Source organism: Abrus precatorius, unplaced genomic scaffold (assembly GCF_003935025.1).
Source record: "Abrus precatorius isolate BTA unplaced genomic scaffold, Abrus_2018 Scaffold6, whole genome shotgun sequence".
Lineage (NCBI taxonomy): Eukaryota > Viridiplantae > Streptophyta > Magnoliopsida > Fabales > Fabaceae > Abrus > Abrus precatorius.
In genome coordinates, this window is record NW_020874406.1 from 10427315 (window position 1) to 10571493 (window position 144179).

Below are 144179 nucleotides of genomic sequence, written 5' to 3' on the forward strand. Positions count from 1 at the left end.
ACTTTAACAAACCTCATTTTATTTAAATCAAAGTACAGGATGTTACATCAGGCTTCACGATAAGGGTTGCAATGCACATCCTGTACCTTCGCATTTGTAGCACTAATATTATGCATTAAGATCAATGTCATGCTCCACACCCACTTAGACTGATGATGTTTCCTAACCCTGCCCACTTTGATGACCTCTTATAGCCAGTGCATCAGGTTTGAAGAATGGTGGCTCATATAGAGCAGGTGTCATGTAAAGGCTACCCTCGCGCACATAATATTCACCACCGCTAAATGGAGATGCAAGAGGCTGTGAAGTAAATTGTGATGAGTGAAAATAAGAAGTCTTAGTGCCTTCAAAAAGGTGAAAGGGGAACTGTGATGGAACATAATAGATGTCGTCTTTGCATTATGACAAAGGGGGAAGTGACCAATCTGTTGCTATAGTATGTCCAGTTAACAACATGTTCTAATGAAAGTGGAGAATGTAAATATGGCAAAAAGAAACTCAAAATATATATTACCTTAAGTTGTGTTCACTGACGTTACAAAACTTTTCCTTTCGTACGTTTCGCATGTTGACCAATGTCAATCTCCAGATCAGCTGTATTTTCACTTTGAATATGAGGGTCAAACGAAGAAGAAGGCTCTAAGATACATTCTTACTTATTCTGTAGTGATAGCATGCTCTCACACAACTCATTCATCTCCTCAAATGAAAATGAGTCCTTACCATCACTACACAAGTAATATGCCCTTTCATGAGCATCTCCTTGCAATGACACCAATAAATTCATATTACAAATAAGAAATAAAAAAATAATCAAAACGTGTATAAGTTTAAATATTACTTACAAGCAATGCAAAGATAGTTGCATCCCTGCTCATCTATTGTCTGGTGTGAGTAATATATGACTGCATGTATACTGAGTTAGAACTCAACAAACCAATTTGTGGATCATTACTCATAACCCAGGCCAGTCTCATGTCCTATAGCTTCACTATGCCTCTAAACTTGGTCGACCAATTCTCACTTGCCTTCCCTCTTAGAGTAATGTTATGTAGCTGGTCAGGCTGGTATGAAGCACGAGGAATATGGTCAACCATCCCAAATTACCGCATCACATGATTAGGCTGGTGCCACTCACAAATTTGAAAACATAGTGGTATAACTAACCTCTAAATATTCATACCTTTAGTGCATATGACAAGCAACGAATTCATCAACTCCATACTATACGGTTGCCATACAATCTGCATTTTCAAATTCATTCGAATTAGTAAGGTTGTTGTGAATATTAATTTAGTAACTGTGGAAATCATCAATGTATATTAAAAAAATACCTCATTACATTTCAAATGGTCAAACTTATATCTGTAGCAAGCAAGATCCTTTTTCCCCCTCCTATAACTATAACTCACTAACCACCTATAAGACATACATATAAATCAAAATTAGGGTGACACAAGTTATAAATGTTATTCATAAATTACAAATACAATCATTTAACACATATCGTGCACCATAAGGAAGATCTTGTCATGTGTGAACAAGATTATTAGCTCATAAAAATGGAAACTTATCTCATGCCCACATCATAAGTAGTAGAGTTAATCCTTCAATACTAGCACTCTCAATATTTGTGGAGATACACAACTCTAAGTATAGGAGGTACCTTGTAACATCCTCTCTTTTCTTTGATGGCATTTTGGATGATATTAATTGGTGGAAAAGTTTTGGGTGCAGAGGATCTCGCCAAAGCGAGCTGAGCTCGCTCAGGCGAGCACTCACAGGGTGAAATGCATGCTCTCGGGTCCTCATCTCGCTCAAGCGAGATGGAGCTCGATCAAGCGAGCAAATCAGAAAAGAAAGTTCTAGACCTTTTTCTGCATATCTCGCTCAAGAGAGATGATAACGCTTAAGCGAGATAATGTCATTTAAACGAGATTCCCGTCGCTCAAGCAAGACGCGCAGGGCTGAGGGGTATTTAAGACATTTCTAACGTGAAACCTTATTCCATTTCCAAAAAATCTCGTCTTTTCCACTTTTCTCTCAAGTCTCTCTCCTCTAATCTCATATTTAAGCCGTAGAAACTTTGATCTGAGTTCATAATCAAGTTCAGACTTCGATTCCAGCTGATCGTACGTAAGTTTCTTCAGGTAAAACTCTGATTTTCCTGATCGTTTTCTTATCTTTAGCTCTAATGGATATCCTTTGATATTCAAGAGAACTTCTACCTGTGAACCAAGATCCTTTACAAAATACCTTCGTAAGCTCATAGTCAAGGTAAGGAGAGCTCTATTTCATTACTAGGAACTATTGCATGTATGGGTGAAACTACTTGAAATGAGTATGTATTGATTGATAATATGCGATTGATGTGTTTAGAACATGCTTCGTGATGTTTGAAAATATGCTTGAAAACATGTTTGAAATGATAGGTGATAAGTATGCTATATTTGAATCTGAGCATGTGTATGATGTGCTGAGTCTGAGAGGAATAACCCTCGGCAATGAGAAAGTAATAGATAGTGAAATAATGAAATAGAAAGAGACATAGAAAGATGAGATGTAAAAGAGAAAGAGAAAGGAAATCAGAATGAATACCATAAAGACAGGTATAGATAGTTAAGAGGTACACTGGGAGTGTAAAAGATGAAGAAGACTGAAAAGTCTTGGGGAAATGAAGGTGGTGGATGCTCCTCTTGATTTGTGCACTATAAATGAGAGTAGGTGTACTACAGGTCCACACTCATTTCCTGACCTATACTCCTGATCGCATTTTTGCTAAAAGGGGCTAGGTCGGCACACGTTGTATCCGTGTAGCTGCGGCTATCCAGCAACTATCTATGCTAAGGAAGACCTCAAGGGATCCCAAGGGCAATGGAAATGAGAATGGTACTGAGTTTGGAAATGAGTAATGTGAATGCATAACTGAATTGGATGTATGATACATGTTGAATGTTTCATTTGTATTATTGAATTCTTTGTGTATGAATGCCTGGAATGAATGTAGAGACTCATCCTTACGTAACCATTTCAGGAAACCCAGATCACAGCACCTAGGGAGGAGATTAGGATTAGTAGATAATTCAAAAGTAAATATTGTAAATGATGTTTTTGGCGAGTATCAGAGACTTAGTTCCTTTAGAATCCTTGTACATGATAGTGAGATGCCTAGTGAGGTAGTGATGATGAAGTTGGAGTTAGCCTTTAGTATTCCTTTTGACTTGTCTATACATAAAATCCATTACACCATCTATATTTATATATTTTCTGGTACTGAGAGAACCACTGCAGTAGTGACGTATCTTGTCACGTACCATGACCACGATCAGTCTAGACTACCATCGCGATAGACGATCGAGCATTTTACCGGTGTTCAGGTCACCGTAGACCTGGGCGATCAATATCTTAGCTCGGATGACGAGTTGACTTCTGAAGACCTAGCGATGATAGAAGATTGGCATGGGAATGACTAGTGCCACTTAGTCAGAGGATGGACATACTGCTCATTAGGACCTATGTTATTTTCAATATTTATAAATGTAAATGAATGGTTCTAATGTATTTTGATCACTTTTATGGATTTGGAATACAAGTATATATATTATACATTATGGAACACATTATACCTACGATGTTGGATGTTTTATGAAACAGTTTTAAAGGTTAATGTTTTATTATTCAAGTTTTTCGTTTTAAATTCCTATTATTCAAAATTTCTTCAATTTTATACTATTATTATGTTAATTAAAAATAAGGATGTTACATACCTAACTGAGACCTACTTGAAGAAAGATCAACCAACATAAACCCACCTATCAACCTCAGAATATAAGCTCTAAAGTTAGATAAGGAATTATCTCCACTAGAATCTCCTCTGTGTCAACAGGTATGAAGTGACTCCTCCTCACCTTCAAAATTGAGTGGTCACGTCCATCCTGAATATGTTTTGATAGGTGTATAGACTGATATTGCAATAATAAACCATTCTCTAGGCCCAGATTTAAGACCCTACTACAGGATGAAGATGATGTCATTTGAAATAAAATTTGTCAAGTTAAACTTAATTTATATGCTTTGTAATTAATAGATTAAAAATTGTATTGAATATTATCATTTTATTATTCATTATTATCTAATTTTTGTTACAATTATTTAACTTTAACAATTTCAATTATTTAAATTCACCTAAAAATTTAATTAATTTAATACAAAAAGTAACATAATTCAATAATATGATATAAAACAATTTATCGTAACCTAAAAAAATAAATATTACAGTTTATTTTCCATGATCAAATTTTAATCAAGTCAACGTTAACTTTTCAATTCGTCCTAATTATTTTTTTATGAAACATAAACATTCACACTATACTATATATATTAACATTAATCAAATATTGATTTATTGTCAATATAATAATTCTTTATAGTATATTTAATAATTTGACTAAACTCTCACTTTAGTTACAAGAGAGTTTAAGTCCAGCATTTTAGTCCTTAAGATATTTAAAATGTCATGTTTGTCGTCAACTTTCTTCTTCGTCATTCATTTTAGTCCCTGAGTTCAGACTCCGTTAAAAAACCATGATTGAAGATTGAGTTGTCACGTTAAGTGCCACATCAGAAGCCTATTTGATAGAACGACGTTGTTTTGGGAAGCTAACGTGCCACCTTTAATTGTCAAACGCGTTTTGATTGAAGCTCTCGTTCACCATCAATAGTAATCAAAGTTCCTATTTTGTTCTCTTGTTATTATTGTCTCTGATTTTCGTTACCCTTCTAGTTTTGCCCCTTATGTTCACCACCCTTTACGTCACTATCACAATAGCTTGTTGATTCTAAGAATTCTTCATCTTCCGCTCTTTTCCTCAAACACGACCACCTCATAAACCTTCTCGACTCTAAGGTTGACGATGAATTATCACTCCTTGCTATGGCTGCTTTGTGCTTTATTTCACTCTCAACGTCCTTCTTTCTCTTCAACCGCTACATACAAGAAGATCATCCTTAAGATTCCAATGACAAAAATATCTCCCACCACAACAAAAAGACCACTTTGTTTTTGCTTCGAAGACCCACTTGGTGTCATTGGAGAATCAAACGCCTTTGGTATCGCAGCAATTGAAGGAGGAGAAGACACTTTGGGTTCAAACGACGGCAAAGAAGGAAAAGGACACAGATTCTTTGTTGCTTCTCCACACATTTCAGCGTTCCCACTGAAGGACTTGAGATTTTGGTTCAACAACATAGTGGAATCGGGAACTTGGTCGGTGAGGTTGTTGAAGGAGAGGTCAATGGTGGCGTTGCCTAGAATTTTCTCTGCGGATTTCGGTGGAATTTTCTTAAAAATCTATTGTAAGAGATGTTCAAGTCACGCATGATGTCACCACCGAAATCCAAAGGCAGAGTCCCGTTCAACAAGTTTGAAGACAAATCCAAAACTTGAAACTTTTTGCAACCCGAAACAAACCAGACATATAAAGTGTTAGAAACCAAGATCGTGCAAGGAAGGAAGGAACATAACAATAGAAGCAAGATACCCCAATAATAGAAGAAAGGAAGAAACCTAAGAGCTTTAATCAGAACGACACTATTTGACAATTAAAGGTGTCACATTAGCTTCTGAAAACGACGTTTCTGCCAACTGGGCTTCTAACGTGGCATTTATCATGATAACTCAATATTCTGTCACGATTTTTTAACGCTGTATAAGCTTTAGGATTAAAATAAACGATGAAAAAGGAAATTGTAGACTAACGTGACATTTTAAATATCCTAGGGACTAAAATACTACACTCAAACTCTCAGAGGGATTAAAGTAAGGGTTTAGTCTTAATAATTTTATTCTACAAATATACATTAATACTTTACACAATTTATTTTATTTTCTAAATCTATTAACAATTAACTAAATATTCCAAATCCTAATTTGGCATATATTAATTTTTTATTTATTAAGAATTTAACAACTTTTAAAAAAAAATTTAAAATTATAAACATCGCAATAAATTTAATTACTCTAAATTTAAAACAAACCAAACTTTCATCCATTAAATTAACTATTATATATCATATTATAATTGTTTTAATAAATATTTCTATTAACTAACAAAGACCATTTTATCTAGTTTTTTTTTCAATTTTTACAATTACAATAAATAAACATGTATTTTAAACAAATACAAAATCTTATCACACTTAATTTATTTTTATAATTCTTTATTTTAAACAATAAATTCATTATTTATTTAATATCATTATTCTTATTCAATAAAAATTTTGTTTCTTAAATCATAAATTTTATGACAAAATTGGTATATTCTATAATTATTATTTTTTATGAATCTAATATTTTTAACCATTTATAATTTTTTTTTCATATTTTACCTTTTTTATTATATAACTATAAATGTATTTTTTAATCAATAATTTTTATAAAAATATCCTATTTACTCTTTTTCAATAACTAAAAGTTATTTTTACTACATCTAATATTATTTATTTCACAAATATTTTTTAATTTCTTAATCTACCATCAAAATATAAAATTTATGATTTCTCCTACATCAAATATTTATTATTTCTACTGCATTGCATATATATTTTTTCATTAACATGTTTTTTGTTTTTTAGTTCTAAACCATAATTTTATATATAGTTTTTTTTTCTCTTAATTAATTTATTTATTACAATAACAATTTATCTTATTATTTAATGTTTATAATTATTAAATATAATTCAATTACTATAATTTTAATTTAATATGTCCTTGAAACAAACAAATTATAAACAATAAAAATTATATTATACAATTTCTAAAAAATATTCATCTAACATTTTAATTTTTATAAACACTAAATCTATATAATAAATATTTAACAAAAAATAATAATAAATATGCACATTTGTCACCCTAGTCTGGAAATTTCTTCTCCTCTTTTATCTTTCTCTTATAAAGGTCACGAACACTCCCTGGTCTTCAGTCACAAAAGCTTCACCTAGATCACCGTTGCAAAGTTAGATACATGTAGTCCAAACAATTATCACATTTAAAAATAAAATGTATTTACATTTTTATTTGTTTTACCTTTTATAATGTCACAAAAATGATTTTTCCACAAAAATTGAATACCTAGATACCAACAAAAGCTTCCGTGATATGCTGTGTTTTTTTTTTTTTTCGTCAAACAACAAAAGCATAAATGCCAGAGAAGACGAACGGAGAAGAAGGAGAAAGGGAAGGTCGCGTTGCGTAACCGTTCAATGTCATTGCCATATGGACCAATAAAAAAACTATTGTCCCTGACTAAGCCGACACCTAAGTTGGCCTTGCTCTAGCCGACTCTTTACTATTTGGCCACGTGTCCTCTATCTTCCTCAGCTGTTGATGAGTTTTGAATCTTTTTTTTTTCTGTTTTTATGAAAGACACATGTCACAAATATAAAAGTGTCCTCTTTATTTTAGATGATTCTTCATTTTGGTGTCGACATCTATCCAGACAATACTTTTGCCACCTGTCATTCCCCACCCCAGACATACAAATTATTTTTCTAAAACCTTATTTTAGTAATTTTTTCCAAATTAATCCTAATTAAGCAAAAAACCCACTTCTACTTCTTTCACTTTCAATAGTTGAAATTATCAACAAGTAACTGTGGTTTAGCAATTTCATGCTCATAATACATATGCATCTCCTCTCTTTTTCTCTTAACAACAACTGTATTATCTAACACATCAGCAACATATCTCAATGGTTTTAAACCTTCCATAAACTCTTTAGTAGAATGTAACAAGAAAATATTTTATAACCTCTTAAACCTCATTTTCTTACTTAAGTTTACAACATTAAAAATGTATATCATGTCTTCGTACAATCAGGCCAAACTTCAACTTTATCCCACTTTTACTTTTTTTTGTTCTCATTTTCTTCTACAAAATAGCCTCCATAGTGAATATAAAATAATGTTGTCTATATTTACAAAGACAAAATGGTCAAATAAGTCAACAATATATAAATATTGTTAAAATACACATTACACAAACGAATAAATAATTGAAAGCAATGCAAGACATGTAACATCCTCTTCTCAATTTTTTGTAACTTATGTGTATTGTGATGTTATTGAGTGTTGGAAAATGATTAGAAGTAAATTGAAAGGAGATTAGACGAGTTTAGAGTGTTTCTGGTGCGGAGGATCTTGCTCTAGCGAGGTGGCTCACAGGGTAAGAAATCATCTCTCGGGTCATCATCTCGCTTAAGCGAGCGTATCAGAAAAGAAAGTTCTAGATCACTTTTTGCATATCTCGCTCAGGCGAGCTTACGGTCGCTCAAGCGAGATTGTCGCTCAAATGAGAGCCCGCTCGCTTAAGCAAGATTGCGTAGGTCTGAATGGTATTTAAGGACTTCTACACTGAGATATTTCATTTCTCACCAAAATCACTTCTCTTCTTCTAATATCTCTCGGTTCTCTCCCTCCCCTATTCTAGATAAAGCCTCAATACCTCTGAATCTTTGTGGATCTGAGCTCTATTGTTCGTTCCACTTAGATTTGGGTAAGTTTCCAGAGCCTAATCTTTAGATCCAGTTTCTATTGTTCAGTTTTTCTCCTAATGGTGATCTGTACGGTGATACTAGAGAGAGATCTAGTTTTTGGGAAGTCCTACCGTTTAAAATGTGGAGTTTCTTCCTAGGACTTCAGAAGAGCTTATTGTTTAGACTTATTTCTAGGTAAGGGGAGTATTTCTAATTTGTAAAGTTTTAAATAGATCTATATATATCTAACGATACTAGGAGTATCTGAATAACCTATTTTGCATTAGATTATGATTTATGAAATTATATGATGAAAGGGTATTTTTGGGAAAAAGGAATATTTTGAGCTATTTAGAAAGTGATGAAATCAGACTATTAGAGAAAGATATGAGCTAAAAAAAGTTTGAGAGATTTCAAAACTAAGTGTCTGAGAAGGATATATGAATTAAGTAATAAAAGATGTATAAGGAGGAAATTTAAGTTAGGAGACTATATAGATTGATGTTGTGTGAGTTAGGCTGAGTCCGAAGGTGTCCGACCTTTGGCAGATTGTGCTAATTGGATGGTATGATATTGTGTGGTAGTCTCTATGATGAGATTGATGATTGTATTGGTTGCTTGATGCGAATTTATATGACAATTTTATATGTGAAACTGGTATGATGCAATAAGAGTAACTATGAAGTGATGATTGAAATGTATGCAAAATGAGTACAATTATATGAACGAATGAAAGTAAAAGCATGAGATGTATGAATGAGAAATGAGAATATGATGCGTGGTGGTAATACATGAGTCTACGTAACTTGAAATGGGGTGATTATGATATAAATTATAGCACATTGAAGAGTGTGTTATCATATATTGTAATTCATGGATTTGTATAAATTGGGACTCATGAATTATAACATGCTAATTGACAGAAAGAATGTGAAATAAGAAATATTGAGAAAGAAAATAAGTATAGAAAGTACAACGATACACTGGGGGTATAGAGTTAAGGAGAAGATTTTGGAAAATCTTGGAGAAATGAGGATGGTGAATGTTAATATTAAAATGGTGCACAACAATTTATTGACAATAAACATTTACAGGCCACGCTCTCATCTCCCGACGAAGCTCCTGACTATACCTTTGCTAAAAGGGGCCGGAGCAACACACGTGTATCCGTGATGTTGCGGCTAATCAGCAGCTATCTATGTTAGAAAGTCCTCAAGGGATTTCAGGGGCAGTTATGATGAAAAGTGTTAGAAATGGAATACGAAGTAGAGTATGTATGATTATGATATATGTATCGTAGCAAATCGATTTGTGTTGTTGTGATACGTGTGTTGTAGTACATCTACGGGTGTTACTAGGACAGACGTGTTGGGACACATTTATTGAAATGATATGATACGTGTATAATAACATACATATCAATATAGAAATGTATGTGTAATGAATAAAACGTTGTATGTACTCTGATGGATTATATGTATTTGAATGCAATGAGTGTCAATATGAGTCGTACTCTATTGAGAATGAACTAGAATAAAATGTTATATTATAGCTCTAATTATTGTTAAGCAAGATATAATGAAAGAGACTTAGTGGGCGGGAAAATACTCACCCTTATTGAAATGTTTCAGGTAATGAAGGAAAAAGAATGGAGATAGATGATCCATTCTAGGGTCATACTCGTCACAGAGTTGTGGGAAAGGAATTGCTCGGATATAATAAAATTTTATGAAATAAATGTATAAATCTTTTAATGTGTTTTTATTTATTATTACATTGAAATTTGTTTATGGAAAAGTTTTGTATATCGGTGAAGGAATATATGTTACTTCTATTTCATTGTATTTTCTCAAAATGTACAACTTGTATCTAAAATTTTTTAAGCATTTTCTGTTAATATAAGTGTTAAATGCAAATTATTTATAATACGAGGAAGGATGTTACCAGACACATGGGGGAGGGGATAAAATCATGCAAAAGGGGGTCATTTCCATTCACACCATCTTTTTCTTCTTACAAAGCAAAAAAAAATTATAACTGACATAGGAGGGACCACATCTATTGACACCACCACTTTCTTTGCGTAAATTATTTTCTGAAAATTATATTAACACCGACAAAGGGGAAGGAAACAATATTAACCTAATAAAACAAGACAAACCTAACACCAATAACATGCCTTGATCCCCAATGGCTCACCAAAAAACTAGAGTTCTTTACTCAAGTTTCTAATATTAGGGAAAAGAATGATATTAAATCCTCCATGTGATTCCCCTATCTGGGAGAAAACAAACTATTTGGATATTTTAGTGCTAACAATTACAATTTGTGAATGGGTCTTACAATTTGAGAGAAAAATTAGGGTTTTTTAGTGAGAGAAAAGGGAAAAGTTTCAATAACTATTGTTTAATCATGTTTACTTATTAAACATGTGAAACAATGTTGTATTTGCCATGTCACCTTTCACACATGTCGCTTAACAAGACATGTCATTATCTTATTACTATATATTAACGGTGTTTAGGTCTAGGACTAAAATGCCCAACAAATATGAAAGTCAGGAACTGTAGTGACATTATTAATTTTTCAAAGACTAAAATGTTCGACCCTTGCTATTATTTCAAGGACTAAAATAAGGCTTTAGTCGTACATTATAAATGTACATATAACATTCTTCTTTTGTAATAATCAAATCATAAAACTCTATTATATTCACATATGAGAAAAGTTCATATTGACAAGTACCACTTGAATGATTGGGTTAAACTAAAAATCTCATTCAAACATGCAAGTGGACCTTTTCAATTTCATGAGTTCATAATTCGATTCTAACATGAAATGATTTGAAACTTATCTCATTCATTTAACTCCACTTAAGGGGTCAAATACACTTAATGTATGATCACCAATTCAATGAGATTAAATGCACTTACCTGTATGCACTAAAGAAAATCAATTTTTCATGCATGTCCAACTCCATTCATAATAAAATAAAGTAAAGTAAATCATGACTTTTATGAAGGGTCTTCCTCTGTATCCTTAGTATTCATGGGATCCTTATCACTAATTCATCCTCCCTAGTGAGAGGGGCTAGGAAGTTCCTTAACCACCTTATATCATTGTGGGATAGGAATTGATTTCTTAGCTATGGTCCTAAATCTAGGCCTATAGGGACACTAGATGACAATGTCTTCACACAGATTCCCTAGGTAGGCTCAAAGGTGTAGGAAGAAGTGTCATCTAAGTAGTCAAGTTCTACTATAAGGGATTGTCTTCAAAAAATATCAAAAGGTAAGATGGTGATGACAAAAGATATACAAAGAGTAACACTGTTTAAGAAAGGGGCAAAAGTGATCTAAAAAATGTGGACAACTACTACGCTAGTAAAAAGTGCTCCTAAAAGGTGGGTGAAGTGTCCATTCTTCGTGAGCTTCATCAAACTCTAGCTTAATTTGTTAAAAGGGATCATGAAACTGTCATTTTTCAAGTTTGTAACAACTTAAAAGCAAAACATAACATATAGTATAGTCCAATAAAGAAAAGAAATGAGTGAGATATGTATTTAAGTAAAATAAATTTAGAAAGGAAATAGAATAAAGTATCACAAGCATATATCACATTAAAACAAATAAAGCTTTTGCAAAAACAATTAATGTATATTTAGTTATATGATGCATAATCAATGCATATGTTGACTCTTGATTTGGCAAAAATAAGTTTTTATGCACACAAGACTCTAGATCCATAACAATATTATTTTTTAGAAATTGTTGGAAGTTTTACTAGTCATTCAATTTATATTTATATAAATGGTGGGAATTTAAACCTCTAATGACTAATACATCTTCACCAACACAACAAATCTTAGAAGAAAGCCAAGATAAAAGAAGCATTATGTGAAAACTCACAACCAAAGGTTCAAATTTAGGAAAACTCATAGGGCTATTGTAAGTCACCTAACTCCATTTAATATCCTAGACGTCGAAGTCCTTCTTATTTTTTACCAATTGCTATGAATAATGTGACTTTCTTCACTAGGAAGTGAAGTTTTACACACATTTGCTTTCTAAATAGTCATGTTCACTTTGAATTTTACACTATATATTTACACACACAAGCACCAACCAATAATTAGGATCTTATATCCCATATCAACGATTTAGTAACTATTATAAAAATTAGCAAATACCTATATTAGTGCTTCTTCGCACATCCTCTAAGGGGTTGTTCAAGAAGGGAGTTTTTGATATGGGAAGAAATGGGTGAAACTGTCACCTTTTCGCTGTGGCGAGAAAGCAACAGAGGGGACTGCATTTCTGGGTGCACACTCATTGTAGTGAGAGGACTTCGCTGTAGCAAGATTCTATAGAAACTATAATACAATTTCGTTTGAGATTTTCGTTGTGGCAACAGAGGGCGTCGCTGCAGTGAGGCATCAGGAAGATTCTGCAGAAATCAGAATGCAGTTTCGTTTAAGATTTTCACTATGGCGACAGAGGGCGTCGCTGCAACGAGAGGTTGTCATTGTAGCAAAAGTGTCGCGATCTGAGGGGTTTTAAAAGGGGGTTCAAGGATTTGAGAATCATTTCTCGATTTCCCTCTTAGATCTCTTTGTTCTCTCGACCCTAAACCCCTTTCTCACAGATTAATTGCCTCCAAGGCCGTCCGTGAGCAAGATTGGAGCTCGGATTCGTGTGGGGAATGCTTAGAGGTGAGTTTTAAACGGTTAGAGTTTTCGTTTTCCTTCCCTTTCTCTGTTTTTGGGGATTTTTGGGATTCTCATGGAGTTTTTCCATGTGTTTAGGCCGAAAGCTGTGTGGGGAGCACTCTCGTAGTTGAAACCGAGCGTGGGTCTTCAATTTGAGGTTAGGAGAGACTCTACCCTACTCTTTTATGTGTAATTGGCTGTGTAATTGATTGGAAATGTGGTTAAGTTGGAGGGTAAAAAATGTGTGGGGGAATGGAAATGTTTGTAGAATGAGATGTGGGCTATGTGCCAGGACTTGTGAATAATATGTGTGTGGATGAGAATATGAGTAATTAATGAAATGTGTTGTGCATGATAATGTGTGAACAAGTGTAGGCCCAAGTGCCGTATAATAGAATCGAATGTATGTGCTGTAAATTGTGATTGAACATAGGCTAGGTGCCTTACAATATGACTCGACCGCGGGTAAATTGTTGTGTCATGGATGTGGGCACTTGTGCCGAATATATATATATATATATATATATATATATATATATATATATATATATTAAATCAATGTTATGAAAATGCAGGCCTGAGGGTCGTGTAATGTCAATGAATGTAGATTTGTGCTGTGTGGTATAAATGAACGTGAGCCTAAAGCCGTGTATTTTGAATAATAATATGAATGGGGCGAGTAATCACCGGTGTGCACAATAGTGCGAATGGGCGGGTAGCCGCCGGTGTGCTTAATAGTGTGAATGGGGCGAGTAAATTGCTAGTATGAAATACTGAGATGGGGCGTGTTAACGCCGGAATAATGTGTTGTGATGCTGTAAATGGGGCATATAAGTGCTGGTATAATATGCTGTTAATTATGGAATTGAAATGCTGGCTATAATTATATCTATTTTTAATACTTTAAAAATGGTTTAAAGGTAAGACTCTATGTTTGTTGTATTCTGGTAGTATAGAGTACTCACCTTTACATTCATTTTTCAGGTAATCAAGACGATCAACACTGGACTCAGTAAAGGGTGGATGGAACCGCTATAGGGCTTAGAAAAGTGTTTTGAAATTTTTGTAATTCAAATAAGTCCTGTAGTAGTTATTTGATAATGAATTTGTAACCCTTCGCTTATTTCAAAGTATTTTATGAAAAAATTGTTATTTGAATTTTGAAATTATCATTTATTTGATATTAAAGTTAAGATGTTACACAAACAAAATCAGATTAACACTCAAGATGCTGTGTTTGAAAGGTCATTTTGTAAGGAAGAGGTCCATACCCTTGCATGTTATATTTTTTAGAACAAAGCAAAATAAATAAAAACAACAACCCACTATTCACTATAATGTAGAAAACATGAGTTCTTGAGGGTCATCACCATTTTTACAATATCTAAGCAATTTGAAGTTTGTCTAATGTGTCACGACGTGTGTTGGAAAAATGTTTCACTGTACAAAACAAAAATGCAATTGCATGATGCAGAAAATCTCATTTAAAAGGTTAAAAATTGCAAACACAATGGTAGTTTGCAAATTCCTTTAAGGTAAAGAACCAAAAAATGGTTATCCTAAAATTACACTAGCTAGGGATGAACTTGAAACCTCCAACTCAAGCCTAAGGGGACTAGCACTCTAATCAATAAGCCACGTCTACTCGTGTGTACCAAGTTTGCATTTTGAATCTTAGTTTGTGGTTCAACTTTCTGTTTATGTCCAAGGATAATAACTCTTAACACATTATATTATAGGTTATTAGAAAATTATCTAAATACTTAAAAAAATTATTTTTCCTCTTCTTTCTCTATCTTTTTAAAATTCTTCGACTTAAGAAATAGTGATCACGCTTGACTTCATTGAAGTACCGATCGAAATAATTAATAAATAAAAAATAATATTTTTCTTTTGAAAATAAATATTTACATTTCTAAATCTTCTAAATAAAATTGCAAAAATTTACAAAATAACAAAGAGTTATATTTTTTACTTAAAAAAAAAAATACATGAAAGTACTTTGACTAACTTAAATTATGAACTTGAATGTTATCCTCTTAACCTTAGTTATTTAAAAGTACCAAGGTGTTTGGCTAAAATAAGACTATTAGATTTCAAGAGAAGAAATATAGGTCCTAAAACGATAGATGTTGTTGCTATGCTCAAAATAATATTGCATATAGATGTTAAGACTACTTTCTAAATAGAATTTAAAAGAAAAAATATACATAAAACAACTAAAGGGATTCATTATGTTAGGACAAGAATATGAGGTATGGAAGCTTACAAAATCTCTATATGGCTTAAAACAAATATTGGAACAATAGTTTGAAAATTTTAACATATTGGTAAACCATGATTTAAAATAATTGTGCTATTATATGCTTACATGTGGATGACATGTTGGTATTTAGAACATGTTTAAAAGTGTTAATTGAGATTAAAAAATTTTAAATTCAAAATTTGAAAATAAAAGACATAGGAGAAGTTGTTATAATTTTGGATATTAAAATACAAAAAGAAACTAAAAATAAGTTTTCTCAAGTGAAGTTTAATATATAGAAAAATCACTAAAAAAATGTAACAATTTTGATGTGTTACCTACTAGAACACCTTATGATGTGCAAATGCTTGATATAAGGATGAGTAACATGCTCTTAATAGATATATAGCACATTTTACTCGGGGGTGCTATTAAGATGCACTTGATGTATTTATCTATGTGAGTGTGAAGGTATATTTCACCTTTTATTAAAGACTTAAGCAATCTTTCTAGAGTACTCATGAGCAACTCAAGGTGTACATAAAGACCTTAATACATTTGTGTAAATATAATATCACGTAGTTGGTAAATTCAGATTTTGATGAGTTTTTAGTTAGTTTTCTAGGAGCTTTTTAATAGAAAATTGTAGTTAGGAAGGTTAAAACCTCATAAAAATGATAATTATTTAAATAGTTCAATTTTGTTTGAATTAACTCAATTTGTTTGGATTTAATAGTGTTCTTATGCAATTTTTGTTTTTGAATGAGTTTTGCAAGAGATTTCTAGGGAAGCACATGAGTTAAAGGCATTAAGAGGTCAATATGTCTGAGTGTTGTCACTTTGGACACAAAAAGTTAACATGTTAGAGGTTTGGAGGACAAATAAAGTGGAGCTAAGCACTTTTCCCACCAAAAGTAACAACTACAGAGCTTATTTGAAGAATATAATGTGCGTAACCACTTTTAAAGTCAAGAGTTGATGCTACAGAGAGGCTGGATCAAGAATAAACTGTGTGTGACCACTTTTCATTGTGAAAGTATCTACTTTGAAGGTTTCTAGACATAAAGGTTATGCATGTAAATACTTTTAGGAGCAAAAGTGATTGTTCTAGAGGTCTATTAGAAGAAATGTCATACGCGTAGACACTTTTAGGAGAAGTGGCTACTCGCAAGCTTATTTGTGGAATTGAAGATGCACGTAATTACTTTCAGGGCCAAAAGTGGCTGTTCCAAAGGCTATTTTTTGCAGGAAGTTGCACGTAATCACTCTGGGCACCAAAAGTGATTACACCAGAAGCGAGGACAATCTATAAATAGCTTTAAACTCATATATTTTTAGTAGCTTTTTTTTTCTTTTTCACACTCTTAGAGAGTTAAAGAGAGAAGATTATGGACGAATTTCAAGGCTCAAATCTAGAGGAATCGGGCTTGGGACTTAGATTCATGAAGATTTTTTGCACCTCTTCTTCTACTCTTTCGTTCTTTCTTTCTTTCTTTTATAATCATGTTCTAATTTGCTTTGGTTAGGAATTGATAGATTCGATTTGGACGTTGTAAATTTATTGTGAATCTGAATTTTAAGATATTGATTGTGTTGAACATTTAATTCTTGTTTTAATGCAATTCTTGGATTAATCATTCAATTAAATTAAACTTAGAGAGTTTCCATCAATAGAAGTTGAGTTAATTTCTCAAAAGTGTCAAGATTATCGATATGTTAGGAATAAGCATTCATGATCTTGTGATTTCTTAATTTCTAATACCTAATGTAATGTTTGATTGATTTACACCTAAGAAATTAAGTTAGTTAATTGAATATTAGGATCATTAAGTTAAGGAATTGAACTTAAATTGATAAGCAAACAATTAAGGAACATAGAGTTCATATCACATTCAGTTTTGCAATTGACAAATTGGTGAAATCAACCCTAACTTCATTTAATTACTCATCTCATCTCTAATTCTTCACTTTGTATTGTTGTTATCTTTTGAATTTTTTTACACTTTATTGCTTAATTCTTTAAATATTCAAAACACGTCAAGTTTCGATAAAATGGTAATTGAATGAACTAATCCCTGAGAATGATACTCGAAACTTAATATTCTGAATTTATTACTTGCTATCACTACCTAATACACTTGTTAGTGAGGACTTTAAGAGTGTGATAGTAGTCATCACATTTCAATGGTAAAGTATGTTGTGAAAGTCTTATCTTAAGCCCATTAAATTTTAGAGTAATTCCTTTCTTAGATGAAAAGTGTTTTGCTTTTTTTTTTTGGTACCAACAATTAAGAATTGTTTTCCTTTACTTGCTGTGTTAAAAACTAAATCACAAGCTTCTGATAAAAATCGAGCAGTTCTAGTAAAATTTTTAATATAAATACCCTTATATATGCTTTGTAGATATATAAAGTTCCATTTTAGGATTCCATTTTCTAGTACCGTGGCCAAAATAAACTCTTGCTTCCATCATCTCTCCAAAATTATGTTCCAATATCTTTTTGTCATTCAATCTTAAAGACATTAATACCTAAGCACAAACTTCATTCAATCTTAAAGACATTAATACCTAAGCACAAGTGTAATATTTTTTCTTTTTATTTTTTATTATAGTTAATATTTTTCTTAATAGTCATTAAATTATGTTATATTGACTATTATTTTATTTGAATATTGGTAACAATATAAAAAGATTTATTTTATTCTTTTAATTATAACTAATGACAATTATAATCATATCACTCTTAGCTTTAAATGCAAGTTGTATTCTCTCAATCAAAAAGAGTATGAAGATATTGCTTGTAAGACCCTACTGCGTTATAACTGTACACAAATTCAAACACTTGTTACGTTAATCTTGGAGAGCAAAATAGAATATAGGGTTGCACGAGAGGTTTGCTACAATTTTGTTTTTAGAACAATGGATATTACCACAGGACAATATTGTCTCTCCATCTAACTTTCTAACAACATATAATGGATAACACTGTAGTGTTAAAAACTTGTTTATAAAATCAATTTCGTCGAATATTGTGTGTTTTTCTCTAACCCTTTTTAGAAGTATCATTTGACCAAGGTTATGATAGTTTTGTTCAGCATTCAGCAAAAAGCGTCACGAAAACTTGAAAAAACTGAACAAAGAAAAGCAAAAGTTGGATTAATCTAGAGGGAAAAAAAAAGAGAAAGAAAGGATGGGAGAGACCACAAAGAGCAATAACTTGCTATGTAAGTGTCTTGTGTTTTGGCCTCCTTAAACAAAACATGAGTAATATTCGTTTCTTGATGAATGCAAGGGGTTGATATGTTTCTCATATTGCTGACGGTAGGAGTTGAAGCGTGTCCTAACTCGCAAGAGACAAATCAATGAAGCAAAGCACACCAACACAGAGGGAGAGAGAAAGGGTAGGTGCTAAATTCAAGATAGGGGTGTGGTCCACGAAAGAAATAAATTATGGGTTGTGGAGCAATGAATAGTAAAACCATCCATGACCATGAGTTGTGAAACTTTGGCCGAGTTCATTCATTCATTCACTCAAATAATATAATAATAGCAGAGTCCCTACAGCTAGAGGTACATGGTACATAGGCAGTGATATTGATACAGGACCCCAAAACTAGAATCTGGCGCATTTACATTGCATTGATGTGGACCACATTTGGGTCATTTCCATTTCTTTGTGACTTGGCTTTTGCCAAGTGCCAAGAGAGTAAGGGCCCACATCGAATGTTACCCGCATTCCAGCAACCAAAGGATGGTTTCCTCCAGCGGTGGCCATTCCAAATTTCACTTTCACTTGGTGCTTTGGGCCGCTGGGCCCGGCCCTCTTCCGCCCCATCACGTGTGGTTGCTGTCAGCTAAAGTGGTGGCAGTAGGAGGTGGGTGTGGGGGTGACATACATGTGATGATAAATTCAAACATACTATACACATAGATAAATAGATACCCTTTTGCTTTTTGGACATTTTTTCTCTTTCCTTAACGCCTGTAGCATAATTTGAGGCCAAAAATAATACCCTACTAACTCATCAATACAACATGTGGACTCAACTCTTGGAAGGAACGAATGAAAGGTAAGAAAAATATATTCAAGGATGCAATGCAAGACTATTTGTTAGATTATATAGGCATTTTGAAAATAATTTGGTGTCACAGAATATATGCACCAGGTACCACCTCAGCCAACTTTCTTTGTTCACCAAAATTGTGTTTTCTTCCTATTATCACCATGGTATCTCTCCTTTCTCAAAGTGATGTTTTTCACTTTTCACTGTGAATACTACTGTTACACATGTTGTAATGTTTTATATCCTTTATGCCCATCAATTTTTAAAAAAAAAATGGAAAGTATACTGACCTCATGTTTAATTTATTTTTTAAATGCTTTTTTAATTTCTGATAGATTAAGATATTGGAGATAGATAGGTTCGGTTAGATGAATGATGAAAATCATCTACGTCATCATGACAGTTAGATCCTTAACACTTTGACCAATGTCAATTAAGTTACGAGGTGGTTGATATTTTAATTAATTGAATCATAACAGGGTTTAAACTATTTTTAAAAATAGAAATGTAACCTAACACAAATTTTTCTTGTGCAATTCTCTTGTACAAAATTATTGATTGGGTTACACATTATAAACATGTTTAAAATCCGGGGTACAGAAAGTAGGGGGGAAAAAAAGAAAAGGGAAAAAAAATGAAAGAAGTAATTAGGTGAAGAGTAATGATAATAATTACAGAAAGGAGTAGATGCGTGGATGAGGGTTGCAATAAAGGGAGAAGAAACCACACCTACTCTACTCACTCACTCACACTCACACCTAAACAAAGAAGAAGAAAAAAAGAGGATTTTGAATTGATCCCAAATGTGTTGAGAAGAAGAGAATGAATAGGAATGTGAGTAACAGTGGTGGAGGGATGAGTAAGTGGCCATTTACAGTGTCTCAATGGCAGGAACTGGAACACCAAGCTTTGATTTTCAAATACATGGTGGCGGGTCTTCCTGTGCCTCCTGATCTTGTCATTCCCATTCAGAACAGCTTTCACTCCATTCCTCAAACATTCTTGCACCATCCCTCTACCACCAGTGTGTTTCTCTATTATTGCTTTTCTTATAACTTTGAACATTCATTTCTTAGTTCTATTTTTAATTTTTTATTCCTTTTTTTGCCTTTGTTGTTGATGTAGAGATACTTAGACTGAACATGTCATGCTATTTTATCATTTATGTTACTTCATTTGCATATTGCATTTTGCCCCCCTTTGTACCTGAAACACCTGCACTGAATTTGAAGTAGGGTAGGGGTACCTCAACTCTGTTTGATGGGTAGGGCTAGGACAACAACTCACCATACCATATTTGGTAATGTGTTTGCAATTAAACATAGCTTTGCACTTTGCAATTATGTTCTCCATCTTTCCTGTGGATATTATTTCTCTTTCTGAATGAAATTGTTGAGAGGAACAAAGATTTGTTATTGATGATTGGTTATTTTGTTTCCCTTTTCTTCAGCTTTCTTTACTTGTTACAAAATATTACAGTGCAATGATCAATTAACTATGCAGTTCTGTTGTTTCCTTTTCTTTTTCTCACATATAGATGTGTACTTGTATTTTGTTAATATGTTGTTTGTGACCTAGGGATTGTCTAGATATTGGTGATAAAGTAGAGGCGCGTAACTAACTGAGCATGTAAATTTGCAGTGAGTTATTGTTCCTTCTATGGGAAGAAGGTGGACCCAGAGCCAGGACGGTGCAGGAGGACTGATGGGAAAAAGTGGAGGTGTTCCAAGGAAGCCTACCCAGACTCCAAGTACTGCGAACGACACATGCACCGTGGCCGCAACCGTTCAAGAAAGCCTGTGGAATCACAAACTATGACGCCGTCATCATCCTCTGTGACATCATTGACTGTAACTACTGGAAGCAGCAGCAGTCCAACTGGAAATTTCCAGAACCTTACCACCCCAAATGCCTATGGTAATCCCCAATGTAGTGCTGGTTCTGGAACAGATCAAACCCACTATCATTTGGATTCCATTCCCTATGGAATCCCAAGTAAAGAATATAGGTATGGACATCTTTATTATATTTCACACTATTTGCATGTTTGAAGAAAGGAAGATTACTTCAATGGAAAACTTATCATTAGGCTCATTTTGCTTGGCATATTTTATGAAACTGCCTAGGCTTGTGCATGTTATTGATTTTCAATATTGTTATCTGAAGTTGATGCAGTTCTTTGATTTGTATTTCCATGTGAATGAATGTCTGCTGTGTAGATCATGATATGCATAGGTTTTTTTAAATAGGGCCCATATAATTGTCAATTTGTTGCCAGTAAGAAATATGTTTACCTGCCATACTTGATAATTCCAGCTAAGCATTGGATGTCAGAATGGCAGCTTTTTCCTGGCTATTTTATTCTAGTCACTGTTCTGGGCCATGATGTCTTAGTGCAGCTTTCAAATTCTTTAGCGAGTTATGAAAATTGTGGGGTTGTGTTTGTCTTCTGTTATCTTTTTTCTCTGCTAAATTTGTTGCAGAGATCTGACCTCATGAATTTGTTGCTATAATAATATTACTGCAAAAGTATCTCTTACATTTTTTTTTTACATTTTGTCAAAGGAGAGACAAAGCTGTTAACTACCTGAATTTGTTTGATCATCTGTCAAAAATTGTTTTGTCATGTTGAAGACAGGAGTTATAGTTCTGTCTCTAAATCCTAAACTCTTTTCGTTTTTTGGTCCAATTTATATTCTGTTCTATTTTCTTGTCTTGGTCATGCTCTAACAACATATGGACTAGGCACAATATGGAAATTCTCATGAATTAAAATTGCCAACAAACTACTTCTTTTTGGGTTTCTTGACTAAATTTTGAGAGAGAAAGATGGTTGTTTAATTGCCTTATTTTTTTTTTCCTTGCATTATTTATTCCTGAGTTATGAATTGCACTGTGAAACATCCTAGGATGCTAACAGCCTAATATGTTGTCTTTCGGCAATATCTGTCATGTGGGGATAATGGAAAAGGTAGGTGCAGTGATTTAATGTCCTACAATTTGCTTTTTGGTAGAAAGGAAGTGTTACGTTTCCCTTTATTCATTTGCTATCACTTTTGTTTGTGCTTCATGTGATTGCTTGCTGTCTATATAATCTCAAATTCAAATAATGGTGCATTTATAAATGTATTTTTTACAAAAGATTAAAGATGAGGGACATGGCTTCTCTAAAGTGTTGGGGGCACTGCACGGCCTTTAATAAGAAAATCTAGTATATGATTTTTCCAAATTCATACTTTGTCCTCAAATTGCTTATCTTTTATAAATAGTCCAAATAGTTTATTTGTTGATTAATATAATTCAGTCTTCACTTCAGGAGTTCCTAATCTTAATATAACAGACAATTGTATAAAGCCCCAAAGCAAATCACATGACAAAACGCACTTCTAGTCCCTTGAACTTTAATGGAAATGACATTATAGAAGTTTGACGTCCCAACAAATTCCAAGTTGGTGATGCATATGCACAGCATTGTCATGGTGAAAAAAGAAAAGTTGGAATTTATGTTTAACTATAGTGGAGTTGGTTATGGAGAGACTTTTAGGAATCCTTTGGTTTCAAGAAATATTTTCTGCTTTTCATTTTTGTTTTCATTTTTAATTGTAAAAAATATATTTTATTTTTGTATTAAAAATTTGTATAGAAAATAGTGAAAATAAAAAATACTGTTGATTTCAGCACCACTTTTCTCACCGTGTATATTAGAAATTTGAATGTATGCCTATTTCTTTAAAAAGATTTTTCTTCGTCACTACATATTTGAGGGATACAAATATGTTCAAAATAATGAGGTCTAAAATGCTTCAATTTCATTGAATAACTACCTTGGTAGGTGGCTCTGCGTTGGTGACCTTGTCTAGTCTATTGTTCTTTTCTTTCTTTCAATTTGTTATTATTGTTGTCGTGTCAGCCATCGATATCATCAACATGATTATTTGCTTCCACCATTTAATTTGGTCAACAAGGCACCTTATTCCACTGAGTTGTTTTGATTTTTAAATAAATATTATTGCAGAATATTTGAGCAAGATCATTCTTTTTCTCCCATTGAATTGTGGGCAATTTATTTGAAAACAAGCAGGTATTTTCAAGGACCTAAATCTGAGGATGGTGATCATAGCTTCTTGTCCAAAACTTTAGGAAGCAACAAGGTTCTCCAGATGCAGTCACAGCTGGACAACACTTCGATGCCAACAGGAGTTGCCTCATTCTCTGCATTGAGATCAAACAGTAATTCCATGTTGCAGGGTGATTATCTCCAGCCATCTTTTTTATCTAGTGATTATGCCTCTGGAGAAACTGTGAAGCATGAGGGTCAGGCCCTTAGACCCTTCTTTGATGAATGGCCTAAAAGCAGGGAATCATGGTCTGGTCTGGAAGATGAAAGATCCAACCAAATAGCTTTCTCCACAACTCAACTCTCAATATCCATTCCCATGTCATCATCAAACTTCACTACAACCAGTTCTCAATCCCCTCATGGCGAGATTTAAATTGGGTCAAGTTGAAGCAAGCATGTACCCACCAACCACCTCAATCCTGTAATTATATTGTTGCAGATAACTAAAAACTTTCATTAGGATTTTTCAGCGCAATGCTCTGAAAAGGACCAAAGAAACCCCACTTTCTTGTATTTTCATTAGTCTCTATAGCTCCTGAATTTTGTGCACTTTCTGCTGAGCTAAGTTGTCATCTAATGAGTGGATTTTAATAGAATCCATCAACATTCTTGTTTTTGCATCTAATGAACAAACAGCAGTATTTCATACTGATTTAAAGGGTGTTGAATGAAGTTGCTGGTTTTGTTCATAAATTAACGCACCCCTCGAAGTTCTGAGCCATTGCAAGTGCTCCCTTTTGAGATGGAGAAAAAACCTTGAAACTCAGTATTAGGCAATTAGTTTGGACCAAAAGTAGGGAAATTTTGAGGTTTTTTATAACAAAGTTAAATATGTGCCCCGAAATAAATTTTATATAATATATTATATGCCATCTAACATTAGATTTCTCAAAAGAATGAAAACGCCCATTCCCAGTGTTACCAACAGCCACTGTCAAAGTCACTTCAATGGTCCGTGGGCATAGCCCAACTAGCATTTTAAAGATAAACTGTAGGTTGACCCAGAAAAGGGATGAACTTTTAAGACCTCATTGGTTTCAGAATTTTTACAATTTTATCTTTAATTATAAAATTATTATTTTGTCTTCTGTGCTGAAGGATTTGTCAAAAAAGAAAAAAAAAACAATAAAAATAGAAAATATTATTTTTATTGTCTTCTGTACAAATCTTTGAAAATAAAAATAAAGTGATAAATTTATAATTAAAAAATCATTAATTATTTCAACTCGAGGGATTGGTTTAGTTTGACAAATAATTAACTTTTGCCATCCTTTTAGAAAATTAAACCTTGACCAAATTTGCAGCCAAATCTTTGATGAGTAAACGCTTTTTGCCCTCCAAGAATAAGAATTTTTCTTTCAATATTATGCATCTTACGCCATGTACATAACGCATTTTTGTTGTTTATACAGTTGTTCACAAAAGTGCAGTGCCAAAAAAAATCTCTAGAAAACAACACAAGCAACAAGAGAGGACACTTCGTGGGCACAACATTAGCACAGGTAAAGAAGTTTGCAATTCATGAAGAGCAAGAAAATTGGTTAGGACTATTATTTATCAACCAATCATCCCTCTTGTTTCTTTCTCTCTCTCTCTCTCTCTGTGGCTGAAACATATTCTCCAATCTTTTTCCAAAGTCCAAACCAAACCAAGATGCCATTGAATTGTTCTGCACAATAGAGATTTGGTGTCATTATCTATTTTAATTCTTCTGAATTAAGCTCTGCAAGCAATTTGGAGCATAGGCACAGTAGTCCATAGTTAGTCTTAAAAAACTATGTCTTATACTATAAGTATACTCCAAAATATGATCTTTTATATCACAACATTAGCATGGGGCCCTATGTTTCTTAATCAATTAATTAAGTTGCCCTAAGGCTAATATATTTAAGCACAATATATACCTAGTTATATGTGTTAATTGTAGTAGTTATGAAAATCAAGCATAAGAATACACGTCCGTCTTGCTTGCTTTTAGCCTACCCAACACCTTCCTGTCCCATTCCAATCTCGTTTTGAATTTTCAAGGCCAAAAATGTGTAAAGCATTTTTGCTTCGTAGCATGCTTTTCTAATTTTCTATGACCACTTTATTTACTTTTTTATGTAAGTGGAACACATGTATATTTTGTTAAGTATTATTGAACATAGAGTCTTTATTTACATAACTTTAATTAACGCAACATACCTTCCTTGATTCCATTGATATATTGGCTATCATTAGCTTCCAGAATTTTCGTATTAAAATTGTTTGGGTTTATTGCTAGGACGAGGATGATAAGTGTTTATCCTGAATTTTTATTTTAGTAAGCATTAATATTTCATTAAAAATAAAATATTAATACAAGAGATACTGTAACCCATTACATCTTTAAAAAAAATTAATAATATGAATTATTAATTTAATTCATATATATAATTAAAATTTTTAAAAATTTTATTGCAAGTGACTTACGATACTTAATAAAATAAAATATTTTACTAACATTTAAAACATAGTTATTAAAAATAATATTATTCTTTTGAAACTAAATTATCTATAATATTATAAATCATGTTTACGAAAAATTTTGTATTACAAAATCTAGATATTAGCTAGAGAAATTGATAATATTCACTGTTCACTCATTTATTTGTACTTGGTGTTAATATACCCTGAAAAACTACGATTATGGATGCATTTAAAATGAACATGCATGATTTGATATAATGGTTAGTCACTGTTTCAATATTCCAATGCTTAATATTCTATATTAAGCATCCGATGCTAAAAGTGTTCAATGGGAGAGGGTTGATATCGTCTTAGTAAATGGATATGCTGCCAAGTCAAAATACCTAAATCTTCTTTCAAAAGACAAAACTTTTATGTTTTCATTCTCATAGAAATAGAGTGAAAAACATAGAGAAAAAATAATTAAAAAATTTAATCTTTAAGACAAAACATATATTAAGACAATGTGACAAATAAAAGGAGAGAATAATTTTTTTATTTAATTAATAACTCACGTATATGTTTTGTTGCACTAGTTAATTAATCAGACATGAAATACTTTTCCAAAAACAATAAAAAAAAAACTTTATGGTGTTTTTATTATTGATAATTTTGTTAAAATTATAAATTTCTTGTGAATTTATATCTCATGACTATAAATTTTTATATCCTTTTTTTTTTAAATAAAGTTTAGTGGGAGAGAGAAAGAAATTATTTTTCAATTAATATCCTTATATTCAAATTCTGAAACATAAATCAAGTTTTATTTATCTATCACAGTTTATTTATTTATTTTTATCTTACCAAATATTGATCTAAGTTCTATTGGACCCATACTTGACTAAAGGACTTAAACCCACTAATGTTGTCACGCTGTCTTTATCAAGGATAGAACCCTAATTACCAAAACCAACTAGTTGCTAACTGTGCAATTAATAGATCTTTACCTAACCCCAATTGTAATACACCTTGCCATAAAAAGCTTCTTATATAGGATTGCTCACACTTAACGTGTACGTAATAAAATAAAATTGTATGTATAAATCAAATAAAAATGGTCATAATTAGAGAAATTTTATTATTGTTCTTATCTGCTTATTATCATCTTTATTTTTTTAAAACATATTTTTGGTTATTTATGGATCAGATTAATAGTAAAATTATTTTAAAAACACTTATCTAAAAGTGATAATAAACTTATACGACTGATAATAATAATTTTTTATAATTAGATAATTAAAATATATAGAATTAATTAATATATCTTCTAAGGGAAGTTGACATTAAAATATTACACACTTAATTTTAAAAAAAATAGATGAAACTTTGTGTATGTAAAAGAATTTTTTGAAATAATTAATTTGATCATGATATACATGTTTCTAATTTAAATAGGATTGTTTATATATATATATATATATATATATATATATATATAATGTATGTAATATAGAGAAAAAAAAATCTCATTAAATGAGCCCTTAATGTCACTTGGTTCCGTTTCTTATTAACCGCTGATTTATTGTTTGACTGGACTCAACATTTATTCCTTATTCATAATTAATTTTTTTATTAATATAACGTTATATTAATAATTAGTGGTTAATTGATAGGTATGTTTTATTTTTAATATTTATTGATCTAATAACATGATGTGCTTCCGGTAGTGTGTACTTTTCAGCATGCAAGAAAAACGAGATCAAAATAAGCGACAGTCACATGATGTTATAAAGGTTTGGAATTATTTTAATTTATTATAAATATTTTTTTATATGTATTTAAAGGTATAAGTTAAGAAATATTAAATATATTTTATTAATATGTATTTTTATTTTCTATATCTATAATTTTGTTAACATAAACCGTGACCAAAGTAATTGTTTCATCTGTGCTATCTTAAATTTTGTTGATTTATTTTATGTTGAAAAATAATTATATTTTATAAAGCTGTGAAAGATTATAAAGAATAAATATTTTTAAAAATTTAAACTGATTGACAATTATCACGTGTTTTATTTTTTAACACAATTTTATTATGGAATATAAAATTAAATGAATATAAATGTGTTAATTTTTTTATTTATCGTGTAAGATGCATATAGTTTTTAAAAAATTAACCTTGTTTTACAGTGCAAAAAAATAATTTTAATATATACTAAATTTTTAAATTATCAATTGTTGAAAATATAAAAATTTAAATATAATTTTTATTTGTATAATTCTATGTTTTAAAAGAACAGTGATCTGCTTAAAAAATATTAAATTATTATTTTAATATTTAAATTAATATCAATTTAAATATTACAAAATTGTGATATTATTTTATTAAATTATGAATAAAAATAAAAATCTGATATATCTTGCAATATATAATGGCCTTAATAATATTACAAATATTTTTAAAAAACTAAATTAATGTATTGTAAAATTATTTGAGGGACTAATAAATATTAAATTTTAATTTAGAACTTACCTATGCATTTTTTTTTCTTTTACACGGTAACCATTCATTACTCAAATAAATTAAATATATATACCTACTCTCATAAAATATTCAGTTCACAGTGTGAACTGTAAGTTCATATTAACGTTCATTTAAAAAATATATAAAATTTAATAATTATTTTACAAATTCTCCTTATATACAAAATATTTTACCTTAAAACATTAGGATACATGATATATGTAACTTTAAAATTAATTATTATAAAAAGAATGATTCTTATTTGAGATAGAATAATAATATAAATATTGTCGGTTCCAATTAAGTTTATATTAAAAAAATTCTATTAACTCAACGATATAATTTTATGATTCAGAAAACTATTTTATCAAAGAATGAAATATACAAAGTTAAATCAAATAAATTTTATTTTAATATTATTTTATTAGGACTTATAAGGATACATTTATATTTAGTAAAAAATATTAAATAGGCATTATATTAATGTATATATTTTATTTATATATAATAAAATAGTATTAAAACTATTGTATGTCTCGTAGTGTGTATATATGTGAGTTTAAAATATTAAAATATAAGAAATCGAGAAAAATATAAATTAGTTTCTTAAAATATAATGATAAAATTTAAAATTGTCATAAATATTCTATCATCATGTTCAGACTAATTCGAGCATATGCTGTGTAAGGCTGTCGAAAGTATTTAAAAAGAAAAGCTGTTTAAGGAATAAATCTGACGATGTCTAATATTAAAAAGCTTGCAATATACTCATTCTGATTCAATTAATAAAAAATTATTATTATTATTTTACTTAATTTGTAAAAATAAATATATATTTTATGTATATTATTTTATACTTTTATTTATTGTAAAATGTATATTAATAATACATACACTTATTATTCAAATAAGTGAATATATTTATTGATCAAGAGATTGTTAGGAAGAATTTTTTTCAAAAGAAAAGGACATATTTTTTAATTTTGAATTGAGATAATTATATCTTATTTGTTATGATAAATGCACAATTAGAATATTAAATTATATATATATATATATAATTTTTGAAAAAATAAATTTAAATAAATTTATTTAAAATAAAAATTATTTTTCTCTTATTTTTCTTTTAAAACTCTCGTGGTTATTAATTTAATTATTTAATACTAGAAATATTTTAGAATATATTATAATTTTAATGATATATGGTTATTTTAATTTTAATGATATATGGTTATTTTTTTTATTAATTTTAACAAATTAATTATTAAAAAGTAAATATATAAATAACACATTAAAGGAATGATATCATAATTTGAGACAAAATAAAATAAAATTTCTTACTACCTTTACATTTTGAGCTAATTTTCTTATGTCTGTTTTAAATGTTTGAAAACTACAACGTCTTCCGAATAAATTCTTAAAAAGTTTAAACTTTATCTTATAATATTTTTACCAACTATTTTTGTGTTGCATGTTTATACAATTCACATTATTTAATAAATATTATATAACTTAAACAATTTAAGTAATTCAGCTAATCGAGTTGATTATAAAATTTTAAGCCTTAATTTTATATTTATTTATAATTATAAAAGGTCAATTTGATAAAATTGAACTCAATTACATCTTTAACTTATTTATTATAATGAGAAACAATGATAAAATTTGGACCAAATCCATTTTCTTTCTCATCATCAGCTATTTAATCAAACACTGTGATGATAAAAATAATAATAATTTATTCTGAAAAAAATAATAAAATACATTTTAATTTTATATCTTAAAGGTTTCATTATTATTTTTTATATAATTTTGACTATAAATTTTGAATTAAAAATTACAGTCAAAGATATTTGCTAAATAATAATGTTTTATAATGATTTTATTTTTCTACTTATATCCGATAAAACGTAAAAGATATTAGCAAAATGTGAGGCACATACGCTCCATGCCTTTGCCTTGATTGAACTAACAAGTCTCACTACAACTCATACGTGCAGGATACTCCCTTCTTCCCTTGTTTATTTTTCTGCCTCTTAATTTGATTAGAAAAATAAAATAAATAATTATAATAAATGACCATAAATAATAAATAAATATTGGATGAAAAAAAAAGAAACTAAATTGATACATAATATTAATAAACAAAAAAAATGAATAAAAAAAAAATCTAAAATGGAAGCGACCCAGAATTCTGTTTTAAGGGTTTTGGGCTTCATCAATCAATTTCATGTAGAAAATCTAGAGAGTGATGAGAAAATTTATGAGGAACACAGAGACATTTTAGAGAGAAGATGAGAGAGAGAAAAGAGGGCAGCTTAAGCCAGCTGGGTTAGATGGATTTAGATTCTCATGGAAAAAGTAAAAAAGCCCCATTTGTGAGATTTTAATCTTTTTTTTTGTTCAGATCACAGACAGAGAAAGTGAAGAGAGAAAAAAAGTATACAATTAATGTTGTAATTTATTTTATTCTGTATAAATAAATGCAGGGAGATTGATGAATGAGATCGTGTGTGTGTAATTTGGATGCTCAATCATCTCATCTCATCTCATCTCTTCTAATCAGGCCTCTTCTCTCAACCCTTCATTCTGAATCCCCATTTGCTGGGTCGTCACAGATACTCTCAACTCTCACAAATTCAAACGCACAGATTTCTCCCTCTCCAAACGACATCGTATCACTCATCGGAATTTGCCTCGCGCAAGGTAAGCCCCACCAATGCCACCGTCGTCGTTTCCATGTTTATTTTTCCTCACCTAGGTTTTTCCTTATTTGATTTTTCTATTTTTTCTTTTTTTCTTTAATCGATTTTCGTCTCTCCTTTTTATAACTGTTTTCGTTGTGTTCAGATGAATTTCATTGGAAGAGTTTGGTAAATTGTTCGTTCTGATAGTGAGAGCCATAATTCACTGTGTGGTTGGGTTAGGGTTCGATTTTCCCAGTGGAAGGGTTTTGGGATTTTAGAGAAAGGGGTGGTGGTGGTGTGTAGAACCAATTATCGCACTTCAATTAGCATTTGCGAAAATGCAATTGCTGCTACCTTCTGGGTTGAGAAAAGTATTTCATGGAGTATTACTAGCTTAGTGTTTTTTTTATTTTTTATTTTTATTTTTTAAATTGGGCAATATTTGTTAATGTGGTTTGTGGATGTATTATCTGCATGACATCAGTATCGAGGAGTTTTAAGATTCTAGGACCTCAGGTATGAATCATCATAATATTCACGATAACATACTGAGAAAACAGGGTAATTCAGAGCCTGTTCCTTTTCTTCTTTTATTGCTATTCATATACTATTTAAGATTATTGTCTAATAAACAGGATGGGTGGGAAGATAAAAATGCGATCAACATTGTCCCTGTTACGTTGCATATGATAATTGTTTCAACATTTATAGTGTAAAGATCATAGGTTTAGAAGATTGGAGGCACTGTCATCTTTGAACAGAATTGTAGGCATTTATGAATGTGAATGTATCATGTACGCATTGGTTTTAGTATATATTTTTGGTTCATTTGTTTTGTTATTTCATATTTTCCTAAAGGAGAAATGGCTGATTGATACAAAATTTTGTAGTGGCAAAACTATTTTTCTGGATTTAGTTATAGGTTTCATCTTTCTTTCTGTTTTTAGAAGAATTGTAGGCAAACAGTATAGTTTTTGAGAATCAGGATTCTTCCTTAAGGAGACATTCGAGGAAAAAAAATGAAAGTCATTGGCTCAAGTGAGTGCTCCATTCTCTGCTTGTATGGCGATGAAGTCTCCTAAATAATTTATCAATCCACTGGCCTGTACAATAATAACTTTTTATAAAAGCAGTGTGGGTAAAAGACTGGCTATAAGTTATATGGCGTATACTCAAATACACTCCTTTTATGGACCCAAAATTTTGAACATGCTCCGTAGAGAAAATGTTACAGCCTAACACATATCCAAGTAAATCCCTGGCATGCCTACACGTTATAGAAAAAGATGACCAGTAGCCACTGAACTTCAAAAATTTCACAAATAGGATAAGATAAATCATTAATTCCTGATGCAGCTTTTGTCCTTGTGAATTGTTGTAAATCATTCATGCTAGTCCTAAAAAATTTCATCTTTATTTTAACTTATGTTTTGTTTTAATTAGGTACTACCTGAATCTAAAAATAGTTGGTCAAGCATTCTACGGTTCAGACGGAATACTGATATGAGACTTGAATCGGGGACTTGTAATGTGTGCTCAGCTCCTTGTTCATCTTGCATGCATCTTAACCATGGTCTCATGGGCTCAAAGGATGAAGAGTTTTCTGATGAAAACTGTCGCTTAGGAGAAGCTAATAATCAGTATTCTATGGATGAGGGTAATGTCTATTCTCTTAGGAGCAGAGTTTGTGAAAGCTCACAGCATGCTGTCAGTGAAGCTAGTAATATGCAGGGTGTTAATTCAAGTCATGATTCTCTATGTGAAAATGCTGAGAGTAGACAGATCCTGTCGAATAAGTATCAGGATTCCAAGTATTTAGAAGGTCATGATGACAACACTTCTTGTATTAGTAGAGCCAGTGATGCTAATTTAGTGAATGATAGCCATGAAAGGAATGCGGAGAGAATAAATATATCTTTCAGTTCAGCTTCATTTAGTCAGATAGGAGCAGAAGGATCTGGAAGTGCTCCCTCTGTAGACACTGGCCATAGCTCACCTGAGGTACAAAGGTTATGTGAGCAATCTCGAAGGGGTAAATCTCTCTCTGGTAATCCAAACTTAATGCATGTGGAAAGGGATTTGTGTCCTCATATCCCAGAAAAATTGTCGGAATGCTCTATTGAGAATTCTAGTTCATCATTGACCAAAGAGAGGGAGCCTATTGTTGTGTCTGATGAGAAAATTATTGCCAATAAGGATGGCCTTAATGAGAGTACTTCTGAGATTTCACTAAAAGTATGTCCAAAGTCAGAGGCAGATACTGATGCCTGTGACGCTAACAATGAAGTCCATGATGAACAGTACAAGAAACATGAAGAACTGGTTAAATCACATCGTGAGCCGGAACCTCAGTCTGAAGATGAGAGTGATGAATCAGATGTTGTGGAACATGATGTGAGAATCTTTCCTTTTCTCTCTGTTAAAAGTGTTTTTTCATCCTAAAGTTGATTGAGATGAAAGGGGAGGAGTGGAATGTAATTGAATTTGTAGAGATGCTTAACCTCACTCAACTTCCATTTCTGATTTCCTTGACTGGAAAATAGGTAAAGGTGTGTGACATCTGTGGAGATGCTGGTCGTGAGGATCTACTTGCCATATGTAGTAGGTGCAGTGATGGCGCAGAGCACACGTATGCACAATTAACTTTCATCTTTCTTAGTTTCTATTATATAGTTTATATTGCTACAAATTCCTTTCTCTGAATTGAATCTTACCATTATTATTTATTTGAATCAGCTACTGCATGCGAGAAATGCTTCAGAAAGTCCCTGAAGGGGATTGGTTGTGTGAAGAATGCAAAGATGCAGACGAGAATGAAACTAAAAAGCTGGGTAAGAGTGAAATTGTAACATGAAAAGTCATTCTGGGTCAGAAGTTTCACACCCTTTGTGCTTTCTGCACACCAAATTTGCATGTTCTGATGTTGGGGGTAGCATAAACATTCAAGTACCCATATCTATATCTATGGCTGTATGCTGACATTTGTGAAATTGAATTTGTGATTCAGATGTTGAAGAAAAGAAAATTGTAGAAGTTAGTTTGACCTCACAAATTTCTGGCAAGAGAGTTTCTGATAACATTGAAGTAGCTCCAACAGCTAAAAGGCAAGCTCTTGAATCCAGCACAGGATCACCAAAGATGTCAAGCCCCAAGATATTGATTCCACCATCACGAGAATCATCGTTTAAGAGCTTAGATAAATTAAAAGTGAAGCCTGGTCTTCAGATGCCCATTCATAACCACGCTGGTGGTAATGATACAGAGACTGCTCGTTCTCCTTCCATTGGTCCCCGCAGTCAAATTTCAAAGAGTATTGATTTATCTTTCATCTGTTGTGCTTCACTACATATTTCTATGTTTGCTTTCCTTGGGTTTTAATTATCTTTTAAGCAACTGGTTTTCATAATGATTATGTATCATGTCTCTGGGGTTTCATTTATTTCAACACAATTTTGTTCTTATGAGCAGGTATGTTACTGAAGTCTAATTCTTTCAACAACGTAAATTCCAAGCCAAGAGTCAAACTTGTTGACGAAGTTGTTCCCCAAAAATCAAAAGGGGGAAATGAACATAATTCAAAGAATGTGGAGACACCTGCTCGGATGACTAGCAAATCAACATTATTCAAATCGTCAAGTTTGGGCCGATCAAATGCAACCGAGTCAAAAGTTAAAATGCTTTCGCCCAAGTCTCTCCCTACACATGAGTTGAAAGTATCTAGGCATTTAAAAGAATCAGGTGCATTTGAGAGGAAACATCTGTCGAGGATTGATCGGCCTGTGGCTAGTTCTGTTGTTTCCACTTCCAAGAGTGATCAAAAGCTTACACCCCGTGGTGAAACAACCTCTAAACCTTTGGCTGTTAACAACAATCGAGAGTTGAAGGTTAACCAGGATGGAAAATTCAGTGCGTTATCAAAGTCAATAAGTAATGTAAGCCGTAAAAGTTCAGGACCTCAAGTTAGTTCAGGTATCGTTTCAATCAGAAGCATATTGATCCTGCTAAAGTATTTTTCTTTTTTTACCTTCTTTTTTAGGGGTTGATTTGTTTCTCTCAATATTTTAGTTTAGGTTTCACAGAGCCATCATCTACGTTATTTTCCCTTTTTAAGTTTCAGTTTGGACATCTTTCAGTTGAAGATTTTGTATTCCAAACTATGTTTTCTGCAAATATTATCTCTTATTTCTTTGAATTTTTCAGAGAGAACATCAACCCGAAGTGATGAAGCTCAACAGGATGTGCTGCCTCGATCACGAGAGACAACAAATCAGGTTGAGAAAACCAGAGATAGTTCCAGTGATCGTGTAAGGCCAGTTGTTTCTGCTTCTTCAAAAAATCTATTCTGTCAAAAATGTAAAGAATTTGGCCATCCTTTGGAATGTTGCACACCTGGTACTACCCAGGAATCTGGTGCCGAAATATCTGTCAATACCTCAAGTAGTTCCAAAGAGGAGATGCATAAAGGCAATAAGTTGAAAGCTGCAATCCATGCTGCTTTACTTAGAAGGCCTGAAATTTACAAGAAGAAAGAAGAAGTATCTAATCAAACTGATGAAGTTTCTACATTGGGCACGGAGTTGAATTGTGAAGTGACTTCAAAAGACCAAGTGTTGGTTTCCAGCACACTGAAGAGTGGTATATCCTCTGATGAAACCCAGGAACAACAGGAAATCCTAGAGAACTCTTCATTGGATTCTTCCAAATGTTCATTTCCCAATGATTTGAAGCAACTTAACTCTTGTCCGACTGACTTTCGTTCCCATCCAGGAAAGTCAGATGCTATTAGTCTTAATGCTGGAAAGCCTGCAGTGAGAGACTTGTCTAATAAGGCTGTGTTGATCTCAAATTTTCCTTTGAAGATGTTGGCCTTTCCTGAATATGAATACATCTGGCAGTATGAAACATCTTTTAATGAACTAATTTGTCTTTAATTCTGGATTTTTCTTGCTGTATAAATTGTCATGTTTTGCAATCAAGTTTGTTCTACATACATAAGTTTTGTTGTTTGTGTGCAGGGGTATCTTTGAAGTTCATAGAAATGGAAAGCCTCCTGACTTATGTACCGGAGTTCAGGCACATTTATCCTCTTGCGCTTCTCGTAAGGTTCTTGAGGTAGTGACCAAGTTTCTACCGAAAGTTGCCCTCAATGAAGTTTCTCGCATAAGCACATGGCCTTTGCAATTTCATCATGGCGGTGCTAGAGAAGATAATATTGCTCTTTACTTCTTTGCCAGGGATATTGAAAGGCAAGTGCATGGATGTTATTCTTATATTGACAGTAGACCATGAAATGCTAATATTTTTTCATTATTTGGCTCCACTGTCATCACAATTGATCTTTTTTGGTAATTTTCTGACAGTTATGAGAGACACTACAAGGGTCTATTGGATCACATGATTAGAAATGATTTAGCGCTTAAAGGAATGTTTGATGGTGTTGAACTTCTCATATTCCCATCCAATCTGCTTCCTGAAAACTCACAGCGTAAGGAATTCTTCCATATTTTTGCCAAACAATCCAACATTGTAACCAACTTGTAAATAAATGCTTATGGATTTGGGGCTTGTTTCGAAGTTCATGCCTTGATTAGTGTTAATGGACTGCTGAAATTCAGTTCATATGCAATTTTAAAATGTCATAGGGAAAGATGATTTCATAATTCTATATTACAAAGAGGAGCATTCTTTTATTCCGGAGTGCACATTTTTTTTTTAATTTAAATGGTTACTTGGGCATACACCTGAGTGGTGAGCCTCATTTATTTTGATTCAGGATTTTAATTCTATCTATTACTTTATATGATGTTAGAATTCTGAGTAAGATTGGCATGGATGACATGAAATACATTAAGGTTGCAAAAAATGAGAAATTTTCTATATTGAATTTAGATGAAGTCAAATGCAATAATTTGATCATGCAGTTAGTAGGCATTATTGTGTCAGTAGTGCTATGTTTCCGGTCAATCTTTGGTTCCTCGTTTGATTATGAGTGGGTGCTAAGCTATAAAATATTCTTTAGCCTTTACATAATAACTTAAATTTTTGGGAGACTTGGTCCTCAATTGCTGTAAACTTCTTCCACCATCTCTCTTAGTTGCAAATGTAAAGCAGAGTGGTGACAACACAATGACTAGCTTTTGTGGTGTGGTTCTCCCAATGCATGTAACAGTTGGTGAATCAAAGCATTCATAATCAAGGGGTCATGAATTTGATTTTGTCATTCTTCTAATAAAAAATTGAATTTTAGCAAAAGATAGGTGTGCCTATGCTGCTGTGCATTGTCCTTGCTTTAGGCTCAAAGGATTCATATGTATGGGGCCATGTTAGATTTAAAACCATTCACGAGCCTTCACCAATTGCTTAAGCTCATGGGGCAGGGTTGGTCCTTGACAGTTGGGTATGTCAAGCTTGAAGTTTATGTTATCTGAAATTTTAAATGCATATATATGTAACCACAATTTTTAAGGTTGTTTAAATTTGCTTATTGATACATATGTTTAGACTGCTAACAAAACTCTTTTTTGGCAGGATGGAATATGTTGTTTTTCTTATGGGGCGTATTTAAGGGGAAGAGGATCATTCATTCAGATACTGCAGAAAAGATTTGTATTCCCAGTTTGAATGCTGTGCCAGTTGAGATGAATTCTTCTACTGTTGTGACTTTGCCTGAAACACATTGTTCGCCAAAGTGCATGCATGAAGAATCAAGTGATAGTGATAAAGCATGCACTGCAGTTCTCCCATCCACATCCATAGACCAGCATCAGATTACTTTAACTGGGAATATTGATGTGAATCACCAGACACATCCGGGTTCACAAGTAAACTTAGATAGGCTAGATAGTAAGATTGACTGGAAATCTACATCAAGGGTTCCGACAAACAGTACTCTATTATGTCAAGAAATGAAATCCACTGGTTCATCCCTGGTAACGTTTTTATCCTTAAATTCATAAAATTTGACAGACTAAAATGTTTGTTTTTGACTTGACAAATTTATTTGTATGTACTTGTGTTGTCAACATTGTGATATCACTGATATGTCGTGGAATCTCATACTATTAAGTTTGAAATGCTATTTTGATTCCCAAGATAGATTATGGAGATAGCTTTTTACAAATTTTGCTCGACATTGATAAAAATTTAGTTTTGAGGTCTGCAAATCACTATTTAGGAACCCATTTTATGAATATGTGTTATCTTTTATGCTAATTATCTCAGTTTGTTGATAGATGTTCTTCCTTTATGCAGAAAGCTAGTGAAGATGAAGATGGACAGTGCAGAGAGTCTAAACCTCCTGATGCAATGGGAACAAATGTAAGCAATAGGATTGTTGAAGCAAAAACTGATTCTGATATTTCTGTCAAGCAAGAGAATGGTTTGTCTCCGCTGATTCCTTTTGAAAGAGTTGCTGTTTGCAATATTAGTAAAGATAAAATTTTCAATAGAATGAACAGTGAAGATGAACAAAGGCCTAAGAGGAAACAGAAAGAGCATTGTCGCTATATTGATTTGGAGGCGAATATTGATAATAATGAAGGAACAGGTGCTGCAAGCAATTTTAGTAAGGATAGAAGTTCAGAAACAATGATTAGTGATGTTGAAAATCAACAAAGGCCTAAGAGGAAACAGAAAGATGAACCTTATATAGACTTGGAGGCAACTATTGAAACTGAAGAAACATGTGTTGTAAGCAATATCAGTATTGATAAAATTTCAGAAAAAATTGTCAGTGATGAAGATCAGGGATGGCTTAAGAGGAAACAGAAAGACAATGATCACTGCATTGACTTGGAGGAAACTTTTCAGGACGAGCTTAGTGTAAAAGGGATCGACTGTCAGGTACCTAATGATAAAGTTCAGAATTTAGATCTTTCTGACACAGTTATGGGGGCTTCTGTAGTCAGTTGTCAGAAAATGCCTTGGAATGAGGGAAATGAAAAGTTATTTGGTGGAGAAAGTTCTAGCAAGAAACTAAAGACAGGTTTCAGTGGGATTTATGGATCTTCCAGTTCTAGAGGCGGAAACTCTTTTAATAACAATTTTACATCTCTTAGAAATGACCTTGGTTCTTCTTCCTCTTCAGTCAAGGACAAAGGATGTGAAGAAGCTTGTGATGAGAAAATCATTCATGAGGATTTGGGAACAATGGAAAGAACCTTTTTTCCTATTGATACCCAGCATATTAGTGACTCCCAATCGGTGCTGAATAGCATGTCAATGAAAGGGCTTCATGAGTCTGAGGAACAATTTCAAGATGTCATTCCCAATCTAGAGCTTGCTTTAGGGGGTAAAACAAAACCACTGCCGCCACCCCCACCCCCACCTCCACCTGTGCCTAAGGGTATGTTGCCTTTCTTAGTTGGGGCAGTAGACAGAAAAAATAACCAACCAGATGGCTTAGGAGATGGGCAGGAGGATGATGGTGTTGCTGCCTCTCTTTCCCTTTCTCTATCCTTTCCATCTTCAAACAAGGAACACACAAAAGCTGCTTCAAAACCAGAGCTTTTGCCTGATGGGCACCGTGTGAACACCTCGTTGCTCCTTTTTGGGAGATTCACAGACAAATAAATTTGCTGGCTGCTTTATGTTTCCAATCATGTAAATTATGTTGTTCTGGATTGTCCATCCTGTATGATAGATAAGCTTCCAGTCCCTATACAAAGCAGCCATTGTCCTCAACAAGAATCAACAAGTTTTTTTTTTTTTTCCTGTAGTTTTTTAGACCTTAGTTATATACATGTTTTTATGCTAGTTTTTTGGTTTTCAGAATGCACAGTTATGGCTGTTTGTATATATAGAGAGAATTTAAGCCGGCATAATTTCAATAATCTTACTAGGAACTTGCGGATGACTATTTTTTTTGGCAGGCTTTCCTCTATTCCTTGCTTCATTTTCCCCTCTTTGCACTCGGTATTCGTTAAGCACTTAATTATATAATTAAATCAATAAGGTGAATATTATTTTTATATGCAATTTAAAATATTTTTTAAATAAAAAATTATTTTAAATTGAACCGCAATAATTTCATGTACAAATAAGACAATACTGCTTACTCATGCGATCTGACGTCACGCGCATCTCTATCATGCGTTTGCTGTGATTGAACTAATAAGTCTCTCACAGCGTCTCACACGTGTGGAATACTTCATTCACATGCTCTCCAATAGAATACTGCTTTATTCCTCTTATTATAGAACAAATAGTGTTGAGTAAGTATTAGATTCCAAGTATTTCAACTTCGGTGTCTCGAAGTGCTCCCTCCCTCAGTATAGTGGCCATAAGGTACAAAAGCTGTATGAGCAATCTCGAAATGGTAAATCTCTCTCTGGTAATCCAAACTAATACCCAATCACATCCTATAGCAAATTGTTCCCTCACCAAATTTCATGCTCCATAATTCAAATGAATGTCACTTGTTAATTTGTTAGGAAGAAATTAAATCAGAAACTAAGCGGTAGTAATCGGTATCATAGTCATTAGTTTACTTTCTTTTTGTCATCTCTGGTATGGTACAAAATAAAAAAAGGCCCAAAAGCATCAATTGTGTGGGTAACTCCCAAACACGTCCCAACCATTCCAGTTGATCAGTTTTTCTATTTTTGGTTTCTTTTGTTCATGGGTTGCTGCATGGCATGCTTTGATAATCACATTTATGGCTTTGGTACTGCACTTTACTCTCATTCTGACATTATTGAAACGCTCCTTTTATCCTTTTCAAATAGTAATACATAGGAGAAATGTTGCACACTATATGTTTGATAATTTGTCTGATATGGATTATGAAATCCATTGATTGTTTTCTGCTAGGGTTTCGTGGTGTCTATGATATAATTTGAAACTTGTTTGAAACTGTCAATGCTATTTGATTGTTCATTGTTGTGAATATGATAATCAAGCGTGTTGGGTTAGAAACGAAGTGAAGTTAAAGTATAAACTAAATTAAAAGGAGAGATATTAATAAACTTATTTAATGAAGCGATTGGAACTTCTGGCTTTACTGATACTGTTTGCTTTATCTAAGCCTGCAAGACTTCTTTCTTAGGCTGTTATCTAAGTTGTGATTCTCTATCTCTCTTTTTTTCATATCAGATAAGGGCGTTGGGCTTTATAACAGAGGAATCAGATTGAATATTCAGATTGCTCGTATATAATTGTTTATGAGGTTGTATGAGATTTGGCTTGGATGTAATCCTTATCATTGACTGGTTTTCTCTTATTCGGTTCTCTTGTTGGGTCTGCCCAAAGTTGTGCGGTGATACTTTCTTTGAATCTCAAACAAACTAAATGTCTCCAATAAAGTGTCAGTGCTCTTGGCTGCTTTCCAATTCTTCACCAGTAATGGCAGCTAATGACAAGATCAATGATGCGAGACATACTAATTTTGCTCAAATACCTTCATGGATCTCTTTGAAACACAGTCATTATTCGTTGAGGACCCATCAAAATAAACAAGGCCATGTTGAAAACTTGCATTTGATTTCTTTAGCTAAACAAGGGAAGCTTAGAGAAGTGCATGACTTCATCAAAAGCATGGACGAAGCAGGTATTTCCATTAATCCCCGATCATACGAATACCTCTTCAAAATGTGTGGAATGTTAGGGGTGCTGTCTGATGGAAAATTATTTCATAATAGACTGCAGAGAAGGGCTGACGGCAATAAATTCATTGACAATTGTATTCTTCAAATGTATTGTGACTGTAAAAGTTTCTCAACTGCAGAGAAATTCTTTGATGAAATAGTTAACCGGGATTTGTTCTCTTGGGCCACCATTATATCTGCTTACACTGAGGAATGACGTATAGATGAAGCTGTTAGATTGTTCGTACGTATGCTGGATTTGGGTATCTCACCAAACACCTCTATCTTCAGTACTCTTATGGCGTCTTTTGCAGATCCTTCAGTGTTAGATTTCGGCAAACAGATACATTCTCAGTTGATAAGGATTGGGTTTACTGCCAATGTTTCTACTCAGACATTAATCTCCAACATGTATGTCAAGTGCGGGTGGTTGGATGGTGCTGAAGTTGCCACCAATAAGATGACTAGGAAAAATGTTGTGGCTTGCACTGGGTTGATGGTGGGCTATAATCAAGCTGCAAGGCATAGGGATGCTCTGTTATTATTTGCCAAGATGTTAATTGAAGGTGTAGAGTTGGATGAATTTGTCTTCTCAGTTGTGCTCAAGGCATGTGCCGCATTAGGAGACTTGTACACTGGAAGGCAAATTCATAGTTACTGTCTAAAACTTGGCATGGAATCTAAGGTCTCAGTTGGTACTCCACTAGTGGACTTCTATGTTAAGTGTGCAATGTTTGAAGCTTCACGTCAAGCTTTTGAGAGTATACGTGAACCAAATTATTTTTTGTGGAGTTCTTTAATTGTCGGATATTGCCAAAGTGGTCGATTTGATAAGGCTCTTGAGGTTTTTAAGACAATAAGAAGTAAAGGAGTGTTATTGAATTCATTCATCTACACCAACATTTTTCAAGCATGCTCTGCTGTCTCATATTTAAATTACGGTGCTCAAATTCATGCAGATGCAATAAAAAAGGGGCTAGTTGCATACCTCTCTAGGGAGAGTGCTATGATCACTATGTACTCAAAATGCGGCAAAATGGACTATGCACATCAAGCATTTTTTATTATAGAGAAACTTGATACTGTTGCATGGACTGCAATAATATGTGCCATGCTTACCATGGCAAAGCTTATGAAGCTTTGAGGCTTTTTAAAGAGATGCAGGCGTCTGGTGTAAGGCCAAATGCTGTCACATTCATAGGTTTGTTAACTGCTTGTAGTCACTCAGGTTTAGTTAAAGAGGGAAAGCAGTGTTTGGATTCAATGAATGACAAATATGGTGTGAACCCATCAATTGATCATTACAATTGCATGATTGATATATACTCTCTCGTGCTGGATTATTACAGGAGGCTCTTGAGGTGATAAGGAGTTTGCCATTTGAACCTGATGTAATAATGAGTTGGAAAAGTTTACTTGGAGGATGTTGGAGCCATCGGAATCTTGAGGTTAGGATGATTGTAGCTGATAAGGTCTTTCATCTGGATCCACTAGACTCTGCTACTTATGTAATCATGTTCAACCTATATGCTTGGGCTGGGAAGTGGGATGAAGCAGGAAAATTTAGAAAGATGATGGCTGAAAGGAACTTGAGGAAAGAAGTCAGTTACAGTTGGATTATTGTGAAAGGTAAAGTTCACTATTTTGTGGTAGGTGACAAACACCACCCTCAAACAGAACAGATATACTCAAAATTAAAAGAACTTGATTTTGCTTTCAAAAAGGGTGAGGAAAACCTTCTCAATGTAAAGGATGCGCTATGTGACTTTACCGAACAGAAAGAGCAGCTTCTTGATCATAATGAGAGACTAGCTATAACTTATGGTCTCATATGTACCACAACTGTGACCCCCATTATGGTATTCAAAAATACTCGATCATGCAAAGACTGTCATGATTTTGCAAAAAGAGTCTCGACAGTAACTGGTCGTGAATTAATTGTGAGAGATGCCAACAGGTTCCATCATATTAATTCAGGGCAATGTTCTTGCCGTGATTACTGGTGATTTTTGCTAAGTTCTTCTTAAGGTCTAAGCTGCTTGGTTTTTCTTAATGCTGCATCAGTTACAGAGTTGAATCATCATACAATTGGATATGCAAAGCTCTTGCTGGATTACTATAGATGAGTATCATAAGCCAACTTCTGGTGCAGCTATCCTTGTCATTGTTATAAATCCACCGTATTCTTTCTTACATCTAAGACAAAGTGATACTCAGAATTTAAGTCTCCATAGTTTTTTATGCATAATTGTTAAGTAATGGGCACTCCTCCATGGAGGTTCCATATTCAAATCCTGTGGTAGTCAGGTGGTTCGGACCTCAGCTGATTGTACTGTTAGGATCAAGCAACTTCCATTGCACCAAATGCTACAGGGACTTTACCATGGTAGTTGCCGTCCCTAGGGATGTTAAGGCCTCACCTTCCACTGCACCAAGAGGTATATGTTAGTCTGGCTATGCTTTATTTTCTTATAGCCTTTTGGAAGTGCATCAAACATTGATGGCTAGATCTATCCAAAGGACTAGGAGAGGAATGTTAAGCCCAATAATTCTAGAAGGGAGAGGTATTAAAGCCCAGAGTACCTACCATATTAGGAATAAGAAAGAAATGAAAAGGGGAAAAAAAGACATAATTACCATCACCTTCATGTACAATTGATTAGGCATTATTTTTCATAAATAGTTAAGATGTTTACCACTTTCTTGCTCTTGTGTCCTTGCTGACTATCAGACTTGTTACAATTGTCATTTTTTTTGTTCAGTTAATTAAAAATTGGGAGTGATACAAAGGATACCACCGGATCAACCTTCCACATGCGATTCTTATCTTACATTCGACAATTTGAGAATGTTTTGTAGTTAAAAGAAGTTATCTATGATTATTTTTGCACAAACATATAAAGACAACTTATATAATAATTTTTGATACTAAAAGCTTGCAAAAATATTGTATGATTAAATTGGTATATATATATATATATATATATATATATATATTTACTAGAAGGATATTCGGAGGTTTATAGGTTTGGGGCTTGCTTTGAAGTATTTGCTTTGATTAGTTTTAATGAACTGCTAAAATTCAGTTCATATGCAATTTTAAAATGTCTTGGTGAAAGATGATTTCGGAAATCTCTATTACAAAGAGGAGCATTCTTTTATTCTAGAGTGCGCAATTTTTTTGCTCTAATTTAAATAGCTACTTGGGCATACACGTGAATGGTGATCCCCGTTTATTTTTATTCAGGTTTTTAATTTTATTTATTGACTTAAATGATATTAGAATTTTGAGTAAGTTTTGTATCGATGAAATGCATTAAGGTTGCAAAAAGTGAGTGTGTTTTATATTGAATTTGGACCAAGTCAAAAGCAGTAATTTAACCATGCATTTAGTAGAGGTGGTGTTTGGATGTAAAATCATTTTTTTAGCCTTCACTTAATAAATTTAAATTTTAGGAGAGTTGGCCCTCAAATGGTATAAGATCCTTCCATTGTGTCTCTTTGTTGCAAAGCAGAGGTGGTGGTGATACTGGCATTGTTTTTTCTCGCACTTTGACTTGTCAATGAACTAGTGCATGTGCACAGTCAGCCAAGTTGTCACACCACAATGGCTAGCTTTTGTAGTGCTGTTATCCCAATGTATTGATCAAATCTTCTGATAAAAATTGAATTTTAGCAGAAGATAGATGTGCTTGTGCATTGTCCTCGCTTTAAGCTCAAAGGACTCTTTTGTAAGGGGTCATATTGGTTTTAAAACCATTTAGTTTTAAAAAATGTTTGTTTTTTTACTTAAAATCTTCCTTTTATGAACTTGTGTTGTCAACATGGTGATCTGATAATGGATTCTCATACTATTTAAGTTTGAAATGCTATTTTGATTCCCGAGACAGATCATGGAGACTACTTTTTACAATTTTTGCTCAACATTTATGGTCTTACAATGAGATTTCTTTACTGCTTAGTTTGAAGGTCTGCAACGATGCAATTTTTGAGGCTTTTGTATCACAATATTACCATGTTAGCAATCTTGATATATTTATTTAAGGGAAGGCAAACAGGTTGTTTAATAATTAAATATAGTAATGTAATGCTAATATTAGACTCCGTTTTGTGAAGGAGAAACCTATTAATTGAAAGCCTGTATGTGTGAAGGATGAAATCCCTTGTATGTGTAACTTCTAGTTGCTTTTTCGTTATGGTGTGAACCCCAGAAATCCTCACTATTTAGGAGCCCATTTTATGAAGAGTATGCATTATCTTTGATGACGATTATCTCAGTTTTTTGATAGATAATCTTCTTTTATACAGAAAGCTGGTGAATTTGAATAGGGACTATTTAGAGTATCTAAACCTTCTGATGCAATGGGAATAAGTGGAAGCAGAAGGATTGTGGAAGCAAAAATTGATTCTGATATTTCTGTCAAGCAAGAGTGATATGACAAAGCTAGGAATTTTAGAGAATCCGAAGGATTTGCATACAACAGGGAATCCAATAGAAAATAATGGAATCTGAGTAAATCTTTATTGATGAAGAACAGAAAGAATTTTTTTACAATAGAAGAGTGTCAAATCTTAAACTAATGATTCTCAACAACAATTTCCTATTTATAGCTGCACTTCATAACAACTTGTAACAACTTTTCTAATTTTTGGAATAACTGCCAAACAACTTCTAAACTAATCCTTCAATCTATTACCACGTGTCTTTATTACAATAAGACCCGTATCAATCAATCTATTACCATGTGTCTTTATTACAATAAGACCCGTATCAATTCCCCACCTTTAAAGGAATCCTTGTCCTCAAGGATTGAAGTTAAGGAACCGCTTCTTCAAATCAAAGAAAAATTCCCAAGTAGCATATTCAATCAATTGATGCCTCCACTTTACCAAAACCTTGGTAACAACTTTGTTGTCCCCTTTTAACAGTCATTCTATCTAAGATTGCTTCAGGCTCCTTTCCTCCAACAGCAGTATCCAAGGTAGCAGGTAATTCAGCAGCAGGACCAACATGCTTCTTAAGCTGAGAAACATGAAAAACATCATCGACTTGAGAATGAGTAGGAAGCTGTAGTTGGTATGCCACCTCGCCAACACGATCTAGCACAACAAAGAGACCATAATACTTAGGACTAAGCTTGACATTGCTCTTGAAGGCAACAGACACTTACCTATAAGGATAGAGCTTCACATAGACAAGATCACCAATCTCAAATTTCCTGTCAGTTCTGTGCGTATCAGCAAGCTGTTTCATCTTGTGTTGAGCTCTTTCCATATGGAACTTGACTAACTTCAAAACTTCTTCTCGCTTTTGCAAACTCCTATCAACAAGCTCAATTTTATACTCTCCAGGAAGGTATGGTAAGTAGACAGGAGGGACTTGACCATAAACTACTTCATAAGGAGTTGCATTGATTGAGCTGTGATGTGTGGTGTTATACCACCATGCAGCAAGTGGTAACCATTGAGACCAAGCATTAGGAATATCATAACACATACATCTCAAGAAGGTCTCAAGACACCTATTGATAACTTCCGTCTGTCCATCGGTTTGAGAGTAATAGGCAGTAGAAAATTGTACCTGGACTCCTTGCAAAGACATCAAATCTTTCCAGAAGTGGCTAGTGAATGTAGGGTCTCTATCACTGGTGATTGAATCTGGAAATCCATGAAGCTTAAACACATTGTCAAGAAAACATTGAGCCACATTAGTTGTAGTGTAAGGAGGACTCAAAGCCATAAAGTGGGCATCCTTACTCAATCTATCAACGACCACATATATGACTTGTTTCCCATTGAAATTAGGGAGACCTTCAATAAAGTCCATTGTGATATGATGCCACACTCTTTCAGGTATAGGCAGAGGCTGTAACAACCCTGGAGAAGCTGAAGTGTCATATTTACAAGTTTGACACACAGAACACTGTAAAATCCATGTTTTGACATCTTTAGTTAATCCCTTCCAATAGAGGAATACCTGCATTCTTTTCAACGTTGCTGTTTTGCCGGAATGTCCACTAGTAGCCAAAGAATGTAGCTAAGTGAAAAGTTCTTTCCTCAAAATTCCATCTTGACCAACCACCAATCTCCCTTTTCTTCTTAACTCAGAATTCTGCCAAACACAATCCTTATGAGAGAGAGGATCAGCTTGCAACTCAGAAATTAACTTTTGCAAATACTGATCAGCTTGCCAAGAAAGCCTAACTCTATTTAATAGTTCAGATTCAACTGAGAATGTAGAGATGGCTTGGCATGTGATAGGTTCCTGTCTAGATAGTGCATCAGCTGCAACATTTTCATGACTTTGCTTGAAATCAATGGAGAAGTCAAACTTCATCAACTTGACTAACCACTTCTGTTGGAAGGCAGTAGTCAATCTTTGCTTAAGGATGTACTGCAAGCTCCTATGATCAATTCTAATGATGAAATGATTACCAAGGAGGTAATGTCGCCATTTTTGTACTGCAAAAACTACAGCCAAAAGCTCCTTCTCATAAGTTGATAAAGATTGCTGCTGCGAATTAAGAACTCTGCGTATAAAAGTAATAGGGTGGTGATCCTGCATTAACACAGCCCCAATTCCTTGACCTGAAGCATCAACCTCCAAAACAAAAACCTTCAAAAAGTCAGGTAAGGCAAGGACATGTGCTTGAATCAATGTAGTTTTCAACTTCTGAAAAGTTGTCTTGGCTTCAACAAACCAAGTAAAGCTATCCTTTTTAAGCATGTTAATCAAAGATCTAGTAATAGGATTGTAATTCCTTACAAATCTTCTATAATAACCAGTTAAGCCCAAGAATCTCTGCAACTGCTTTAAAGACTGAGGTAAGGGCCAATGCTGTACTACAGCAACCTTAGTAGGGCCAGTGGCAACACCTTCCTTTGAAATAAAATGTCCAAAATACTCAACTTTATCCACAATAAAGTAACACTTAGATTTTTTTACATAGAGAGAATTGCACCTCATAGTTGACAAAACCTACCTTAAATGATTTAAATGCTCTTCTAAACTGCTGCTATAGATGAGGATATCATAAAAAAGGACAAGGAGAAATTTTCTTAGGAACTCCTTAAAGACAATGTTCATTAATTCTTAGAAGGTTGCAGGAGCATTGGTTAAGCCAAAAGGCATGACCAAGTACTCAAAATGACCTCCATGTGTCTTGGAGGCAGTTTTTTGGATATCTTCATCAGCCATACAAACTTGATTATAGCCAAACCTTAAGTTTATCTTAGAAAACACCATAAAACCATGAAATTCATCTAAAAGATCATCCACCAATGGTATAGGAAACCTGTTTTTTACTGTATGTTTGTTTAACTCCCTGTAATCAACACATAATCTCCATAAACCATTCTTTTTTCCTACTGAAACTATAGGCTAGCATAGGGACTGCTACTTTTCTGTATAATACTAGACTTGAGATATTCCTTCACCAAACCATCTATAACATCTTTCTGTTGCTTAGAGTACCTGTAAGGCCTTTTATTCATAGGGTTAGTTCCTTGAATAAGAGGTATATGATGATCATGACCTTTTCTCTGTGGTGGAAGTGTGGTAGGTTCCTAAAAAATGTCATCAAATTCTAACAAAAGGGCATCAACAATAGTGGGCAAAGAATTAACAAGAGCATGAGTGGTAAGTGAATGAAGCAGTAGTTCATCCTCTTGATAACACATCTATAACATTGACAAGTGGACACCCGAAGCAAGTGTCTTGCTTAACTGTTGTCTTCTCACAGTTTTTAACCCCAAGGAAGATGCTCCTCTCAAAACCAACTTCCTTCCCTTCATATAAAATTGCATGGACAATTTATCAACATTTCATGTAATATCTCCAAGCTTCACAAGCCATTCAATACCTAATACCAAGTCACAACATCCTAGGGGAATGAGAAACATATCAGAAGTGAATGTATGTTGTTGCAAGGTCCATTGAAACTATTTTGCCATAGAAGTTATAGAAACCTTAACTCCGTCGGCCACTGCTACACTAATGGGATCAATAGCTTCCATCTTACAACCAATCTTCTTAGCTATGTTAACATTCAAGAAATTGTGGGTACTACCACTGTCTGTGAGGATGTGCAAGATAGTGTTCTTGTAGTAAGCAGTGACCCTCATTGTTTTGAAACTTGCAACTTCAGTGAGAGCATTTACTGAACCACAATTTACAATAGAAGAGTGTCAAATCTAAAACTCATGATTCTGAACCACAATTTTCTATTTATAGCTGCACTTCCTAACAACTTATAACAGCTTTTCTAATTTTTGGAATAACTGCCAAACAACTTCTAAACTAATTCTTCAATCTATTACCACGTGTTGTTATTACAATAAAACCCGTATCAAAGAGAATGTTTTGTCTTCATTGATTCCTTTTGAAAGAGTTGCTATGGGCAATGTTAGGAAACAAATTTTTGCATAGAATGAACAGTGATGAAGATGAGCAAAGACCTAAGAGGAAACAAAAAGACGATTGCCGCTATACTAGTTTGGAGGCAAACATTGAGAATAAGCAAGAAACAGGTGCTGCAAGCAATTTTAGTAAGGAATTGACTTGGAGGCAACTATTGAAACTGGAGAAACATATGCTGTAAGCAAGATTATTATTGATAAAATTTTAGAAAAAAATGTCAGTGATGGCTTAAGAAGAAACAGAAAGACAATTATCATTACATTGACTTGGATAAAACTTTTCAGGATGAGCTTAGTGTAAAATGATTTGCCAAAAGCAAAATTCATATATTTAAACCAAAGAGGCATATATTATTTTTATATGCACTTTGAAATATTTTTAAAATATAAAATTAATTTAAAACTGAACTGCAAATAATTCTGTATGGTATGCCAATCAGGCGATATTGCTTTCCTGTACCATTTCACGTCACGCGCTTCTTTATCACGCGTTTGCTTTGATTGAACTAAAAAGTCTCTCCCAGCATCTCACACGTGTGGGATACTCCATTTACCTTGACATGTTTATTCTCGTTGTCCTTAAGTTTGTTTTGAATTATAAAATAAATAATAATAAGAAATAGGAAACAAAATAATAAATAATTAAATTAGAACAAAAATATTAATCAACAACTAAATAAATAAAATAATAATAATCTGAAATAGAAATGAGCTAAAATTTTATTTTAAAAATTTTTGATCTAATTAATGAATTTTATTAAAATATTTATTGTCATCTTTAATCAAATATTTTCTATAAAAATATATTTTTATTTATTAAATAAAATAATAATAATATTTAAATAAAAAAATTTTAAATGAGTTCTAATAGAAGTCTGACCATGGACAGGACAGGACAGGGATGAGAAATTTTTTGAGAAAGAGACATTTTAGAGAGAGGAAAGAGATGAGAGAGAAACATGGAGTCTAAGACAGCTGGGTTGATGGATTTGGATTCTCATTAAAAAAAAGAAAAGCTCCATTTCTGAGGTTTTATTTTATTTTTTGTTCAGATCATCGACAGAGAAAGTGAGGAGAGAAAAAAAAAAGTTATATATATATATATATATATATATGTATATATATATATATATAGACACATATAATTAATGTTGTAATTTATTTTATTCCGTATAAATAAATGCAGAGAGATTGATGAATGAGATCGTGTGTGTGTGTAATTTGCATGCTCAATCATCTCATCTCATCTCATCTCTTCTAATCAGGCCTCTTCTCTCAACCCTTCATTCTGAATCCCCATTTGCTGGGTCGTCACAGATACTCTCAACTCTCACAAATTCAAACGCACAGATTTCTCCCTCTCCAAACGACATCGTATCACTCATCGGAATTTGCCTCGCGCAAGGTAAGCCCCACCAATGCCACCGTCGTCGTTTCCATGTTTATTTTTCCTCACCTAGGTTTTTCCTTATTTGATTTTTCTATTTTTTCTTTTTTTCTTTAATCGATTTTCGTCTCTCCTTTTTATAACTGTTTTCGTTGTGTTCAGATGAATTTCATTGGAAGAGTTTGGTAAATTGTTCGTTCTGATAGTGAGAGCCATAATTCACTGTGTGGTTGGGTTAGGGTTCGATTTTCCCAGTGGAAGGGTTTTGGGATTTTAGAGAAAGGGGTGGTGGTGGTGTGTAGAACCAATTATCGCACTTCAATTAGCATTTGCGAAAATGCAATTGCTGCTACCTTCTGGGTTGAGAAAATTATTTCATGGAGTATTACTAGCTTAGTGTTTTTTTAATTTTTAATTTTTATTTTTTAAATTGGGCAATATTTGTTAATGTGGTTTGTGGATGTATTATCTGCATGACATCAGTATCGAGGAGTTTTAAGATTCTAGGACCTCAGGTATGAATCATCATAATATTCACGATAACATACTGAGAAAACAGGGTAATTCAGAGTCTGTTCCTTTTCTTCTTTTATTGCTATTCATATACTATTTAAGATTATTGTCTAATAAACAGGATGGGTGGGAAGATAAAAATGCGATCAACATTGTCCCTGTTACGTTGCATATGATAATTGTTTCAACATTTATAGTGTAAAGATCATAGGTTTAGAAGATTGGAGGCACTGTCATCTTTGAACAGAATTGTAGGCATTTATGAATGTGAATGTATCATGTACGCATTGGTTTTAGTATATATTTTTGGTTCATTTGTTTTGTTATTTCATATTTTCCTAAAGGAGAAATGGCTGATTGATACAAAATTTTGTAGTGGCAAAACTATTTTTCTGGATTTAGTTATAGGTTTCATCTTTCTTTCTGTTCTTAGAAGAATTGTATAGGCAAACAGTATTGTTTTTGAGAATCAGGATTCTTCCTTAAGCAGACATTCGAGGAAAAAAAATGAAAGTCATTGGCTCAAGTGAGTGCTCCATTCTCTGCTTGTATGGCGATGAAGTCTCCTAAATAATTTATCAATCCACTGGCCTGTACAATAATAACTTTTTATAAAAGCAGTGTGGGTAAAAGACTGGCTATAAGTTATATGGCGTATACTCAAATACACTCCTTTTATGGACCCAAAATTTCGAACATGCTCCTTAGAGAAAATGTTACAGCCTAACACATATCCAAGTAAATCCCTGGCATGCCTACACGTTATAGAAAAAAATGACCAGTAGCCACTGAACTTCAAAAATTTCACAAATAGGATAAGATAAATCATTAATTCCTGATGCAACTTTTGTCCTTGTGAATTGTTGTAAATCATTCATGCTAGTCCTAAAAAATTTCATCTTTATTTTAACTTATGTTTTGTTTTAATTAGGTACTACCTGAATCTAAAAATAGTTGGTCAAGCATTCTACGGTTCAGACGGAATACTGATATGAGACTTGAATCGGGGACTTGTAATGTGTGCTCAGCTCCTTGTTCATCTTGCATGCATCTTAACCATGGTCTCATGGGCTCAAAGGCTGAAGAGTTTTCCGATGAAAACTGTCGCTTAGGAGAAGCTAATAATCAGTATTCTATGGATGAGGGTAATGGTTATTCTCTGAGGAGCAGAGCTTGTGAAAGCTCACAGCATGCTGTCAGTGAAGCCAGTAATATGCGGAGTGTTAATTCAAGTCATGATTCTCTATCTGAAAATGCTGAGAGCAGACAAATACTGTCGAGTAAGTATCAGGATTCCAAGTATTTAGAAGGTCATGATGACAACACTTCTTGTATTAGTAGAGCCAGTGATACTAATTTAGTGAATGATAGCCATCAAAGGAATGCGGATAGAATAAATAAATCCTGTAGTTCAGCTTCAGTTAGTCAAATAGGGGCAGAAGGATCTGGAAGTGCTCCATCAGTAGACACTAGCCATAGTTCACCTAATGTACAAAAGTTATGTGAGCAATCTTGTTGTGGTAAATCTCTCTCTGGTAATCCAAACTTAATGCATGTGGGAAGGGATTTGTGTTCTCATATCCCAGAAAAGTTGTCAGAATGTTCTATTGAGAATTCTAGTTCGTCATTGACCAAAGAGAGGGAGCCTATTGTTCTGGCTGGTGAGAAAATTATTGTGGAGAAGGATGGCCTTAATGAGAGTACTTCTGAGATTTTACTAAAAGTATGTCCAAAGTCAGAAGCAGATAGTGATGCCTGTGATGCGAACGATGAAGGTCCTAAGTGTTCAGTCCTTGATGAACAGCATAAGAAAGATGAAGAACTGGTGAAATCACATGGTGAGCAGGAACCTCAATCTGAAGATGAGAGTGATGAATCAGATGTTGTGGAACATGATGTAAGTATCTTTCCTTTTCTACCTGTTAGTGTTTTTTTAATCCTTAACTTGATCTAGATGAAAGGGGAGGAGTTGAATGTAATTCAGTCTATAGACAGGCTTAACCGCAACTTCCTTTTCTGATTTCATTGACTGGAAAATAGGTAAAAGTGTGTGACATCTGTGGAGATGCTGGTCGTGAGGATCTACTTGCCATATGTAGTAGGTGCAGTGATGGCGCAGAGCACACGTATGCACAATAAAATTTCTCCTTGCTTCTTACTTTCTATTATATAATTTATATTGCTACAAATTCCTTTCTCTGAATTGAACCTTAACATTATTATTTATTTGAATCAGCTACTGCATGCGAGAAATGCTTCAGAAAGTCCCTGAAGGGGATTGGTTGTGTGAAGAATGCAAAGATGCAGAAGAGAATGAAAATAAAAAACTGGGTAAGAGTGAAGTTATATGAAGATTATGGATAGTCATTCTGGGCCAGACACTTTACACCCTTTGTGCTTTCTGCAAACTGAATTTGCTTGTTCTATAGTTAGGGGTAGCATAAACATTCAAGCTCCCATATCTATGCCTGTATGCTGACATTTGTGGAATTGAATTTTGTGATTCAGATATTGAAGAAAAGAAAATTGTTGAAGTTAGTTCAACCTCACAAGTTTCTGGCAAGAGAGTTTCTGATAACATTGAAGTAGCTCCAGTAGCAAAAAGGCAAGGTCTTGAATCAAGCACAGGATCACCAAAGATTTCGAGCCCGAAGATATCAGTTCCACCATCACGAGAATCTTCATTTAAGATCTTAGATAAATTTAAAGTGAAGCCTGGTCTTCAGATGCCAATTCGTAACCACTCTGGTGGTAATGATACAGAGAGTGCTCGTTCTCCTTCCATTGGCCCCCGCAGTCAAATTTCAAAGAGTATGGATTTATCTTTTGTCTGTTGTGCTTCACTGCAACTTTCTATGTTTATTTTCTTTTGGGTTTTAATGTCTTTTAACCAACTGGTATCCATAATAATTTTGTATCATGTCTCCTTGGGTTTCATTTATTTCAACACAATTTTTGCTTTTATGAGCAGGTATGTTGCTGAAGTCTAATTCATTCAACAACCTAGATTCCAAGCCAAGGGTCAAACTTGTTGATGAAGATGTTCCCCAAAAATCAAAAGGGAGTAAGGAACATACTTCAAAAAATGTGGAGACACCTGCTCAGATGACAAGCAAATCAACATTATTCAAATCCTCTAGTTTGGGCCGATCAACTGCAGAGGAATCAAAAGTTAAAATGCTTTCACCCAAGTCTGTAACTACTAAGGATTTTAAAATATCTAGACATTTAAAAGAATCAGGTGCATTTGACATGAAATATCTGTCTCGGATTGATCGTCCTGTGGCTACTTCTGTTGCTTCTACTGCTAAGGGTGATCAAAAGCTTACACCTTGTGGTGAAACCTCTAAACCTTCAGCAGTTAATAACAGTCGAGAGTTGAAGGTTAACCAGGATGGAAAATTCAGTGCATTATCAAAGTCTATAAGAAATATAGGCCGCAAAAGTTCGGAGCCTGAAGTTAGTTCAGGTGTGGTTTCAATCAGAATCATATCGTTCCTGCTATAGTATTTTTCTTTTTACCTTCTTTTTTAGGGGTTGATTTGTTTCTCTTGATATTTTAGTTAAGGTTTCACAGAGCCATAATCAACGTTATTTGCCCTTTTTAAGTTTCAGTTAGGACATCTTTCAGTAGTAGATTTTGTATTCCAAACTATGTTTTCTGCAAATATTATTTATTATTCCATTTTTCTTTGAATTTTACAGAGAGAACATCAACCCGTATTGATGAAGCTCTACAGGATGTGTTGCCTCGATCACGAGAGACAACAAATCAGGTTGAGAAAACCAGAGATATTTCCAGTGATCGTGTAAGCCTAGTAGTTTCTGCTTCTTCAAAAAATCCATTCTGTCCAAACTGTAAGGAATTTGGCCATCCTTTGGAATGTTGCATGGCTGGTACTGCCCAGGAATCTGGTGCTGAAATATCTGTCACTACCTCAAATAGTTCAAAAGTGGAGATGCATAAAGGCAATAAGTTGAAAGATGCAATCCAGGCTGCTTTACTTAGAAGGCCTGAAATTTGCAAGAAGAAAGAAGTATCTAATCAAACTGACGAAGTTTCTGCATTGGGCACAGAGTTGAATTGTGAAGTGACTTCAAATGTCCAAGTGTTGGTTTCCAGCACACCAAAGAACGGTATATCTGCTGATGAAACCCACGAACAACAGGAAATCCTTGAGAATTATTCATTGGATTCTTTGAAATGTTCATCTGCCAACAATTTGAAGCAACAAAACTATTGTCCAACTGACTTTCGTTCCCATCCAGGAAAGTCAGATGCCATTGGTCTTACTGCTGGAAAGCTTGTTGTGAGAGACTTGTCTAATAAAGCCATTACGATCTCAACTGTTCCTCTGAAGATGTTGGCCTTTCCTGATTATGAATACATCTGGCAGTATGAAACATCTTTTGATGAACTAGTTTGTCTTTTGTTCTGGATTTCTCTTGCTGTATAAATTGTCATGTTTTGCAATCAAGTTTGTTCTACTCAAGCTTTGTTGTTTGCATGCAGGGGTGTCTTTGAAGTTCATAGAAATGGAAAGCCTCCTGACTTATGTACAGGTGTTCAGGCACATTTATCCTCTTGTGCTTCTCCCAAGGTTCGTGAGGTAGTGAGCAGTTTTCTACCCCAAGTTCCCCTCAATGAAGTTTCTCGCTTAAGCACGTGGCCTTCTCAATTTCATCATGGCGGTGCTAGAGAAGATAATATTGCACTTTACTTCTTTGCCCAGGATATTGAAAGGTAAGTGCATGTTTTTTATTCTTATATTGACAGTAGACCATGAACTGCAAATATTTTTGTTTTCTTTGTTGTTATTATTGACCGTTTTTTATGATGTTCTGATACAGTTATGAGAGACACTACAAGGGTCTATTGGATCACATGATTAGAAATGATTTAGCACTTAAAGGAATATTTGATGGTGTTGAACTTCTCATATTCCCGTCCAATCTGCTTCCTGAAAACTCACAATGTAAGGAATTCTTCCATGCTTTTGCTTTTGCCAGAGAATCCAACATTGTAAGCAACTTGTGAATGGATGCTTATGGCTTGTTTTGAAGTTTATCCCTCGGTTAGTGTTAATGGACTGCTGAAATTCAGTTCATATGCAATTTTAAAATGTCTTGGTGAAAGATGATTTTGAGAAATCTCTATTACAAAGAGGAGCATTCTTTTATTCCAGAGTGCACCATTTTTTTTTTTTTTGAATTTAAATGTTTACTTAGGCATACACCTGAGCGGTGATACCCATTTATTTTGATTTAGGTTTCTAATTTTATATATTGTCTTACATGATGTTAGAATTCTAAGTAAGTTTTGAATCGATGAAATACATTAAGGTTGCAAAAAGTGAGTTTTTTTGGACCAAGTCAAAAGCAGTAATTTAACCATGCATTTAGTAGATGTGTTGTTTGGATATAAAATCATTCTCTAGCCTTCACATAATAACATAATTTTTTGGGAGAGTTGGTCTTTAATTGGTATAAAGTCCTTCCATCGTGTCTCTTTGTTGTAAATGTAAAGCAGAGGTGGTGATGACTCTGGCATTGCTGTTTTCCTGCAATGACTTGTCAACGGACTAGTGCATGTGCACATTCAGCTGAGTTGTCACACCACAATGGGTAGCTTTTGTGGTGCTGTTCTCCCAATGTATGTATCAATTGGAGAATCAAAGCCTTCATAATCAAGGGGTCATGAATTCAATTTTGTCATTCTTCTGATAAAAAAATGAATTTTAGCACAAGATAGGTGTGCCTGTGCATTGTCCTTGCTTTAAGCTCAAAGGGGTCCTGTGCATTGGCCATGCTAGATTTAAAAGCATTTAGGATCCTTCACCTAACTGCTTCAGCACTTGGAGGAGAGTTGGTCTTTGGTAGTTGGGTATGTTGAGCTTGAAGCTTATGTGATCTGAAATTTTTAAATGCATAACTACCTAACCACTACTTTAAAAAAAAATGTTTAATTCACTTTTTAACGCATATGTTTAGACTGCTAATAAACCTCTTTTTTGGCAGGCTGGAATATGTTGTTTTACTTATGGGGCATATTTAGAGGGAGGAGGATTATTCATTCAGATTCTGCAAAAAAGACTTGTATTCCCAGTTTGAGTGCGCTACCAGTTGAGGTGAATTCTTCAGCTGTTGTGACTTCGCCTGAAACCCTTTGTTCACCAAAATGTATGCATGAAGAATCAATTGATTGTGATAAAGCGTGCAATGCAGTTCTCCCATCCACATCCATAGACCAACATCAGATTGCTGCAAGTAGGAATATTGATGTCAATCACCAGACACATCTGCATTCACAAGAAAACTTAGGGAAGCTAGATGGTAGTATTGACTCGAAATCTACATCAAGGGTTCCAAGAAACAGTTCTCTGTTATGTCAAGAAATGAAATCCGCTGGTTCATCCCTGGTAAAGTTTTTATCCTCAAATGCATAAAATTTGGTAGACTAAAATGTTTGTTTTTGTCATAAAATCTTCTTGTATGCATTTATGTTGTCAACATGGTGATCTGATCATGGACTCTCATACTACTAAAGTTTAAAATGCTATTTTGTTACCCAAGATAGATCATGGAGATTGCTTTTAACAATTTTTGCTCAACATTGACGGTCTTACAATGAGATTTCTGTACTGCTTAATTACAAGGTGTGCAACAATGATGCAACTTTGCAGTTTTTTATGTCACAATATTACCATGTTAGCAATTCTTGATATTTTTATTAAAGGGAAGGTAAAAACGTTGTTTAATACTTAAATATAGTAACGTAATGCTGATATTACACCCCATTCTGTGAAGAGAGAAACCTATTAATTGAAAGCCTGTATGTGAGGATGAAATCCCTTGTATGTCTAACTTCTAGTTGCTTGTAAGTTATCCTGTGAACTGCAGAGATCACTCTTTAGAAACCCCTTTTATGAAGAGTATGAGTTATCTTGGATGCTGATTATCTCATTTTGTTGATACTGATAGATGATATTCTTTTATGCAGAAAGCTGGTGAACTTGAACATGGAAAATATAGAGTATCTAAACCTTCTGATGCAATGGGAACAAGTGTAAGGAGTAGGATTGTGGAAGCAAAAACTGATTCTGATATTACTGGCAAGCAAGAGAATGGTTTGTATTCATTGATTCCTTTTGAAAAAGTTGCTGCGAGCATTGATAGGAAAGAAATTTTTTTGCATGGAATAAAGGGTGATGAAGATGAGCAAAGCTCTAAGAGGAAACAAAAGGAGGATTTTCACAATGTTGATTTGGAGGCAAACATTGACAATAATCAAGAAACAGATGCTGCAAGCAATTTTAGAAAGGATAGGGGTTCAAAATCAATGATTAGCAACGTTGAAGATCAACAAAGGCCCAAGAGGAAACAGAAAGATGAACGCTATATTGACTTGGAGGCAAATATTGAAAATCAAGAAACATGTGGAGCAACCTATATTAGTATGGATAAAAGTTCAGAAAAAATTGACAGTGATGAAGACCAGCGACTGCTTAAGAGGAAACAAAAAGACAATGATCATCACTACATTAACTTGGAGGCAGCTTTTCAGGATGAGCTGTGTGAAGGGAACTGTCAACTACCTAATGATAGAGAAGTTCAGAATGTAGATTTTTCTGACACAATTATGGGGCCTTCAGTAGTCAGTTGTCAGAAAATGCCTTGGAATGAGGGAAATGGAAAGTTAGAAGATGGAGAAAGTTCTAGTAAGAAGCTAAAGACAGGTTTCAGTAGGATTTATGAATCTTGCAGTTCTAGAGGTGGAAGCTCCTTTAGTGACAGTTTTACATCTCTTAGAAATGACCTTGGTTCTTCATCTTCAGTCAAGGACAAAGGATGTGAAGAAGCTTGTGATGAGAAAATCATTCATGAAGACTTGGGAACAATGGAAAGAACCTTCTTTCCCGTTGATACACACAATATTAGTGACGCCCAATCGGTGCTGAATAGCATGTCAATGAAAGGCCTTCGTGAGTCTGAGGAACAATTTCAAGATGTGATTCCCAATCTAGAACTTGCTTTAGGGGGCAAAACAAAACCACTGCTGGCGACACCACCACCTGCTCCTAAGGGTATGCTGCCTTTCTTAGTTGGGGCAGTAGACAGGAAAAATAACCATCCAAATGGCTTAGGAGATGGGCAGGAGGATGATGCTGTTGCTGCATCTCTTTCACTTTCTCTATCCTTTCCATCTTCAAACAAGGAACACAAAAAAGCTGCTTCAAAAGCTGAGCTTTTACCTGAGGGACACCCCGTGAACACCTCGTTGCTCCTTTTTGGAAGATTCCCTGACAAATAAATTTGCTCGATGCTTTATGTTTCCAATCTTGTAAATTATGTTGTTCTGGATTGTCCAATGTCCATCCTGTATGATAGATAAGCTTCCAGTCCCTATACAAAGGAGCCATTGTCCCCAACAAGAGTCAATTTTTTTAGTCCTTTTAGAACTTTGTTATATACATGTTTTACGTTAGCTTTTTTGTTTTCAGAATGCAGAGTTCCGGCTGTTTGTATATAGAGAGAATTTAAGCCGGTATAATTTCAAAAATGTTACTATGAACTTGCGGATGACTATTTTTATGGCAGGCTTTCCTCTGTTCCTAACCCCATTGTCTGTTGTTTTTTCGATCTTTGTACTTGGTATACAGTTCTACCAGCTATCATATACATGGGAGGAAACAAGATATGAAACAATAATATAGGTGAGAATATTGAAATAATATTTATGAAAAAGATAATTAAAAATCACTGAAGATAGTTTATTTACATGTAGAAATTTTTTTTGAAAGTATAGAATAGATGACATGAGTTTTAGTCTCAAAATCTTGTTTTATAAAAAAAGACAGAAATATATAAAATAACTTTAAAGGAAGAAATTAAAAGAAACCTTATTATTAATAATATTTCTAAAAATTTTGATATTTGGATGTTCTTTTTATGATTATGAAATGCAATTGCTTTATCGTAACATGTTTTGGATGATCTATGGCATATTTTTGGTGGACTAAAATTGACTATTAAATGTTTAGGCTTGATTTAAAAGTAAAAATATATAAATTTTAAGATATTTATTTAAATGAATTGTATTTAAAATTTAGGTTTGTTTTGTTATTTTAAAATTAATTTAATATAATATTTAATAGATATATTTTCTAACAAGTCAAGACAAAAGAAAGAATAATATAATAAAAGTATATTTGAATATAGAATTATATCCTAATTTTAAAAATAAAAATAGTTTAATTGTATATTTGTTAATTAAATTAACATTTATAAAATTATATATATACAAGTAAGAGTTATTCATCAGCTTTAAATGTTAAGTTTATAAAAGTGTTGATTTGCCTTATTTATATAATCAAAGTTGAAATTAAAATTAAACTTGTTTGTTTATTGTAAACATATTTCATTGAGTATTTAACCCGTTAAATTTAAATTAATTACAAATAATTTAATTTATTTACAAATAATTTAATCTAACTGGAACAAAATTGAAATAAAAATATATTTGTTAAAAATTTAAAAATATATTTGTTTTCATATTTTAAATATATTTTAACATTGTTCTTGATAAAATTTTATTATTTATCAATTCTTTAACCAATGCTTTTGACAAAAGTCATTAAAAAGAATTAAAACAAAACGTTTTCTGAGATTAAAGGGTACCTCAAATTTAAATATAGTTTTAGATGCATATCTTCGAATGAAAATTCATTTGAGAGGATGAATTCTTTTTGTCATTTAAACTAACGAGATTGCAGATAAATAAACATAAATTGTGGCGATGAGCAATGATTATTTTATACAGAAAGAATTTCTCGTAATCTCCTACATCTTCATCATTCTCTCTCCATTTCTTCACTCTCACTTTCAGTTTCTCTCATGGCAACTTGTTTCGCCCCGTTATCGATTTCAGGTGAAATTTTGCGTCTTTTTATCAACCCTTTTGTTCTTAATAATAAAGAATTTTAAACAACATGGCGTACAAAAAAAATTGTATCCATTGATCTCAGTCGTTACTCCATTGATTTTTAGGGTTTTTCTTTTCTATACAAATTCAATGTTCAAATAAATCTTGGAATTCTTTTTTTTTTTTCTTGGCAGTTGGTGGATCTTATGTGAAGTCACCTGAGCTGTGGTTAACAAAGCGTAATTCATGTGGGGTTGGACCTAAGCTCACTGTTCAAAGGAGATCAAACCTTGTGAGCAGAAGCAATCGCACTTCATCAATTTGTGCAGAATACCGGTATGTTATTTTTGCATCACTTTTATTTAGGCTTATTAGAAATTCAAGAAAATAATTTCTTGTTAATATTTCATGTTTTAAAATAAATTAAACCATTATAACCTTACCCAGAATCCCTATCATACCAGATGACTCTTTCTTCATTTTCATATGAGTTAAAAGATTAAATCTGCTTTGGGAATATTTTATAAATCTTTAAAATTAAAATTTCAGAATGAGTCATTGATGCTAAATAAATCAAAGAATAATCTTCCAGACCAGTTTTTAAGATAAAATTTGTCAATAAAAGACCTGAAGTGAATAAAGAATGGTGATGTTCAGAGTTTCTTTCTACCGTCCATTCACATGTATATTATATTATTAATTTTGGAACAATAACTGCTCTCTCTTTAATGAATTAAAAGAAAATAAGATTTTAACCACTGTTTCAGTTCGTGATTTTGAGAATATTTTGGGTCCTAGGAAGTAATGGAAGGAATTTTTTATTTGTTGCCTGTTTCGGAAGATTATGCAAATATTTGTTGTGGATGTATTATCTGCATGACATCAGTATCGAGGAGTTTGATTCACGAGAATATGCTGAAATAACAGGGTATTTCATAGTCTGTTCCTTTTCTTCTTTTATTGCTATCCATTTACTATTTAACATCATTGTATATTAAACAGGATGGATGGGAAGATAAATGTGATCAACATTATTTCTGACAAGTTGCCGTATGATCATTTTTCTTAACATTTATAGGGTAAAGATCATAGGATTAGAAGATTGGAGGCACTGTCATATTTGAACAGAATTGTAGGCATATATGAATATGAATGTATCATGTATGTGCACTGGTTTTAGTATATATTGTTGATTCATTTGTTTTGTTATTTCATATTGTCCTAAATGAGAAATGGCTGATCGATGCAAAATTCTGTAGTGCCAAAACTATATTTCTGCATTTACTTCTAGGCTTCATCTTTCTTTCTGCTTAAAGTAGAATTGAATAATCGAAAAGTATATGTTTTCTGCTAGGGTTTCGTGGTGTCTATGATATAATTTGGAACTTGTTTGAAATTGTCATTGCTATTTGATCGTTCATTTTTGTGAATATGATAATCAAGCATGTTGGGTTAGAAACGAAGTGAAGTTAAAGTATAAACTAAATTAAAAGAAGAGATATTAATAAACTTATTCAATGAAGCGACTGGAACTTCTGGCTTTATTGATACTGTTTGCTTTATCTAAGCCTGTAAGACTTTTTTCTTAGGCTGTTATCTAAGTTGTGATTCTTTCTCTCTCTTTTTTCATATCAGATAAGGGCGTTGGGCTTTATAACAGAGGAATCAGATTGAATATTTAGATTGCTCGTATATAATTGTTTATGGGGTTGTATGAGATTTGGCTTGGATGTAATCCTTATCATTGACTGGTTTTCTCTGATTTGGTTCTCTTGTTGGGTCTGCCCAAAGTTGTGCGGTGATACTTTCTTTGAATCTCAAACAAACTAAATGTCTTCAATAAAGTGTCAGTGCTCTTGGCTGCTTTCCAATTCTTCACCAGTAATGGCAGCTAATGACAAGATCAATGATGCGAGACATACTAATTTTGCTCAAATACCTTCATGGATCTCTTTGAAACACAGTCATTCTTCGTTGAGGACCCATCAAAATAAACAAGGCCAAGTTGAAAACTTGCATTTGATTTCTTTAGCTAAACAAGGGAAGCTTAGAGAAGTGCATGACTTCATCAAAACCATGGACGAAGCAGGTATTTCCATTAATCCCCGATCATACGAATACCTCTTCAAAATGTGTGGAATGTTGGGGGCGCTGTCTGATGGAAAATTATTTCATAATAGACTGCAAAGAAGGGCTGACGGAAATAAATTCATTGACAATTGTATTCTTCAAATGTATTGTGACTGTAAGAGTTTCTTAACTGCAGAGAAATTCTTTGATGAAATGGTTAACCGGGATTTGTTCTCTTGGGCCACCATTATATCTGCTTACACTGAGGAATGGCGTATAGATGAAGCTGTTAGATTGCTCGTACGTATGCTGGATTTGGGTATCTCACCAAACACCTCTATCTTCAGTACTCTTATGGCGTCTTTTGCAAATCCTTCAATGTTAGATTTCGGCAAACAGATACATTCTCAGTTGATAAGGATTGGGTTTACTGCCAATGTTTCTACTCAGACATTAATCTCCAACATGTATGTCAAGTGCGGGTGGTTGGATGGTGCTGAAGTTGCCACCAATAAGATGACTAGGAAAAATGTTGTGGCTTGCACTGGGTTGATGGTGGGCTATAATCAAGCTGCAAGGCATAGGGATGCTCTGTTATTATTTGCCAAGATGTTAATTGAAGGTGTAGAGTTGGATGAATTTGTCTTCTCAGTTGTGCTCAAGGCATGTGCCGCATTAGGAGACTTGTACACTGGAAGGCAAATTCATAGTTACTGTCTAAAACTTGGCATGGAATCTGAGGTCTCAGTTGGTACTCCCCTAGTAGACTTCTATGTTAAGTGTGCAATGTTTGAAGCTTCACGTCAGGCTTTTAAGAGTATACGTGAACCAAATGATTTTTCGTGGAGTGCTTTAATTGCCGGATATTGCCAAAGTGGTCGATTTGATAGAGCTCTTGAGGTTTTTAAGACAATAAGAAGTAAAGGGGTGTTATTGAATTCATTCATCTACACCAACATTTTTCAAGCATGCTCTGCTGTCTCAGATTTAAATTACGGTGCTCAAATTCATGCAGATGCAATAAAAAAGGGGCTAGTTGCATACCTCTCTGGGGAGAGTGCTATGATCACTATGTACTCAAAATGTGGCAAAATGGACTATGCACAGCAAGCATTTTTTATTATAGATAAACCTGATACTGTTGCATGGACTGCAATAATATGTGCCCATGCTTACCATGGCAAAGCTTATGAAGCTTTGAGGCTTTTTAAAGAGATGCAGGCGTCTGGTGTAAGGCCAAATGCTGTCACATTCATAGGTTTGTTAACTGCTTGTAGTCACTCAGGTTTAGTTAAAGAGGGAAAGCAGTTTTTGGATTCAATGAATGACAAATATGGTGTGAACCCATCAATTGATCATTACAATTGCATGATTGATATATACTCTCGTGCTGGATTATTACAGGAGGCTCTTGAGGTGATAAGGAGTCTGCCATTTGAACCTGATGTAATGAGTTGGAAAAGTTTACTTGGAGGATGTTGGAGCCATCGGAATCTTGAGGTTGGGATGATTGCAGCTGATAAGATCTTTCACCTGGATCCACTAGACTCTGCTACTTATGTAATCATGTTCAACCTATATGCTTGGGCTGGGAATTGGGATGAAGCAGGGAAATTTAGAAAGATGATGGCTGAAAGGAACTTGAGGAAGGAAGTCAGTTGCAGTTGGATTATTGTGAAGGGTAAAGTCCATCGTTTTGTGGTAGGTGACAGACACCACCCTCAAACAGAACAGATATACTCAAAATTAAACGAACTTGATTTTGCTTTCAAAAAGGGTGAGGAAAACCTTCTCAATGTAGATGATGCGCTATGTGACTTTACCGAACGGAAAGAGCAGCTTCTTGATCATAGTGAGAGACTAGCTATAGCTTATGGTCTCATATGTACCACAACTGTGACCCCCATTATGGTATTCAAAAATACTCGATCATGCAAAGACTGTCATGATTTTGCAAAAAGAGTCTCGACAGTAACTGGTCGTGAATTAATTGTGAGAGATGCCAATAGGTTCCATCATATTAATTCAGGGCAATGTTCTTGCCGTGATTACTGGTGATTTTTGCTGAGTTCTTCTCTAGGTCTAAGTTGCTTGGTTTTTCTTAATGCTGCATCAGTTACAGAGTTGAATCATCATACAATTGGATATGCAGAGCTCTCGTTGGATTACTGTAGATGAGTATCATAAGCCAACTTCTGGTGCAGCTATCCTTGTCATTGCTATAAATCTAGCGTATTCTTTCTTACACTTTAGACAAAGTGATACTCAGGATTTAAGTCTCCATAGTTGTTTATGCCTAATTGTTGAGTAATGGGCACTCCTCCATGGAGGTTCCATATACAAATCATGTGATAGTCAGATGGTTCAGACCTCAGCAGATTGTACTGTTAGGATCAAGCAACTTCCATTGCACCAAATGCTACAGGGACTTTACCTATGGTAGTTGCCACAGGGAGGGATGTTAAGTCTTCAAATCCTAGGCAATCAAGCACCTTCCACTGCACCAAGAGGTATGTTAGTCTGTGTGTGCTTTATTTTCTTATAGCCTTTTGGAAGTGCATCAAAAATTGATGGCTGGATCCATCCAAAGGACTAGGAGAGGAATGTTAAGCCCAATAATTCTAGAAGGGAGAGGTATTAAAGCCTGGAGTACCTACCATATTAGGAATAAGAAAGAAATGAAAAGGGCAAAAAAGACATAATCATCATCACCTTCATGTACAATTGATTAGGCATTATATTTTACAAATAGTTGAAATGTCTGCTATTCTGTTGCTCTTGTGTCCTTGCCGACTATCAGACTTGTTACAATTGTCATTTTTTTTGTTCAGTTAATTAAAAATCGAGAGTGATACAAAGGATACCACTAGATCAACCTTTCACATGCAATTCTTATCTTACATTCGGCTATCAAGAATGTTTTGCAGTTAAAAGAAGCTATCTATGATTGTTCTTGCACACACATATAAAGACGACTTATATAATAATGTTTGATACTAAAAGCTTGCAAAAATGTTGTATGATTAAATTGGTATATTTTATTTTTTTTACCAGAAGGATATCCAGAGGTTTATGGGTTTGGGGCTTGCTTTGAAGTGTTTGCTTTGATTAGTTTTAATGAACTGCTGAAATTCAGTTCATATGCAGTTTTAAAATGTCTTGGTGAAAGATGATTTCAGAAATCTCTATTACAAAGAGGAGCATTCTTTTATTCCAGAGTACACAATTTTTTTTTCTCTAATTTAAATAGCTACTTAGGCATACATGTGAATGGTGGTCCCCGTTTATTTTGATTCAGGTTTTTAAGTTTATATATTGCCTTAAATGATATTAGAATTTTGAGTAAGTTTTGTATCGATGAAATGCATTAAGGTTGCAAAAAGTGACTGTGTTTTATATTGAATTTGGACCAAGTCAAAATCAGTAATTTAGCCATGCATTTAGTAGAAGGTCATGATGACAACACTTCTTGTATTAGTAGAGCCAGTGATACTAATTTAGTGAATGATAGCCATCAAAGGAACGCGGAGAGAATAAATAAATCCTGTAGTTCAGCTTCAGTTAGTCAAATAGGGGCAGAAGGATCTGGAAGTGCTCCATCAGTAGACACTAGCCATAGTTCACCTAATGTACAATGGTTATGTGAGCAATCTCGTAGTGGTAACTCTCTCTCTAGTAATCCAAACTTAATGAATGTGGGAAGGGATTTGTGTTCTCATATCCCAGAAAAGTTGTCAGAATGTTCTACTGAGAATTCTAGTTCGTCATTGACCAAAGAGAGGGAGCCTATTGTTCTGGCTGGTGAGAAAATTATTGTGGAGAAGGATGGCCTTAATGAGAGTACTTCTGAGATTTCACTAAAAGTATGTCCAAATTCAGAAGCAGATAGTGATGCCTGTGATGCGAATGATGAAGGTCCTAAGTGTTCAGTCCTTGATGAACAGCATAAGAAAGATGAAGAACTGGTGAAATCACATGGTGAGCAGGAACTTCAATCTGAAGATGAGAGTGATGATACCCATTTAAATGTTTACTTAGGCATACACCTGAGCGGTGATACCCATTTATTTTGATTTAGGTTTTTAATTTTATATATTGTCTTACATGATGTTAGAATTCTGAGTAAGTTTTGTATCGATGAAATACATTAAAGTTGCAAAAGGTGGGTTTTTTTGGACCAAGTCAAAAGCAGTAATTTAACCATGCATTTAGTAGATGTGTTGTTTGGATATAAAATCATTCTCTAGCCTTCACATAATAACATAATTTTTTGGGAGAGTTGGTCTTTAATTGGTATAAAGTCCTTCCATCGTGTCTCTTTGTTGTAAATGTAAAGCAGAGGTGGTGATGACTCTGGCATTGCTGTTTTCCTGCAATGACTTGTCAACGGACTAGTGCATGTGCACATTCAGCTGAGTTGTCACACCACAATGGGTAGCTTTTGTGGTGCTGTTCTCCCAATGTATGTATCAATTGGTGAATCAAAGCCTTCATAATCAAGGGGTCATGAATTCAATTTTGTCATTCTTCTGATAAAAAATTGAATTTTAGCACAAGATAGGTGTGCCTGTGCATTGTCCTTGCTTTAAGCTCAAAGGGGTCCTGTGCATTGGCCATGCTAGATTTAAAAGCATTTAGGATCCTTCACCTAACTGCTTCAGCACTTGGAGGAGAGTTGGTCTTTGGTAGTTGGGTATGTTGAGCTTGAAGCTTATGTGATCTGAAATTTTTAAATGCATAACTACCTAACCACTACTTTAAAAAAAAATGTTTAATTCACTTTTTAACGCATATGTTTAGACTGCTAATAAACCTCTTTTTTGGCAGGCTGGAATATGTTGTTTTACTTATGGGGCATATTTAGAGGGAGGAGGATTATTCATTCAGATTCTGCAAAAAAGACTTGTATTCCCAGTTTGAGTGCGCTACCAGTTGAGGTGAATTCTTCAGCTGTTGTGACTTCGCCTGAAACCCTTTGTTCACCAAAATGTATGCATGAAGAATCAATTGATTGTGATAAAGCGTGCAATGCAGTTCTCCCATCCACATCCATAGACCAACATCAGATTGCTGCAAGTAGGAATATTGATGTCAATCACCAGACACATCTGCATTCACAAGAAAACTTAGGGAAGCTAGATGGTAGTATTGACTCGAAATCTACATCAAGGGTTCCAAGAAACAGTTCTCTGTTATGTCAAGAAATGAAATCCGCTGGTTCATCCCTGGTAAAGTTTTTATCCTCAAATGCATAAAATTTGGTAGACTAAAATGTTTGTTTTTGTCATAAAATCTTCTTGTATGCATTTATGTTGTCAACATGGTGATCTGATCATGGACTCTCATACTACTAAAGTTTAAAATGCTATTTTGTTACCCAAGATAGATCATGGAGATTGCTTTTAACAATTTTTGCTCAACATTGACGGTCTTACAATGAGATTTCTGTACTGCTTAATTACAAGGTGTGCAACAATGATGCAACTTTGCAGTTTTTTATGTCACAATATTACCATGTTAGCAATTCTTGATATTTTTATTAAAGGGAAGGTAAAAACGTTGTTTAATACTTAAATATAGTAACGTAATGCTGATATTACACCCCATTCTGTGAAGAGAGAAACCTATTAATTGAAAGCCTGTATGTGAGGATGAAATCCCTTGTATGTCTAACTTCTAGTTGCTTGTAAGTTATCCTGTGAACTGCAGAGATCACTCTTTAGAAACCCCTTTTATGAAGAGTATGAGTTATCTTGGATGCTGATTATCTCATTTTGTTGATACTGATAGATGATATTCTTTTATGCAGAAAGCTGGTGAACTTGAACATGGAAAATATAGAGTATCTAAACCTTCTGATGCAATGGGAACAAGTGTAAGGAGTAGGATTGTGGAAGCAAAAACTGATTCTGATATTACTGGCAAGCAAGAGAATGGTTTGTATTCATTGATTCCTTTTGAAAAAGTTGCTGCGAGCATTGATAGGAAAGAAATTTTTTTGCATGGAATAAAGGGTGATGAAGATGAGCAAAGCTCTAAGAGGAAACAAAAGGAGGATTTTCACAATGTTGATTTGGAGGCAAACATTGACAATAATCAAGAAACAGATGCTGCAAGCAATTTTAGAAAGGATAGGGGTTCAAAATCAATGATTAGCAACGTTGAAGATCAACAAAGGCCCAAGAGGAAACAGAAAGATGAACGCTATATTGACTTGGAGGCAAATATTGAAAATCAAGAAACATGTGGAGCAACCTATATTAGTATGGATAAAAGTTCAGAAAAAATTGACAGTGATGAAGACCAGCGACTGCTTAAGAGGAAACAAAAAGACAATGATCATCACTACATTAACTTGGAGGCAGCTTTTCAGGATGAGCTGTGTGAAGGGAACTGTCAACTACCTAATGATAGAGAAGTTCAGAATGTAGATTTTTCTGACACAATTATGGGGCCTTCAGTAGTCAGTTGTCAGAAAATGCCTTGGAATGAGGGAAATGGAAAGTTAGAAGATGGAGAAAGTTCTAGTAAGAAGCTAAAGACAGGTTTCAGTAGGATTTATGAATCTTGCAGTTCTAGAGGTGGAAGCTCCTTTAGTGACAGTTTTACATCTCTTAGAAATGACCTTGGTTCTTCATCTTCAGTCAAGGACAAAGGATGTGAAGAAGCTTGTGATGAGAAAATCATTCATGAAGACTTGGGAACAATGGAAAGAACCTTCTTTCCCGTTGATACACACAATATTAGTGACGCCCAATCGGTGCTGAATAGCATGTCAATGAAAGGCCTTCGTGAGTCTGAGGAACAATTTCAAGATGTGATTCCCAATCTAGAACTTGCTTTAGGGGGCAAAACAAAACCACTGCTGGCGACACCACCACCTGCTCCTAAGGGTATGCTGCCTTTCTTAGTTGGGGCAGTAGACAGGAAAAATAACCATCCAAATGGCTTAGGAGATGGGCAGGAGGATGATGCTGTTGCTGCATCTCTTTCACTTTCTCTATCCTTTCCATCTTCAAACAAGGAACACAAAAAAGCTGCTTCAAAAGCTGAGCTTTTACCTGAGGGACACCCCGTGAACACCTCGTTGCTCCTTTTTGGAAGATTCCCTGACAAATAAATTTGCTCGATGCTTTATGTTTCCAATCTTGTAAATTATGTTGTTCTGGATTGTCCAATGTCCATCCTGTATGATAGATAAGCTTCCAGTCCCTATACAAAGGAGCCATTGTCCCCAACAAGAGTCAATTTTTTTAGTCCTTTTAGAACTTTGTTATATACATGTTTTACGTTAGCTTTTTTGTTTTCAGAATGCAGAGTTCCGGCTGTTTGTATATAGAGAGAATTTAAGCCGGTATAATTTCAAAAATGTTACTATGAACTTGCGGATGACTATTTTTATGGCAGGCTTTCCTCTGTTCCTAACCCCATTGTCTGTTGTTTTTTCGATCTTTGTACTTGGTATACAGTTCTACCAGCTATCATATACATGGGAGGAAACAAGATATGAAACAATAATATAGGTGAGAATATTGAAATAATATTTATGAAAAAGATAATTAAAAATCACTGAAGATAGTTTATTTACATGTAGAAATTTTTTTTGAAAGTATAGAATAGATGACATGAGTTTTAGTCTCAAAATCTTGTTTTATAAAAAAAGACAGAAATATATAAAATAACTTTAAAGGAAGAAATTAAAAGAAACCTTATTATTAATAATATTTCTAAAAATTTTGATATTTGGATGTTCTTTTTATGATTATGAAATGCAATTGCTTTATCGTAACATGTTTTGGATGATCTATGGCATATTTTTGGTGGACTAAAATTGACTATTAAATGTTTAGGCTTGATTTAAAAGTAAAAATATATAAATTTTAAGATATTTATTTAAATGAATTGTATTTAAAATTTAGGTTTGTTTTGTTATTTTAAAATTAATTTAATATAATATTTAATAGATATATTTTCTAACAAGTCAAGACAAAAGAAAGAATAATATAATAAAAGTATATTTGAATATAGAATTATATCCTAATTTTAAAAATAAAAATAGTTTAATTGTATATTTGTTAATTAAATTAACATTTATAAAATTATATATATACAAGTAAGAGTTATTCATCAGCTTTAAATGTTAAGTTTATAAAAGTGTTGATTTGCCTTATTTATATAATCAAAGTTGAAATTAAAATTAAACTTGTTTGTTTATTGTAAACATATTTCATTGAGTATTTAACCCGTTAAATTTAAATTAATTACAAATAATTTAATTTATTTACAAATAATTTAATCTAACTGGAACAAAATTGAAATAAAAATATTTTTGTTAAAAATTTAAAAATATATTTGTTTTCATATTTTAAATATATTTTAACATTGTTCTTGATAAAATTTTATTATTTATCAATTCTTTAACCAATGCTTTTGACAAAAGTCATTAAAAAGAATTAAAACAAAACGTTTTCTGAGATTAAAGGGTACCTCAAATTTAAATATAGTTTTAGATGCATATCTTCGAATGAAAATTCATTTGAGAGGATGAATTCTTTTTGTCATTTAAACTAACGAGATTGCAGATAAATAAACATAAATTGTGGCGATGAGCAATGATTATTTTATACAGAAAGAATTTCTCGTAATCTCCTACATCTCCATCATTCTCTCTCCATTTCTTCACTCTCACTTTCAGTTTCTCTCATGGCAACTTGTTTCGCCCCGTTATCGATTTCAGGTGAAATTTTGCGTCTTTTTATCAACCCTTTTGTTCTTAATAATAAAGAATTTTAAACAACATGGCGTACAAAAAAAATTGTATCCATTGATCTCAGTCGTTACTCCATTGATTTTTAGGGTTTTTCTTTTCTATACAAATTCAATGTTCAAATAAATCTTGGAATTCTTTTTTTTTTTTCTTGGCAGTTGGTGGATCTTATGTGAAGTCACCTGAGCTGTGGTTAACAAAGCGTAATTCATGTGGGGTTGGACCTAAGCTCACTGTTCAAAGGAGATCAAACCTTGTGAGCAGAAGCAATCGCACTTCATCAATTTGTGCAGAATACCGGTATGTTATTTTTGCATCACTTTTATTTAGGCTTATTAGAAATTCAAGAAAATAATTTCTTGTTAATATTTCATGTTTTAAAATAAATTAAACCATTATAACCTTACCCAGAATCCCTATCATACCAGATGACTCTTTCTTCATTTTCATATGAGTTAAAAGATTAAATCTGCTTTGGGAATATTTTATAAATCTTTAAAATTAAAATTTCAGAATGAGTCATTGATGCTAAATAAATCAAAGAATAATCTTCCAGACCAGTTTTTAAGATAAAATTTGTCAATAAAAGACCTGAAGTGAATAAAGAATGGTGATGTTCAGAGTTTCTTTCTACCGTCCATTCACATGTATATTATATTATTAATTTTGGAACAATAACTGCTCTCTCTTTAATGAATTAAAAGAAAATAAGATTTTAACCACTGTTTCAGTTCGTGATTTTGAGAATATTTTGGGTCCTAGGAAGTAATGGAAGGAATTTTTTATTTGTTGCCTGTTTCGGAAGATTATGCAAATATTTGTTGTTATTTCTAGGTATGGGCAAAAAATTCAAATTTTTAATAAAACGGATGCCTAGGTCCACTTTAATTTTTTGTCCAGATTTATTTGAAACCCATTTAGTAAAACTGGATTCCAGAATCGTAGCTTCTTCCCTTTTTGTTCAATGCCCCCCTTTGCCCACTGTATTCTTCAATCCAATTACCTCCACCTCACTGGATCCTTCTTCCCTCCACCCAACTCTTCGTTCTCTTGATGGAACAGTCTTCAATTCATCATCAATGAATATGACATTCGCTCCTGTTGTAACCTTCCTTCCTCTTCTATTTCCCAAACCTGCATGAACATCACTACCCTGTCACAGTTCAAAGCCATTGTTCCTGTCTCAGCACTTTGATCCAATGGTAACAATCACCTACTTGTTGTTATTGTCATTTTTTCTCTTTCCTTTTTTGGTCATCATCGTTTTTTCTATATTGGCATTGTTGCTGGTTCTTGGTGCATTGATTGAGGCCCAAGAAATAGAAGAAGGATGTAGGTAGAGGTGAGATGGGTTTGAGTTCGTTGAACCAAAACTGGTTTTAAACCATATCTTAATTTTAAAACCAGTTTTAAAACAATTTAAAAAAAAAAAGATTGGTTGATAATTAAATTCAATTATATGGATTTAAAATGGATTTGAATTGGTTTTGTGTTCATCCAATTCATGCACAGCCCTTTATTTCCATTTACTGTCTCCCTTGTGCAGTGGTAACAGCGGAGGTGGGGGTGGCGATTTTCTTGCTGGCTTTCTTCTGGGTGGTGCAGTTTTTGGAACTATAGCTTATATCTTTGCTCCCCAGGTGATTTCTTCTGACTTCAATTTTATTTTATTAAGTCTAGCAAATTTAACTGGAACAATGTATGATGGAGGACAACCTTGATCATACAATTCAAAAAGAAAGAGAAAGGGAGACAGATTGACCGTGTGATAGATAATTACTTTTGAAAAAAATATTTTCTTATAAACAAGGAGATGCAGTGACAACAGGACTGACTCAACAATTTGATTCATTGTTATTAACTACCTCACTGTTGTTTCATTGATTGGTGGATTATTTGTTTCTTTCACTAATGGTTAAATTTGCTTTTCTAAGGAGAGAAAAAAAATGGTTTTTCTCCTTTATGTGCAATATCAGTGATGATATCAGTCTGCTGTGGTGATGGGTCAGAGTCATGAATGTTTATTTTTATTGAGAAATATGAAAAATGTCTATAAAGTATATTACTAACTTTTCATCTTTACATTTAATCATATCGATATGTCTTGAGAACTGTTAGTGTTCTCTTAACAAAATTTTGAATTTTGTCTTAGCATAAGGAGTCATATTTGCATTATCCATCTTATAGTTGTACTTCTGTTACTTCTATCACTGTTTAATGATATTATTTTTGCCATTTTGATGGATCTTAATATGCTTTTAAGTTTGGATGTTGACTTTATTTTGTCATGCAGATCAGAAGGTCTCTGCTAAATGAAGATGAATATGGGTTTCGCAAGGCCAAAAGACCAATATACTACGACGAAGGGTTGGAGGTAATTAGGTTGCACTTGGCTTAAATTCAACTTTTCTGTGGCATTTGAATATATATACTGAGCTTCTTATGGTTATGTTATGCAATTCCTGAATGCAGAGGACCAGGCAGACCTTGAATGAGAAGATAAGCCAACTAAATTCTGCCATTGATAATGTATCTTCCCGTTTGAGAGGTGGCAACAACGTGCCTGCAGCGCAGATCGAAAATGATCCTGAGGTTGAAGCTACCATGTGAGACCTTTCCAGTTTGATACTGTTATCAACAATGCTTTGAAGTAGTGAAATACAACACAATTGATAAACAGATCTATGTTTTTTGATACTGGACTAATATAATTGGAATGATTTTGTTTTTACCTTAATGGATGATTTTGTTTCTGTGCATGATGCAGCTGGGATTGTGATGAAGCACTATCTCACATTTTTGGTGTAACCTGTGTCTCATTTTGATAACTACGTTGCATGCATAATAGGTGCGATACACAAGAAATTGGAATTTCATTAGATTGAAATTTAAATATCAAATTCATAAACCAACCAGACTGCACAACTCAACTGATGAAAATTAATTCACTGGAAGAACATTATGCTTTCACTATAATTGCTTTGTGATTATCTCTACAATTATTCAAAGCCTAAAAAGCCAAAATTGATAACAGAAAATAAATGAATTAACAAATTAAAAAAGACAGTGACAGATCTTTAATATTATAGATAGATAATAATTAAAGTAAAAGCATAATTATTGGACAAAAGTAAGAATCTCAAAGGCATATTGCATTTTTCATTCTTCAGTATCATTGTGTTTATCAACTTTGACAGGTCACTAAACTTTGACAGGTCACTAAAACTTCTTAATGTCTGTATTTCTTCACCTACATGCCTTTTTCCCCTCCATATTCCATCATATTGGTTGGGACTTGTTTGGGTGTTACCCACACAATAGATGCTTTTTTGTCTTTTTTTGGGCTTTTCCTCGGCCTTTTGGGCCTTTTTTTATTTCTACCAGAGATGACAAAAAAAGTAAAATCATGACTATTGTACCGATTACAACCGGTTAGTTTCTAATTTAATTTTTTCCCAACAAATATTAGTAAGTGACATTCACTTGAAGACATCAAAGTTGGTGGAGGAACATTTTGATATTGGATGCATTTAGATTCGCGGCTTATTCAATAATTTTTTTAAAATAATATCTTATATCTTAAATTTAATGATAAAATTTATTAGAATAAGCTGAAAATAACATTGATAAATTATGATTCAATTTAGATAGATTTTTTTACAAGTACTTATTAGAATAAAAAATTTAAGTAATAATATGAATCAAACTCCTCTTATGAGTTAAAATAAACTTTATACTTCACTATTTTTAAAAAATTGTTCAAATTTTTTATAACTTGAAAAGATAAGTTGTGGGAGAAATTTTATTTATTTTTATATTATTGTTTTGTTTTTATAAAGACTTATTTACAAGCTCATGAATCTAAACCTATATGAAAAAGCTTGTTGAATTAAATTGAAAACACCTTATGAAAATAATAAACTATTTTCATTTTTTTTTTCAAACAAATCAAATATAAATAACATTTTGAAGCCATGCCAATTGCAGTAGGGTTTTCTTGTTTCCCATTACCAGGGGTGAAAGATAATGAGTCAATAGGGATGGGTAGCACATTATGCACGCTAGAAACAGTGCTTAGAGAAAGTATAGAATAGCCTGCCATAACCATCACAGACTTGCAAAGATAAGATTTCAAAGGCGATGGTTTTGAGAAATTCAAAATTGCATTCCATAAGATATGAGGTACGTAGTTGGGTCAATGTCTTAACCAAGGTAAGTGTTCCCTCTTTCTACAACTAAATAGGGATACTCAGTGGCCCCTACTCACATATTCACACCTTTTGCCTTTTGCTATATGACTCCTCCAACCCCATTAACTGAAAGCAACTAAGAGCTTATAGAAAAGTGGAATGTGGTGCTTCTTTTCTTTTGAACACGCTTTTAATAAAGCAAGGATTTTTTTCTTATTTTTATTTTCATAAACGATAAAACTATCACATTTAAGTTAAAATAATTTCTGTCATACATATGAGGGATATTTTATGTGTTTTAATTTAATTTGATTTTTGTGATTTTTTTATTTTATTCTTAATTACAAAAAATAGTTCAAATACTTTTAAATGTTATAAATACTTCTGAATAGTTAACTTTGCATATTTTTATTCAACTTATATTATTTATTACGAAAATCAACATAAATAATTTTTCTTTAAATATTTAATTTAGTTTCTATAAAAAAATTTCATTACAAGTTTAAGTTTGAAAATATTAATTATGAGAGGAATGTTTGATGTACATTTTCTAATGACAAAATGTGTTAAAGAGTTTGTTTTTTAAAAAAACATGGTATTGATATTTCTCTTAATTATAAATAGGTGTAATTTTATTTTTCTTTACCATATAATTTACAGTAGATATCTGCCTTTGATAAGCTCTTCAACAATGAAAATTATCTCTTGATATTCACATACATTATCTTCTAAACTTTTGAAAAGGATTAGTGACAAGAAACTTGAATAAATTTGGAAATAATTATAAATTGAAATCTTGTATGAAAAAACATTTTTCTATAGATTTTCAAAAATTTTCTAAACTTAAAAAGAAAAATATTCATATAAATTATAAGTGGAGGCTTCTACCAAAATGGAAACTGAGTGCGAAAAGTGGGCTCCACTCGCCTTGTTAACAACTCAACACATGGCCATCCATTTGCCATTATATATTCCATTAAATAAATGCTGACTATTCTTTCTATTCCTCCACATGTCAACATCTGAACCTTCCAAGTGTCAATCACAAAAATAGACACTGTTTCCAACCTTAATCTACCATGTCCTAACTCAATTTTTTTCCTACCCAAAAAAATTAAAACAAGCAAAATACAGCTACACTTCTTATCTATATTTTCTGCACAAATTATGGGTAATTTGTTGATATAATTATTTGAATTTTACAATGAAACTAAACTACTTTACTTGAACTAGATTAAAAAAGTTGCATAAACTCAGGGCACATTTATATTAAATAATTTTGAAAAACATATCAAAAGCATCTGTAATAAAAAACTGCTTTAAATATAAGATAAACTTAACAATTACATATTTAATAATAAAAGTTAAATAATGAGTAAATAAAAAAAATCAGCTGTTCCTTGTGAAAAAGGTATGCTCTTTTGGTTTGGGTTCGGAGTGAGGTTTGGATGTAGACTTTGAAGAAAGCCAAGATAATAAACACTACCTTTACTTTCTTCCTTCATCATCTGCCACCCACCACTACAAACATATAGCCCCACTTTCAAAGTTCCATACTTTTCCCTTCTCTCTTGTCTTTCTACCAATACTAGCATATTGAAAGAAAGTTCTTTTTCTTTTTTTTTTTTCTCTTCTGCCTCCAAAGCAAAACTTGTCTATTAGCATAGAAGATCAATAATCACAGGAGAAATCAAAGCCAAAAGTACAGAAACAAGAATCATGGTTAGTATTAGTACTAACAATCAATGCAAACCCTCTCACATGTACTACACATATGGACATATTTTTAATTTTTTTTTTCTTTTTTCTTATTTGCGTTTTTTTTTCTTCTATTCCTCAATTGTTGGCTAATTGTTCTTTTTTACTGGTTATATGGAATTAGGAGGGTGGAGGAGGTGCAATTGGGATGAGAGGTCTCAATGAAGAAGATGATGATATTGGAAAGAATGAAGAAGAAAACAAGTGGCCATCATGGCTGCGGCCACTTCTCCAAACAAGCTTTTTTATTCAATGCAAAGTCCATGCAGATTCCCACAAAAGTGAATGCAATATGTATTGCTTGGATTGTATGAATGGAGCACTTTGCTCTGCCTGTCTTGCTTCTCACAAAGAACACAGAGCTATTCAGGTAAAAACTTTTGGTGAAATTTTTGTACCTATTAATTGTTTTCTTTAGGATCTATGACTCAGTCTGATCAAATTATACGAGGATTTGAACCCAAAAAGGTCAAAACTTAAGGATTTGGATGCCTGTAATTTGATTGTGTACCCTTCTTCAGACATTGTTACTTTGTTGGATCAAATCCTTGTTGATTGATCCCAAAAAATGTACACTCTTGTGTTAGTTTTATCGGTTACACGTGCCATTCAATGCTGAATTATCAATTCCAAAGTCAACTATGGATGGCCAGTTAAAAAATTGCACTTTGAATTTTCTTTCATAGAAGAATTGATTATTGTCCAACTTAAATGCCCATCGGTTTATCCCAATAGATAGATTATTTATTATTTTTAATTTTTGGCAGTTTATTTTAGCTAGAATAAATAATGTTAATATATGTTATCTGATGCCTTGTTTTTGTATCTTTTTCATTCTCATTATTTTTCAAAGATAAGGAGGTCTTCATACCATGATGTTATAAGGGTCTCCGAGATACAGAAATTTCTGGACATAACAGGGGTCCAAACTTATATTATAAACAGTGCCAAAATTGTGTTCTTGAATGAAAGGCCTCAACCTAGGCCTGGCAAAGGAGTCACCAATACCTGCCAGGTCTGTGAGCGCAGCCTTCTTGATTCCTTCAGCTTCTGTTCACTTGGTTGTAAGGTATGTATATATAGTTAACCCAAATTTCTATCAATTTGCTTTATACTCATTCTTTTTTTCTTTTCTTTTTGGTCCACTTTTGTTTGTGTTTATACGTAAACATTAAGCAATTGCTTGGTCCATTGGAATTTCTATCTTGAAGCATTAAAATGGTATTTCAAACTATTATTTGGATTGCATTACATATAGCAAATCACGGTGAATTGATGGCCTAATTTTCAGAAAACTTTTACTGTTTCTAGCTCCTACTTTCTTTTGACTTTTCCTATACAAAGATGCATTGCAAACATTATGGTGTACCTTTTCCATCACCATTGAAAAAATAATTAAAAAATTATAAACATAGGTGAATATGAATTACATCAAGTTCTCAACTTTTTTCCCCTCAGATAGTTGGAACCTCCAAGAAGTTCAGGAAGAAGAAAATGTTAGCTGAGACAGATGGGTCAGATGATGAAGAATCAATTAATAGCATAATAAATGGAAGTGCCAGAAATAAAATCCAAAGCTTTACACCTTCAACACCGCCACCAACTGTGGTAAATTTCAGAACTGCTAAGAGGAGAAAAGGAGTTCCACATAGAGCTCCAATGGGTGGAGGACTTGTTATAGAATACTAATGTCATATACATATACATATACAATATATATATATATATATATATATATATATATATATATATATATATATATTATAGTATTGGTAGGTCTATGAGTTTTTAGGTCACTTACTGAACAATAATTATACCTAGACAGTGCCACTTCTGAAAGTGGCAATGTATCATCCTTAGACATATATGCTTTGTATTTCACAAAGTTGCAATACCTGAGCCCTGTTCCCTGAGGCCGGTGTTGGGAACTACTCTAATCTCTATCTTGTATAGAACAAATATAGGAGGAAAATCCCAAATATAAAATGAAGGAAAAAAGTATAGGTTAAAATCAAATAACTAAAGAATATAGATAGAGTGGAATTAATTTATGTTGGTGTAAGAATAGCAATCATATGTGTTGGTATCAGATGCGCAATGTACAAAGTGGCTTGTAGAAAGTTGTTGTATTTTAGACAATAAAAGTATTTATCATGATTATTAAAATATTCTCTGGTTTGGTATATGTCCATAGTATGTGCCCTTTGAAAGACCTGAAAGCCGGTTATGAGTGGTTTTAATTGCATAATGTATTTGCCTTCTGTTTCTCTTTCATGCTTCACTTCTTATGCTTTATTAAGTAACACTAAATTAATACCTGATTGGTGTGATGTATTCAGGGTTTAAGCAATTTATTTTAATATGCTTTTCCATTTACCACTTAAAAAGTTTTCTCAATTCTTATTTATTCTATGTATTGCTTTATTACATATGAACTATCTATTGGTCATAATTTTTAAAATTATAAACTTATAATTAAATATAAAAATCCTTCTGGATAAACAAGATAAGATACCAGAACTGACAATATAAGAATAATAGAGGGACCCAGTGAAGAGTGAGACCCACCTGGTTTTTTTCTATGTATCCTCATATGAATCTGGCCATTATCGACATCGTTCAGGCTATGTGGCACACTAGCTCCCCCCTCTACTAGCACATTCAGAGAATTTCTCACACTGTTAATTATTCTTATAGCATTATTTTGGGACAATGGTTGCTTTTTTACTGTGAATAAAAATAAAGTTCTTAGCTACTATTGGAAGATGACATTTTATTCTTATAGTAAATTACATTTAAGCCCCTTCATATGAATAAAAACAGCCATGGGAAAGCACTTATTTGTAACGTATTTTAAAAAGTTGCCATTATAAAAGTTAAAAAAATAAAAAAAAAACATCTATGTTCAATAGTAATTGAACGATGTAGAAAATATTTTAACTTCAAACAAACCTTACTTGTAATACATAAGTATTTTCAAAAATGGAGACAAAGAGAAGCCTTCTTTATAAAAGTAAGTATTAATCAACATTACAAGCCGAATAGCATTTTTCTAAAAGATAAAAAGTGATAGTAAATAATTTTTTAGTGAACTCACAACTGTAAATAATAAAAATTGATAGAACTTACAGAAAATTATACTTGGAAACTGAGGAATAGCACCATTCATAGTTTCATATAAACTTAATTGTTTAAATAAATAACAATATATATTTAAATTCTTATTTAATTTTAAAAATAACTAATTAATTAACAGTAATACTTTTAAAATAATAAAAAAATAAGACACTTGACGATTTCTTTTATACTTGTATAGGCAATGGTATAGTTAGATAAAATAGAAAAAATGAGTAAAAGAATACGAATATACGACGATGTCATGATCTTGGCAATTCTGATGCATTATTAAAGCAATATATTCAATTTTGCTAAATAATAATAATAATAATACATAAACTTTCATAATATCAAAAAAATAGTAGGTCCCACTTATTTAAGAAACAGATATAAGCTTAAACCAAAATTTCGTAGTCTTCATTATTAAAATGATGTAACGTGTCATTAGGTTTTGATGCGCAATGTGTAAATCATTTACAAAACTTAATAATAATATTTAAACCTTTTGGTGTTTAATAAAAATATTAAAATTACTAACTTTTTTAAAAAGAGTTACATAAAAATTATACTAAATTATAAATAATATATGAATGTAATATTTCTCTAATAATGCAGTGCCATGAATAGGATGTATCAAATTTAATATACGTGTTCAAACAAAAAATATATATAGTTTATTTGAAAAAAAATTCAAACATATTAATAAATTGCTTATGGTGGAGAGTGGTTGGGGAGTGCCCGAAGAATATGACCATTTGCGAAGGAATATGACTCTAATTTAATGTTTATCAATTTTGCAATCAATTGAAAGTACAAAGACAAAATCACAAAACCAAATCTATCTCGTGTTTCGTGGAGTTGATAGGCACCTCTTGGAGCATTGCAATTATACCATGGAAAGAAAATGCTAACATTAATGACAATAACAAAACAAAACAAAATATCAAATATCTAACTTTTCATTTTCATGGAACAATTTTATTTTTTCAATACATGGAAAATGCAAGTACCTAGCAACGAAAATGATATATGGCTCAGTAAAGATCAAACTTTACATGTTATCTTCACATCATTTAAACAACAAGAATAGGTAAATCTATCATTTATTGTGTTGAATTGTTCAAGAGATTAATTTTAAAAATTTATTTAATCGTCGTTGTTTTTAACTTAAATTCTATGTTTAATATGTTTTCGAGAGTAAAATCAATCATTGTAATCCAGATTCAAATCCCGTAATTATTAAAAATCAAGTTGTGCAAAATGTTCTGAATTTTCTTGTCTTGAGGATACATTTTGTTTTGTTTTCTTATATTTTTAAGAAATAAAATTTAAATTATGGACACAACTTCAATTACATGTGTTACAATTTGTATTTATTATTTTTTTTCCTAGTTTGCATATCAAGGGTTTTTTACAGAAATAAAATATTTTAAAAAATAAATTATGTATATGTCTTAAAAAAAAATTTGTACATAATATCCTGAATTGGATTGTATAGAAGTCGATTAAAATAGACTTTACACACATATACAGAAGTCAATTATAATAGTTTTTTACAATACAATGAGAAAGTCGATTATAATCAACTTTTGCAACGCATATTCCCATTTTAAAAAATATAATTTTAATTAAATTTGTTAATATTTTCATATAATAATTTAATAATTAAATAATATCAATGTAAAAATAATATTTTAAAAGACAAATAATTTAAATTATAAATTGCATAAAATTCAAATTCCAAAATACATGAAATTAAAATTCTAAAGTACAAGAAATTAAAATTCTAAAGTAGATCACCATCTAGCATATGTGACTATGAGCAACGTCTGTTGCGTCTGGGCCCAGCAAGGTGACTCCCTATTGCACAACGACGACATACAATCTGTCGTACAGGTCTGTGGTGTGCATGTTCCTCCTCCTGATGCATGTTCTGATCATCCGCCTCCCGCTGTTGAACAAGTGTGTGTTGCTGCTCCTCCTCCTCTGATGAACCATTAAAGTTGGGAGTTCGGATATGTGTTGGTGATGGTCGATATAGATTATCTGGTGCTGGTGACATGAACGGTGGACTGAACAATATATGTCATGCAATATCATCCTGAGTTAAACCTGTGACAAAATGTTGCATAGGACTGAGAGTAACCTTAGCATCTGACATGAACTGATGACTAGGGCCTGCCATAAAATGCTAGTTAGGGGTCATACATGTTTGGCTAGGGCTCGACATAAATTGGTGCTGAGAAGGACCAACCATGTACTGCTATTGGCAAGGTCCTGACATGAAGTGGTGGCTGAGGTATGTAGGTATCAGGTGGTATACGTAGTGTGAGGTATGTTGTACAGTTGAATTTGCATTAGGTTATTCATTATGTGCTGGGATGTCGGCTGGTATATGTGCCTCATTACGATACTGACGTCTACTGACACGTGTCCCTGCATGCAAACGACACATAAAAGAGCGTCTATATAGAACGTCATCAGGGTGTGTTATGTCAGGTGCTGGAGGGGCATGTAGTGGTACACCATCAGGTAAGTCCCTAAGCTCTGCATCTTGTGGACCTCCATCAAACGACAAAAATCTATGTACGTGCAACAAGTACCACTTAAAGTACTCGACAGAGGGATGATCATCATTAGCTAGAGAAAATGGAACTCGTCAGTCCCGACGTGCTTCCCATACAACATGCCATGTCACATGATAATCAGGCCACCATATATCTAGATCACCCCTCTCATCCTTAGCGTGGAATCGATCAATATTTATCGGGCTGGTCGATATGTGTTGTGCTCCACCAAATTGTCGAACTACCCGATCAATAGGGTGTCACTCAATCATAGTAAACTGTATAAGAGCAGTCACATATGCCCAAACATCTGCCTCATCATACAAGAAAGGAGGTGTAATGTTCTTGACCTCATTGTTGTTGTAGGGCCTCCACCTAAACTGAAATAATAAATAACAAATATTAGACCAAAAAATATATCACAATTAAATCAAAATAATTTAGTAACATAAACCTTGTTTGAACTTACCCCTGTAATGCCAATTGAATCAATGATCCCTCTATATCGCAACAACTTATCCGTATCTGATCTCGTCGATAACCTATAACTTTTTCACTTGAAATGGGCATAATTAGTTTTTACTTTCAAATTTAACATATATAAATAACAAAAAAAATAATATATTGATAGAATTAATTTGTACCTCAATGATAGTGAAAAAATGAGAGGATGATGGTTCCTACGGGCTAACTGAGGTATTCTATACCATGCCCAAGACTGTAGAAGAGGCAAACAACCTGCAATTTTGGTGACATTGTATTTCACCGCACGACATAGCTCACGATAAAGGGATGCTAAAACAGCAGAATCCCAACTATAGTTTGAAATCTCTATAAAATCAGATAGAAGAAGTAGCCACTTCATACGAACCCCAAATCCTGATTTATCTGGAAACAATACCCCACCGAATAGAACCATTATATACGTTCTAGTGTAATGGATAATAGTTTGTCCATCAGCATTGTGAGGTAATGCTCCAAATAACTCTATGAACCACTGTAGATTTACAAAAAATCCCTTTATGTTTCTCTCATCAGGAACTACTCCAAGTAACTCTTCACACAATGCCCATATGTTCCGATCATAAAATTTCTCCCACGCTCCAATGCAACCACTCACAGGAACTTCATCCACACGTAAGCCTAGCTGAAACACAACATCCTCCAAAGTGATCGTACATTCTCCGTATGAAAAATGAAATGTATGTGTCTCAGGCCTCCAACGTTCTACAAGTGCACTTATAAGTGTCCTATCATAATCAAATACATGAACCATCTGTGCTACATAACAAAAACTAGTCTGCCTAAGAAATGGTTCCATTCTTGAATCTGGAGGAACCATAAGATTATAACGCCTACTTTTTAAAATTTAAGCTTCCTGTATAATAACAAAATAATATATACAATATTTAAATGAAAATATTATAAATTACTACAATACAAAACTAAATTATCATAATAATTATAAATATATAATATAAATTTATTTACATTTCTCAATATAATAATTATAATTATAACAAACAATTAAAATTAACTTAATGTTAACACATATTTCTAAATATTTAATTACAGAATTAATAATACATTAACTTAAATACATAAATAATTAACTATAATTTAACTAAATATATTTAAAAATAAAAAATTAATTTATCTGTGTTAACAGCTTGCTTGCAATATGATCAACATAATTCAGCCAATATAAATCGTTATCCATCTTCCTCCGTCGTCTCTGCTCTAGTGTCGTCTGATTTTACTCTCTCTGGTTTCTTTTCTCTTTCTAATCTCCTTTCTCTCTCTAGTACTACTAGGTACCCTTGATGCTGGTGTGCCTCTCTTTATACAAAGTCGATTATTCTCATCTTCGAAATGACATTGAAGTTGATTTTAATCAACTTCTTTGGACCCAAAAAGCAGCAACGTAAGTCGACTTTAACCAACTTCTTTAGACCTAAAAATCAGCAACGAAAGTTGACTTTAATCAACTTCAAGTGTGCAGGAAAATTCACTTCAATCGACTTCTTTCAAGGAGTTGAATGTTGGATCTGCATGAAGGAAAATTGATTTTAATCGATTTCTGTTACTAGCTTTCAGGACATTTATGTAAAGAAAATAAATAAAGGTTACATGCATAATTTATTTTTAAAAAGTTGCAAATACCATCTTTCTTTCATCAATGAGAAAAAAATATTGAAATGTTTTTTATCTTTCTCTTTTTCTTCTATCGAGTTTCAGCTCTATCGTATTCTATTTATCTACAAATTTTTGTGATTGTCTCTTCCAATGATTATGGATTTTAACATGGTATCATAGCTCTTTTTTTAGGGATTCTGCTACTGCTGTCATGCTCTGAATCATTATTTTCAGTGTGAATTGTTCGATTGAAATCTTTCAATTTTCTTAGAGTTTCAATTCATTTTATTTCACTATTTGTTCTATCATCTTCATTAATCTGTTTGTTTTCAATAACAAATCTTGTTCAAGATACACCAAACTCCTATTTCCTTCATTCGAATGAGAATCCTAGAGCTATAGTTGTTTCTATTCCATTGACAGGAAGTAATTACCATGCGTGGTCTAGGACCATGAAAATGGCTTTGAGATCAAAAAACAAATTGCAATTTGCTGAAGATTCCTAGCCAAGACATGAGGATGATGGTCCTTTATCGCTTGCTTGGTATCGATCTAATATGATGATGCTTTCTTGGATCAATCATTTTCTTGATCCTTCAATTGCACAAAGTATAATATGGATGGAAAATGCACCAAAAGTTTGGAATGACCTAAGGGAGAGATACTATCAAGAAGATGTGTTTCAAGTATAAGAATTACAAGAAGAGATATAAAATCTGAAGCAAGGTACTATGTCATTCACAACTTATTTCACCAATTTGAAGACATTATGGCAAGAGCTAGACAACTTAGACCAATTCCAAGTTATTCATGTGATGTTCGTTGCAATTGTGATTTAGTTCCAACTATTAGATCATAAAAGGAGATTATGTAATCAGGTTCTTGGAGGGACTCAATGATCAATATGTTGTTGTGAGATCCCAAATCATGTTAATGGATCCTCTTCCATCAATCAACAAGGTGTTCTCAATGTTAGTTCAACAGGAAAGACAATGGAATTTGGTATCATGACACTTAAGTTGGCTAATTTTTCTAACAATTTAGGAAAAAGGAAGAGTTAAAGGTGGTAGATCTCAAGGAACTACCTTAGGTGGCAGAGGTGGTGGAGAAAGAGGTCAAAAAACCAAATGTATTCATATTGTGAGAATACTAATCATTTAGTTGAAAGCTATTATAAGAAGTATGGATATCATTTACACCTCAAGATATAAGGTTTCGTAAATAATTATAGCTAAAAGGAAGAAGACTTTGATGATACTCACAATATTATTTCCAAGAGAGAATCTAGTGAGAATATTGGTTTGATATTCACTTTGGAGCAACAAAGGAGCTTGCTCTCTTTACTTCAGCAATCACCAAATACATCATAATCGAATCATGCAGTGAATAATGTCATTAACACTAGTTAGTAAAACAAGAATACATGAATAATTCTGACTTTTTCCAATGAATTGAATCATGCTTCATATATCACTGATATAGGAGCAACTGACCATGTGTATTCCTTTTTAAAAAAAAATTTCAATTTTTTCAAAAATTTAAACCAATCAATATAAAATTATCCAATGGAAGTCAAGTTAGTACTTATACTTCAAGAATTGTCCATTTAAACAATTTCTTGTACTTGACAAAGAGCCTTTATATTCCTAAATTCAAGTTCAACTTGATATATTAATTTCTAAGCTAAATTCCTTTCCCTGTAAAGTATTTTTTTTTTATTTTGACTGTCAGATTCAGGAATTCAACTCAATCAAGATTATTGGTGTAGCTAGGTTGAGGTCAGGACTTTATGCAATGGATTCTATTGATACTGCCAATGTAATAAAACACTATGTCAACAATTTTTTTCCATACAATTCTGATTTGTGGGATATAAGGTTAGATCATATGTCTTATGAGAAATTGAAAATTTTAAAAGAAATGTATTCTGAAATTGAGTGTGATAAATTTGATATTCCAAGTGAAGTTTTCCATTTCTAAAATAAAAATAAAAATATTGTCTTTCAAGGATAGTAACAACATTAGCACTAATATTTTTGATTTAATTCATGTTCACATATAGGACCTCTATTCATTCTCTTAATATGTAGACATAGGTACTTCCTAACAATAGACAAATATAGGTATACATAACTTCACCTTCTTAAGCTTTAATCAATCTTAAAACCTTTATTGCTTGTGTTAAAGCTTAGTTTAGTAAAACTATCAAGACTATAAGATTAGATAATGAGATAGAATTTATGTTAAAAGAGTGATATGTAGAAAAAGGAATAGAACATCAAACTTCATGTGTTTATACCCCATAACAAAATGGCCTAGTAGAGAGGAAACACTAACATGTATTAGGAGTGGCTAGAGCATTGATGTTTCAATCTAATTTACATAAAATTTTTTGGAATTATATTGTAAGTCATGCTATTTGATAACTTTTTGACAAGTGTACCAAATCGTTGAAGTAACAAAATAGATTTATCGTCCACATGAATTAATGTTAAGTACCAAACCACAAGAATATCACTAGTTGGGTCAAAAATAAAGTTGTAATGTAAACTGAAAAATTAAATAAAGTGCAAAATATACAAACATAAATGCTGAAAAACTATAATTAATTATGGAAATGAAAATTTAGATGTAAGGAGCTAATTAATAATGAAACTAAACTGCAATATATAACTAAAAAAGATAATGAAACTGAGTTATAAATTAATTAAAAGGTGGGTTGAGTTCAGAATTTCTTATCCTTTTCTCCTTACATAAAATATGTGTATAATCCAAAATACAGCTCAATCTAATGGTCATGTTTCTAAAATATCCAACCCCAATTTCTTGGTTAATTGGTTCTAGAACAAATTTAGCTTCCTAATCCCTTAGATAAAACAAAAAACGTTCAACATTAAGATTAAAATCTATTTGACCGTGCATCATAAATTTCCATTCCTAGATATTTTATAACAAGTATTTTGATCCTAGTCCAAGAAAGTTCACAACTTTCTAGCCATGAGCTCCTTGTCATCAACCTCATTCGCGTAAAATAGAGAGACATTAAGTTTAGAATCAAAATGTTAGATTAAAGCTTATATCTTAAGTTACATTCAATGTTTAGTTCATTGCAATGGGTAAAAGAATAAGTTCATCCTTCCTCAACCCTAAGATATTTAGCAAGACATAATGAAAATAAAGAAGAACAAACTGAAATACATGCCAGAAAGGGAAATCATGTTTAACAAAAAAAACTTATAGCAGAATATATAAAGTATAGGAAGTTACTATTCTATTACAAAAACTAAGAGAAAGAAGGGATGTAACCCAACTTCTTAGCCCTAGTTAACATTCCAATAGAGAATTGTATGAAAACCTAAAATTCTGTGCTCCGCAACGTAATAATAAAAGTGCAATAAAGATAAAAGGTCATGTCTTTAGCAGAAAATTCTGCTTTTATATACTTTGTCAGCATTGTATCTTCACAATCAGAAATGCATGTGCCCACAAATGTGTACTGCAGCACTTCTGCTCTTTAAATTCAATTGCCAAGTTTCTTATAATCCCTTCAAAAATCAAATGTCAACCATCAATATTTGAATAATTTATCAAATTTATAGCAATCACACATTCCATTGAATATTCTAATTAATTGCACCAACTTATAGATTTAATTCAATGAAATAAACCAAAAACCTTTTAATTTTCTATGAGTCAATGACTCATCACTATTTATCTCATAAATAGGTTACTTACTAAGTTTCTCAATGAAAAATCACCATACCAAGTCCTTTACAATAAAATTCTTCATCTTACAAATTTGAAGGTATTTGGATGTCTCTGCTTTGTATCAAGTATGCCTATAAATAAGACAAAAGTAGACCAAAGGGCAAGAAAATATGTATTTTTAGATTTCAAACCAAGAACAATCGAATCACAAGAAAAACAACATACTCCTCATAACAGTCCTATAACCATAATGAATCAACCTCCATGTCAATTTGATGATGTGTTTAACCACAATAATAATACTGCCCTTAGAAATAAAATTAAGGTTTATTAATGAGCATAACATATCTAACAATTCATCTATCAGACATTCTCAAAGAGTTAGAAAGCCTCCCTTATACTTACAAGATTTTCATTGTACATTGTTCACACTTCAAGGGCTGCCAAGTCATCCAACTCTGTCAAGTATCCTATTTTTAACCATCTTTCCTATAATTCACCGCTTCCCCACAAGAACATTTTGCCCAAGCCATTTCTTCTATTGTTGAACCTCAAACTTATCATAATGCTATAAAAAATAATTGTTGGAAGACTGGTATTGATAAGGAACTTAAAGCCTTAAGTGATAATCAAACTTGGGCTCTCATTGAATTACCTTAAGGAAAGAAATATGTTGGATGTAAATGGGTATTTAAGGTCAAATACAACACAAATGACAACATTGAAAGGTACAAAGCAAGGCTAGTGGCAAAAGGGTTCACACAAATTGCAGGTCTTGACTATTTGGAGACTTTAGCCCAGTAGTAAGGATGACTACCATCGGAACTTTGCTTGTTATGGCAACAACAAGGAATTAGAAATTACATCAGATAAATGTTAACGCAACTTTTTTGCATGGTGATATTGATGAGGAAGTGTATATGCAAGCTCTACTAGGCCTTGAATTCTCATATCCTAATCTTTTTTTGCAGGCTAACTAAATCATTGTATGGCTTGAAACAAGCCAAACAAGCAATGAAACTTGAAGCTGACAGAGACCCTTATTTCATCTGGTTATTACCAATCAAAAGCAAGCTATTCACTTTTTATTAAGAAGACAACAACATGATATGTTGATGACTTGATAATAAGGAAATTAGTCAAATATGGTTACTACCAGACAAAAGGTTTAAGGTTAGGGACCTAGGAAACTTTAGCTCTTTCCTTAGAATGGAAGTTTCAAAATCAAAAGAAGGCATTAACATTAGCATTTGCCTTGTAGTGTGCATTAGATAGACAATCAAGAAACTAAATTAGCCTTCCAACAACATAGGAGATATCTAGTCTAGTGTTGGTTAGATAAATCAGTTTCCCAATCAGTTTTCTAAAAGAACCAACATCTTCATAGACATTTTCAACATCCTTGTGCAATCTTGTTGTGAAATTCATGGGGCTGGTACATGATTTTGATGCAATTATTCCAGTTTCTTCTAGTAATTTAAGGACATATTTCTCAAGAAGAGTTCCCAAATACATCAAACACAACCCTGCCAAAGAATTGTATTTTTTCACCAAATTCTAGTCCTATTCCAATGGACTATAGTGATTTAGATTGGGGAGTTGCTTAGATACCAAGAGATCTATCACAAGTTTTTGTTTCTTTTTAAGAAGTGCTCTAATTTCTTAGAAAAGCAAAAAATAGTCAATAGTTGCCAGATTATTAGCAGAAGCTAAATATAGAGTTCTTGTTCTTGCAACTTGTGAGGCAAAATGGTTATCAAGTTTGTTGAAAGATTTTGTTGTAAAGCTTGAGTAGCCTATTAGTTTATTTTGTAACAATCAATCAGCCTTGCATATAGCTGCCAACCTTATTTTTCATGAAAGAACAAAACATATAGAAATGAACTGTGACATTGTTAGAGACAATGTTCTGCCTTATGCATCTCCTTCTCATCTCAACTTCTAACCAAATAGTTGATATATAAACTGTCACTAGTTTCTCATGTTTTTGGAGTTCTATTGTCCAAGTTGGACATGACAGATTTGTATGCACTAGCTTGAAGGGGGAGGGGGTGTTTCAATTTGTATTAATTATTTTTTTTCTTTTTTGTTATTTTCTGTTAGTTGCCAATTGTAGTTAGTTTCTTTTCTCCCTAACTTGTATATAAGTTGGTTCATCTTTCTTTCATCAATGAGAATGAATATTGAAACCTTTTTTATTTCTCTCTTTTTCTTCCATCAAGTTTTAACTTCCTATTCTATTTCTTTGTGAATTCTCATGACTGTCTCTTCCTTACTAATGACGATTATAGATTTGAACATGTATAACTCATTTTCACTTAAACATATATACATAGAGGAATAATTTAACTTGATTGTAATTTATTTATTATTATTATTTTGTTAAAATAACCTAATTATCAAAATATCTTTGTAGATACTTACTCCTTTACGTTGCATAGGGTTCAACTTATGCCAATATGTGATCTATTATTGATAGTGATGATGTAAAAAACTGAATGATAACTATTATATAATGATAGTATGCATACCTTTAGGAATATGGAACTATGAATCGCAAATAAAATTGAGTTAAAAATGAAAAAAAAATTCTTTTAAGATGAATTATAAAGTCTATAAACTAATGATCATGAGTGATTTGAATGAAATAAAATTCTCTTTTACTTCAATATTTTACAAATTAAAATACTGTTAGAATCTACGTTTGATCAGTTATAAGCTTACTTATTTTTAATACTATAAATTATAATTTTTATTAAATTAATGTAATTTTTTTACGTAATTTAAAAAAGGTAACACATAATTTCAAATATTGAAAACAAAGCTTTATTATAGTGATCCTATTAGACTCAAATGGAGAAAGATATTTAGAATTTTTTTAAAAATAAAATAAAAGCTTAATTATGTTTTTGGTCCCTATAAATATAGTTATTTTTGTGATTAGTTCATACAAATATTTTTGTTAGGAAGTGGTCCTTCTAAAGTTGGTAATTTTAGAATTGGTCTTTGTCGTTAATTCTCTCTCTGTTAAGTGCTGAGCTGACTAATGGAGAGCCAACTCAGCACTCCACATGGCGCCATATGGCCATTTTGAAATCCAGTAGTCACAGCCTACGTGGCATGTTACATCATTTATTATTTTTTATTTAAAATTAAAATTTACAAATAAATCCCTAAACCTATTTTATAAAATTGTATAAAAACCCTTTTCCCCTTCTCCTTCCTTCTTTAACCTTTCTGACATCTCTCTTCCCTTTATCCCTCCTCTTTTCCCCACTCCCTCTCCTTCTCCTTCTCCATCTTCAAACCACCACTCCCTTTTCTTCCCCCACTCCTTCTTCTTCCTTCACCCCTTCTTCTTCTCCATACTCTCATCCGCACCACCCCTCTCCTCCACCTAGTCCCTTCCCTACTAACCCTCTTAACGATGAGGATGAGTTGGTCTTGCTGTTAACTCAGTTCCAAGACCGAGTCTCCCAAGGCTTCAAGCGCAAGTTGCAAGACCTGGTTCTCAAGCTGAAGCTTTTCCCCTCGCTCCAATCAGTTCTTTTGGATGTCAAGTGTTCAAACTAGGTTTGCAAGCAAATCGGTTTGGCCGTGACGGTGTTAATTCGGTTCAAGCCTTGCTTTCCATGGCTTCCCCTCTCTCTGGAGGTCTTGTGTTCCCTTATCAAGTTCATTAGGTCACGTCTTGTTGACGAGATTGAGTCCAATGGCAAAATCCTCAATGTAATTGATTTGTTGAATTCTTAGGATCTGTAATTGCGCGTGTTAGGATGTGAATGCTTGCTTGAAATTGGGTACTTTGACACAAGGAAATGGTGGAAGCTATGTTGAAGGAGGGTGTGGTGAAGAAGCTGATGGAGTTGCAGAGATTGAAGAAGGGTGGAGATTTGATTGGGTTGGATCATGCAGTTGTGAAGAAAGAAAGGGTTAGTGGGTTTTTGGAAAAACACCATTTTGCGAGCTGTGTGGCGAGATTTGCAGTACAATTGGAAGTGGGTGAAGGGTTGTGACAGAGAGAGAAAGGGCTTTTATGCTGAATCTGCTATCATTGTTGCTGAGATTTAGTAGGGTTCTTTGCCTTAAGTTTGTTTTTGATTATGTACAAATTGAATTTTATGAACAAAGAATTCAATTGGCTTAATATTAGTGTAATAATTTTTTCTTCTTTCTTCACCAACATTTGTATAATGTGTTGTAATTTGGGTACATGAAAAAATTGAAGGTTAAGGAGAAATACAATATTGATTTAGAGAAATGATTACTATTATTTTATTTGTTTCATAATGATAATCAAATAAAGAGTTTGTGAAAATGTAAAAATAAATTATGAGGATACACATAATATGCTGACGATGCTTCTCTGAGAATCTTGTATGTAAACAATAGGTACTTTTTAAGGCTTGGGAATAGAGAGAGAGAGCTAGAGGAAGGGAAGGGAGTTAGGCAGAGGCTTTGAGGACAAAAGGGAAGGTGTGGAAGTCAAGGGGGAGAGAGAGGTGGCACAGAGAGGAGAAGAGGTGGAGAGCATGGAGAAGGGAGGGAGAGGGGAAGAGAGGCACTGTAGAAAAGAAAGAAAGAAAGTTAGAAGGTCTTTTATGCAATTATATAAAATAAGTTCAAGGGTTTATTTGTAAATTTTAATTTTAAATAAAATAATAATAAATGATGTAGCATGCTACGTAGACTATAATTGAGTTTCAAAATGGTCACATGGCGCCATATGAAGTGTTGAGCTGACTCTTCGTTAGCCAGCTCACCACTTAATAGAAGGGAAATTAACAGCAGAGACTAATTTTAAAATTACCAATGTTAGAAGAACCACTTTCTAACAAAAATATTTGTAGGGACTAATCATAAAAATGACTATATTTATAGAGATAAAAAATATAATTAAATCTAAAATAAAATACTAAATTTTATATATATTATTTTTTATACTACATAAGTGGCACTGGGTTAAAACGCTTTAAAACTTATACACAAGATGCACCAACCTAGTGCAATTGATATTTAAGCAGAGGTGAAAACCTATAATAGATTGACTATCGAACAATTTAGAAAGCTATGTAAAATTTAGATTAATCATAGTATCATTGATGTTTTCATATATTGATCAACTTATATACAACTTATCAAGCACATGCCGTGTTAATCCTAGTCGTAAGTCGTACTACCTGTGCATTAAGACACAACATGACGTATCCTAGTGCAACTTCTGTATAAGTTTTAGATCATCTTAACCTAAAAGAGTGTATGAAGTATCAAAAAAAATATTGAGTTTTTTTTACCACATGTGACATATTTGAAATTTAGTATTTATTTTTAAAATCCAGATAAATACATGTTAAAAAACGTAAAATTACAATAAAAAACTTAGCATTCGTCAAATTACAATTTACAGTAAACTGTGTATCCAAACGCACGTGTGAACAGACGGCAAAATCGTGTGGTGATCGTGAGTGTGTCTCCGACGGTGGTTGAAAGAGTTTTGTTTGGTGCTCTCTTAAACCCTAATTGAAAGGGTTTTTGTTCCTTTCCTTTTGATTGGTTATTATGACCAAGACGGAGTTGAAGAATCTGCTCATACTCTCCGGCTCTCTGCGTTCTCTCCAATTCACACGCCAACGACCCTTCTCAACTTCGTCACAAGACCCTCTCCCAGGGCTCGTTGATCCTGATGACGCTTTTTCGCACCATTCTCCACCCGATCCATCACAACACTACGCATTCCTTCGCAACGCTTTGCTAAATTCTACCCCCCAATGCGACACTTCCTCTCAAACCCTCGAATCCGGTGACGACGCCGTTCTGATGTCAAATGCAATCAGGACCGGGTTTGGCATCCAAACCATAAATTATTTGAGGCAGTTCCGGGGTAGGTTAAGCGAGTCTTTGGTGGTGCAGGTGATGAATCACGTAAAACACCCCGAGTTGTGTGTCGAGTTTTTCTTGTGGTCGGGTCGCCAAATTGGATACATCCACACTCCACTGGTGTATAATACGTTGCTCGAGTTACTGGGTGGTTGCAATGGCAATGATAGAGTGTCTGAAAAGTTCTTGCAGCAAATTAGGGATGATGATAAGGAATTGCTTCGCAAGGTGCTCAATGTTCTCATTCAAAAGTGTTGTCGTAATGGGTTGTGGAATGTGGCATTGGAAGAGTTAGGGAGGCTCAAGGATTTTGGGTACAAGCCCTCTCGACCCACTTATTGTGCATTGGTTCAAGTTTTTCTTAAAGCTGATAAGTTAGATACGGCTTCTTTGGTTCAGAGAGAGATGTCGAATTCTGGGTTTGGTATGGATGGGTATACTTTGAGTTGTTTTGTCTATTCCCTCTGCAAAGCGGGGCGGTGCAGGGATGCTCTGAATTTGATTGAGAAGGAGGAGTTTGTGCCTGATACTGTTTTTTATAATAGGATGATTTCTGGGTTATGCGAAGCTTCGCTTTTTGAAGAAGCCATGGATATCTTAAACAGAATGCGGTCTACTTCTTGCATTCCTAATGCTGTCACTTATAGGATTTTGCTTTCTGGTTGTTTGGGGAAAGGACAGTTGGGTAGGTGTAAGAGAATTCTTAGTATGATGATTACAGAAGGCTGTTACCCAAACCGTGAGATGTTTAATTCTCTTGTACATGCTTTTTGTAAATCCGGGGATTATTCTTATGCGTCTAAGTTGTTTAATAAAATGCTAAAATGTGGATACCAGCCTGGCTATCTACTTTATAATATATTCATTGGCAGTATTTGTAGCAATGAGGAGCTGCCTAGCTCCGATGTGTTAGAATTGGCGGAAAAAGCCTATGGTGAGATGCTTGATTCAGGGGTTGTATTAAATAAGGTTAATGTCAGCAACTTTGCTCGGTGTCTTTGTGGAGCAGGAAAGTTTGATAAAGCCTTCAAGATTATATGCGAAATGATGAGCAAGGGTTTCATTCCTGACGATAGTACATATTCCAAAGTGATTGGTTTCCTTTGTGACGCATCCAAGGTAGAGAAGGCTTTTTTGTTGTTCAAAGAAATGAAAAAGAATGGCATTGTTCCCAGTGTTTACACATATACTATTTTAATTGATAGTTTTTGCAAAGCTGGTCTCATTCAACAGGCTCATAAATGGTTTGATGAAATGTTAAGAGACGGTTGCATGCCAAATGTGGTGACTTTTACTGCTCTTATTCATGCATACCTGAAAGCAAGAAAGGTGTTTGAAGCAAATAAACTATTTGAGATGATGTTGCTTGAAGGTTGCAAGCCAAATGTTGTTACATATACAGCTTTAATTGATGGTCATTGTAAGGCTGGGCAGCTTGATAAAGCTTGCCAGATCTATGCAAGAATGCAAGGCGAGCTAGAATCCTCTGACATGGACATATATTTTAAGCTAGATGACAACAATTGTGAAAGACCAAATGTTATTACATATGGGGCTTTGGTGGATGGTTTATGCAAAGCAAACAGGGTTAAAGAAGCCCGTGAATTATTTGATATCATGTCAGTTCATGGTTGTGAGCCTAACCAAATAGTGTATGATGCTCTTATAGATGGGTTTTGCAAGATTGGAAAGCTTGAGGATGCACAAGAGGTGTATGTAAAGATGTCAGCGCATGGATACAGTCCAAATTTGTATACCTACAGCTCTTTAATTGATAGTTTGTTTAAAGAAAAACGATTGGATCTTGTTTTGAAAGTGTTGTCCAAGATGCTAGAGAATTCTTGCACTCCCAATGTTGTTATTTACACTGAGATGATTGATGGCCTGTGTAAAGTTGGAAAGACAGATGAATCTTACCAACTTATGCTTAAGATGGAAGAAATGGGTGTTTACCCAAATGTTGTAACTTATACTGCAATGATTGATGGCTTTGGGAAATTAGGAAAGATTGAGCAGTGCCTTGATCTATTTAGAGATATGTGCTCAAAGGGCTGTGCTCCAAACTTTATAACCTATAATGTCTTGATAAATCATTGTTGTTCCACTGGCCTTCTTGATGAAGCACTCAGATTATTAGATGAAATGAAACAAACATATTGGCCAAGGCATATATCAAGTCACCGTAAAATTGTTGAGGGCTTTAACCGAGAGTTTATAACCTCAATTGGACTTTTAAATGAGTTGAGCGAGAGTGAATCAGTGCCAGTTGATTCTTTGTACAGAATTTTGATTGATAATTTTATCAAGGCTGGAAGACTGGAAATTGCCTTGAACCTCCTGGAAGAGATTTCATCATCTCCAAGCCTTGCAGTTGCAAATAAATATCTATTTAGTTCTTTAATTGAGAGTCTGTCACATGCAAGAAAGGTTGATAAAGCCTTTGAGCTGTACGCAAGCATGATAAGTAAGAATGTTGTTCCAGAGCTTAGCACATTTGTCCACCTCATCAAAGGCCTTACCAAGGTTGATAAGTGGCAAGAAGCACTACAATTATCTGACAGCATATGCCAAATGGTTTGTCACACTTGCTCTAACTTGGAAATACGAAATAACATGAGGCTAACTTTTCCATGACATTTTGCTCAGTTGTTGTGAATTTGTTAACAATTAACACTTCCTTTACACATTTAGCGGCAGTAAATTGCATCAGACTCGCAATAATTATTCTGGCATATTTATTCTAACCCCCTTTTTTAACATTTTCTATCAACATTGCAGGATATCTGCTGGATTCATGAAGAGGACCAGAATTAGATTTCTATCATACAGAACTGCAGATTGAGTGTGAGTTACATAGCTGAAGGAAGAATACAGGTAGCATAGGAGAAATGGTCAAGCTGGTAGCAGGCTGCCCTCTCTTAATCTCTAAAAGTTTCTGATCCCTTTCATTTATTATCAATCTTCATTTGCAGATATGGGTTTTTGCTGTTCAGGTAAAACAGCAGTGACAATGGAAGCAGAAACACTGGATTTTGAAGAAATCTCAAAATTCATCTTCAAAATCCTGTGTATTTGTGCACCTATCATTACATCATGCCTGGGGTAATGATTTTATGATCTATGATCTGGCATTCTAATTGATGGTGTATAAAAATTAAATTTCTAGACTTGGTATCTTTTGGAGCAAATTACGTCTCAATAATGTTTATTTGCTGATATTGTGGATCTAGATAAAATTTAAAGTGTTACATACTTGCATTGAAGAACCAATAAACTGTGGTTTAATGAATTATTATGGGGTAAGTAAGTTGTTTGGCCTTGTTAGTAATCAATGGATTTGTTCACCTATGATTTGCAAACAGCTTCAATGTTGATTTCAAAGATCTGTTTGTGGTCAGGCATTTGCATGCCAGATTCATTTTCTGATACATATAAATGGGTTGTTCTTGTTTTTGCCTTTTCTATTTTGCTATTTTACCATTTTTTAAAGTAGAAATTATATTAAATTTGTGAATACAGAATGACAAGTCATTTAGGACTTTTGTTACACTAACCAGTCATGCATATTATCTTAGCAAATATGCCTAATGTTTTCTTTCTGACAAACTAGCTATGCTCAGGGTTTAGTTGTGAAACCGGTAAAATTTAAAGTGAAAGCCATCTGTGTTATTTTTCTTGTCTGTTTTTGGAGTTCAGGAACAAAATTAATCATCTATTTTTTATTATGAATTAGCTTTCTGGGCATTTTGGAGGAGCAAGAGTTTGTGAAGTATCATCGGTTCAGTTTTTTCTCTGTTCATTTGAGAGACTGACAATTGGAAGCAAGCAAAATGGTCTAGTAGTGTGCTCTTTTTCCTGAGTATCGTCTCTCCAGTTGGACTTGTGGTCATGGATTAGAGTCAATGCTCTTTTTGCAAATATGGTGTCTATAGCTGGACTTGGTGGTCATGGCTTAGCGTTGTGGAAATAGCCTCTCTGCTGATTGTGTACACCTGACCTCCCCGGACCCCACAATGATGATATCTTCGTGCACCAAGCTGCCCTTTCTTTTTGGTCATGAATATAGATAGACTGCAGAGCAGGATTTTCAATTGTAAGTGTTGGCACATGGCTTACTTTCAGTTCTTTGTCTTCCCTGCCCTTTTGGCTGTCTTAGGTGGATTCTCTATCCTCTGTTTTCATCCCCCTCTCTCTTAATGAATGATGTCATCTGCAAAAATAAGGTGAAGAAAATGATTCAGAATAGGATAAAAAAGGCAATGCTTCACTTTGAATCTTGTGGGCGAGTTATTTTGGATAGCTTGAGTCAGAGGGATAATGACATCATGATATCTTTATAATGGAGTGCTTGTGCTTGTTTGTCAATCACCTGAGCTTCAGCTAATCTAGAGTATACTGATCACTCCCAGATATGTTTTCTGAGGATTTTTTTTTTGCGTCTACTCAAGACTTAGTAGGCTGCAGCCACCGAATCCTTCACCGTTTGAAGAGGAAAAGTTTTTGTGCTTCTAAAACTATTATGGCAAGGGATCTTATCATGAGTAGAGCACGAACTGATTCGTGTATGTACAACCATTGTAATTTGTTCTGTATAAAATACACACGAGGTATCCTCCTTGAGATTAAGTATTACATATGGAGGTCTAACTTGGTCTGTATAGATTGATTTCTTTTCTTTTTCTTTCTTTGGTCATCGTATCATGAAAGGTTAATCTCCTTTGATGTGATAGTTGGTACGTGGATGGATGTATTCTCTGCGGCCTTGTGAGTTCATAAAGGGTTTGTGTTTTTGGGTCCTCAGGTAGACCAAGACATGTGATTAGATTTTTTTTTTCTTTACCCAAAATAATTCATCGGTGTTTTTGGTCCAGTCATTGGTTTGACAGTAGAAGTTTGGTGTGAGGGTTTACCTTTGCGTAAACAATTAAAAACAGTATTTATTAGCGGATGATTTTCTACAAGTTTACAAATCTATTAAATATAAGTAACTGCCAATTAGATGTTTGACGGCTTATGTTTGTGGGTATTCATTGAAATTTTTAGTTACTTTTTCTCCCAAGGTGGGTCAATTATTGGGCTCTCTTAGAATTGAAGGGTGGCCTTTTTAAATTAATGGACTGCCAACTTCTTAAGTTTCATTATTTTCCCCAGTTTTAGGCCCAAATCCAAGGCTTTTCTTGGGATCAATAACTCCTTTTTTTAGAAAGGAATGTAAAATTCAACAACTAAAAAAGCACACGTTAGATCTCTAGGATTGTTAATGGTACATCCTTTTAAATAAGCTCTCGTATGAAAAAAGAATTCTAATATATATTAGATATTTTAAAAATATTCGATATTTTAAAAATATTCAAGCCGTTAATATTTTTTGATTTTTTTCACATAATAAAAATAATAAATACATGTACTACTTGATTGTATTATAATTAGACTAACAATCATGCATTGAGAAAGCGTTATGGTCACAATAGAATCAAAACTTAGCATTCATGTAGGTGTCTTAAGCGTGTTTTCAGAAAATCAATGTGTACGTCACATGATAAGTGATGCGAAACATTTGTTTAATCACATGATACATCAAACAAGCATGTAAAAACACATCAACAGAGATTTTACAATATAATAGAATTTAATTGATGGGTTTTATAATTATAAAATTTCATAATAACTTCAATTAATATTTTAACATTAAAATCGAAATAATAATAATAATAAAACAAATCGCTGGTAAATAATTATAAGTATACGTGTATATTTATTAAATTTAAGATCTTATCATAAAGTGACATAATGTTTTATATCCTTTTAAGAAATAACACATCTTTCTTATACTGTCATGTATTATGAGTTTCTACATTAAATAAAATTAATTTATCAATTAATTAGGTAAAGTAAATTGCTATTATCCATAATTGATAAATGAATATTTAAAATATTTGCATAGGGATACTATTAGTTAAATTAAAGTCACGATAAAAGAATGAAATCCCAAGCGCAGCGGTGATTGTGCTTGATCATATAACTTACATGAGATGAGATGATAGAAGCGGAGACGCTATGCTGTAGTGTAGTGAAGAGAAGAGCGTAAGTATCTCTCTCTCTCTCTCTCTCTCTCTCTCCCTCTTCGTTCTTTTTATCGTTTTTCAAATCTGTTCTATCTACGCTCAATTTAACAAAAAAAAGAAAAAAAAGAAAAAGCAACCATTACTGGATTTATTACTTTCATGTTTGATTCTTCGATTTTCAATTGATGGATTTTATATTTTCATACTTTTAGGATCATGGATTTTAGAGATGGAGCTCACAAGTTGTCTCGTTCTATTGTTGCTGTAAGTCTTCCTTTAATTTTTATTTACGTGCTTGATTTTCATCAGTAATTCATTGAGGAATTATATACCTCGTGCTGTTCTGCGGCTAAGTCTTTGAATTTTAAGTTATTTATCTCCTTCAATTATCATACTGTCATCACACATCTTTAAACTCACTCTGGTGATGTGGTCTAAAAGGGATTTGCTTCAAAGGCTCCTCCTCGCGGCGTGCCAGTTGTGTACACAAAATTAGACCAAAACAAGAGTAAAAAGATGTGAAAAACTATGTATGTACTGAATTAACATATCTGTAGTCCATACTTACTCTTAGAGAGATTAATAATCTGAATGCATGTACGAAACTTGTAAGTGGTAACACTAAAATATATCTATGCTATAAAAAAGATAAATTATGATAATGACATATTTCGATATAACTTGATTCTGTTAACAGGGTCCATGTTTGTGTATCAAGATTCCAATCTTGATGCTTGTTATTGTTGCTTCATGTTTGACCTGTATATTGTTGAACTCAATGGCTTTTAACATAAACTGTTGTTCTGTGCAACTGAGTGTGTACTTTTCCATACAATCTGAAATTTTATAGTTCATTCATTGTGGGTTTACTTGTGCAGATTGTAAATCTTGGGCTTCGACTGCTATGGTACTTTCTTCAAATAATTGTCAGCACATGGCATTCCATATTAACCATGGGCAATTTGTTTGAAAGCTGTTTCATCTCTTATGGAGTATTGAAGAAATATGAGTTTCTTCATTTAGGAAGGCTACAGTACCTTGCCATTGTCATAGAAAGTGAAGAAGCTCGTCAGACTTCCAAAGTTGTTAAACTTTTGCAGTGGCTGGACTCTATTGGTGTAAAGAATGTATGCCTCTATGACATGAATGGTAGGAAAGGTTTGGAGGATCAGCGATGTTAAATCTTTTTTACTCAGGCCATATAATAATGTTTTCCTTTAACTTTTTATTCTAGGAGTATTGAAGAAGTCTAAGGAAACCATAATTCAAAAGTTGAAGGACGCAAAATCCATAGAGGTACTGTATAATTCTTTTCCCAGCAGAGTGCATCTTTCTTAGTATGTTAATACATTTCTCTCCTGGATTATCACGTTAACCTTCTTGTGACCAAACAGTGTATTATATGTTTGCCATATAAATCACATAGTTTGTGTATTTCCACCTTCTCCTCATTTTATCTTGACTGATTCTTTCTACTGTTCATATATGGGGGATGGCAAAGGATATAAACAAACTTTTATTTAGACCCTGGGATGTTGTGTCCTAGATTAAGTTATAATAGTTTACTTCCTGAAATTTTTTTAATACATCTGACCTCATTTCCATTTGTGGGTGCATCATCTAAGAAAAAAGATAAGGAGATGGAATACATGTTTCTGTTGATAAATTGTATAAGATACCTGCCTCTCAAATAGTGAATCTTGACTCAACGCATTATTATGATATGGCGATAATTGGTTAGCAAGGGGAAGAAAATGAGGCTAGAAAGTTATTTTATAATTTAGGTATTTGGATGGTAGGTTGACAATAGGAATGACTGAAAATAGGCATGAAAAGGTACCTTTGAGCCCACAAGAAATTTCTTTCTAAAATTAAGGTGAAAAGGGAGAGAACAGATTGTACATGAACCACATTTGTTTTCTTTTTCTTCCCCCAGTAAAAAGAAAACTGTTCTCACTCATCTAAATGAAAGGAGGAAAATAATACCAATCTTCTCTCTTGTTTTCTTCACAGTTTCTCTCCACATCTAAAAAATGCATTAGTAGAGAGTATGGATTAAGTGGTTCATTCTGTTGCTATCACTGACCAGCCTAAATTGTAACTTCTACTGTTATGTCACTTGTTTGATCTAATCTAGCATTAACTCAGTGCAGGAAGTTAGTGAAGCAGTGACAGACCATGTTCCAGATCACATGACTTTAGAATTTATTTCTTATGTGGATGGGAAGGAGGCAGTGGCCAAAGCAGCTAACTTGATTTTCGCAGAGCAATTGAAACGACATAACTTGGGTGGGGAACTAAATGGTCACATCTTGTCAGAGCCTCACTTGAATGAGGCCCTGCAAATTGTCGGTGTGTTTTCTTTCTCTATACCTACTGACAGTTGAAGAGTTGATCTCCTTGTACAATATATCACTTGTTATCATTGTCAGGTAGCAAAGGCCCTGAACCCGACCTTTTACTGGTTTATGGACCGGTGAGGAGCCATCTTGGTTTTCCTGCATGGAGAATTCGATATACAGAGATAGTGTAAGTTCTTTCTTGGGAACTATTATTATTTTTATCAGTGCTGTAATAAAATTTGTTTGTTGGTTCTCATGAAGTGAAACTACGCTTATGCATAGAAGCTAAAAGCAATAGCTCTGTTACATGGGCTTTCTGTTTGGTAGTAGGCTTATCAACTTGGATTAAACTGTTTATGATTAGCTGAAATCCTTGTCAATGAAACTAGTTTTAATATTTTGGATGATCATGAATATATTTGGATCTTATTTAGTTTTTTTTTTTTTTGCTACCCTTTTTGTTATATATTATTTTCTATTAATAAATCTGTGGTAGAGTTGCTATTTCAGAGGCATCATAGGCTATGCATGTGATGTGAGGGCCTGCTTGTTTAAGTTAAAAAAATGATTTTATGATTCTTATAGTATATTAAGAACTTACATAATTATTTAATTTTTAAATAAACGAGTTCTTGTCTTTTAAAAAAATGTACACAAACAAACAGCCCTAAATATAAAAAGTTCCATTTTGTATATAGTTTTCTTTTTCTGTTTTTTCTTTGGATAGATTCTGACTGATATTTATGTTTATTACAGACATATGGGATCATTGAACGTTATGAGATATGGTTCGTTGATAAAAGCCATTTACAACTTTACGAAAGTGCACCAAAATTATGGTAAGTATTGTCTTTACTGAGAGTCGCTTGCTGGACTGCCATGGTTTGACATATTTCTTACTGTTATTTTTATTATTAACTAGTGTGTGTTGCATTTTGCCTTTTGAAGTTTGCTCAATCATAAATCAGATTAGCCTAAAACTGGATCCTAGCAATCAAATGAGAAATAAACACAAACCTATAATATTGTATATTGAAAGACTCTTCGGTACAATTATATACAATGTAAGTATTGCAATTTGTTTTTTCTTTTCTGGATTGCTAACAGGTACATAGGGAAGGAGTTTGCAAGGAATTGAATGTACAAGCACAAATCATAGGCATGAAGAATAGAAAAATATCTAGCCTATCTTTGTGGGCATTAGTAATGTGTAAATGAGAGATAGAATTGCAGGTTATAATGTAGTATGACTCACTTCTAATTTAAAAAAGATTTGGCAGTACTATCCTTGCCTTCATCCCTTCTATGTCTTGCAATTAGGGAGCATTTTTATTTGATGGCACCATAGCGAATGAAATTCCTCGTCGTTTTGTCTAGACCTGACATTTCCCTGTCAGATTTCGTTTTTTTTTTCTTGTAAATTATGCAACGTGATCCACACTTTTGCTAGTTAAAGATGTAGTTTGCGTGACGATTTAGCGAATGTCCCAATCACTGGGACACAAATATTTGAAACTAGATGCATCTGGACACAAGTTGGTTTGGTATGAATGTAGAAAATAGTATGTCTTTGGTGTTGCCGTTGCAATGGCCAAACATCTGTTAGGACTTTGCCACCATGATTTTGTTATTTTCAAACTTGTTTGGATAAGTTTTTGCAAAAGTTTCTAACAGCAAAATTGCGTGAAAATATGATTTTGGCAAAATTAAACTCAACTTTTACATTAATTTAATTATTAACTTCTTTTTGAAATAATTTTTTAAATGCAAATTATATTACTTTTAAGAATCTAAAATTAAGTTTACAAAATTTCACCCAAATACTTACTAAATCCATGAAACTAAATATCACAAAGGATGTTCATCTACATGTATTTGCCTCCACAGTAAAAGTAAAACTAACAAGCAAACGCTGCTTTTGATTTGAGTAGCAACTACGTTTAATAGGCTAAAATGTGAAGTCTTGCCTCGCTTCCCGTGTCCTCCACACCTCAACGCAGACCTCGTCCAGCATCAGTTTACACTTGATTGTGTTTTACTTTCACTAATTTTGTCTTGAGTCGGAATAACCAATTTTATCCGGATTTTATTCTAAAATAAAACAAAAATTTAAAATTTAAAATAGCAACAAAAAAAATCACATTTCAAAATATTAAGATAATACTTTTAGATTTTACAAGAGGTTAAGATAGTAAATAAAAACTAATTTAAAAATTAAAATTTTAAAATTTAAAATAAATAGATATTCTTAGATGTTAGATGAATGAGTTAGTGGATAAATATTAACTTAAAAAAAATATTCAAATGGTATTTTTTAAAAAAGTGAATTGGTAGTGATTGAAGGATGAAAGAACGTGGAGATAAAGAAATCTTTATTTAAAAATTAAAAAATATTAAATAAAGTTTACAAAAAATGAGCTATAAATATAAGATCGGTGTCTTGAGAGAAAATAGGAAGAGTTTTGAGAGCAAAAAAACAAAGACAAAAAAAAAGAGAGAGAGAAAAGAGAGAAAAAGGAAAGAAGAAGAGAGAAAGAAAAAAAAAAGATCTATTTCATAAGCACACATTTTTAAAACTAAGAACTTAGCCATTATAAAGGAATTTAAAAGAACAGACATAAAGTGATCAAATTTTTCTTGTTTGACAATTTTTACCTTTTTTTTTTTCTATATTAATCTTATGTGATGGTAATTCTCCTTATTTATTCTTTTACTTTTTTTTCTTTTTTTATGTTAGACTACTTATCACAATCAATCATATGAATGACTTATTCACGTTGATCATGCAACATGCCTAATGGATATGAGAGAGTTAACATGCATAACGTAATGTCTTGCAAATTACTACTATTCACCTTATGGACCTCACAATTAGAAGGAACTTCATTCAATAAACACAATGATATTACATTCTAGGACATAGTTGGAGGAGAAATTTTCTTGTCTCATACCACATGACAAACAGTTTTATATTTTTGACATATACATGTGCACAATTCATCTCTTTGCTAACAACATATATGCAGGGGTCTAAACATTGTTCTCAACTAGAACCTCAATTCTGGCCATTTCATTATAAAAATAATGAAACATAAGGTCACTGAAAGTCAACCTCCATTTACTTGTTACGAGTAGGAATTATAGTCATCAATCATTGTGACACTTATTTTCAATGGTACCTAATCCACCTTTATCACAGCACATGTTAGGGCTTAAAAGTTAATCCAACCTCAACTATCCATCAATTAGTCTAGCAAAAACATAAAGACAAAAAATAGCATTTAAAAAAAATTCGGCCTTAACATATGGTAACAACATATAAGCATGTGGTCATATATGTATATACATAAAATATTAAAAAAAATCTGTGTATCAAAGTGTGACTAAACATTCCTCACAAAATAAGACATGTAACACCTTGAATTTTGATAACATTGATTATCGGTATTCATATGTATATAAAGTGTAAATGTATATTAGAATTGCACTTAAGTGCGTAATGGGAAAATAAAAATGAGGAAATTGCATTGAAATGCATAATAAATGATGCTTGTGTGCATAAAAGCCTATGGGTATATGGAATTATGTGTGTGCATGTGTGGCTGGACTGAAAATTGATTAAGTGCCTAAGTGCAAGGGGTCCTCGCTGTAGCGAGAGGGCCCTGAGAAGAAAAGGGGCAAACTATCGCCTTTTCGCTATAGCGAGAGCTGTCTCACCGTAGTGAGAGAGTGACAAAAGGGACTACATTTATGGATGTAGACTCGTTGTAGTGAGATTCTACAGAAACTAAAATGCAGTTTCGTCTGAGATTTTCGCTGTGGCGATAGAGGGCGTCGCTGCAGCGAGAGATGCCTCACTACAGCGAGAGGATGTCGCTATAGCGAGAGTGTCGCGATCTGAGGGGTTTAAGGATTTGAGTGTTATTTCTCAAATCCCTTCGATTCTCTCGACCTCAAACCCCTTTCTCTCTGATTAATTGCCTCTAAAGCCGTTTGTGAGTGAGATTGAAGCTCGGATTCATGTGGGGAACGCTTGAAGGTGAGTTTTAAGGGTTAGGGTTCCGTTTTCATCCCATTTTCTCTGTTTTTGGGTATTCTTGGGTTCTCATGGAGTTCTTCCATGTGTTTTAGGCCGAAATCTGTGTGAGGAACACTTTCGTGGACGAATACGCGAGTGGGTCTTCAATCCAAGGTAAGGGAAGACTCTACCCTATCTTAATACGTATGATTCGTTGTTTATTTGAATGAATATGGATGTGTGGTTGCAATAGAGAGTAGAAAATGTATGGGAATGGAATTAATTGTAAAATGTGATGAGGACCATGTGCCGGAACTTATGAATATTATGTGTGTGGATAAGAATAAGGGTAATTGATGGAAATTGTTGTGTTTGATGACGTGTGAATAAGTGTGGGCCGAGTGTCGTATAATAGAAATGAGTGTGGGCTATGTGCCATGAAATTGTGACTGAACATAGGCTAGGTGCCGTATAATACAACCTGACTATAGGTGGATTGTCGTGTGTTGTGGTTAATGGTAGGCTGCGTGCTGCGTTTTATGAACGAATGTGGGCCTAGAGCCGTGTATTGTGAATAATAATATGAATGGGCGACTAATCGCTGATGGGCACAATAGTGCGAATGGGGGGAATAATCGCCGGTGGGCACAGTCGTGCAAATGAGGTGACTAATCGCCGGAGGGCACAATAGTGCGAATGGGGCAAGTAGTCGCTGGTATGAAATCTTTTTGGGGAATTACTTTTCCCGAGATTTAATGAAACAAAAGGCCAGAGAATTCCTTGAACTGAAGTAAGGAAACATGACTGTGGGAGAGTATGTTGCAAGATTCCAAGAGCGGATGAAGTACTGCCCTCATTTCCAGCATGGTGATAGGGAGGAAGAGTCGTGTTCTTAGTTTGAGAATGGATTGAGGCCAGATATCCGAGCCGCGGTCAGTGTGTTCCAACTGGCGGACTTGCCCACACTGGTGAGCAAGAGCAGAATTTTTTAGGCTAACTCAAGGGGGAAGACAGTGTACCCTAGGAGAGCTGGCCCCATGAGACAAGATAAAAGACCCCCAAGGTTCTCAAAGGGACCGTATTCTGGTTTGAATAGCTCTCAATCCCAAGGGAGTCCTTCTCAGGAGAAGAGCAGTGATAGTGGCTCGGGATCGGGTTCCTTCAGGGGACTGCTGAAGTGCTTCAGGTGTGGAGGACCACACATGGTCAAAGACTACCCACAGCCGAAGATAATTTGCCACAACTTTGAGAAGCCGAGGCACACTGCTAACCTGTGTTGGGCCGCCAAAAGGAGCAGCAGTGCAGGTATAGCTCAGAGGCCTGAATCAAGAGGAAGTGCAGGGCCGAGTTCGAAGCAGAAGCCGAATATTCTTGGGAGAGTCTTTGCCATGACCGGGGTAGAGGCTTCACAATCTGAGGAGCTGATCCGAGGTAAATGCATACTCTAGGGCAAGTTACTTGATGTGATGTTTGACTCGGGTGCTACGCACTCTTTTATATCTGTGGACTATGTGAAAAGTCTGGATCTATATGTGACCAAACTTCCGTGTAATGTTGTGGTGACTACCCTACGGGTAAGCCGGTGGTAACATCATGGGTGTGTCTGGGATGCCCGATAATGGTGCATGGCAGGGAGTTTGAGGTAAGCTTGATCTGTTTGCCTCTTTCTCAACTGGATGTAATTCTGGGGATGGATTGGCTTGCTGCCAACCATGTGCTACTGGACTGTAGGGAGAAAACTTTGATCTTTGGCGCGACAATGGCAGAGATTCCAAGGCTTATGGGCCAGGGAGCGTGGGAGAACACGGTAAATGTCAAGGCCTTTATGGTGATGTTCTCAATGGAGGTCAAAAGCATGGTAGAGCCGGAGTATATTTCGGTGGTGAGAGACTTCTTGGAAGTTTTCCCCAAAGATGTTTCTGAGCTACCGTCAGAGAGAGAGATAGAGTTTGTCATTGACCTCATTCCGGGGGCGAGCCCGATTTCTGTTGCACCTTATAGGATGTTGCCAGTGGAGTTAGCAGAGGTCAAGAAACAAGTAGAGGACTTGTTGCAGAAACGGTTTGTGAAATTGAGTGTGTCACCGTGGGGAGCTCCAGTGCTCCTGGTGAAAAAGAAAGATGGAAGCATGAGGATGTGTGTGGATTACCGGCAGCTGAATAAGGTAACAGTCAAGAACAAGTATCCGTTTTCGAGGATCGACAATTTGATCGATCAGTTGAGGGGAGCCGCAATGTTCTCGAAGATTGACTTGAGGTCAGGATACCATCAAATCAAAGTGAGGAATGAGGATGTACCTAAGAAGGCGTTCAGGACACGGTATGGTCACTATGAGTATTTAATAATGCCGTTTGGGATGACCAACGCGCCTGCGGTATTCATGGACTACATGAACAGGATCTTTCATGAGTTTTTGGATAAGTTTGTGGTGGTGTTCATCGATGACATCCTGATTTATTCAAAGACTCAGGAAGAGCATGCCAAGCACTTGAGGACTTCTGCAAATTCTAAGGAAGAGACAACTATATGCGAAGTTCTCCAAGTGTGAATTCTGGCTGATAGAGATTCAATTTCTGGGACACGTAGTGTCAGAGGAAGGAATTACAGTAGACCCTGCAAAGGTAGAAGCAATGGCTGAATGGTTGAGGCCGACGAACGTGACTGAGGTTCGCAGTTTTCTGGAACTTGCAGACTATTATAGAAAATTCATTGAAGAATTTTTCTAAAATAGCGTTGCCCTTAACGAAGCTGACCCGCAAGGGAAAGGAATTCAAGTGGACCAAAGGGTGTGAAGCTAGTTTCCTGGAGCTGAAGATAAGATTGACTTCGGCGTCGGTGTTGGCTCTACTCGACCCGAAGCGAAAGTTCGACGTGTATTGTGATGCGTCGGGGCATGGGCTCGGTTGTGTTTTGATGCAAGATGGGTGAGTGGTTGCCTATGTCTCAAGGCAGTGGCGCCCGCATGAAGTCAACTATCTGACTCATGACTTGGAGTTAGCCGCAGTAATGTTTGCTTTTAAGGTATAGAGGCATTACCTATATGGAGCGAGATTTGAAGTGTTCAGTGACCACAAGAGCTTGAAATACCTGTTTGATCAGAAGGAGCTGAATATGCGGCAGAGGAGATGGATGGAATTCCTCAAGGACTATAATTTCACATTGTTTTACCATCCTGGCAAGGCAAATATGGTGGCCGACGCGCTGAGCTGGAAATCATTGCATGTGACAACAATGATGGTGAAAGAAATAGAATTAATCGAGGAATTTCAAGACATGAACTTGGCCATTGAGGTGAGGCCGGGGTGTTTATATCTCGGAGCAACAACGATTCACAATGACTTCCTGGTGTATGTTTGAGATGCCCAACAGGGAAATGTCTTCTTGCAGGATATGATGAGGCAGAAGGCCGAGGGAAAGGAGTTGGAGTTCCACTGTGATGAGAACAGGGTGATTAAGTTTTGAAACCGAGTGTGCATTCCTCGAGTGAATAAGCTGAGACAGATGGTGCTTGAGGAAGCGCATAAAAGCAAGATGAGTTTCCACCTCGGTGCGACTAAAATGTATCTGAATCATCGGAAGAGTTTTTGGTGGAACGACATGAAGAGAGACGTAGCTGAATATGTGGTTAAGTGCCTGACCTGCCAAAAAGCGAAGGTTGAACACCAACGTCCGCCTGGGTTGTTGCAACCGTTGGAAATCCCTGAATGGAAATGGGATAGTATCTCATGGACTTTGTTTCTGGATTGCCGAGAACCAGGAACAACCATGATGTCATGTGGGTGATAGTGGATCAGTTGACCAAGGCTGTACACTTTCTCCCGATCAATATGAAGTACAAATTGGAAAGACTTGTTGAGTTGTATGTGCGAGAGATAGTCAGGCTGCATGGAGTGCCAACTAGTGAGGTGTCGGACAGAGACCTGAGGTTTACCTCGAGGTTTTGGGAGAACCTGCAAAGAGCGTTGGGAACTAAGTTGAGACTGAGCTCGACTTATCACTCACAGACTGACGATCAAACTGAGCGGACCATCCAGTCCCTAGAGGACTTATTGAGGGCCTGTGTGCTCGAGCAGCAGGGAACTTGGGAAGAGTGTCTGCCGCTGGTGGAATTCACGTACAACAACAGTTATCATACTAGCATTGGAATGACACCGTTTGAGGCCTTGTATGGGCGGAGGTGTAGGACTCCGTTGTGTTGGTATGAAACTGGAGAGGCATTTCTATGTGCGCCAGATATGGTCCAAAGGCAGGATGAGCATATCAAGATGATCAAAGACAAAATGAAAGTTGCCCAGGATCGACAAAAGAGTTATTATGATAGGAGGCGAAAGCCGTTGGAGTTTCAGGTGGGTGACCATGTGTTTCTGAAGGTCTTTCCCGTGACTGGAGTTGAGAGAGCTTTGAAATCCCAAAAATTATCTCCTAAGTTCATTGAGCCATTCGAAGTGCTGAGTAGAATTGGTCTTGCTGCATATCAGATTGTGTTGCCTCCGAACCTCTCGAATCTACATCCGGTGTTCCATGTGTCACACCTTAGGCAATATGTGCCGGATCCTTCCCATGTGATTGATCTCGACCCGATTCAAGTAAGAGAAGACTTGTCATATGATGTGTACCCAGTGAGAATTGCTGATCACTGCGTTAAATAGCTGAGAGGTAAAGAGATCTCACTGGTGAAGGTGATATGGAGCTTTAGTGATGAGGGCGATGCCACATGGGAGATGGAGAGTAGAATGAGAGAATTGTACCCGAGATTGTTTTTGTACCTAGGTGTGTTGGGTTGAATTTCGGGGACAAAATTTCTTAAAGGTGGGGAGAGTTGTAGCACCCCGAATTTTGATAACATTGATTATCGGTATTCGTATGTATAGAAAGTGTAAATGGATATTAGAATTGCACTTAAGTGCGTAATAGGGAAATGAAAATGAGGAAATTGCATTGAAATGTGTAATAAATGATGCTTGTGTGCGTAAAAGCCTATGGGTATATGGAAATATGTGTGTGCATGTGTGGCTGGACTGGAAATGGATTAAGTGCCAAAGTGTAGGGGGTCCTCGCTGTAGCGAGAGGACCCTGGGAAGAAAAGGGACAAACTGTCGCCTTTTTGTTGTAGCGAGAGTTGTCTCGTCGTAGCGAGAGAGCGACAGAAGGGATTGCATTTCTAGATGTAGACTCGCTATAGCAAGATTCTGCAGAAACTAGAATGCAATTTTTGTCTGAGATTTTCGCTGTGGCGATAGAGGGTGTCGCTGCAGTGAGAGATGCCTCACTACAGCGAGAGGATGTCGCTATAGCGAAAGTGTCGCGATCTGAGGGGTTTAGGGATCTGAGAGTTATTTCTCAAATCCCTTCCCTAATTCCTTCGATTCTCTCGACTCCAAACCCTTTTCTCTTCTATTAATTGCCTCCAAAGCTGTTCGTGAGCGAGATTGGAGCTCAGATTCATGTGGGGAATGCTTGGAGGTGAGTATTAAGGGTTAAGGTTCTGTTTTCATCCCATTTTCTTTGTTTTTCGGTATCCTTAGGTTCTCATGGAGTTCTTCCATGTGTTTTAGGCCGAAATCTGTGTGGGAAACACTTCCATGGCCGAATATGCGAGTAGGTCTTCAATCCAAGGTAAAGGGGGGACTTTACCCTATCTCAATACGTATGATTGATGTGTGGTTGCAATAGAGAGTAAAAAATGTATGGGAATGGAATAAATTGTAAGATGTGATGAGGGCCATGTGCCGGAACTTGTGAATATTATGTGTGTGGATAAGAATAAGGGTAATTGATGAAAATTGCTGTGTTTGATGATGTGTGAATAAGTGTGGGAGGTAGTTACATCACAATTTTTGCAATAATGACTTAAATAAAAGAGAGTGCAAGAGTGCAGTCCTGATAGGTCAGTTAAGGGGTTCATATAGTTGCAGTAGAATCTTATTATGACAAGAAATATTACAATCCTATTTAAGTCTTAAATCAATGCAGATGCAACAACATATCAAGCAAGAGGGGCAGAAAGTCTCACCAAACATACGAAACTCCAATCTCAAACAAATTTACCAATTCTCAGTTTAAGTCACAACAGATTAGAGCATACATACACATAATTCGTTAGGTCAAGGAAAATATAATATAGCTAGCTTAAAGTGTAAGTCTAGGATAATGCAATCAGTGTGAGAGGTATTGATGTTCAAAGTGAGTAGTATTATGGTACCTAATATGCATCTAATTTAAAGTCAAGGGCTGTAATATAAATCAATGCATCAAATCTCAGTATAAGGCATAGAATTTAAAATGTGAGTGTGTGGATTTGTAGTGCAGAAAAATAGTAACAAGTTCTGAGAATAGTAGAGTAGAATTATGTAGAAAAGTGATGACAAGTTTAAAAAATAGTAGTGTCAAATTATGCAAAAAAAAATGGTAACAAGTTTAGAAAATAGTATTGCAAAATTATGTAGAAAAGTGGTAACAAGTTAAAAAAATAGTTTGTCGAATTATGCAGCATACAAAAAACTAAGAAGTCAAGATAAAATATAGTTAAGGTCAATGAAATGATATAATTTCTTGTATGTGTATTCCATATTAAAATGAGTGTCATAGCTACATGAAAATAAAATTATAGCCAGCAACATGCAAAATACAAAATGCAATAATTGAATTAGGGTGCTCCTCTAGTGGAAAGTAAATTAGATTAGGGATAGACAACATAAAACGTTTAGGAATAAAATGTTAAGTTTTTCCCCTTTTTAATAGAAACTCATGGAGTGAGGCAACAAATATTGATTATAAGTAGGAAGGATAGAAAATGTAAAATACTTCTTTCAATTTTAAAGTTGTCAAGTATCAAGTATAAAAACATTTTTTCAAAATTCACAAACTAAGGGGCATGCAATGATCAAATAAGTTTCTCAAAAAGAAAGAAAGTACATCGATCTTTAGATAGGAATAAATTAGAAAAAGACATGGCAGGTCAGAGGACACATACAATAATTACACATATAACATTAAAATTTATCATGCATTGGGTCACAAGTTAATATTCAGGCAAAGGTAGCGAAGTTCATACACTTATTCAAAACAGGTGCACTAAAGTAGGTATAAAATCAAGGTACCATAAAGGAAAATAATCATAAAATAAATCTCAAACTCAAGGATAATAGAAATTTCCAATATTAACATTGTTGTGATCAACGATTTCTAATTACATCGTTCCAACCAAGCTCGTTTATAAGAATCACAAGTAATAATAGAAAAGAGAAAAGAAGTAGAGTGAAAGTTGCATGCAATTTAATCAGATACTCAATCACGCTTCATGCAAGTCATCAGAACATCTCCTGATTCATCAAATTGTTCAAGGATGAAAAGAATGAAAAAGGACTCCATGTTTGTACACCTATCATTGATTCAAATAAAAGGTGATCAACTAAACATACACGCGGTTACATTATAATAGCCATAGCAGAAAGTTTGAACTCTCCTTACCTCTGTTTATGATACGAAAAGGTTGCAGGTGGTGAAGAACTCTCCTTCTAAGTCTCAGGGACTTCCTCAACAATGCATTGTCCTTGGAGTGAAGTTTTCATGCTTAGCTATGTGATTTAAAGGGTGAAAGTGATCATCTTTGTTTTACCGATGCTAATTACTCCATGGGGGACACCATAAAAGGAGGAGTTCAAAAGTTGACAAGTGGAATTTTAATGTCTCATTAGTGGCTTCTAAGTGCACATTTAATGGGATGGTAGTTCATCATTAGCCTCTTAATTAAAGGTACTTAAGAAATTCGGTCAGCACAATAGTTGCCATAAGGGGAATTAACTCCCTCTCTTTGGAATCACGTGGAAGTTAATAAGGAAAGAGGTTATGATGAGTTCAAAAGTAGCAAGCAAAAGGGCATGTGCACAATGCACACACCATTAATAAGAAATGGCCTCCCCTCCACGCAATGCGGATTTTCAAGAGGTTATTACTAAAAACAAAAAGGCACCACGTGTAATTCAAAGGATTGAAGGGTAAATGAAAAGTTTTAGGTCAATTGCACCCTTATTACTGAAGTTCAAAAGCCAAGGGGTCAAGGTAGGTGTTTAGCTATTACACCCCATTCAATGCATGGTCTTCCTAGATACACAAAGGAAAATAAAGGAGAGAAAAAGAAGACAACATATGCATGTGTGGAGAATGATATATTAAACATATATTAAATGCTCACTCACTCACAAGTCAAAGAGTTCAAATAACAAGGTGTCAAGATCATTAAAATTCATTCTAGTATACAAAATATTTATATATAAATAAAATATAACAATATTACGTGAAAAAGAATTAAGAGAAAAAGAACAAGAAAAGAAAATAAAAAGGAAAAAAAATCCTTTCTAAAGAAGCATACAAATGCAAACTAAAGTTCAATAACTAAATTTTTTTTTGAGAATGTTACACCTTACCTTTATTGTTCTCTCTATGTTGGTAAACTAATAATAAACAAAACAACAATAAATTAAATTTTGTGACAAACAAAACTATTTTTAAGTGACATTTTTTTCTTTTTTTTATTATTTTTTTCTTTTATGAACTAATAAAATAAAAATCAAATTTGGTGACATAGATAACAAATAAATAATTTTTAGTGACATTTTTTTAAACTTTTTATGAACCAATAGAATAAATATTAAATCTTGTGACATAAATAACACATAAATCATATTTTAGTGAATTTTTTTCTTTTTCTTTTATTGATATATCTTTTATGAACTACTGAAATAAAAATCAAATCTTGTAATATATTTTAGTGACCTCTTCTTTTTTTTCTTTTTTTCTTTATTTTTCTTTTTTGAACTAGTGAAATAAAAAATAAATTTTGCAATTAAAATTTTTTTATTTTTTTTCTTTATTGTACCTTTTCTTTTTGAACCAATGCAATAAATAAAAAATAATAATTAAATCTTGTGATAAACTATAAACATTTTAGGGTAATAGTGATTTTTTCTCCTTTTTATCTTTTTTTTTTTTCTCTTTTGACCCAATAAAATAAACAAATAATAAAAATTAAATCTTGTGATAGGCTATAAAGTTGTGTGTAATACATTATTAATGTTATATTTACTTTCTTATTGCCATTGTCATGCAAGTTGTTTGTAAATAATATTTTTACTATGCATTAAGAAACAATAAAATAAAAATTCTCAAAAGTCAAAATATATATACATATTTTTTTTCTTAAAAAAAAGTCACCTTTAATGTTGCTTGGATCATCAGAATTTATTAAGTAATCTTATGCTAAATTAAATCCTATAGAAATGTGAGTTTATACCTAACAGTAAAAAATAAGAAAAGTCTAAAATTAATTTTCTTTAACATAGTTTTAAATCCACACAACAGTCAAATGATGTGAAATAAAGTGATATATTTACCTTTAATATCACTTGAATTGTAAAAGTTTATTGAGTAGTCATGTAATAGCTTAAATCTTATGTAAGAGTGAGTTTATTTCTAAAATGAGAAAAGTGATTTTTTTAATCCCGTTCGAATTTAAATGCAATCTTTCTAAAACTTAAAATATTTTCTCTAACCATTCAAACTACATATTGTTAAAAAAAAATTTAAAAATAAACTCACTCTTACACATGATTCAAGTTAGCACATGACTACTAAATAAACTCTTAAAATTCAAAAAATATTAAAAGTAAATTTATCACTCTATCAATATTACTTGACTGCTGCATGAATTGAAAATTATTTTGAAAGAAAAATAGTTTTAGACTTTTTTTATTTTTGACTTAAATTCACTTTTACATAGAGTTTTAAGTTAGCACATGACTATTTAATAAACTCTTACAATCCAAGCGACCTTAAAATAGATCTATTACTCTATCAACATCACTTGGCCATTACATAAATTCAAAACTTTCGTTTAGAAAAAAAAAATATTTTTTGAATTTGAGAATTTATATTTTATTATTTTTTATACATAATAAAAATATTATTTACAAACAAACTTGCATGTCAGTGGCGATAATAAAGTAAACATAATATTGATGATGTATAAATAAACACACATAAATGATGTATAAATAAACACACAACTTTATGGCCTATCACAAGATTTAAATTTTATTATTTTTTATTTTATTGACTCTTAAAAAAAATTAACAAAGATAAAAAGGAGAATAAAAATTATTGTTAATCGAAAATGTTTATAGCTCATCACAATATTTAATTCTTATTATTATTTTTACTTTATTACATTATTCAAAATAGAAAAGAAAGGTAAAAAAATTTTAATAAAAAATTATTTAATTATAAAATTTAATTTTTATTTCATTAATTCAAGAAAGGAAAAAAAAATAGAAAAATAAAGGAAAAAGAAGAAGTCACTGCAATTTTGTTTATTTCACAAAATTTGATTTTTATTTCATTAGTTCATAAAAGAAAAGAACAATAAAAAGAAAAAAAAAGAAAAAAGTCACTACAAAAATAATTCTTTTTCTGTTTACGTTATAAAATTTAATTTTTATTTTGTTGATTTATAAAAAAAAAACAAGAAAAAAAATTCACTAACAATGATTTATTTGTTGTTTACATAAGATTTAATTTTTATTTCATTAGTTTACCAAAAAAATATTAATAAAAAAATAAAAATGTCACAAAAAATGGTTCCCTTGTTGTTATTTGCATCATAAGATTTGATTTGTTATTTTTTTAAAATTATTAGTTTAAAAAGTAGAGGAGAACAAATAAGAAAAATTTATTTTCTTTCACATTTATTCTTTGAAGAGGATTTTTATTTACCTTAAAAAATGTGCTTTCAAAATATATAATTCTTTTTTTGCTTTTTCTTTCTTTTTTGCTTTTTCTCACTCTCCATAAACCTTATTTAATATATTTTTTATTTTTTAAACAAAGGTTCCATCATTTCTTATTTTTCAATTATCACTAATCTACTCTTTTAAAAAATATATCATTTTCAATTTTTTAAAGTAAGTTTTTATTTATTAATTCTGGCATTTCAAAATATTTACTTATTTTTAATTTAAAAATATTAATTTATAATTTTTAAATTAAATTTAATATACTTACTATTTTAATCTTTTACAGAATTTAAATATTATTTTAATTTTTTAAACTTTTTTATTTTAAAATACAACAGAGATAAAATTGGTTATTATTTATTATTCTCCTGGCAATCATCAATCCCAAAAGATTTGATCAAACTCATGATTGAGTTGATTTCGAGCGGAGATGAGGGCATTAAATGGTGGGTAATGCGCAAATAAATTAAATTACCATACAAATTAGTTAATAATAATAAATAGTTAATAATTAAATTTCTGTTATTCACTTTTTTTAAAGACATTTTGTTAACCTCAACTCTAAGAACTAAAGATAAATAGTTAATAATAATAAAATTTTATTAAAAAGATAAATATTTATTTTATTTTTATAATTTTAATACAATAATTATATATTTTTTTATAAAAATTTTTATTTATGGATGATTATCTTCGGTCTTAACAAAACCCTTCTTTAAAACATTAAGTAGCATGCATTTTTCTATCCACATTTTATCTACGGCATTTATATATTAGCCTTGTTTTTGCTGTTTTCGCACTTGCAAGTCGTCATTCATAATTTCTATCTACATCCAAACTTTGTTTTGACTTAATAAATGAACGAAATTTCATGGTTCCCCCCCTTTTTTGTTACATTATAAAATGTGCTCTGCCTACTTATTTTCAAACCCTATCCTTCTTGGATTCCTTCAACGGGTAAACAAACTGCCAAAAGTCGAACATTCTTTGTATGTGTATGTGTATTAATGTTTTTAATGTCCTAGCCTTGTCTTTTGTCTGCAAATCCTTGTAAGACCTGCTTTAGCCTATGTTTTGCCTATTTTCCTTATCTATGTTATTCTTTATTACATAAGAAGAAAATCTCTTCAATGCCAAGGTCTTTGAAAGGCTGGAAATAGACCAATGCCTTTGATTTGAAGCTTCTTATACACTAATTTTAATGCCAAGGTCCTTTGGGTATGTCCTAGTTCCTAAATTGATAATAAATTGCTATTTTGAAATCACATTCATTGTTATTACTGTCTTATCACGAGTCCAAGTCTTGTATGTCAGTTCTAATTGATATGCATACATGAACTATATCTAAACAAGTTTCCAGAAAAATGTGGCTCTGACACATGAATTTTTGTGGCAGTAGTCCAACACCAAGATTAGGATTTGCCCAGTACCCTGAAAAGTAATGCATAATCTAGAACACCCTTGCCTAACTATATTGCATTAAAAATCATTTCTTTTTCTCACTCCAACCAAGCAATAACAGATGGGGTCAGCAAATCAGCTCAAACTTTGCAAGCAACAGAAGCTGGAGAATGTAAATTGAACCCAACATTGCGTCCAAATTCTAATACCTTATCACATGACCAGAATTGTTACATACACAAAAGTGCAGTTACAAATGCACACAGAATAGGTCATTGGAGTTTCAGTGGCCCTACTCTTCCATTATCTTGCTGAAAAGCCATGTGCAGTACGTACGATTACATTATAGTTCAGAAGCCCCCAGCTTTTCTTGTGAAGCAATTGACATAAAGTTTGATACCCAATAATTTTCAATGTACATTATCTTTCAACAGTTATCCTTTCCCTCACCAGTTTGTAAGATCTCTTTTATAATTTAAAATAAAAAAGTAATATGCGCCAATTGTGTAGAGTTGTCATTGCATTGTTATGTACGGCATCATAAGCATCCGTTAATTTAATCTTTATTTCTTAAATTCCAAGTTTAGTCATTTGGAAAAAGTGGCTTACTTTAATATTTTTTAAAAGTTTAATAAATATATTCTCTTGAAAGAGAACAGTTATGTATCAGTTGATTTATATACCATAAAATTTTTTATGTTGATAATATATATATTAAGATTAAACTTGTAAATAAATTTTCTATAAATTAAAAAACTAAATGAGGATTTAAAAAGTCAGAAATCCAAATGGGATATTTCTTAAAATATTTGAAATTTGAATATATATATATATATATATATATATATATATATATATATATACCAAATTATAGTGTTTTTATAAAAGTTATAGAAATATAAAATTCAAATATTGTCATTGTCAATTCTTAATATAAACAATGATAAAATAATAAAAAGTTACCAAATTTCAAAAATTACTACTAGTAATTTTAAAAAAATTATAAAAAGTTAAAATTAGCCAATGATAATTTTTTTTAAAATAATAATTTTAAAAAAATTTCTAGTGGCGTGGCAATTTTTAATAAAATAATATTTTTTAAAAGTGCCCAAAAAATGTCACTAACCATTTTTGTCAAAAATTCCCATATTTTCGTAATTTTTCTCAAAATACTGTATTTTAATATTTTTTTATTTTTATTTCATATAAAAAAAAAAACCCTCCGAACGGTGCTTATCATCAAAGGATTAATCCACTGGTCAATGTTTACTTTCAGAAAAGGTATCTGACAATTACAATTAATGATGGTTACCATTTATATAAAATAAAACTCCTTAGAAAAAAATGGATTTAAGTAAGTAATTTTATTAGTGCCTGTTCAGAGAACGTTAAGAACTTTATTCTACTGGTATCGAAAAATAGTTACCTTCAATAAAAGGATCTTAGGGTGTATTTCTGCGTATATAACGGAGAAACAAGCATGCCCTTAGCTGTAACTTTGTAAAAATTTTGAAATTTTAATTAGAAAAGTTCAAATGCAGCTGAAATAGTTGAGAAATAAATAACGCTGCAAATGTTTTGGTGATACGTTTTGTTTGGTCCAAAGTTGAGTTTCTGGCATTGTTAATCTGCATGCATTGGTGCTTCAACAAGACCGTATCATGTCACGGCTTTTTCTTATTTATGAGTGTACTATGAATTGGTGTTTGGTGGGTCTCAATGATTCGCCGTATGCTGCCAATTTCTATGTTTTCTGTGGGTCTACCCATTTTCACTGTCACATTACTTAGCATTCGACAATCTCCTATCCATACACATACATCACTTTCATCATCGTATCTATGCTATTTAAATTCTTCATCAACATTCATACCTGTTACGCACAAACACGAAGTTTGAACATCCTTTTACTACCATTTCAGCTCCATGTATTTGTTCCAAGCAATGTTCAATCTAATTGGATCATTCTTGGAGATCACTGGTCCCCTCCACCCTAAAATTTTAATTAAAAACACCCCAATTCCCAAAGAATACTGAATGGGCCTCTTTGCTCCCACATAAAATAAAAATCTAAGTGCATGTTTGGATGGACACCATAAACCTTTAAACTCAAGTTTGAAGATGTTAAAGGTGATTTGAAATTTGTATCAACATGTATAATAATTCTATGATATAATTTATTTTGTCTCTAAACTTAAGTTTGAGACTTTGAGTTAACATGATAAATTATAACTTTTATGCTAAGTTAAAAAATATATACTAAATTTTGTTACAAACTTACTTTTAAGTAAGTTTTTAAACATAAATTACATCATTTTAGGCTAATTTTAAAATATAATCAATTTTACAAAATCAAATATGTTCAAACTCAAGTTTACAACGCTCATCCAGACACACTCCAAGTTTACAATCTTAGAATTCTATCTTATTTTATACCCCTAAGAAAATCGTTGGGAAGTTAAGTACTTGGATTAATTCAACGTTAACCTTAAACTAGACAAATTCTTAAGTATTAATCATTACATATTGTTCCTTATTATTTGTCTACGTCTAAAATAAAATTCTGTCCTTATTTTTAGTTATATCATTGTCTTAATTTGAAATATGTTACACATGTTTTTATAAACGAAAGACAATTCCAGTAAGTGGTGACGAGTGAAGAGAAAGATGGTAGGAAAAGAATATTTAAGGAGGGAGAAATGAATAAAACTTAGATGCTCTTATTGCTTCCCACTTCAGACTGATAGTTACGTGTGCACTGTCGTTGCCTTAATAATCTGATGATTTATCAGTTTAATTTTGCTGTTTGAAGATTTTGACCCCACTCCCCATGTGGAAACCATTGCCCCTTCCCCTCTTTCTCAATAATTTCATGAGGATGTGTATCTACACTTATACACCGACTTGTAAAAATAACACTTTTATATCAATAAAATTTCTCAAGATATTGAATAAAAATATTTCTATTAATTCTTAAACAGTTTCATAGTTTACTTATATATTGTTAAATTTATCATATATATACACACATGTTATTAATTCCTTTAATGCATTACAGTTTAACAGTTATGAAATACGTGTGACTGTGAATAATACAACAGATAATGTGATAAAAAAAGAAAATTAAAAAATGGATGGAAGAGTGCATGTTAATAAAGTACGAGATATATAGGCTTGTTTATATATATTTATATAAATGGAAATCATTTATTCATGTGCAGTACTTGATAATATTTGCACCACTATGAGTTGGTATGTATAAATGATATGCATGGTGATATTAAATTATAACTTTTAATTAAACCTCTTCACATGATCTTTAGATATGTTGCAGCTCTTGCATGTACACACTATATATCATTAAATTTGTACCCCACTTTTACCAGAAAATTGATGAAGCATACTAGAAAAGTAACTGGTCAAGGCTGTATTTTATCAACTCAAATGGTTGTCTTTTTTCTCTGTACTGCTTCTTTTCAGTAACACAGTGAACCATTAATTGAGTAAATTAGTATACCATAAAAGTTGTAATATGCTTAACTTCTCTGTTACATGATGCTCTTTCAGTGTCTCAATCATTCTTGTTACAGTGAGATATCTTAACAGATCAGCAAACTCATATAACAATAGTAATTAATCTCAAGTGAAAACGGAGGCAAAACTCATGCATGCATGTAATATACATAGTGGTAATTAAGAAGACAGTAAAAACCTTAATATTGTTCTGATAAATAGTATATTTAGTTTGACGTTCATGAATTTTTATATTAAATTTATCTTTATAAATTTGTCAACGTATTATTATTTTCTAATTAGGTGTAGAGAACGTGGCAGAAATATTTCACCACTTTGGAATAGGGACCAGTAACAAATTAAAGAGAAGAAAACAAAGAAAGGTTGGTGGAGACAAGTGAGGGAAGGCATGGAACTTTTTTACTATAGTTTATCATTGTAATGACTTTTCTCATGTAACTATATATATATATATACATATGTTGGGTTATGTGATCTGTTTGGTAAAAAGGAATCGCGGGTGGCAAAGAGAAAAATCAAATCAAGCAACCACCAAACCAACCATAGAAGGGGTTTAATCAAATTATTGGAGAATTTCAGGAAGCAGATAGCAACCACATGATTGAGCTTAATTTCTTGGGTAAGACTAGAAAAACGACTTTCAATATCACAAACAAATAAAATGCGCATTTAATTAATTTATTTTGATGGGAGGAAAAGCTTGAAAAATTAGGGAGTGTTCACAGTTCATACATAGTTCACAGTTCACAGTTATATTTAATTTTGAGTGAAAAGGAGTGAGTATCATGTTTGTGCATGGAATTATTTATTTGGAGACATCAAGTATAATCTCTTTTTGGTTTTTATCATTTTATGCTTCGATTTGCGTGGTTTTTGTCTCCTTAACTGAGATTTTCTTTGTTTGCTAAAGTTAAAGGGAACATGAATGATCAAAATAACGGTTTTTTTTATTATTGTTGTCTTGAATGGTTGTTGTTCATATACGCCTTTTTTATAATGGTATTTTAAAATACTATATGATAAAATATGATATTTTTCATAATAGTAATTTTTAAAATTGACTTATTTTATTTTAAAATTCTTATTAACGATTTTTAAGTTTTTTATTTTTATAATTTTCTTTAAAATTTTATATTTTGATATATAATATTTTAAAATTTCATATTCAAATTAATTTTTTTTGTGTATACACTTTGTGTTCTTTGGACTTGAACCAAATTAAGGTGTTCAATTTGGGCGTTAAAATTTAAACTGACAGAGTTTTGTATTGGAAAAATATTAAATTTAAGTCTTTATTTTTGTAAATGAGATACCTATAATTTTTGGTAATTTTTTTTAATCTGACAATATCTCTCCTACTTTAGAATATGACACTATTTTTTTTTTTTAAATTTTGTTGAGCGAAGAACGGAAATTATATCATTATTTTAAATTTATAATTTTTTAATCAATAAAACTATAATGTTTTAAACTTAAATTAATATATTTTTAATAATGTGATATTTTTTTTTATGAAAAAATGAAAATCCTTTTATAATAGATAACTTATTTCATAATATATATCATGAGACATTACTTCATTTTAATTTTAAAAAAGTTCGCAACTTAATTAACTAGTATTATAGACAAATATTTTTATTTTTAAATATTAGTTCCTATATTTTTTTACTTAATCTTTAATTTATTGAAATTCACTTTTTAATATCTGTTGTTAAATTTGTTGCATTAAGTAATGAAGCAACATAATTAAGTTTAAGTTACCCATTGTTACGTCATCAGTTAATAGTTTTTATCTAAAAATAAAGACTAACAATATGTATTTCAATAAAATTAGGAATCAAATATAAAAAATATTCTATATAGATTAAAATAAAAATAAATTTTCAAAATCAAAAAGTATATTTAAATATGCATTGTATATAGTTTTGTATATATTTTATCTAAATATTCACTAGGAGAGTATGTTTGAATTTAAAAAGAAGAATAATAAGTTAAAATATGAAGTTAATTTTAAGTCAAATTAAATGTAGCTAGATAGATATGTGAATAATGTATGGACTTAATTATTTAGACTTTGTTTAGATGTTTGAAAAGAAAGAAAATAAAGAGTTTGAAAAGAAAACTGAGAGGAGAAGGGAAGGAAAGAGAAGTATCCCTTTTATGTTTAATATCAAGAAGAAAGGATAACAGAAGATAATTCAGAACTCAAAAAATTGAAAAATTGATGTTAAAGAGAGTTTTAGAAAATTTAAAAAAATTTCCTAAACCCTCTTTTCTAATTAGTTAACTTTTAAATCAGAGTTAAACCTTATTAATCTCTCCATTTCTCTCTACTCTCTTCTTAAACTTGACATCTAAACATAACTTTAGTTACTTATTAAAAAATATGAGAAAAAAATTGAACCTTACATTCTTTAATCATATAAAATAATTTCATATAAAACAAGAAGAGAGAGATGAGGGGGAAAATGTGTGGAATTAAACTGATGATACTCATTATTTTTTCATTCATTATGTACAAAAGCTCATGTTATTAAAGCTACATTATTCAAATGATATATTTTTTTTATAACATTATTTTCTATTTTAACATTTTTTTTTTATCATCACATGAGAAAAAAAATGCTATATTGTTTTTGACAGAGTTAATAAAGCTTGATATTATATATTTACAAGAATAAGCATGTTGAATGAAAAATTCTAAGTTAACATCTCTTTCAAAAGATGGCTAAAGTTGCACCTAATATATGAAATATCACATAATTAGGATGAGTTTTGCTTGCCACAGCCACAAGATAAGGAAGGTTTGTTGGTTTGCTAGTCAGTTTCTCACCATACAAAAGTTGATCCAATGGCAAATCCAAAGGGGTAAGCTTAATTTGTTTATTACGCCATTTACGTAAAGTAGCAGCTGGTGGTTCCCGTTATTCAACAGTAATTCCAATCATCCTTAGTTTTTTAATAAACTACCTATCACAATTCTTGTTCTTTGACGTTGAATTTTTTAATTTATATATTATTTCTCTGAATTAGTTCAACTATCACTAGCCCACAAGCCACTCAACTCCTTTTTGTATACATTATTCGATCTTAATACTCGGGTCAACTTTCATTAACCATCATTAAATATTTTTTACAATGAGTATTTTGAATTTTCTTACTGATATGAACAGAAGACAATGGCACAAGAACTGTGATTTGTAGTTCGTTTTAAAAATGACACGTTTTCATTGAGCTATTATGTTTTTTATTTAATAATTATGTTTTTATTAATAAAATATTATCGTACTTTAACACTTTAAATAAGTCTTAATTTAGTACAGATGTTAACAAAAATGACATTTGTTTTTTGCAGCGATTCTTATTTTACAAAACACAGCACCAACAACATAGCAATACTTATACATGGCTCAGATTTATGTTTTATGTTTAAGATTATAATATTATGACTAATGTTAATGTTTTACTTTTTTTTTATCTTTATCTTAACATGTGTTACTTTTAGACTCTGCCATTTGAAGTATAAATCAGTAAAGCATGAATCAATGTAATTTTTATTCTTAAATAACTGGAACTCCTTTGTGTGATTTTTCTTAATTTGTTTTGGATTATGTGCAAAAACATGATCATGACTTTCTAACAATATCCATTGCATCGAAGAGTAATGTGTCTTAAGTTTTTGGATTTATCCTTTGGCTGGTATAACAGTCTCACTGACTTTTTATTTTTAACAGTTAGTACTTTTTTGGTTTCAAAATTTGCCAATGTTATTAGGACAATAACCTATTTGTTACCGTTTTCATTAACGATAAATAACAAGAAAGAATGATAATTGATTATTATTTCGTGGTAATTATGTATAAATTGCAAGATAAAATGTCAATTACTTGTTTTTTCTGTTGGTGAAAATTATTTGAACATGTTTTATTTAAATAAAACTACAAGTTGAAAAGATAGTGATTTTATGTTTTAAAAATAAAACAGACAGCCCAAAAAATGTTAATGAATAAGAGAAATAAAAAAAAAACATTTTAACCAATTTAAGGGTCATAAAGATAAGTTAATGTCAAAATGTATAATTAAGAAAATAATCTTAAAGCATAAGGAAAGTTAGCAAAAGTAAAAACAATAAATATTGCTTGCCACATACTTCCTTTTTAAAATAATCCAACCTGGCAAGGCAGTCTGCAATGTGCATTGCTATCACTTTTGGAAATATTTTCGAGTTCATAAAACCAAACTATTTTCTTTTGAAAATTCTTGGCACATGCAGATGTTGCTAATTATATATATAATAAAAACAAATTGAAAAAGGAGTTGCATTGCAGGGGCAGTTCCTAATCCCATGGCAAATTATCCCTTTTTCCTGAAAAGAAGGGTAAGGTTGGAAGAGTCACAGACATGTCTTTGCCTCTGATAAAGTTACACATGCCTTTGGCTTTCACAGATTTAGGAACAAAAGAAAACAACTCAGGGTTACTTCTGTCATTTCATGTTATTCACCCTTAACAAGATATACATACGCTAACCACTGCTTCCTTTTCCTTACACTGTGTGTGAGAGAGGGAAGGACATGGGTGGAGAGAGAGAGAGAGAGCATAGTGTGCTGCTGTAACTGTAGCCACTCTTAGGACAGGAAAATCAACTAAACATATTTGGTTTTGGTTCTTGTTGTGTAAATTCCTCTCCTTTCAATATTTTCCCACAAACCAAAAAAAGAAAAATGAAACAATTTTGAATTTTTGATCTTACGCTGATCCCAAATTTGTTGGTTTCTTGTCTCTGACAATGTTGGAAGTTGAGCATTACCAATTCCGCAACTGACACTTTGAGCAAAGGCAACGTTTTTTTCTCCTCTCTCGTCACTTGCTTGCTTTTTGCCATGGCTTCAAAACCCAGGTTTGTGAAGCTCCTTGTTGCTTTAAGATCTGATGTGTGATTCTTCAGCTTCTTCTTCGATATACTGCTTTACATTTTTGTTTTTTTGTTTTTTTTTTTCTATTTGGGTGGTTCGTGAGAGATTTTTCTGATTTCAGGTTTGATCTACTGACTGAAGGCATTTTTAACTGAGTTTGAATTTCTGAAGTTATGTGTGTGATACCCTTTTGCTTCGTCTGTTTAAATTTCGGTGCTTTATTGTTATCTGTTCGGTGTTTGCGAGGAGTTTAAAGATGGGCTTCACTTCATTTTCATTTTTGGTTCTTATTTTGTCTTGATCTTCTTCTGTTCTTGTTAGCTTGTGCTTTTTCAACAGTGATTTCATCTGTGTCTCTGATCCTAGTTTTCACTTCTGGGTAGCTGTTACTATCCTCCATTTCTTTCTCTTGGTAGTTGTTTCTTGTTTGATGAGTTTGGCTTGAAAATGATTTTAGATACTGAGTTTGGTATAAAGAGTTAGTTTTCATAGGCTTAGATCCATCTACTTGATTGGGATACAAATATGGCATTTTGTTATTTTGTAGTGTCATGTCTTTTCTAGTTCATTTAATGCATTTTTGATATGATATTGACATTGTGAATCTGATAGATCCAGTTTATCTGAAACTCCCAACAAAGCACCACCGGCTACTCCCAACAAAGCACGGCCATCAACTCCCAACAAAGCATCACCTGCAACTCCAAGAGTTAGTAAACTGAGCAAAGGAGTGTCCAAACCAGAATCAGAATCGCCATCGCCTCTGCCGAATTTGCGCCTGTCTGCAGAAAAATCTCCACGATCTTTGAATTCAAAGCCTCCTGCCGAGCGTAAATCACCACGACCCACCTCAACCCCGCCTGATGTAAGTTATAGTAAATGGACTTTGTGTCTCCTCTTATCTTTGAGATTGAGTCATGTCTGGCACTATCACCGAATGGCCACACTTGGGAAGTTGACTGTAGTATTTGAATTTTGTTTTTGACTGTAGTATTTGAATTTTCCAATTGCATTGAGTCTCTTGACAAGTCTAGTAAAATAAGTAATCGTCTGAAATATGTGACCATAGGTTAGTCAGTTAAAACCTTCATTATGTGTGATAGTTGACACAGCACAGAATTCTCTTTTGTAATCATTTTCTTTGGTTATCTGTACTCTGAGATGTGTTTATTATGTTCCTTGATTTTTCAGAAACAACCCCCAAGAGCTGCAAAGGGTTCAGAATTGCAAAGCCAATTAAATACTGCTCAAGAAGATCTAAAGAAAGCAAAGGAACAGCTGATTCAAGCAGAGAAAGAGAAGACAAAAGCAATTGATGAGCTGAAAGAAGCACAGAGAGTGGCTGAAGAAGCAAATGAGAAACTCAGGGAGGCCATGGTGGCTCAAAAGCGGGCAGAGGAGAATTCTGAGATTGAGAAGTTCCGAGCTGTTGAGTTGGAACAGGCTGGAATTGAAGCTGCTCAGAAGAAGGAAGAGGAATGGCTGAAAGAGCTTGAAAGTGTAAGGAATCAGCATGCTTTGGATGTGTCTGCTCTTCTTTCAACTACTCAGGAGCTTCAGCGGGTTAAGCAAGAACTTGTCATGACTTGTGATGCAAAGAATCAGGCACTGAGTCATGCAGATGATGCAACTAAAATTGCCGAGCTTCATGTGGAGAAAGCAGAGATTCTTTCAGCTGAACTGACACGGCTGAAGGCCTTACTAGATTCAAAACTGGAAACAGAGGCTAGCGAAAACAAGATTGTATTGGAGCTGCAAGCAGAGATAGAAGCTCTTAAGCAAGAACTTGAAAAGGCAAAGGGTTATGATGCAAAGTTGACAGAGAAAGAGAATTATATTGAACAACTTAATGTGGAGCTGGAAGCTGCAAAGATGGCTGAATCTTATGCACATAGTTTGCTAGAGGAGTGGACAAAAAAGGTTGAGGAACTAGAAATGAGGGTTGAAGAAGCAAATAAGTTGGAGAGGTCTGCATCAATATCTTTGGAATCTGCAATGAAACAGCTAGAAGGAAGAAATGATTTGTTGCATGATGCAGAAACTGAAATTTCTAGTCTTAAAGAGAAGGTAGGATTGTTGGAAATGACAATTGGGAGACAAAGAGAAGATCTTGAGGATTCAGAGCGTTGTCTTCTGGTAGCTAAGGAAGAAAGTCTTGAAATTTCAAAGAAAGTTGAATCTCTCAAATCTGAACTTGAGACAGTCAAAGAAGAGAAGGCTCAGGCTTTGAACAATGAAAAGCTTTCCATTTCAAGTGTTCAGACCCTATTAGAAGAGAAAAACAAACTTATTAATGAATTGGAGATCTGTAGAGATGAAGAAGAGAAATCTAAAAAGGCAATGGAAAGCTTAACTTCTGCTTTACATGAAGTATCTGCAGAAGCCAGAGATGCCAAAGAAAAGTTATTAGCCAACCATGCTGAACATGAAAGCTATGAAACCCAGATTGAAGATTTAAAGTCAGTTTTAAAAGCTACTAATGAAAAATATGAGTCCATGCTTGATGATGCACGGCACGAGATTGATGTTCTTACATGCAGTGTTGAAAGTTCTAAAAACAACCTTGAAAACTCCAAGGTAGAGTGGGAGCAGAGAGAACTTCATCTAGTCAACTGCTTAAAGCAAACTGAAGAAGAAAACTCGTCCCTGGGAAGAGAAATAAATAGGTTGATTCATTTACTCAAGGAAATCGAGGAAGAGGCTTGTGCTAAGAGGGAGGAAGAAACTCAACTGAAGGAAAATCTGAAGGAAGTTGAGGCTGAGGTGATCCACCTGCAGGAAGAACTTAAGGAAGCAAAAGCTGAGAGTATGAAGTTGAAGGAGAGTTTATTGGATAAAGAAAATGAATTTCAGAACGTTTTTCAAGAAAATGAGGAACTCCGATCTAGGGAATCCACGTCTATTCAGAAGGTGGAAGAGTTATCTAAGTTGCTTGAAGAAGCTACAACCAGAAACCAGACTGTGGAAAATGGGGACCTCACTGATAGTGAGAAAGACTACGATATGCTTCCTAAAGTAGTTGAATTCTCTGAAGAGAATGGACATGGAGGAGAAGACGTATCCAAGGTAGATCTTTCAACCAATGAAGAGGAACTCAGACAAAGTTTACAGGAAGAAAGTATTCTCTTAAATGACAAGTCTGAAAAAACCGAATCTCCCAAACCCGAGAATGTGAATGGAAAACTGAAGGAAGATGAGACCAAAGAAAAAGATGATTCGGTAGAAGTTGAATTTAAAATGTGGGAGAGCTGCAAGATAGAGAAAAAAGAGTTCTCACCAGAGAGAGAACCAGAGGCTGGGTCCTTCAAAGGTGAAGTTGACTCAAAGATAGAAGGTGGTGAGGGCTGTGATCAGATAAATGGAGCAACTGTAACAGAGACCACTGATGACGGTGCGAACTCACCATCCAAGCAACAAGTGAAGAAGAAGAAGAAGCCTTTACTTGGCAAGTTTGGAAGCCTGCTGAAGAAAAAGGGTGGTAGCAACCACAAATAGAACCATATTTCACTTTGGCAGGTATATTGAACATTACATTGTTTGCATGTATTTGCTTTATGATTTTTGCTTCATGGAATATCTTTTAAAGAATGACAAGGCTTGTATTGTTGCTTAGGATTCTTCTCTAGTCACTTATCTTGGGTTGCGGTTCTCCACTTTGACAGTAAATTGTATGTGATGGCCAATTTTATTTTTGCCTTTTTTTCCCCTTGCCCTCCTATATACATTTGGCCAAAGAAGTGGCAAGTTGGATTGTATTTTTATGTCCCCCCAATTCCAGAGAAAGCTTAGATAGAAGTTCTGATGTTTGCTTCATACCACCTTGACTTATACATCATCACCATTTAGTGCCTCTCTCATGATACATAGTGCTAATTCTTTCCTCTTGAACTTATGCTCACTTTTTGTAGTTTTGTTAGAAAACCTCAAAGCCTACCTATCTTACGAAAGATAATTAAATTCACATTTGACTTCCTATGTTTAATTGCTAAAACATATTTTTATATCTTGTTCTTGCTGAATTTGGATAATAATGATCTTTAATCTTAATACACAATGTTGCACGTTATAGCATGTTCATAGAATGAATTCATTAGAGGATATAAGAAGTTATTGCAACACTTTTAACATAATTTTTCTTTTATATATTATTATTATAAATAATTTTATTTTCAATCTTGCATGATGCAGGAAAAGAAACTGGTTCTTACCAAATAAAAGTATTTTCAACCATAACCAATGTTATAGTACATTTCAAGTTAAATAATAAAATATGGACCAAATTATTTTGCTTATAGTAGAAGCATGTAGAACTTTACCTATTTAAGAACTGGTTTAGTTGAAGCACATATCGAGATCGTTATTTTTCTTCTTTGCCCGTAGATTTTCCTTTTCTTTTCCAAATCAAATAATGAAAAAAAAAAAATTTTTAGGTTAAAATATTTTTTCATAAAATACTTCCTTCCCAAATCTGCTGAACTAATCGGAACAGTAGCGATAAGGAATTTACTTATTATACTTAGGCAACTGTTTGATTTGGTTGAAGCGCCAAGTTAAAAAATTGCAGATTCCGTGATTACCTACTAATTAAATTGTATTAAATAAAATAATATATAATTAATGTATAATTTAATATAAAAATTAACATGAATAATTTAAATTTAAACTAAATAATTTTTATTTCAGAGATCGTAAGACCCTACTAAAAACACGGAAACAAATAATAAAAAAATTCAGAAACAAATAATTATTTTTTAATTCGTGAATCTGTTAACCTAATTTATTACACACGAGGTTGTAAAATTTGTGTAACAAGCGGCGAGTTCAAATCATAGTTGATTGCACAAGTGATGTCATCAACCTAAGTAACGTAAAAGGAAAATTGATTTGAAAAACAAATAATAAAAAAAAAAGCTACGACTTTGCATATAAAGAAATAAATTTGAGAAAACCCTTACTCTTCCTCAGCTGTAGCAGGAAAATTTATAGTTTATTTTTTGTTTCTCTCCATTCATTCGTTCATGAATGGCTTAAAATGAAAATTTCATCAAAATTTAGTTTTTGAATGAAATGTAGTTCAAATTATTTAAAATTTTAATTATTAATTTTTAAAATTAACAACAGTGATTATTCGATGTAAGTCTAAGAACTCTTACACTCGGTCTGAACCTTTTATTTAACTTATATCTAACAGATTATAATTTATTACTTCACTAACTGTTAGATGTAAGTTAAATGAAATACTCAGATCGAGTGTAAGAGTTTTTAAACTTACATCTAATAATCACTGTTGTTAATTTTAAAAATTAATAATTAAAATTTTAAATAATTTGAACTACATTTCATTCAAAAACTAATTTTTGATGAAATTTTCATTTTAAGCCATTCATGGATGAATGAATGGAGAGAAACAAAAAATAAACTACGAATTTTCCTGCTACAGCTAAAGAAGAGCAAGGGTTTCCTCCAATTTATTTCTTTATATGCAAAGTCGTAGCTTTTTTTATTATTAAAATTAAAATTAAATAATTGATTAGAATTCACAAAATGATGTTAATTTAAGATTTTTAAAAAATAATTTTATTTTGGACTTTTGACATTTACGTCCTTACTTTCTTTTTTATTGTGATTTGTTTTGTTTTATGACAAAGTGACTAATAATGCGAGATTTGAGAATGATAAAGAAAGAAAGTTGTCAAAGTTTAGATGTGATGTCAACCTTGAATGCACACATTCACTCACAATTACTTAGAATTATAGAGAAAACACTGAACAGAGAAATTCTTATATATTTGAATATGTACAAAAGGGTTCTATATATAATCCTGGCTTCCAATGGTACCAACCGTTTTTCCCCCACCAAAAACAAGATAACAATAGAATTTAATCCTATAACATGCTACTTTAATTCTCCTAATTCTGTATTATAACAAAAGTATGCGACATTTTGACCAAATAACAATAACATCAATCACAAAGGTGTTTCTCTTAGGACTTGGTCAATATTCTTGTTTTTGTCATGGAAAATGTCTAAGTAAAGAGAAATAGGAAAATTATGCATATTCAAAAGCATATGAAGAGGTCTTGTTGATGGCATATGTGAATACTACTAGAGGAAACATATGAGATACATGGTTTTTAGACATGAGTTGCAACAATCACATGTGGAAAGAAGGAGTATTTGAATCTATATATTAGCCTGGCTTCCAACGGTACGAACCATTTTTTTCTCACCAAAAATAGGATAACAACAGAATTTAATCCTATGACATGCTACTTTAATCCTCCTAATTTTGTATTATAACAATTTCCCTCCCTTTAACTAGGACTTGTCCCCAAGTCCTTTACATTGCTCTCCACTCAAAGTCAGGATATTGGGCTTGTATATCATGTAACTCTTTCCATGTTGCATCTTCGGGTTTAGTGTGCTCCCATTGCACTAGTACTTCATTGATGGCTTTATTATTCTTTTGCTTACTTCTCCTATCCAAGATTGCTGCTAGCTTGATCATCAACTCCCTATCTTCATTAAGCCTTAGTAGCTATTCTGAGACTACCTGACTGCTATGATGTTTCTTTAATAGTGAAACATGGAAAACATTGTGAAATTTGGAATCTCCTAAAAGTTCCAACTTGTATACCACGTTGCCAATCCTCTTAATCACCTTATAAGGACCATAATATTTGGCTGATAATTTGTGAAATGCTGTGTTTGCTAAAGAATGTTGCTTGTAGGGCTACATCTTTAAGTAAACAAAATTACCACAGTTGAATTCCTTATCTGTCCTCTTCCTGTCAGCATACATTTTCATTCTCTCTTGAGCTTTGTAGAGGTTTTCTTGCAACAATCTTCCAATATGCTCTTTGGACTTCATCGTATAATTTACAACCTCTATTAGTGTATCTTCATAGTTTACCAGATTTGGAATTGTAGGGACATAGCCATATAGGGCCTCAAATGGTGTTATTTGAATGGCTGTGTGAAATTTGGTATTGTACCAAAGTTATGCTATGGATAAATGCGATGTCCATTGCTTGGACATGTCTTCTCGAGACTTGTTGAGGTTCTCAGTTTGTGGATGGAAAGTTGTGTACTTCAGTAGTTTAACACCATGTGATTGCAAACCCTGCTCAGAAGTTGCTCAAAAAAATTGTATCTCTATCTAAGATAATTTTATTTGGCCAACCATGTGACTTCACCATAGTATTCATAAACAACTTTGCCACCTTTGTTGCACTGAATGGATGTCCTATAACTATGAAATGAGCATACTTAATTAGCCGGTCTATGATCACTAGTATCACACTCATCCCATTAGATTTAGGCAACCTTGTAATGAAATCCATAGATATTGACTTCCATGCTCTCTTAGGTATGGCTAAAGGTTGAAAAAGTCCTGTTGGTAGCTGATTTATTGATTTATACCTCTGGCAGCTGACACAGTTCATAATCCACTTCTTCACCTTGTTTTGAAGACCTTTCTAATAGAAATGTTCTTTGATCCTTTGATATGTCATCTCCACTCTAGAATATTCACCAATAAGAGAATCATGAAAATGACTTACCTTGTTTCTTAAGTCTTGTTGAACACCAATTACCAATTTGCCTTTTCTTTTCAGCAATGTCCCGTCAAAGGTGTAGTGTTTAGGAGTCTGTTGTGTCAATCGTATCTTGTCCACCAATTTCTGAAGTTTTGAATCTGTCTTCCAGGAGTCAATAGCTTCAATTATGAGTTGAGAAGAAAACTGAAGTATAGCAGCTAAACTTCCATTATGTTCAATTTTGGATAATACATCTGCCACTAAGTTTTCCTTGCCTTTCTTATATTCTATGCTAAAACCCAAGCCTATAAGCTTCTTTAATCCCCAATTCTGCATGAGGGTTGTTGGTGGTTGCAATAAAAGGTGTTTGGGAGCCTTTTGATCTGTCTTTGTGATGAAATGTTGCCCTAAGAAATAATGTTGCCATTTCTTGACTGCAAATAAAATTGCATAAAACTCCTTTTCATATGTTGATAACAACTTATATTTAGGTCCTCAATGACAAAGGTTTGTTTGAAATTTGGCAGCCTCACTGGTGCAAAGGTGAGTGCCTCCTTTAGTTTCTGAAATGCATTTGCAGTATCTTTATTCAATTCTTTTTCCTTTTTGAATAATTCTATTAGTGGAGCTGCTATTTTGCCAAAGTTCAGAATAAATCTTCAGTAATAGCCTAAGAGGCGTAAAAATAATTGTAACTCCTTCAATGTTGTTAGTGTTGCCCACTCTTCAATTGTTGCAATCTTCTCTATGTCTGGTTACACTCCTTTTTCTGAGATTACATGGCCCAAATACTTTATTTTTCTGCTTCCCAAAACTACATTTCTTATGTTAGAACAAGTATAGACTTTCCATAATATCTCCACACTAATATGATATTATCTACTTTGGGACTAAGCCTTCATGGTTTTATTTTGAACATCATCCAAAAGGCCTCATACTAATAAAGATCTACTATACTTATATGCTCTTGATCCTTCCTAATTCTAGTTAATATGAAACTTTGTTTGTACATCCCAACAATCTCCCCCTCGAACAAAGTCCTCTAACACCAAAGCCCACCCTGGAGGGGCTCTTGCCCTCTCTTGGCTCTTGAGGCACCCTCGCCCTCTCCTAGAGGTCCACCTGCATTGGGCAATCCTATAGGGATCCGCAGCCATCACTGCACACTTTGGGTTCACTATGTGCACCTACATCCACATCCACGTGGCACTACCTAGGGATCTGGGTTCTGATACTACTTGTTAGAACAAATATGAACTTTTTAACTATATCTCCACACTAGTATGATATTGTCCATTTTAGGCCTAAGCCCTCATGGTTTTGTTTTTGGACATTATCCAAAAGGCCTCATACTATTAGAGATTTACCATACTTATATGCCCTTGATCCTCCCGATTCTAGTCAATATAGGACTTTGTTTGCATATCCTAATATCTTATAGTTCACAGCCACACCAATATTTATTTATTTTTCAAAATATGCAATGTTGTTGTTAAGCATTCTAAATGATCATGCCAAGTCTTTGTATAGACTAAGATGTCATTGAAGAAGACTAGGATGAACTTCCTTAAATGGCTTCTGAAAATAACATTCATAAGTGACTGAAATATGGCAGGTGCATTGCACAAGCCAAAGGGCAATACCAACCCATTTATAGTGACCACTGTGTGTTCTAAAGGATGTCTTGTGTATGTCTTCCTCTCTCCATTCTCACTTGATTGTACTCACTTCTAAGATACAATTTTGAGAAATAGCATGCTCCATGTAATTCATCCAGCATCTTCTATTAAAGGCATAGAAAACTTATTTTTGATAGTAAAAATATTGAGTTTTTTGAAATTTATGCAACACCTCCAAGAGTCATCTTTTTTTTTTTTTTGACCAAGGAGAAGCATATGAGCTGACATTTTCCCTTATAAAATCAGTTGCTAACAACCCTTGCACTGTCTTTCAATTTCTTCCTTTTGAGCATGCGGGTATCTATATAGTTTTGAGCACACTGGTGTGTCATTGATGAGATTGATCTTAAGGTCACATTTTCTCTGTGGTGGTAATTGGGTAGGTTTAACAAATAGCTACTGGAACTGTTGTAAGATTAATGTAAGTTCTTGTTGCTGAGCTGCTGTCAATGTTTCTTGCTCCACTGCATTAGCAACACTGATGAAAGCTGAGCCTTGCATTGCAAGCAACATACAAGTGCTCTGTATCAATTTCAGCTTTCCTGTCAAATTTTGAATGTCTGTGCAAGGTTGCTCTCCCTATAGAGTCACACTGTGGCTTTGATGAGCAAACCTCATTGTGAGACTAGCACAGTTCTAATGTATTTCACCAAGTGTTTTGAACCATTACATACGCAAGATAACCCCAAATTTGCTGTTAGGCAACATCAAGATATCCACCACAAATGTATGATCACTGAATTTCCATGTTATCTATTCACATTTCTTTGTAATGAATACTTTTTTTTGCCGAGACAACCACAACTGGAAAATCTTTTACAAACTATGTTTTCAGCCCTAGCAGTTTCACCCATTTATCACTAATAAAGTTATGGGTACTGCTTGTATCCATAAAAAAAGGAACTTTTTGTTTCTTGATTAGGCCTTTCAATTGTAAGGTATTTTTGCCAGCTGCTATGCCTTGTAGAGCATTGAGGGAAATATGAATATCTTCTTCTTGAATCATGGCCAAGCTCTTATCAATTAGGGTTTGTTCCTTCACAAAATCAGATTTATGCACCAAATTACCATCTATTTCTTCTTAAGCAATAAAAATGGCATTCAGTTTATCCCATACTTTGCATCTCATCCTATGATTTTTGTCCCATTGATCCCCACAAAATCTAGACAATCCCCTTACAATTCTGTCACTCACCTCCTATCTAGAGATAAAAGTTATGGTAGGTGCCTTAGTATCAGTAGTTGCTAAGGGAGTGGTTGAGGCTTGAGTAAGATTCTGTTGTAGGCTTGTGATTGAATGGCTTCTTTGTGAGTTTGCAAGTGTTGACCAAGATCTTGTGGACTTTGTTTGTGACTCTAGATTTCCAGTTCTTCCTTGCATTATCTTCTTCTTCATTTCTTTCAAAATTTCCTCTTGAAATCTTGCAATATGTACTGCTTCCTGCAAAGACTGTGGTTTGTGTACCCATATTGATTTCTCCAATTCAACCTTTAATCCTGACAAAAAGAAACTTAATGCCATGAATTCTGATATAGCCACCCGTGCCCAAAGGGAATCAAAGATTTTCAAATATTCTCCCAAGTCTCCTTGTTTCAGTATTGATAATTCTGCCACAGGATCATCAAATGCACTCTCATCAAACCTATAAGCCACATCTTGCAGAATTTGGTGCCAAGATTTGTCCTTGAAGCTGGGTTGTTGCATGTAATGTCTTTGCCAAGAGAAGGGCTTGCCATCCATGGATAGTAGTAGTAACCTTCCTCGTTGTGCCTTTGGTGTAGCCTCCAATTCCAAGAACTGTTCTGCCTTAGCTCTCCAATCACAGAAATTGGAATAATCGAACGTAGGAAAGTGAATTTGCGCCCACCCAATGATTGATTGACCCTGATCTAGTGTTTCTCCCATGTCTTCATTTTTGTGTTATGGTTGGCTTGTCTCCATTCAGTGTTGCAAATAAAGAGACAAGTGTAGCACCCTACTGAATTTAGTTTATGCTTAAATCATAATTACTAAATGCAGTAGTTGCATTACATTAATTAAAAGTTTTATTTATTCCATTCCTTCATTTCATATTAATTTTTGTAGTAAATTATCGAATGTATAAATGAGCGAAAAGTTATAAAAACAAAAATAAAAGAAAATCGAATATGGAAATAACCTGGATAAACATAGTAATTAATTTAACTCATACATTTTACAAAAAGGTAACTAGATACATATATGTATATATGACACCGTGTTATTTACATACAATCAGGAATACATATAAGGACTACTACATACAAAAAGATCAGTGACCCATGTCATCAAAGTGCAGTCTTAATGAGATTTCATAGGACAATTTAGAACTAAGATTAGTGTCCTACAACTACTTTCATGGCCTAGTAAACTATCCTACCAAAAGAGGGCCATATTGTACAAAGTTAACTACTCCACCAACTATTCAGACAAAATACCATTGGCTATAGCAGGCCCAGCAGGAGTATAGTCATTAGGTCCAGGAGAGGATGATGATGAGTCTGTAGCTTCTGATAGGTCACTTTCAGATTTAAGCGGATCTCCCGGGATCACCTGCAAAGGCGAAGCAGATATAGGTTCTGTATAATCTGCAGGAGCAGAATATGTTGCGGACAGTGGAAATGCAAAATATAGAGTAGCAAGATCGAATGTAGGATGAAAAAGAGGTACAAAAAAGTCCTATTACTAACGAAATAAACCCTAAAATGGCACGATCCAACTATATAAAGAGAGTCGAAGGTAGGATCATAATGTAGCTGCATATCCGAAAACTCAATGTAGATCACTGTTGTTGCGTCTATCATGTAGATCTGAGAATAAAACAGAAATTAAGTAGGGTGAGAATTTCTAAAAATTCTCAATAAGGCTGTGTTTCTATGTGACATCGATTTCATTCTCAGTTGCTTCAGTTTTTATTTAAATAAAGGGTTGTTAAACCAATAAGAAAATATTTCAATTATGATTACTGAAAACATGACCCGAAACAAAGTAAATTTTATGTCTAACATTTGCAATACATAGGATCATAATGATTATGATACACATATACCAGAAATTAAATAAATAATTAAAGGACTCAACATGAATCATACATGTGACATAACAGTACTTAAAGTTGTAATTGAAAGCAACATTGAAATGAATTAATATTAATTAAAATACTTTTAATCACATAATAAGGTACTTAATTCTCATATATGTTCCTATCATTGGTCCCTTGGGAGTTTTTGGCCATAAGACTCCTAGGTAATAGTCTACTTATCAGAATCGAGCTCGTTCCTATACAGGATTTGTCAGGTTTACTTTTTTCAATGTTCCCACTGACTTATTCCCCTTAACTATTTATCCGGGGCTAGCCCAAGTGATATAAGACTTTCTTATAACTTTCAATCATCTTAAAGTTTCATAACTTTCATATTGTATCTCACATATCTCTTTGAAATTTTACAATTTATCCATAATTCTTACAAAATATGTGTAGCATAACAGACCATATTTGCTTTCCAATAAATAGTGCCAGCTAACAAACAATCATTCACATACCATAGCAAATAAATAAATAAATAAACAAAACCTTTAAATTCATAATTCTTTTCTTAAAGTGATAAATTTTTCCTTGTTTTATTTTTACTACGTTTATTGCTATATGACTTCAATAGACCTGAATTTTTTATATGTTGAAGCTCTATTTGTCTATTTTCTAACCTAATTAGTCCCATTCAGTTTTGACAAATACAGCTCAAGATTTTTGCTTTCTACTATGACCTGTCCTGTGATTAGCCAGAACAACACTCAAAAATATTAAAATCTACCAAAATTCAAATTCTAAGTGTATGATTGTGAAATTCATGTCATTTTAAAGTTAAGAAATCAAGTTTTAATATCCAAAAAGTTTCATTTCATTTGGTTAAATAGAATTCAAGCTATAAGGTTCTAAAGTTGATTATTATAGGTTGCTCTGTTTTTTACTCAATAGCACTAGGGGTAACTTCGAAAAAATTCTAGGAACTAGTCAAAACGAATTGGATTGTGAAATTTTTATGGTATAAACTAATATATCTTAGCTTTTTAACAAATTTTGTTTCACCTCAATCTAAGTTATGTGGAACGAGTTATGTCTTACACAAACTTATCTGCCCAAAATCAAAATCTGAAACTTAACCCAAACTTCAAAAATTCATAACTAATTCTATACTAATTTAATAATTTATATGTATAGAAAGATCTGGATGTATAGTTTAAGTTAAAAATATTTTAATAATATTTAAACCGTAAATAACTGGTTGACATAGTATATTTGTACGAAAACCCTAGAAAATTTTGTTTTCAGACTTGTTTTCTTTCTCTTCTTTGTTTTTTACTTGATCTACCTTCAAACTAACCCAAACCACCATTAATCCAATTATACATCATAAAAAAAACACCACATATACCATGTATTAAAAGATTTAAAACATAAAATAGATAGGCACACACATCCATATAAGCATATCAACATAGATAGAACCCTACCTCCTTTGAGCACCAATTTGATTCCAAAGATGTTTCTAAGTTGCAAGTGTAGGTGAGCTTGAGAGAAAAGCTTATGGAGGTAAGAAAAGGAGAAATATGGAGAAGAGAATGAGGGAGAGAAGTGATCAATTTTATAAAGAGATGAGGGAAAGTAAAATATCTAAGTGGCCATGATGAATAAAGTTACTTGGCAAATTTTGATTAGTTCATAAATTTTGTGGTCTTAAATGAGTCATAAGGTGAATTATGAACCATTGGATCAAGGTGTGGTGGATGACTTCCCCACCGTTGGATCTAGGGCAAATAATTTTATTTTATTCTGGTAATTTAAATTACTGAAACTCTACCGATCTCTCTCCTAAGTGGAAATTCTACTATAAATTTTTAATTTTAGTCTACCTAATTAACATAGATTTGAATTCTAATAAATATTCAATTAATCTCTTATTAACCTTATTCATGTAAATTAATCGAGAAAATCAATTAATAGCATAAAATAGATATTTAAAATTTTGGACGTTACAACAAGCATCTCAATTGTCTTCTGCAACGCATCTAATGTGTTCTTTGTTGAATCTTGCACTTCTGCAAACGTTTTCTCAAAGAACTCCATGCGAGTTTTGAGCTTGGTAGTCACGATTGTCCCAAACGTCCTTAACTAATTGATACTAATGTCAAAGTTTGGATGTGATGCCAACTTTGAATGCACACACTCACTTATAATTGTAGAGGAAACACTGAACATAGAAATTCTTATATATTTGAATCTGTATAAAGGGTTCTATATATAAACCTAGCTTCCAACGGTACCAACCGTTTTTTCCCCACCAAAAACAAGATAACAGAATTTAATCCTATAACATGCTACTTTAATCCTCCTAATTTTGTATTATAATAAAAGTAAGCGGCATTTTGACCAAATAACAATAACATCAATAACAAAGAAGGTGTTTCGCTTAGGACTTGGTCAATATTCTTGTTTTTGTCATTGGAAATGTCTAAGTAAAGAGAAATAGGAGAATTATGCATATTCAAAAGC

At 33.2% G+C, this 144179-nt stretch overlaps 10 protein-coding genes and 1 pseudogene across 26 annotated transcripts; all 11 read left to right on the forward strand.

Moving 5' to 3' along the window:
* The first annotated feature begins 20811 nt into the window (after positions 1-20811).
* LOC113869826 (growth-regulating factor 5-like) lies at positions 20812-24139 on the forward strand. The gene is made up of 3 exons (XM_027506318.1): positions 20812-20852; positions 21194-21560; positions 23634-24139. Exons 1-3 carry the CDS (start codon positions 20813-20815, stop codon positions 24043-24045), a joined length of 819 nt encoding a protein of 272 aa, XP_027362119.1. The 5' UTR covers position 20812; the 3' UTR covers positions 24046-24139.
* Positions 24140-30817: 6678 nt separating this feature from the next.
* LOC113868469 lies at positions 30818-40172 on the forward strand. Its single transcript, XM_027504076.1, has 12 exons — positions 30818-31066; positions 31245-31332; positions 32757-33707; positions 33857-33942; positions 34050-34144; positions 34321-34623; positions 34782-35282; positions 35514-36207; positions 36329-36559; positions 36674-36798; positions 37842-38242; positions 38565-40172. The coding sequence occupies exons 3-12, from the start codon at positions 32817-32819 to the stop codon at positions 39882-39884; spliced, it is 4647 nt and encodes a 1548-aa protein (XP_027359877.1). The 5' UTR covers positions 30818-31066; positions 31245-31332; positions 32757-32816; the 3' UTR covers positions 39885-40172.
* Positions 40173-42115: 1943 nt separating this feature from the next.
* On the forward strand, positions 42116-71599 carry LOC113868471 (pentatricopeptide repeat-containing protein At5g13270, chloroplastic-like). 8 transcript variants are annotated; one of them, XM_027504078.1, is made up of 6 exons: positions 62017-62142; positions 62331-62472; positions 63772-64225; positions 64403-64525; positions 69034-69434; positions 70016-71599. In XM_027504078.1, the coding sequence occupies exons 3-6, from the start codon at positions 63967-63969 to the stop codon at positions 71324-71326; spliced, it is 2094 nt and encodes a 697-aa protein (XP_027359879.1). In that variant the 5' UTR covers positions 62017-62142; positions 62331-62472; positions 63772-63966; the 3' UTR covers positions 71327-71599. The 8 variants fall into 8 exon arrangements, 5 of the variants coding, with proteins under 5 accessions (XP_027359879.1, XP_027359878.1, XP_027359883.1 ...); XR_003505380.1 differs by lacking the exons at positions 62017-62142; positions 62331-62472 and having other exon boundaries at positions 63773-63887; positions 63921-64225; positions 64403-66716; XR_003505381.1 differs by lacking the exons at positions 62017-62142; positions 62331-62472; positions 63772-64225 and adding an exon at positions 42116-42218 and having other exon boundaries at positions 64493-66716.
* Positions 42195-43040, forward strand: LOC113870153 (pentatricopeptide repeat-containing protein At5g13270, chloroplastic-like). The gene has a single exon (XM_027506752.1). The coding sequence runs from the start codon at positions 42195-42197 to the stop codon at positions 43038-43040; it is 846 nt and encodes a 281-aa protein (XP_027362553.1).
* On the forward strand, positions 51212-60798 carry LOC113868468. 3 transcript variants are annotated; one of them, XM_027504075.1, is made up of 12 exons: positions 51212-51343; positions 51580-51719; positions 53146-54111; positions 54255-54340; positions 54451-54545; positions 54723-55025; positions 55186-55683; positions 55920-56610; positions 56728-56958; positions 57066-57190; positions 58233-58633; positions 59215-60798. In XM_027504075.1, the coding sequence occupies exons 3-12, from the start codon at positions 53206-53208 to the stop codon at positions 60523-60525; spliced, it is 4647 nt and encodes a 1548-aa protein (XP_027359876.1). In that variant the 5' UTR covers positions 51212-51343; positions 51580-51719; positions 53146-53205; the 3' UTR covers positions 60526-60798. The 3 variants fall into 3 exon arrangements, with proteins under 3 accessions (XP_027359876.1, XP_027359874.1, XP_027359875.1); XM_027504073.1 differs by lacking the exon at positions 51212-51343 and having other exon boundaries at positions 51460-51719; XM_027504074.1 differs by lacking the exon at positions 51212-51343 and having other exon boundaries at positions 51460-51719; positions 53197-54111.
* Positions 71600-72785: 1186 nt separating the features above from the next.
* Positions 72786-75769, forward strand: LOC113869540. 2 transcript variants are annotated; one of them, XM_027505913.1, is made up of 5 exons: positions 72786-72943; positions 73132-73273; positions 74520-74613; positions 75267-75347; positions 75446-75767. In XM_027505913.1, exons 1-5 carry the CDS (start codon positions 72910-72912, stop codon positions 75581-75583), a joined length of 489 nt encoding a protein of 162 aa, XP_027361714.1. In that variant the 5' UTR covers positions 72786-72909; the 3' UTR covers positions 75584-75767. The 2 variants fall into 2 exon arrangements, with proteins under 2 accessions (XP_027361714.1, XP_027361715.1); XM_027505914.1 differs by having other exon boundaries at positions 72817-72943; positions 73135-73273; positions 75446-75769.
* Positions 75770-78709: 2940 nt separating this feature from the next.
* LOC113869554 lies at positions 78710-80617 on the forward strand. The gene is made up of 4 exons (XM_027505935.1): positions 78710-78885; positions 79046-79291; positions 79775-79990; positions 80380-80617. The coding sequence occupies exons 1-4, from the start codon at positions 78883-78885 to the stop codon at positions 80608-80610; spliced, it is 696 nt and encodes a 231-aa protein (XP_027361736.1). The 5' UTR covers positions 78710-78882; the 3' UTR covers positions 80611-80617.
* Positions 80618-87674: 7057 nt separating this feature from the next.
* Positions 87675-94492, forward strand: LOC113870154 (annotated as a pseudogene).
* A 1408-nt stretch (positions 94493-95900) lies between these two features.
* LOC113869462 (pentatricopeptide repeat-containing protein At1g06710, mitochondrial) lies at positions 95901-100447 on the forward strand. Of its 4 annotated transcripts, none has more exons than XR_003505478.1 (4): positions 95901-98900; positions 99105-99226; positions 99299-99428; positions 100060-100447. XR_003505478.1 is itself a non-coding variant. In XM_027505784.1 (2 exons), the coding sequence occupies exons 1-2, from the start codon at positions 96009-96011 to the stop codon at positions 99138-99140; spliced, it is 2928 nt and encodes a 975-aa protein (XP_027361585.1). In that variant the 5' UTR covers positions 95901-96008; the 3' UTR covers positions 99141-100447. The 4 variants fall into 4 exon arrangements, 1 of the variants encoding a protein (XP_027361585.1); XR_003505479.1 differs by having other exon boundaries at positions 99105-99200; XR_003505477.1 differs by having other exon boundaries at positions 99105-99428.
* Positions 100448-102296: 1849 nt separating this feature from the next.
* LOC113869594 (dehydrodolichyl diphosphate synthase complex subunit Nus1) lies at positions 102297-106106 on the forward strand. Of its 2 annotated transcripts, XM_027505996.1 has the most exons (8): positions 102333-102410; positions 102604-102655; positions 103270-103540; positions 103626-103687; positions 104545-104743; positions 104824-104920; positions 105490-105572; positions 105841-106106. In XM_027505996.1, the coding sequence occupies exons 1-8, from the start codon at positions 102364-102366 to the stop codon at positions 105846-105848; spliced, it is 819 nt and encodes a 272-aa protein (XP_027361797.1). In that variant the 5' UTR covers positions 102333-102363; the 3' UTR covers positions 105849-106106. The 2 variants fall into 2 exon arrangements, with proteins under 2 accessions (XP_027361798.1, XP_027361797.1); XM_027505997.1 differs by lacking the exon at positions 105841-106106 and having other exon boundaries at positions 102297-102414; positions 105490-105622.
* Positions 106107-129023: 22917 nt separating this feature from the next.
* LOC113869060 (WEB family protein At5g16730, chloroplastic-like) lies at positions 129024-133364 on the forward strand. Of its 3 annotated transcripts, none has more exons than XM_027505186.1 (4): positions 129024-129375; positions 130004-130256; positions 130583-132907; positions 133005-133364. In XM_027505186.1, the coding sequence occupies exons 1-3, from the start codon at positions 129359-129361 to the stop codon at positions 132884-132886; spliced, it is 2574 nt and encodes an 857-aa protein (XP_027360987.1). In that variant the 5' UTR covers positions 129024-129358; the 3' UTR covers positions 132887-132907; positions 133005-133364. The 3 variants fall into 3 exon arrangements, with proteins under 3 accessions (XP_027360987.1, XP_027360988.1, XP_027360986.1); XM_027505187.1 differs by adding an exon at positions 129513-129561 and having other exon boundaries at positions 130583-133202; XM_027505185.1 differs by having other exon boundaries at positions 130583-133364.
* Positions 133365-144179: the final 10815 nt, after the last annotated feature.

What these genes read in the sequence shown, in the direction of transcription:
- LOC113869826 (XM_027506318.1), top strand. Translation starts at nt 20,813, where the DNA reads ATGGGTAGGGCTAGGACAACAACTCACCATACCATATTTG. An exon ending in AACTCACCATACCATATTTG is followed by an intron (nt 20,853 to 21,193) that starts GTAATGTGTTTG and finishes GTAAATTTGCAG; the next exon opens with TGAGTTATTGTTCCTTCTAT. An exon ending in ATCCCAAGTAAAGAATATAG is followed by an intron (nt 21,561 to 23,633) that starts GTATGGACATCT and finishes GAAAACAAGCAG; the next exon opens with GTATTTTCAAGGACCTAAAT.
- LOC113868469 (XM_027504076.1), top strand. Translation starts at nt 32,817, where the DNA reads ATGAGACTTGAATCGGGGACTTGTAATGTGTGCTCAGCTCCTTGTTCA. An exon ending in GAATGAAACTAAAAAGCTGG is followed by an intron (nt 34,145 to 34,320) that starts GTAAGAGTGAAA and finishes TTTGTGATTCAG; the next exon opens with ATGTTGAAGAAAAGAAAATT. An exon ending in GCTTCCTGAAAACTCACAGC is followed by an intron (nt 36,799 to 37,841) that starts GTAAGGAATTCT and finishes CTTTTTTGGCAG; the next exon opens with GATGGAATATGTTGTTTTTC.
- LOC113870153 (XM_027506752.1), top strand. Translation starts at nt 42,195, where the DNA reads ATGGCGTCTTTTGCAGATCCTTCAGTGTTAGATTTCGGCAAACAGATA.
- LOC113868468 (XM_027504075.1), top strand. Translation starts at nt 53,206, where the DNA reads ATGAGACTTGAATCGGGGACTTGTAATGTGTGCTCAGCTCCTTGTTCA. An exon ending in CAGATGTTGTGGAACATGAT is followed by an intron (nt 54,112 to 54,254) that starts GTAAGTATCTTT and finishes ACTGGAAAATAG; the next exon opens with GTAAAAGTGTGTGACATCTG. An exon ending in GAATGAAAATAAAAAACTGG is followed by an intron (nt 54,546 to 54,722) that starts GTAAGAGTGAAG and finishes TTTGTGATTCAG; the next exon opens with ATATTGAAGAAAAGAAAATT.
- LOC113868471 (XM_027504077.1), top strand. Translation starts at nt 63,967, where the DNA reads ATGTCTTCAATAAAGTGTCAGTGCTCTTGGCTGCTTTCCAATTCTTCA.
- LOC113869540 (XM_027505913.1), top strand. Translation starts at nt 72,910, where the DNA reads ATGGCAACTTGTTTCGCCCCGTTATCGATTTCAG. An exon ending in CTTATATCTTTGCTCCCCAG is followed by an intron (nt 74,614 to 75,266) that starts GTGATTTCTTCT and finishes TTTGTCATGCAG; the next exon opens with ATCAGAAGGTCTCTGCTAAA. An exon ending in ACTACGACGAAGGGTTGGAG is followed by an intron (nt 75,348 to 75,445) that starts GTAATTAGGTTG and finishes TCCTGAATGCAG; the next exon opens with AGGACCAGGCAGACCTTGAA.
- LOC113869554 (XM_027505935.1), top strand. An exon ending in AAGAACACAGAGCTATTCAG is followed by an intron (nt 79,292 to 79,774) that starts GTAAAAACTTTT and finishes TATTTTTCAAAG; the next exon opens with ATAAGGAGGTCTTCATACCA. An exon ending in TCTGTTCACTTGGTTGTAAG is followed by an intron (nt 79,991 to 80,379) that starts GTATGTATATAT and finishes TTTTCCCCTCAG; the next exon opens with ATAGTTGGAACCTCCAAGAA.
- LOC113869462 (XM_027505784.1), top strand. Translation starts at nt 96,009, where the DNA reads ATGACCAAGACGGAGTTGAAGAATCTGCTCATACTCTCCGGCTCTCTG. An exon ending in CTGACAGCATATGCCAAATG is followed by an intron (nt 98,901 to 99,104) that starts GTTTGTCACACT and finishes TCAACATTGCAG; the next exon opens with GATATCTGCTGGATTCATGA.
- LOC113869594 (XM_027505996.1), top strand. Translation starts at nt 102,364, where the DNA reads ATGATAGAAGCGGAGACGCTATGCTGTAGTGTAGTGAAGAGAAGAGC. An exon ending in AGGACGCAAAATCCATAGAG is followed by an intron (nt 103,688 to 104,544) that starts GTACTGTATAAT and finishes AACTCAGTGCAG; the next exon opens with GAAGTTAGTGAAGCAGTGAC. An exon ending in TGAGGCCCTGCAAATTGTCG is followed by an intron (nt 104,744 to 104,823) that starts GTGTGTTTTCTT and finishes TATCATTGTCAG; the next exon opens with GTAGCAAAGGCCCTGAACCC.
- LOC113869060 (XM_027505185.1), top strand. An exon ending in CCACCTCAACCCCGCCTGAT is followed by an intron (nt 130,257 to 130,582) that starts GTAAGTTATAGT and finishes TTGATTTTTCAG; the next exon opens with AAACAACCCCCAAGAGCTGC.